Here is a 144,179-nt window from a genome sequence, read left to right as displayed (position 1 = left end):
TAGAAAATTAGGATCTTTCACTCTCTTTCTTCCTCATGCATCCCTAAGAAAAAAATTATTTCACTGGAAATTATGATTTCATCAGCTGAACGGAAAATCAAGAGCTAGACCACTTTAAATATTCACACCACCTTGATTAAAGCAGGTGTCTCCAAGCCCTATTATTGCAAAGTGATTGTCAGAATTTCCATTGTAAATCTCTTCTCTCTTTTTCACTGGTTTTATACTTGTGCCTTGGCTAGAAGAGCACATTCCAGGCTGGAATTTAGGCTGGCTGATTATTAAAAAAAAAAGAGAATTTTCCTTTACAAATTATATTAAAAGAATTTTAGGATTAATAAAATGTTGACTTTTTAGTATGGGGGAAAGGCAGGGTATTGTTTTTCTATATTGGACATATTGAACCAAAACAGTAACCACAATCTGGTAGGGAAAGCAGAGCTGAAAAATTTTCACATTTCCCCAGATGGCAAAGGAATTCTCCGAGCTGGCAGCCTATTATCCTATTTTACTCTGTTTCATTCCTTTCATCTTCTGGAATGGAACAAACAGCATGGGACAGGAAGGGATGTAGTTATTCTAATTACAGAAATCAGAGGCCTCACTATCATATCATGCCTAGTCTTTACTATGTTTACTCTCCTGCTAGCCTGTGAAGTACAGAAGGGCTTTTGTTCATTTCATAGATAAGAAACAAATAAAAGAGATTTTCACCTAATAAACTCAAAGTTAAAAATTAAGACAGCACCCAATTCTTGTGTTCACTGTTTAGGCTATGTTCCCACTAATAAAATCAATTGTCAGAAAAGACATACATAGAGACATATCTAGGCACTGATAATCATCAATGAATTCTGTTAAGTGCTGGCATCACAGCAGCCTGTGACACGTTTTTAGCCTGTCCCAATTAGTACCCTCCCAAGCAACTCTTGGGCATGGCTCAGGAGTTAGTATTGGCCTGAGACAATTCCTAGCAAGAGAGAAAGAAGAGTTTAATAGCATTGGCATTAGCTGTTCCCTGTCAGCTGGCCAGAGAACAGTCCCAGACATGTTTAATTTACTCCAGTAGAAGAAGCCAAAATTTTCAGCACCAGCTAGTACAGTGCATGGATGTCACAGCTTTGTACTGAATTATGCCTATGCTAGCAGCAGCCTTTCTCAGATTCGTGTATAAGAATTCCCTCTCTAGCCATCACATCCTTCAATATTTCACCATGGCTGGGAGTGTGGTCTTCACTCGCCTTTCCGTCTAGGTTAAGGCTCTATACTGATCATCAGTGTAGCAGCAATTTTTAATGCAACTATGATGTGTGAAAATTCATGTGTATTGATACATGGGAGGAGGAATGTAACTGTTCAAACGAATTGGCAATAAGACTCAATCTGCTTTTTCTGTGCACTCTCTGTAACAACCTTTCATAAGTATTTTATTCTCTTTTAGTAAAGATTCAGTGTTACAGGTCCATAAAATGAAAACATGTGTTCTCTTTAATATGCATTCAGAGTGAAAATTGCTTCACTCACATAAAACCTAATAATTGGACGTTATGCAGGGAAAATCTGAAAAAAGAAATGAAGTCTCCTGTGAAGTGGCACTAAAGATGTTTCACAATCCTGACGCAAGCCACAAAAATGTCTAAACCATCATCTCCCACTGGTTTGAGTAAGCATTACGTTTTTCTTACATTCACATGCAAAAATTTTTAGGACACAAACATATACCTCATTGAAATAAGAAAAAAGACAGCAAGAATCTATTATTAATAAAATCCACTGTTCTTTTTTTATTTGAAAATTATTTTCAAATATTGCTTTTAATTATTGAGCCTATATGTGATTAAATGGCATTGGTGACATCAATTTAAATATGGCTAACTGTTAAGCCCTTTTTAAAGTTCTGCATTCACAGAGGAAGGAGATGAACTTCTGTTTCCTAAAATACAAGATACACACTGAAGACTTCCCTTCATCCCACAAATTAAAGGAACCAAGCGTTGGATTACTTAATACTGGGCACAATTGCATGCATCAAAAAGAGATTTTTTGGTTTTAATCTGGATTCTGTATACGCCTTGGTTATATACCCTTCATTTATGCTTTAGCATCCCAACCTACGGACCCACTAATACTGATGGGAGGCTTTTATCATTCTAAAGAGGTTGAGCCTAACACTGGCTCAAAGACAGCTTTCAAAGAAAACAGAATGAAAGTGATGTCAAATTCAAGCTCACAGTCGGCTCCAGAAGACTGTTTTTTTTTTCTTCTGCCCTTTAAGGTGTATAACAAGTAGTATTAAAGTGCCTTAATGTTTAAAACACGAATTTGTTTCAAACTACAGCTTTGAAAGTATGGATCTGCAGATTCTATAATGTCATGAATTCTTTTTACAATACCACTGTGGAAATATTGAGGCAGCAATAACTCTCAGTAGGATTTCATTCTGTCAAGAAGCAAAGCAAAATGCCTAAAGTGATCCCACTGTGTGTTAATCACTTGGTTAATTTGTTAAATTTGCATTTCATTTCTTTCTGTAGCTTGGCAGACATTTTATAGATAAGAGATTTTTTTATTGTTTTGGTTTGGGTTTACGAGTTTTTTTCCAAGAGATTCTGCATTGATCAATCTGTTTTCTGTCCATGACTTTGTCATGATTACTAACTGAGTACACAGCTGAGTAAGAAGAGTTATTGATAGGACATAGTCTTATGTGCAGTCTCCTGTTGTGTAATTGTTGCTTTTCTGGGTTCGTAGGTTATGTGCAATTTGCTTTGGTTTTGATCTTATTTTCTTGTAAATTGCTTTAAGATAAGCCTCGCAGTGATTTTTTTTTTTTTAAGTCCTTCTTCTATGTTTAACTAATTTTCATCCTCTTGATTTTCTTATTGTCCTTTATAGCAAATGACTGGGGTGAGGATTTACAGTATGGGGCCAGGTGGAGAATCCGGCTCTCTTGCTCCCCCCAGCTGTTGAAGAAAAATTGCAGTAGTAGTACAACGGCATCCACTCTGAAATCTGCCTGTCACTTTTCTGACATCTCATAGAATTAGAAACGATCTCTTTTGAAAGACAAAAATATTTGCACCAGGACAAAACCCCTGCATAGCAACAACTTCAGCCCCATGGCTAGCCCAGAAAAATACATCACTCCGTAAGAGAATCTAAAGTTACACCAAACATTTCTTACATAACTTGTAACTCACTGGAGCTACCCGTGAGCAATATCTTTGGCTAGACCACAGTCCATCTAAAACATAGGGTGTTGCAAACCCCTTAGAGTAACAGAAGAACTGATACATGAAATAACTAGTACGCAAACTGATTAGACTTCATAGACAGTATCATTAAATGTCCTTCAAAACAGGAAGGCAGTTAGTCCCTGTTTATATATATGGGATTCCTGCAGAAGTATGCATTACTTATTACCCTTCGCCTGACTTATAGGATCCATACTGCATTACCTTAAAACTACAACTGCTTTTCAAAGACAGCTCCAAAAGACAGCACTATATAATGAATTATCCCTCAGGTATGGATCAAAGCCACACTGGTTTTGATTGGAGTAACATTTATCAGAACAGGAAAGGAAAAATAAGTTGCAACAACAGACCTCAGTGTCTCCAGGTCTTGTAGAGATTTCTAATTTCTCTCTTTTTTTTTAATTCTCTGCAAGAGCAATCACATGCCCATGAACCTTTTTCCAGAAAAACTTAGAGATGATATTTACATCCCTGCTTCATTGAGCCTGCAGGAATCTTCTTTGGATAAATACAAGGTTTCATCTTTCAGTTGTTCCAGACTTCTCTTGCAATTAGTTTCACTACTTCAGTCAGTGACATTCCTTCTGACACTTGCACTTCACTAATGGATCTGCAGTTTAATTTCCATAAGCAGAACTGTATCCCCTAACAAAAATCTTTTACAATAAGAAAACCTTGAGAAGATCTCTACTGTCCGGAAAGGTGAAAATTGTCAAACTCAAGTCAACATTCAGTGCAATGGTATCTCTCCCACAAGGGTATGGAAAATGAGGAAAACAATTTCCTATAGATGAAAGAGCAGAAAAATAGCTCCATCTAGAAAATAGGTCCATCTATGTGCCTATGGCATTTCTTTATTCTCAGATATGACACATGCCTGCAGGGGATGAGAGAAATCCTTTAGGAAGATCCTTCAGTGATTGGAAAGGAGGTTTATGTGCTCGGCAAAGGTCTGACAGAGGCTCTTGGGAGAGGATAATGGGTTCAGCACAAACTGAGGTTCAGGCTAGACTTTAGCATTGATGCTGATCAGTGTCGTCACAAACTTCAAAATCTGATGCCACATTTCCCTGTAATACAGACATAATGATTATAATATCACTGGTGTGTAATCCTCTTTAGACAAATTCAGATTCAAACCAGGAATAAAGTCCTCTCTAATTTGGATTGTGACATAGGTCACTGTCCAAAGTCACAGAAATAAATTCTGAATCCAAGATGTCAAATTCAGAACTAGGTTTTGATCTTGCAGTCTGGCTAGATGGTGAAGCCATAGGAGGGGCAGCTGAAGTCAACTTCCTCATGAGCACAAGAGGAGGGGCAGGTACTTTTCTCTGTGGTGAGGAAATAGCCTGAATTTGTGTCAAGGAAGGTTTAGGTTGGATATCAGAATAAGGTTCTTCTTCCCAAAGGCTAGTTGGGCACTGGAACAGGCTCCCCAGGGAATTGGTCACAGCACCAACACTACCAGAGTTCAAGAAGTATTTGGACAATGTTCTCAGGCACATAGGTTGACTCTTAGGGGTGGTCCTGTGCAGGGCCAGGATTTGGGCATGATGATCCTTGTGGCTCCCTTCCAACTCAGCATATTCTGTGATTCTGTGTGATTTTGTGATGGAATAATGCAGACACACTGCATCTAACCAATGAAATTATTAGAGAACAGTCAACTCAAACTCTGAGAAAAAACACTATCCGTCCAATCCCATAGTACTGTATAAAAGGGTCCAAAAATGTTCTTGATTTGTGAAAGTAAAATTTATATTTAAAAAACCCCTAGAATTTCACTTTTAGTTGTATGGCCCCAAAAGCAAAATGCCTGATATATTTAATATCCTGTTATCATCAGAACTACCCAAAAGAATACAAACAAGAGAAGAAACTTCTTGCCCATGTGTCCATAGAAAATATCATTAAGGAAAGCATTAGAAAGACATTCACATTGTAGTCTACATTGGAAAATATCCTACAATATCAATAGTAATTCCATTATTATGATCACTCTGTAATGAAGGACACGCTAAATCAATATATTAGGAGCAAAACACTAGTGCAGTAATGTCCACTCCTTGTGAACTCATATCTGTTGTACATAGAACAAAATGCCCTGAAGAAAACTCCTAAAACATGGTTAATTAACACATAAACCACAAATGTCTGAGTATCATAAATATTCAAGCAGTGATGGATAGTGGGATAAACCCTGAGTGCACGCCGTAAGTTTTTTATCTCCATAGCTATCTTGAGTTGGATATTTACAGTAAATTACAGCTGCACATGCTTTACTCCAGAGCCATATGTTTTATTATTCAACCAGATGTAAGTCATAAAACTCCTTTATCTATTTTGCGGTTCTGCATAGTACTAATAAAATAAACTACAAATACCTGACTTATAACTTTGCTGGCATTTTTGCACTCCAGTGAAGTGCAATGCCAATGCCTCATGCAGTGAAAGTGATCTGAGAAAGTCATATGTTCTTCCCATTTCTTATACATTCAGAAGGACCTTAAATACTTGAATGAACAGTGTTGAGATATAACTTGTTCTTTTATTGTCTTTCATCATATGGGCTATCACCATCACTGATAATTCACTTTTGTTTCCTGCAGATTGAAAAGGATGTTGTAAGAGGCCTGCACTCTCTCTTGGCATCTACATCACTGATTTTCCTTAAGTATTACAGGGTAGCATCAAATTACTAAAATACTCATATCCTAGGAAGGATGTACTTAGTTATATATATAAAATAGATAATATTGCAATTAACATGATCCTCTTTTTTTTTTTAATCTATCATATTAAACATTTGTACACAAGAATCAAAATTATGAATTTCTCTTGCCACTATTTAGGATTAAGATTCCTTTATGTACCCATGAAACCTTCCCTAAGTGGACACAAAAATGTTCTCCATTTACGTCAAGTGTGTTGGAAGACAAATTCAGCTTTCATATAACCATTTTTGCCAAAAGAAGTGGTCTCAGAGGTTGTAGAAACCTTTTTTTGGTGTGGAATGTGACCATAAGAACACAGTACATTATGGGGTTAGAAAAGATATAAAAAATATTGTGAAAAGATTGCAAAATGCAGAAAATTTTGTGATTTTAGATACACTGCTGGTCTTCGCCTAATATACTATCTTGAGGTTGTCATGGACATCTGCTAATAAGTGTCCCTACATACTCAATACAACATTCATTTGACTCTTAAAGTGCATAACTCTAGCAGACTAATGAGGAACTGAATGCTCAATGTTTATCAAAGGGGACTCTCTTCCATTCCATCCACCTCTTGCATACTTTCAAAGAATTAATCTATTTTAACAAGGGACCCTCTCCCTATTCTATGGCCCCAATTCAATTTCTAAAACAGGGGATTAAATCCAACATTCTGCAAGTGGAAATTAAAGTGGTCTTGGTTGTTGTTTTCAAGTTACTTTGAGTGTTAATTGGGGTAAAATCTGCAGCTTCTGGATTACCATTCACATTTCGATTAACAGAGGAGGAAAATTTTGCCAGAAGTACCATAAGAACTAAGGAAAATGAAGTCTTTTAACCCTTTCTCAGCCTAACAAGCAGGTAGCACTTAGAGAAACATAGGTAATTTAAAATGCTTCAATTGTTCTGTACGTAATAATAAAGCTGAAGAAAAAACAAAGGACCGTGCCATATTTACTCCTCAAAATTCCCCAGATTTCATTATGATTGATTAAAAATAATTGATCAGATGTTACAAGTCGTAATGCTTTTAAACCCTTTGAGCTTAGATTTAAATCTGATATAATGCAGATAAAGGAAGTGTAAAAAATTTCATATCATGGTCCTACAAGTATTTATAAAATGTAAGTACTGTTCTGATACTTTCTTACGCCCAATATTTTATCATTTTTATGTTGCTGCTGAAAGGATAATGTCTCAAGTGTGAGTTCCTGTGATAAACACATTTTCTTTTGGCTCATGAGTCATAGACAATGTAAAAAGATGTTTTCTTCTCAAAAAGCCAATATTGTGAACATCTGGCTCATACCCTTCCTAACAAAATTTGTTCCACTGTTCTATTACATATAAACATCTGTCATTTATATCAAGCAGTTGACAAATGCTCTATCTTGAATTCTAAGAATTGGTGTGATTTATAATTAAGTATCTTTTTTATACGAAACAAAAACTGTTTGTTTGTGTTGAAGACTGAATTCTACTCAATAGAGGTGACTTTTTTATTAAATAAGAAAATGGGTTAAATTCGTATCAACAGTCTTAAATTTTCTTTATCTTGACAACTATATGTAATTACTGTAAATCACTCTTCACATAAAAGACAATGACGTGCTACTGGCTGATACTGTGTGGATACTGTTTAGTGAATGGTTTTATATAACTAAGAGACTGAAAAATTTGAGAAAATCTAGACCCTCAGAGTTTTCCAGATATTCATTATTTGTGAATTAATTTATTTTTTTTTAAAAAAGCAGTTTTGTGCTGTTGTTCAGTGCTATGAGGTTGCTTTGTTACTTTGCTTTGTTTGAAAGGGATGGCCACAGCCATGAGGATGAGTAACACACCTCTGGAAAAAGAATGTTTGCTAGAATGTGGAATCACTTCTGCCTCTCCTTTTTGGAATTTAGAGGCTTGTGAAAAAAAAATCTGGGGCAGCTATCACTAATTTTTGTAGTGCCCCAATGAGAGCACTACAAGCACAATGAGATTACTTGATTTTCCTTATTTTCTGAAAAGAAAAGAACAACCTCTTCTACACCAGGATGGAACAAATTCTCAGGAGGCTTCAGCCAGGATCACCACAGAATCCTGTCTCCTTGTGTATTTAAAATTTGAATTGGGACCCAAATAGGAAGGGCTTTCTGTAATATTGTGATTCATGACTTCAAGAAAAGAATCCAAAATTTAAGTATAACCTCCAAAACTAGCTGGTTTGAGTAGTCCACCATTAAGAGCAAGTCAAGACGTGTAAATGAGGTGTCTCCTTCTCTCCATTGACTGTACAGACTAAACAAAGAGTCACCCAGCAACAATTAATAGAAAAATGGATTGTATTTCCTAAATGAGGTGCATAAAGTGGGCAGTCTGCACCTGGCTGTATGAGCTTTAAATTTGCGATCTTTATTCACGATGTATGAAGTATTTTTCTTAGCTTTTCACGACAGGCATTGCACAAGACATTTGTAACTAGCTGAAAACAAAGAAACCCTGTGATTCACTGAAAAAAAGGATAGTTAGTTAGATACATGACAGACCCAGAGGCAACTTCAGAGCTGCAAATGCAATTACTGCTGGCCAGAGGCATTTACTTTTTACTTTAAAAAAAAAAAAAGTCTGGTCTGATTTGTCTGATTGGTGTCCAGAGAACAACATAAAACATGTTCAGTCTTAGGGGTTTGGGAAGATCCTACCTAAAAAGAGAACAGATTTGGAAAAGGTCCCTTTACCTATAAGTGAAATATGAATAAATAATTCAGTCATCCTCTTGCCCATATTATAATAGGCTGAACATTGCTTTTCATTGCAGGATGGACAAAAAATATGGAACAATTTGATATGCAACCTGTACTAACATTGAGAAAGCCAAATCTGCTGTCCTAATGAAATCTATTACAATATAAAAATGGTGTATTTATTAATAAGGCAGAACATTATTAGATTTTCTTATTGAGCTAGAGCATTTCAAGGCCATTTGTGGCAGGGAGAGAGAGCAATGCCTTTACAGTACATTCTTTGTTTCCTTAACACTGGTCACCTGTCATGTTTGATTCCCACAGTGGACCTTTTATTGCAATTTGCTATTCTGACCTTTGCATACATTTTTTGCAAGCCTTACTCTGGGACCATTTAAGCTGGGATGAGTGGGCATATGCTGAGTAGGGTGGCAAAGAGTAAGGAAGGATTAAATTTCAGTTGTGAACTGGTTGCATCTCTTGAACCATTCATTACCAGATTCCCTAGCATTTGGGTTTTCAAAAGGTGATGATTTTTTGTGTGGAAAAGGGTATTTTGTTGGCTGGACTCCACCGAAGCATACTTTTAAACATTAACTCCCTATTAGCAGTAGTTTCTTCTTATGATTTGTTTTAATGAACACTGGTTTAAACTGGGCTAATAATGATGTCTACTGCAGAAAGGTTAAAACCCAGCATAGTTTATACAAGCCTGACTCAAACAGAGCTCATGTACTGTGGATGATAGCCATGCAAAAGGACTTTTTTGAGTATGGGAGTTAAGTCTATACAGGATATGGTAAGAATACAGGGGGGAAATTAATATTTTTTAATTTCTTTTTTCTAGCTGTTACCTCAGTTCCCCATCTCCCTAACCACTGCACACACCCACCTCCTGTATCTCTGACCCTGTGGATGTCCCCATTTGCTGCAACCTCTTCTACATCCTCCACTGACCTCAGTTCCCTCATGCTCCATTTACATCCTGTCAATATTCTGGTTGGAGTGCTCTTCATTATCCACCAGCTATGTGTCTTTTCATCTTTCTCACAGCTTTCCATGGTTTCCTAAATCCTCCTTCTCAGATCTTAGGTGAAACAGTTGGGACCAGAAAAGGAACAGTTTCTAATTGTAAATATCATATTGTAAATATCTAATTGTAAATATCATATATTTAAAAAATACTCATTGAATCTTTCTGAAATGTCCCTAATTAAATCCCCTCATAATACTGAAAGGTCATCCTTACCAAAGTCCACAGAAAAAAACCCCAAAGCTAAGTTGTTATATTTATTACTGATATCATTAAATGAAAATACATTTTTCATTCAAACTAAACCATAACCAAGTATTATAGCAGTAGTAACTTTAATCTGAGTTTTACCAGATTTAAATTTAGAATTAATTTAAATTTAATTTTACCAGAATTAAATTTAGAATAAACAATTTCTGAAAAAAATTAGTAGTTCTGATGAAGTTTGGGAATCAGAAGGCAGTCAACTTTACAACAGAACATCAGCTAACCCCCCATTGATAGAGTGCCCATATCATTCTGCATTTGGTTTGCATCAGCGCTGCATTTCTAATTAGACCTTGTCAATCCATTTGTCAGTACTGGTCTACAAGTGACAGGGTTGAAATATTATTTTCTATAGAGATATCTGCCAGCATTTCATGCATTTTATTTTAAAATAGGCAAAAGAAAGCATGGATTGTGAAACTCTCTTTGGGAATACTAACCATTACAAATTTTTACAAAGACAAAATTGAATAGGTTAAACATTAAATATGAAGAGAAAGATCCTTAGATAACATAAATTATTATTATTCCATTGATATCATTAAGGTCATATTAATACAACCCTGTTGAGAATATGCTGAAAAGTAGTACCACATCCTGCAGCCAGAAGGAATACTGAAAAAAACATACCTGACCCTTATCAGAATCCACTTTGCTTATAAAAGGAAGTTATTTCTTTGTAACTTTATATTAAATTTTATTCTTGTGAATATTTCTCTGTGAGTTAACTTGAACTCCCTTGGAGCCTTTTCCCTTTTAAATGTAGGGTCCCAGTGTTTCATTATTGCAAGGAACAATTACTTTATGGAATTTACCTGTATAACTAAGCATTTGGATTTCAAACCTTGAGAGTATGGTATTGAAACAGTGGAAGTTCCTTCTTGAATATGAAACCCATTTCAATTATACATGTAGTGAGTCCACTGAGTTAAGGAAATAAAGCAACACTTATTTTATTTGCTAGTGTGCTATTTATTCTTCTTCCACCTTCTTTCTACTGCAAACATCTCTCTGTGTACTGTTCTGTTTAGTAGTATTAACAGATAAGCCTGTGGAGGCTGGAAATCCTGCCTCCAGGATGGGGGGAAAAAAAGGCTACAGAGGACTCCAAATGAGCTGCAAATGTGGAGACCCAAGGTGAGATTTCTAATGCATCAGGTATGTAATTGCATTAATTCAATACAGTGATTAAAGAGCTTTGAAGCAATGCTGCTGCCTCATCTAGACAGATTCTGATCAAACCACAGAGGTGTGAGAAATTGTTATGGATCAAAGATTGATAAGATATAGGTCAGGGAAGAAAACAGGTTCAGAAGATTTAGAAACCATATTTAGAGGATCTGAGAAAAAAGGAAATGTGTTAGATATAAGTTATAGAGTAGATTGTTATGTAGCATTACAAATTTGCCATTGAATGCATACTTTAGGGGGCACAGTGATAATGGATAATTTAAAGATATTATTTAAAATTATTTTAAGGAAGAGAAAATAGACAGTTCAGCTGCAGTTTAAACATCAGCCTCTTACACATACAATTTAAATATCTAAATTTAAACACAGTGAACTAGCTCAGTTTCTGAAAGATCTAAAATCACTGGTGGATTTAAGGAGGTATTCCAGGGCCTGTAACACACATCCCTTCTAGCACCGAAACCCCTGTGTCTGGGCAGTCAAATCACCCCAACTTGATTTTCAGGGCTGAAGAGGATTGATAACAAGATTTCTTCCTGACTACAAACATCTTGCTGAAAATCGTAAAAATCAAGGCAGTACATTAAACTCAAAAACTTAGTAGTATCACGAGCCCTGAAAATCAACAGGCAAGTTCAGGAACATTGTTTCAGATTCCCTTTCTTTGCTACCTGAGTTCAGATTAGTGCCTTGTTTTGAGAAGAAGTAGTCCAGAAATAAAGTGAGAAAAGGTGGGCACCTCAAGGAGTGAAGATATGGCTGGTGATCGTAGTTTTCGGTATGCATGGTGGCCATGAAAAGTCATGGGTCTCTGAAGAAGTCAACACGTGACTGGTATGCTAGCAAATATGCTTTTCATTTCCTAGTTTTTTGTGGATAGTTCACTGGACTGTATATTAATATGGAGAGTTCCTAATACTTCCCAGTAAATTGCGTATCTTGGTATTTTCAAAAAGGTATTTTAAGGATTCAGTGGGAAAGGCCTACTGCATGAGAGAGAGTAGGCTAAATCATGATGAGGGTTTACAAGCAGCCTCTGACATAAAAAAAATTATGTACTAGCAGCTGCTACAGGTGAACATTTGTATTCCATTGCTCGAGAGTTTGCCAATGGAGAATTACTGGGTTATACAGTTTTTCTTGTGATATGTAGCTGCAAAAAATTACCCACCATTCTTTTATTATTTATTTTATAAATTTCCAGTTGTTTCAGATCTTTTCAGGATACACTCCTCTAACAAATGAAGTGAACCTCAGCAGTGAGTTTTTTTGAGAGTTATCCATCAGCTGCTACTGTTGAATCTTCAGACGGTGCTAAATTCTGCACCCTCCCTACAGGCAGGTAAAGAAAGCAAAAAACATCATGACATAAAATTAGACTAACACTACACAGAAGGCCCAAAGATGAGCCATGTTGTTTTTTATGTCCGTTTGAAAACACTGTGTTAAGCCAAATACAGCTGTGATGTCTTTCTCAGCATATTTCAGCAACTTGAACTAGATGCTCTGACTTTGACCAAGCTATTCCAGATGCCAGAAATGGAAAACAGGTAACGAGATTCCTCTGTGTCCATCCTGTGATCATCTAAGGAACAGAAGTCTAGTTTTGACACCTGTATAATGTTACCACTCTCAGGACCTTTCCACATTACATCCACCCACTACAGACTGACCTTCTCCAACAGCAGTATTTTGCAGTGAGACAGTAGTTTTTGCTTTCAGAAACTCCCTCCCATTTGGGAAATTCTCCTAGAAAACACCTCCTTCACTCTCCCTTTTCCATGTCATTTTCTAAAACTTCGTCATGAAGGTAAGTGCAGGGGCAGACACTGATCTCTTATCTATGGTGACCAGTGACAGAACCTGAGGGAATGGCCTGAAGTTGTGTCAGAGGAGGTTTAGGTTGGATATTAGAATAATGTTCTCCACCCAGAGAATGGTTGGGTACTGGAACAGGCTCCCCAGGGAAGTGGTCACAGAACCAAGCCTGCCAGAACTCAAGAAGCATTTGGGTAATATTGTCAGGCACACAGTGTGATTCCTGAGGCTGTCCTGGACAGGGCCAGGAGTTGGATTTCAATGATACTTGTGTGTCCCTTCCAAATCAGGATATTCTATGATTCTATGATTCATTAGTGCTATGCTGCAGCTCAACTAAAACATAACACTAATGAGTTCCCCTATACCAACACCAAGTGAAAGGACAGGCTGTTAAAGAATACATTTAGTGCAGGTAGCTCGGTGTGCAGCTGCAGTGCCAGCTGCAGGTTGAACTCTGGGGGAGCAGGAGCCTCAGCCCGAGGCAAGGGGTTGTGAACTGCCCCTTTGCCTAACAAAGGGCACTGGGACCCGTGGCCCATCCAGGGGACCAGATACTCAGAGACATGGCAGGAGCCGATGACTTCTAGACTGTTGACGACCTCTAGAGTTTCCCATCCGTAGACTATGAGGGTCTAAAAGGCCAAGGGTCCCTTTGTTCGGGGTCCCTCCTTGGAGACACCAGCTCGAGCTATTATTTTGTTATTTAGTTATTGCACCCAGATTAAACTGTTTTAAGGATTTGGATACCTGATTCTCTGCTGTGGGAAACCTGGTAAGGAAACCTAGTCTGACTGTGTGTGTGAGGTGTGTATCTGTGAAGGGGCCTTGGTCCCAGCTCAGGTGGTGTGAGCATGACTGCCATGGTGGCTCCTGGATGATCAGACAGGGAAGTTTCCTTAACACAGGCTATGGATCCCGAACCAGCACTGTCGTCTGCACCATAAGTGATTTCTGGCCTATTTTAACATCTCTTCCAAGTAGTGGTCATGCTCCTTTAGACTTAGGACCCAAACCATGCTTCTTTTCTGGCAACTGAAGGAAGTATAGCACAAAATAAAGTGGCTGCAGAGCTTTAGTCATTGCATAAGTGGGGTTTGGAATTCTTAACATTATGTTTATCCCCTGAAATTGCTTCTATTTGGAGCATTTTTTGTGCTTAGAAGAGCTAATCCCATTGCTTAAAAGGCTGTATAGACGAATACATGCTTTGTATATAATTATTCTCTTTAGCAAGTTGCCTTGTGAAAGTTACGTTGTTGAGTCCTCAAGGCACTGCATAGCAGTTTTATTAATATCCGGATGAGTACCTCCAGAAACAGAATAAAATTCTCTTCCCAGTGTTCTTTTGCTAGTCTCTCTGGTGAATGACAAACTAATTTCAATCACCTGTAACTTTACATTTTCTCACATGTCAAGTATCTTATTACTCTTTTTATCTCTCTTTTTTTTTACTTTCAGTCTGGGCAGAGATGTTGGCATTGAGTAGATCAGCAGTACAGAATTCCTAGTGCAAGGAGGAAGAAAAAGTGAATTATATAGTTAGCTATACTGGTCTGTAGGTTTCCATTAAACAGATGTCTCTGGCTTGCTATCATTCACTGTAATTGCAGTGTCTGGAAAGTTGACTTTCCCTTGAGACTAATCTATTTTAAGTTCAATGGATCAGGAGAAGCTTTTGAATGATTTGTAAAATTCTTTACACTTAACTTCTTAAGTCCAAGGAAAGACAATACTGTGTATCAGACATACTTCTTAGTGCAGAATTTATTAGAATATGGAGACAAATTGTTGTGTGAATTTCCACAGGCAATGGATTACCACACACACATATAATCATAGAGATACTAGTTGTTTTCAGAGATGGTATTTAGAAAAAAATAGCTAATTTAGTTACAGTTGTAATTATATTCTTTCTATTTTGCTATATTTCCCATGTTTTACCATCAGCTCTGGTAGAACTATCAAGGCAATCAAAAGTTGCTGCAGAGAGTTTCAGACATGCTCTGAAAGAATGTTATACTTAAAGGCATTTTTGGCATTTTGTCCAAATATATATGGTACAAATTAGCTAAAGGACTAGTCTTTTCTTCTAGGCTCATTTCTTCACTGAAATAACTTAAAGAGATTATTAGAAGTTCTAAACTAATTTAAAAAAAACTCAGAAGAGGATATCCATTATGCCCTGAAATCTCTAGTAGGCAAAAGTTACATCCTTCTTACCTAGACATTCAAACTATTTCAATCCCATGAAACATGGTAACCAAACAACAGTTGGAAAGGTAATCTAAAATCTCATTTCTGTGGCTGCCGTAATGTCTATGACTAGTGTAATCTCTGTTCAGGTCTCAAAATCAACACAAGATTCATACATCAGTGGCATAATTAACACCTTACTTACGCCTCTGAATATCATATAGATTAAGATAAGAGCCCTACATTATGTTCATGGTCAATGCCAATAGAATGAAAGCAGTGATAAAAAATCAGTGGTTTAAATTCTTTAATCAAAAGTCAAGAGTAACCAACTTTCAATGAAAAAAAAAAAAGCCACAGAATATATACAATTCTTGGCCCATAGTATTAACTACATTAATTCCTGAGAAAGAGAGAAAAAACTCCAAGTAACAGTTATTATACGTGTTTCTTAATCCATGGCTGATAGCTGCATATCTGCCCTGTGAAGAGAACCATGTAAAAAATGAAGAATATTTCCTTTCAGTCTTCATAATGGAGCAGACTCCATCTCACTTTCATTTTTCATGTTGCCTAGGAAGCCAATATAGTAAGGAGCCTAAAGGGTATTAAGAAAGGGTGTTAAACAGATGCATGAATGGGCAGTAAAGTACATCACCTGCATTCCAGGTGACAAGACTTGAAATGCACCCAGTCATCTAAATAGCTGTGTTCAGAAATCGGAGGCACTGGGAGACAATCCATATCTTGGATCTTTAGCACTTCAGGTTAAACACAGCACACGTGTCTCTTTATGAAAGAAGAGGAAAATTATTACACTCGAAAACTGCTATTAAATCTGAAACTCTGAACCCTAATTTAACAAAAACTAATGTTCCACTTCGCCTTCTCTTAGCACCACTATACACACACCTCCTTGAAAGGGCACTGAGAGCTTCCCCATGAGGATGCAAAACACATTAGGACCTTCCACCAGTGATCTCACAAAACACTCTATATCCCACTGAAGGTCTGTTCAGTCATGCCCAAGCATGGCAGTTTTGGTCTGCTCTGTGGTGCTTTTGGCTGCTCCAGAGGCTGAACTTGCAAAAGGTAATGATATCTGAGTCAATTAGTGAGGTCACTTCATAGGCATTGTTCTATGGCCAGTGTCAGTCATATGTGTAGACTTTGCCAGCTTTTCACATAGTTTATGACAGACCATGGTAGGAAAGAGAAGCATACCCACCACATCAGCCTTGGGCAGTGGTAATAGTCACAGCTGAATATCAGACCCACCATGTGATATGTAATCAAGAATTACCACCATCAAAACTGTACTTGGATTTTTGTGTTTGCATGAGAGAGCAAGGTTCCTTCATATTGCTGTTTGTGTAGATGCACATTAAACACATTTGCTCAATCTGTCCCTGTATTCCCACCAGCAGAATCAACATATGTGCCAATAATGCTTCTAAAGGCATTTTTCTATACTGTTAGCATTAAACTTCTTTGGAGATCATTCTTTCTTCCTTTTCACTTAGGATTGGATCTTCTTTTAACTCAAGATGTTTCTCCATATCTGGCTGTGTGAATGAGACTTTGAATGATTGACTGCAACAGCAGTACAGTAATGGAGGGAATCACTAGGGGGATGTTGGAGTAGACAGCTGCTATATTATTTTGAACAGGCAGTTTTCCTTATAAATATTTACTGTATTGAAAAACAGACAGCTATTGTAGCAGTGATCTGGAAAAAAATTTGAAAAATTACTGGGATTTTCCCTCTGAGACCAACATCAAATGCTGTAACGGAATATATTTATGGTCCAGTATTGCACAAAATTTGGGCTCAACCTGTATTTGGGAAAAAACTTCTAGTAAAGCACTGTATTTTTTAAGTGAGGAGGTCAATGTGACTTTGGTTTGAACAGATATTTCAGGACTCCTACATACTAATCACAAATTTAACCCAACCTGAGACATATGCCTAACAAAATTGGCCAAATGTCCTTTTTATATAAAGGGGCCTTCACAGCCCTCACTACAGCTGACTTGACTTACACTAGTGGAAGATTTGATCCAGCAGCAGAGATTAGTAAATTTATTAAGAAATAATTAAAATGTTTTTCTGAAAATTGCTGATACTTTTACTAGCAACTTCTGAACATCTTAAATATAATAAACCATTTCTAATAGCCCTACCAAACAAAGATTACTTGAAAAAAATCACACTAGGAAATTTCAAGAGCTAAATATTTGAGCCGTAATTTAGTTGCTGTTGTTGTTGTTTTAAAATTGGCTCCTTCATTATGTAAAATGCTGTACATATGAGATAATTGACTTTTCCTGTAATTAAACCTGCAATTAAAAAAATGTTATCATCACTTAAATAACTGCTTGGGAAACAATCGGATGAAAAGAGGAGCTGAAAGCCAAGGAATGGTCTTTTCTCAGAGTGTGAATAACAACAAGGTTTCATAGTCTGTCAGTCTCAGCACCAGCAAGCTTGTCTTTGAAAATGCTTCCATTTTTCAAGCTGTTAGAGGGATTGCTATAGATCCTGGGGGCATATGCCTGAAAGAAAGATCATAATTCATCAATAGGAGGTCTGCTTATCTCACTCAACAGTGAGCTGGCAGAGGACGAGACCCACACTTTGTTTACAAGGGGAATAAACAGCATACTTTCTTGGTGCCTGCATAGGCTGTGAACTCCCTTGGTACAAAAGTGAGGGAAGGATGGAAGAGCAAGGCACAGACTGTGAGGAAAAAACTGTGCATAAGTATGTGGGTGTGTAATAAGTGGGACTCTTCACACCTTCAAAAAATAAAAAGAATCTGCCTCATCCATACAGTATCCCTTGATCTCTTTGTTAAACTGTATTTGTAGGTTTCTATTGAAATGTCATTCAGGAAATACCATTCAGCTTCCCTTGACACAGAAAGAGGGAGGACACTATTAAGTGACCTGTGTGATGAAAGGAAAGTTTTGTTTCTAATGATTTTATATTATTTCTAATTAAACTGAGATAATTACAAAAGACATGGGGAAAATGAGAAGAGAGGGGAAAAAAAAGAGAGAGACAGAGAGAAGAAATTGAATCCTATTTATAACACACTCTTCATAGAGCTAAATTCTTCTATGCCTGCTTATTTTGAAGTGATTTGGTCTACTTGCAAAATATTCCTCTAAAGGAACCACAAAGGCGCAAAAGAGGTTAAACTGATTATAGCATGATTTGGGTAGTAAGAAATGGTAATTTCACCCTTTTAGCAGAAATGTATTTAAGATCTAATTAAATGGTTTATTTTAATTCGGATTTACAGGTGACATTCACCAGACAGAAAGATCAGTAATTACACTACTTGACTGCTATAGTGCTAATAAAACCAAACCAAAGAAAAAGAAATGTTCACTGAAAAAGAAAGATACATTTTGCTTTGGCTTGTGATTTTCTCTATACATTTCCAAAGAGTTTCTTGTTTGTATATTACGAGAAAATAGATTGAAAAGAAAAAAAAGTATTGTATTTAAATATTAAAAAAAATAGCATTATATTAACCTTTTAAAAACTGAAGATAAAAATTATTATTTATATTCTGCTATCTGTGGTCCAAAAAATAATTTGACTTGAACATACTTGTAAAGGTTTTTAATAATTTGATAAAGTAAATATTTCTATTTTTCTTCCTTCACATTTTTTTATTCCTTCAAAGCTAAATTAATGTAAAGTAGTTTTAACTGTTTTAAATAATCAGCTTGCCTGTCTCAGTTCTTCATGAAAGATAATGAGGTGTATTTGATCACAAGGTTCATTAAAAATGATTACATAAAAAAAAGGAAAGTCATTCCAAATAGTGTTGCTAATTGGAAAAGATGAATTGTCATATGACTGAAGTTTGGATCCAAGTTGAGAGTCAAAGAAAATGTGTAACAATTTGTTTTCCCATATGCATTGGTTTGTGTGATGTTATGACATTAACAAGTCCCTCAGTTATATCAGCTTTCATTTCACTGTGTGATGTTGAAATAATTTACATTTTTCAAAATTACGTTTGAGTTTCTGAGTATGAATTACCCAAAAAAGTAATTGGCTGTTTAGAAATTGATGTTTCTAATAATGAAACAAGTGTTGAATAATTTCATTTTTTCAGCATCAGTCATATTCTTCATATGATTTCTGAATTGAGCATGTCACGTCACTGATATCCCTTTTAAATTGAATTAGAGGAAAAATGGTACTTGGAGAAAGTGACTGTTTTTCATGTTTCATCTGCATAGCTAATGTCAACAGAGTAACAAATAATATGCTTTCTTTAATTCGTCATGGGCAAATATTGCTTGAATGGCCCTACAGTCCTCACAGAAGCCACACCTCTGTTTAGGTTTGCAGAATTGACTATCACATAACACCATTACTTTTTCAGAGGAAAGCAAGCCTTGACTTTTCAGCCATAATAAAAAGGTATTGCTGTAATAAGAATACTCACAAGCTAACATATAAGATACCTAAAATAATCATGTAAGGTAAATGCTAGGGAGAAAGGAGAACATGTAGTCAAAAGGAGATCTCCTCTGAAACTTATAGCAAGACTTCAGCCTATGGAGATTAGACTACAGCAGGAACACATGCTGAATAAAATTTACTTCCTCAGCAAACTACATACCGCTTTTGAGTACAGGTGGGCAATAGGACTGTGAGTCCCCTTCCAAAACCTATCAATCCTAAACACCTTGTCAGGACAGAATGAATGACATACCTCTCTCCATTGTGCTAGAGAAATTTTAGGCAGCAAACTTACCACATCTGCACAGATGATGGGTGAGATGAATCCTGATTGGTCTGTGCTCTTTTTGGGGGGGGTTGCAGCAAGTCATCAATATTCAGTTAACTGCTAAGGATCTATGGAGAAAAGGAGAATAGATTTCTTTTTGAAGACTGGATTAGGTGGGGTTTTGGGAAAACAAGCAAAGCTTCAACTTGATCAAACAAAGGTGTGAAAGTACTACTTTTCTTGTGCAGAATATGTGTTTGATTACTCTTTTAAAAAAATTGCATCTGTGTTATGCATCAGCTGCCTTCTCTGTTAAATGGATGGACCGTGAGGTTCTGCCAGGCTGTTCAAGCCTAATTTACAAAGTTAGTTTGCAAAGTAATTAACTACTTCAGAGAGAAATGTTATTAATTGATGTATCTTTAAGAGACGGGAGTGTATAATAGTATTGAAGACTCTAATCAAGAAGCGACAAAATAAAATATTGTGAAAAGAAAATTTATTCTGCCTTTCAAGAATTTGTAGTATTGTATGTAGTTACAACTGATACTGTGAAACAAGCAGGAAATTAGGTCACTCATGGTATTTTTCAAGTTAAATTCTACAGGAAATAAACTCAATTCTAATGCTTTTAAGCACCTGAAACTTGATTGTTCATTACCTTGGCCTTGAGTGATGGTATTTTTTTGAATGCAGTTTGTACAAGGTAATGACAGTACAAGATACAAGAGTGTAGAGTTGTCATTGCATCCTAAAGCTTTGAATCTCAAACAGTCTCTCTGTAAGCAATTTTTTCTGCCAGAATATTCAGTGGGCATAAATATTATTAAACAGAAGAATAACTTACAGATAGAAATGGTACTGCTGATTCTAATTTGAGGAAAGAAAAAAATATTGATGGAATGCATCAGTTGGTGTCACTTGCATCACCAAACTGCAGATGATATCTTTACAACTGAAACTGTTAAGAACTTTGTTGGGATCCAGGGAATCATTAAATATCCTGGGACACTGGGAGAACTGCTTCATATTACTCAAAAACAGTTTCTGCAGAGAAATATCTAGACAGTGAGCCATTGTAGGCAGATGCTCTGAAGAGGCATGGTGCACTGAATATTAACACCATTTCACACATTCCCAAGATGTATGCAATTACCTCAGGGAGAGGAGCTGGGAATGTGAGGTCTCAAGGGCTTAGATAATGACATAAAATAAATTGCAACGATTACCCATGTATTTTTCCAAGAGACATATTATTTAAAACCTGTCTAGGCTTTCGAGAATGTAAGACAGAGGAATGTCCACTTTATGAAATTGCTATTAATGTGTGACCTAGAGTTGAAGACAAGGTTAATTATAGGTTTTAAACAGAAGTATCATTCTGGTTTAATATCACTACCCAGGCCTTAAATATTGAAGTAAGTCACATTTTTCAGGGACAATTGACTTTGAATGAAGAATGGCGGGGCTCTGATCTTTGCTGACCCTCCTGACTCCCATTGTGTAATCCATAGCAACAACGTTGCTACAGCAACCAGGGAACACGTAAAATATGATAAGACCATGAAATCTGATGTCAAACTTTCATGAGATGCAAAATTGCAAATAACTTCCTGAATCAGGTTTATTAAATGATTGATATATTGCATATATCAATGGGTCAATCTGAAATGAACAGGGAAAAATGGAATGAATAAAATGAATAATGGAAGGCAAGCTGATCTTACTGAACACTTTATTGTTCTAGTCAAATAATTGGTGCTTAAGACAATTATCCTCAAAACATGTATCTTTGCTAAAGCTTTTGTTCTCTTGAGCTTTTTCTCTCATCTGGATCTAGTAGACAATCAGATACACTTGATCTAATTCCATACAGTTATTCCTAAATTAGATGAAGAAGAAGATACAACTGTAACCAGTGCTGTGTGAATGAGAGGGAATTATTCAGGATATTGTATACAGGCTTTTTGCCTTGTCTACAAGCTAATTTTTCCTTACAATAGTGTACATCCATCCAACCAGCATGTAATTTACGTGAATGTTCACAAATGCAATAGACAGGCTGGAAACATTAAATTATACTTTCTGACAAAGAAAAATTATTTTTGACCACAACATTCTTCAGAACAAAAGCATAATAGCATGTTATAACTTTTAACAATAAATATTAAAAAAAAGCAATAAAATATAACTCCACTGAGGCTGAACTATCAGCAATTTTTAAAAGACTGTTTTATCAAGAGCACAACAAAACAATCTGAGAACAAAAGTTCTATTCATTAGAAAAAAGTTCTTGCTTCTCAATCCTCACAACATTTGTTAATTAATATAACTTTAAGGTAATCTTAAGTACACATCACCGAATAGATGGATTGGACTATACATATCATAATAGGCTCAATAGCTACAAAGCACAACACAAGAATTTTTTTTTTACGGATCAGAAGGACTTACACTAATCAATTCTGTACAGTTTTTTCCTAGGTTTCACAATAGTTAAAGCTGGATATTTCAGAAGAAGCTGTAAACTCCTTTCATTGTATGCAATCATAGATTGCTATACCCTAAACCTAAATTTTTGCCAAAGCACAGATGGTTATCTACTTATTTACCCATGGACAACGTTTGATGGCTCTTGTAATTTGATTCTCTTTTGTTAGTACAGCTAGTCAACAAGAAGTGCCTTTCGGTGGAAGTTCTGTCTGTATATTAATCACTTGTGATGCTCTACTGCACATAATATGCTGTAGACATTCTGCCTCTATAGGAGATTTTAAAAGTATGTTCGTCAAACATACTAACCTTGCTAACATCTACACCTTTAAAGACAATTTTTTGATATGAAAAGTTCAGAGACGATCGTACAAATCACAAATTCAAATAATAGTCATCCTATAATCAGATAAAATGGTATGAAAACTAAAAACCCTGTTGTTCAATTCCTTTTATGGCTCTTTTATCCTTTTCTTAAGGCTCTCATGTGACAAAAAAAAAAAGAAATTATCTAAAATTACTCACTTTTTCACTAAACATATGAAAATTGATCATGCATTTCTAAAAGGAGTTTTCCTTTTTATAAACTAACATTCATATTTATGACTTCTGAAAACAGAACAATATAGTATTTTGGCTTTCAACTAAAGACTAAAAAAACCCAGTACTTTGTTTTACAAAAAGTCAGTACTTCTCAACCAGTTCTATCTTTCCTATAGTTATCTACCACAGAAGTTTTATTGGAAACATAGATTATCTTTGTAAACTAATTGAAACAGGTAAGCAGAATAATTTGATTTTATGGCTGAAATTCTAAAGCTGACATAAGATTTAAACTGCTTGTGAAATCCAGCTGCAAACTCAGAGCTTTTGTCTCCCTACTGAATTATGTTCACTGTTTGGTAATACAGGAAAATTTTCTGGGAGATCTGTTTACAGGAAAGAAAAAAAAAAGGAAGAAAAAAAATGTCCATGTCTATTAGCTGGAATTACAACAATACTTCTTTCAGTGAGGTCAGTTTCAAACTAGAAAATCCCTCAACAATCTCTTTCTTTGACTCTACATTTCTATAGGGTCTGGAGCCATTTTAGTTAGGTTAAAAAATCGCATTAAACTGAAATTTTGTTGGAAAAGCAGGGTTTCTTTAGGTTTAGATAGAGAAAGGTGTGATTAATAGTTCTTCACTGTTGAGCATCCCCTTCTGCTGCAGAAAGGACCGTGAGTGAGTCCTGTATCTCATCTGCAAAGGACATCACCAAAGAAAGTATTGACGTTCCCAGTAGTTAATAAGGGTTGTTCTGGCCTGTGGGGCAGGTGTGATGTGATCACTAATCTCAAGTGGCTACCAACCCCTGACTAGACAACTATCACTCTCCATCGTACACTCTATAAAGAGTGTACCTGACCATCCAAACTGGAGGAACCTATTGGCATATGTGTCAGCACCTTCCCTGCTCATGTTCCTCGTTTTTCCTCACAGAGAGAGACATCTCTAATTAAAATAGAGGTACAAACACTTCCCTAGATCATTTCTGTGGTATGGATTTCCAGTTCTAGAAAGCATTTAGCTTTCTTGTTTCCTAAGCTGAAATGATCTGAGACAGTCATAAACAGTCTTCAATTCCCTATAGAGCATATAAGTCTGGGATTTCAGTCTTACAAGATCAAGCCATATGCCATTTATTTCAATTAACTCCCCATACTCCAGATTTTCCTGCCAGTCTGATGGGAATTACTCATCCATTTTGCTCCCTCACATTCCTGGATGCACACACACATACACGCATACACACACTCATGCAGGAGTTCACACACAGACTCTCTTGTATTGGAGATTCAGAGGCAGCATGAACACCTAAATTAAGAAGTACACCCCATCACTGCTCCTTCCAAAAGGAGTCCAGAATCTGAAGATCTACTACGTCTTGCTACTGATTCATATAGTCTGCAACCTGTAATTCACAAGCTTTATTTTCTTTACCTGAGACAAAATTAGTTGCAAAATGTCCTAAGAGGGTTAAGCTATTTTCAGCCGCTATAGTTTACTTTATAGATGATTTTTTGTCTACACAATTTTCTCTAATTTCACTCCCTGTTAGGAGTAGTATTCTGTGTGAAAGCAAGCAAAAGTAATTGTTATATTTATTCCCCTTATGTTTCCTGCTCCACTGGCTTCAGAAGAAACTTAGCCATTAAGCTCAGAGGATGTTGGATCCAGCCCTAAACAGGCTCATGTGTGGCAATAACATAGTTTCCGCTTGTTTTGAATGGCATTTCTCCTTCTTTCTATTAGTGTCCATCCAACACATCAAAGACCAATTGAGTCAAGGCAGGTTATAGCTATAAAGAACATAACCCCCACCCGTAAAGTTTAAGGCTGAAGCTATGACCTATTTTAGCTAAAAAAAAAAAACAAAATGGGTGTCAGAATTTCACAGGTGTCAGAATTCCACTATAATCAAGCTCTAATCTTTGTTTTGCAAGAGTGAAATAACAACAAAAGCAATTTATCTGTAAAATGATGAGTTGACTCTTGCCAGGTTTGTGTTAAAACAAGAGACTTATGTAGCTATTTTTGAATGTATTTTTAATCATGGATTTTTAATTCTTTACATATGTAAGGCAGGGAGGGAATATTTATATTATTTGCTTGTTTCATCTACTTTCCAGGCTCATTTATTTTATCAGCTGAAAAGCTGGAAAATATTCTTATGACTAAATAATTTCATGTTTATAATTAACATTTTTTTTAGCCAGTTCCCATGATACTGCTCTAATTCTGATAATGTTGATAGAAGAAGTTGGAAATATTTACATTAAGCTATCTAATAATTCTATTCATTCAAAGACATTGTCAAATGTATAAAGCGCTTGTTAATAAACTGGCATAACAAATATTCTTCATAGCTCATAGTTCTCTTGCACAGAGAGATATCAACCTTTTTTTACATGTTCTATATTCTCATAGGTTTATATAGCTTAGTTTTGTATGTAAGCATTGGTTCTGGAAAAAACAAATCATAAATAAATTAGATTCCTATTAAACTGTAAGATCTTTAGAGCTGACATTCCTGTTTTAGTCTGAGGGAGGATTTACAAGAACACTGGTGCTGGTGCACCAATACTAATCAATTATCACCTCTAGTTTCCTTGGATTTTCCCTATTTTGTAACTTGTTGTTATCAAATAGGCTTGCAGAATCAGAGTGAGTCTTTATCTTCTGGACTAAGTAGGCAACTTTGATTTTTTGAAAGCAATTTTTGTGGCAATTAAATTTTGATGATCTGTCAGACATATGCAGCCAGTAATGTAATTGGCTCTAATTTAAAAAATAATAATTTTTGCTGTACCAGTAGCCAAAAAAAACAAAGAGGGGGGACAAAGGGTCAAAATTGGAGCCAACTGCCTTTCCTCAGGAAAAGCCTGTAGTTGAGACAAGGAGAAATCATATATGAGAATCATTTTCTCACTCTATATATAAAGAAAGAGAAACTTTACTGTGAAAATATTAGCCATGAGGTTGTTTCTGACAGATGCCCTTACATTTTGATTTCAGCACAGGCCAATGTAATGTTTTTGAACTCTACCTCATTTCAATATATATTTACTGAGAGACAGGGGAGAATGACAGCAAAATGTAATATTCAGAGTTTTTATTATAATTTTAGAGTACAGAATATGCAGATAGTCATCATCTAAATCATTACCCAATAGTGTTGGGCAAGTAGCAATCACAAGATTTAATATGTGCACAAAAGTTTCACATTAAAATCTGATGAACTGTATAGTACCTCTCACTAAAAGGAAAAGGAGAGGAAAAGAATAATAAAAACTATGTGGAGGGAGCTGTAAATAATTATGCTTTTGTTTGCCCTTGATTGCCCCTTTATATCCATAAAACTCTGCCCATCTTCAAGAGGCTGCTGGTTTATTGACAGTGTGTAGCAGAAGAGGAGAGTCACTGCTCCCACTTGAGGAAACTGGATTTTTGTTCTTCCAGGTTTCTTTGTTGTGTATTTATATAGTCTCACTTTAGGTATAGCCCCCTGAAATAGGAATAAGGAAGCACTTCTCTTCACAGTAAATACATGTATAACACAGTATACACAAGGACCTTTACTCCTTAACTTAGTGCAGTCCTTTTGCATTGGTTTCAGATGGGAAAAAACTCACAATAGGTTTTAATTATTCCTGTTGGAGTTTGCACTGGAAAAGATGTGCTTCAGTTGATATAGATCTTCATGATTTCTGCAGCATTTTTTCATACGCCTCATTTCAAAAAAATCAGGAGTTCTCCATGTCTCCATATCACATGTGGTTCTTGGAGCAAGAACTAGTTTGTGTCTCAGGCAACAGAAGGACCTCACCATTTGTGTGAACCTCTCCAACTCTGGCCTGTGGGGTGCTGCAACAGGAGCTGAGGCTGTTGACCTTTCTCATCTCTATATCTCTGCAACACTTCAGAGTGGAGATTTGGCTATCAGATACTGTGAGAAGAGGGCTTCTGATATTTCCTACTGAAGTCTTACCTTCATCAAAAAGAAACCTCTCCCCCGCACTGGAGAGGGCCCTGGATTTGCCTTTGCATCCTCAGGCTCCACAGGGTCAATGACTGCATTCGCCATCTTTTCACCTCGGCTTGTCATTTAATGGCAGGATACACATAAAACCTCTCAAATATGTATTTTTAAAACAGTCTGGGTAGATCTTCCCTCACAGCTTTTTTTTTTGTTAATTTTGTTTATTTTAAATTAAGGCTAAAATACAACAATATATACAATGTTTAAGGAGAAAAATCCTTAAGGAAAAAAAAGGTAAAAAAATCAGAAGAGTATCTTATTGTTTGTTCAAGAAAGATCTCATGGAGATGACCAACTTCACCTAGCATTGGCAGAGTCAGCTTTTTTTTTTTAAAAAAAGAAGTAAGGAGTAAATCTGGTTTACAGTTAGCTCCATATGCTGTTTTTGAAAATCCTGTCTCACCAGAGTTTAACTCATTGTTTAACAGTTGTGAAATGGAGTTTAAAGAAATGTCATTGATTAATATGGTACAGACTGATACACCAATCTCCACTTACTTTAAGCATTCACTGATCATTGTTTCAGATATTCAAGAGGGGTCTGGAATAGACAAAATGAAGAGGCGCTGAAGATCTAGATTTATTTCTCTAGGGATTTCTTGGACACCCTATTAGGCTTCCTGAGATGCAAAGAAAGGGAAAATAAAAGTTTCGCACAGCTCAAAACACAATAATCAGAAAAGGATATCATAACCAGAAGTTGAAAATGAAGTTACTCTTAAGGTTTGGCCACCCAAGGGATTTGCAAGACGTTCAAGACAGAAATGTTTTTGTCATCCTCACAACCAAGGAAGTCAGAAAAGCCACTGTTCATTGAGGATAATATAATCCAAACATAGCCTTTAGAATACTCATAGTACCATGGTGTTTAACAGTGTTGTGTGACTTTGATTGCCCCGAGTTTGTGTAACCATCCTGAGTTTAAAAGACTTGGCTTTTAGAGGATGAAGCTGAGGCATGTGAAACCACTAATTCAAAAATCTCAATTTTCTAGCATATACAGCAACACCTTAAAAAAATGAAGTTCTGACATCAGTTATCTGAGACTGCTTCCTAATTATCTCACTATTCCTAGGATGTGGCTGCTCAGAAGTGAGTTCCCTGAAGCACAGAGCTATCTGGACTATCTTAACATAGTTAGCTCAGACATCATTACCACTGCAGTGGAAGCAGTCCCAGTTAATTTCTCCTCCCCATCAGAGCAAATTGCTCTAACTCGAGAGAAGATAGTCACAGAATAAGGAATTGCCAGTATCTGTAGGTATGGTGAACAACCTCCTCTTAAAGTTAACTTTTAATGTGGGCACAGCAAATCATCAAGAGCATTTGTGTAATCTACTGGGGATTTTTCGAGTGATGTCAGTTTTTCAGGTATGCAATAAAACTTTTTTTTTTTGCCCATGAAGGGATGAAATGCTGAGGCAAAACTGAACATTTATAAATGTTATCATTCATGGTACTGAAAGATCAAGTAGTAGAACTAAAGAGACAAGCAGATGCACTTAAAAAAAAATCAATGCATATAAAATATTTTTTTGATGACACATTCCTAGTTTTAGACTCCAAAGAGGTGACAGGAGAGGGAGACCAGCTGCAGGGATGGAAAAGATAAGTGAACCAGAGATAAGGCACAAGAGAAACAGGATAAAAGATAATGATTGAGTAATTGTGAAGACAGATATTAAGAGAGGAAGGAAGCATGGCAAAAACACTGAATACAGTAAGAGGGTCTAATATATCAAATACTGGATGTCACAAATGGTGAATCAGAAATTTTAATATAACATTTGAAAATAAATAAGAAAAGAAGTGACAGAAAAGTGTAATGCAGGCTGAAATATTTTCCACTAGAGGAAAAATGAAATCATAGAAGGGAGCACTGAGAGAGGCATTACAAATAAGAAAAAATATGGAAGGAAAAACATTGTGATTTTTTCCCTTTAATTAAGTCATCTTTGTTCTTTATTTTTTTGTCTTGGTCATCAATAATTGCTGCTTATTAATGATTTATTTTTTTTTTACTGTATTGGGGAGGTTATTATTGTTATTACAAATCTGTGTTCCATTAATTGCTGCTTTTGTTTCATAGGCACATTGCTGCTAGGAAGAATTTCATAAAGACTACCTTTGTTAGCAGGTACCCTCAGTGCCAAATTTACCCCTCAGGTATTAACCTCCCACTGGTGTGTAGAACTGCACACACAACCTCATCAAAGGACAAGTCCAACCAGATAAACACTCCACTGTGTGACAAACAATTCCTATCAAGATATCAAGACGTGACACACCTTCATGGTAGAATTGTCTCACTAAAAGTGAAAAGAGAGGTACTCAAGAGGAATAAGTAAAGGAGATGTCATAGAGGAGGGCCTGCTCCACAAAGCCATAATCAGGGAATATGTATTCTAGTAGGAGTCCTTTTCGAATGAAGTATGACGAGAAGACACACTCCATTTGTATCTGAACATCACTAACCCCCAACGCCTCCATGATGACAGCACAATTGCACCAGCTAAAATTTGCATATGATTCAACAGTTAGTTCAAAAAATGAGATGTGAAAGCTGCACCAAGATTTGGGCTTTTTTCTTGATTATTATTATTATCCCTCTAAGTGAACTTCTGAAAATAAAACCCAGTATGATCTTTATGGACGTGATGGGCTTTGCACTGCACAGCAAGGAGGGTGGTCCACAAGAAAAGTTCTATATCCAACTAAAGGTTTAAGGTATCCAGCACAGATCCTGACTTTATCATTATGCAAACAGCTGTAATTAAATGGATCAGAAACGATGACCCTCTATATAGAATGAAATAAAAAATATCATATTGTCCATGAATTAATCTTATTGAATTTTGACTGAGATATAGAACAGAGAATGTCGGCCTGTGCTATGAGAATGTATGGTTTTCCAGCAGAGGAGTTGTTTGCTTGTTGAAAGTAACAAGAAAAAAAAAGTTAGAATTTTCAAACTGTTTTTGTCTTTGTTCCTTCCTCTCTAAAATAAAAAAAAAAACAAACCACCAAATCAAAACCAAACAAAACAGACAAACAAAAAGAAACAAAAGCAAAACCTTTTTTTAAAGAAAAGTCATTTCTCGATCTAATTTAAACTAAATCTAGTATGAGTTATTAATCTGCAAAAATAAGTCAAGCAGTGAAATTAGCTTATTCTTTTTCTTAGCATTATTATAATCACTTTCTTGGTAGCTACTTCTCACAGTTAATTCAACTGTAGATAATACCAAGCATGCAAATGTCAGCTGATTTTTCTGAAATTTCTACATATTTTCATCAGATCGCTCATACTGAAGCTGCCTGATAATTTGGACCTCCACACCATTCTGAAGCTCTGTAACAGCCATTGTTTGTCTTCCATACAAATGAGGCTTAAGCATCACATTACCACGGGCTTCACTCACTGCAAACTATGTCTATAGTCAAGGAGACTGAAAGTTTAAAGGGTTTGAAAGTACAGGCAAAGCTGAAAGTTTTCCAGCTGAAAAGAACTTTATTTTAATAGTTTAAAACTGACAACTGTTCAGAGGACCATACCAGATTGTTAAAATGAATTTAAGCCCCCATAATATTACTATAAATTTAAGCAATAACTTATCATATGAGCCTTGATTTGGCTCTAGACTCAGGAATGAATTTCACCTGTGGTGAGTGTTGTGTGAAGGGAAAAAAATGTATGAGAAAGATTCCATGGAACGAAGAAAGCTGATAAGTTAAACAAGAGAATTGGCAGAGAGCCTGCTATGATTGGTCATATTGGATAAACAATGTGAGAAAAGTAATCTGAGATATTTTAAAAGCCATTCTAAATCCTTACCTAGAAACAAAAGAGAGATATATTACGCTTTCTTTGTGTTAACCAAGAAGGAGTGAGTATATCGTGCTTCCATTCATGCCTTTGTTGAGGCTCTGAATTTTCAAACCATACTGAATTAAAGCCAAAAGAAAATCTGAGCTCTAGAGATACAAAACAAACCGATGATAAAGGAAAAGGCTGTAAAAGAGGATAACTATTAAATACTATTTTCTACCAATTAATATCTTAACAGATGCAGCTCTAATAGGATTAGAAAACTATACTTTGACATGGAATCTCTGTAATATAGAGCACAAAAATCCCAAGGGCTATAGCTGAAGAAAACTAAAAATGTTGAGTTGTATGAGCTAACCTAATAGATTAATAACTAACAAATCAACAAATATTTAATGCAAGCTAAAAATATAGCAGCAGATATCTTAAACTACCTTTAAAATGTTTCATTGACCGAGTATTCAAGATGCCAGGCTGCTATTTCACAGTTTGTCTGTGCTGCCAACTTCTGCAGGGATTTATCTGCTCACGCTACACAAGTACGTTTCACATCTTTATGTGCCTGACCACACAAACTGCACATCCAAGTGCAGGTTGTACGTTCATCTTCAAGCTTTTAAATGTGATTGATGCCTGTAACAAATAAGTGGATTTGAAGTAAAGGTTAAATGAATTGTCATATTTATCTGGACCTCTGAGCTGTTATCAAGCCTTCCACAGGCTACCATTGCACTTAGAAATGAGTATTTCAAAGTAAAAGGTTAAGGGTCTTATACAGAGAGAAAATAATCGAGTAATTGACAAATTCATTTGCTAAGTCAGGTGATAAAGACAATTTATCCTTAAGCGTCAGGATAATTGCAAAATCCTTTATGAAACTCAGGAATATTGAATGTTTTCTTAAAAACTTCATCTTTCAGTGCAAAATGCAATTCAACTTAAGGTAATATATATGCTTTTGAATTACTTTCCTTTTGCTTTACAGTGACATCAAATATTCTGACATAAGACTAGAATCGAGTAGAATAGAAAGCAGACGGTAACTCTGTGTGGAAAATAGCAGATTTTGGAAGTTAGGGTCACATTTGCAAGTACTCAAATATGGATTTCACTTCAGGAAATACAGCGTACAATTACAATATAAGTGTCCAAACATTACTCCTGTATGGCAACCATATTTCATACCCCCATTATGCATGATTTCTGAAACTAGTTTGAAAGCTGTATTCTAGAAATGGCCTAATTCCAAGTTGTTCTGTAGTGGATATCACTGAATATAATAAAGGCCAGTTACGGCTGAATATGAAATGCCTATTATTCATGTATTTGCTGTGCTAGTGACAAGCTTATCCTGAATTCGTGGCTAAACAAAGCAAAATTTGAGGTGTGATGCAAGGAAAAACTGAGCTTATTAGTTATCTAAAGCTTATATGCTATCAGTAGTGATAATAAAATACCTTTATTCACACTTACAAAGGCTCCATCTTATTGCTTCAGTCTAAAGCACTATTTTGAGGGCATAATTGTAGTAGCACTCATTACATAGAAACAAAGTCATCCTTCATCCTGCTCTAGCTGAGCGAAGCTTGTAAAAATGAACTGTAACTAGAAAAAAAATGTCGCAACTTATCCAAGTCTAACAACACAGACCTTCTTGCAGAGTATGAATGCATAATATGAAAAATATATGATAGGCTACCTGGTTTTACTTGTTTTAAATACTCTGAGTGCTTTTTATAAATAAATGCCTATCGACCTGAAAAAGAGCAGCTGTGACATATTGTCCACCTTTTTTTTTTTCCCCAAGTATTAATTTAATAAGTTTTAATTAAATACAAGCATCTGAGGATTAGAGGACTGTGCACATGAAAGTACATACTGTGGCATATACATGTGTATACATAATTTTTAGGGGAGGCTCAGTACACCAGCAAGTGAAAGATAAGGTCTAATTTGAGGGTTCTAATTTCCATCTAATTTGAGGTTAAACCAATAAATAAATGAAGCATAAGTTGGGGTAAAATTAGGTACATGATTTCTGGAGCAAGCTGTCTTTTCCTCTCCAGCAATCCATAATGTTCCACAGGGACAACAGGAGTTAACTATTTCAGCCATGGACAAAAATGGCTGAATCAGTATTTCTGAATGTTAGTGATTAACTTTATTTCGCTCTGTGCCACAGGAGCTTATTGGAGTTAATTATGACTTTTCATCAGAAAAATTAAATATTTGAAGTCTTTCAAGAAAAACTTTCCAGAGTTCTCCTAAGGGAATCCCATTATCATTATTATTGTTTTTTTGACAACCCACTGTGTGAAACAGACTTATCATTTCATTATTCCAAGACATTAAATTGCTCAGTGGAGTGAGCACATTCCCCTCTTGCTTTGTTGAGTCATGCAGTATCTATGCATGGTTTGCAAAATTCCTTTATCTCTGGTAACCTCTGTGACCCAACCTAGTGACTGACTGACACCTTCACTTTGTAGGGTTAGGATACCTCCAGGCTTTCGCTTTGAGGAGCTTTTGTAAACTGTTCTTTTAAAAGTTGACCAAGGCCTTCACAATTATGAAGTATATCAGGAACTTCTGCCTTTTTAAGTTCTTGCACAAGAGCCTAGTGTCAATGAAACCTAAAAGAGTGCCTAAATGAGCTCTATTACAAAAAAAGATAAACATTGCAATTGTGGTGTTTAAGCTGACCTGTGATTACCTGAATTGAATCCAACACAGATATGTGCCACACTAAAAGTTCCAGTATCCTCTGGTAGATTACTTAAACCCTGGCAACTCAACAAACATTTTTGTTTTAATTTTATCAAAATGATAACCCAGTTCAAATCGTCCCATTTTCATCATCTGAGTTGGAAACATCAGCTGATAACGTTGTCAGTAACATCAGCTGTCCTAGCCACAAAGTGGATAGCCCTGAGCAATGGTGCCTTCTCTCAATTAGTACTTTGCTTGTAAAGTTGGCCCATGTGTAAATTGGCACGAACTCTCATTGAGCTAAATCAGATGAGACTGAGCAGCCAAACACATAAGAAGAGATGGTATTTATCCTGATCAATCTGCAAAAATAAACTGAAAAAAAAGGCAATTTTTTATTTTTGTGGGGGTTTTTTTCAGAAATCAGTAGTACAAAAATCTGCTTAATCATTCTGCCTCAGGGAAAAGCTCTATGCATAAAGATGTGGACTTGATTAGTTTGGACTTGATTTTTTGACACAAATGTTCAAATACAAATCTAAAGAGGAAAAAAAATATGTACCATCATCTTATTTTTGGCTATGCATGAAAGATACATGTTTAAAATAAGACATAAATGAAGTTACTTATTTTTCAATCCATTCTTTCACTTATATCCTTCTGAAATTACATAATATTTTATAGTGTGAGCACACCTAAAAAATGAAGAGACAAAGGGAAGCTAGTGGTTCCGTGCCTACCCACAGTAGTTGACTGTTGCCTTAAGAAAAGTAAGAGACATTGCACAAAACAAATTAACAGAAAGCAGCAGCCATCATCCTCCTGTAAGAGGTAATGTAAGCCTACAGCCACAAAGCACTGAAGGGCTTTTGAATCACATGGTTAGTCTCGTGGTAATGTATATGTGTTTCTTTGAAACAAGGTGGCACTAATATATACTACCGAGACATTTTTGTGTAAACAAAAAAAGAAAATATTTATGGAAAATAGAATAACAAAAACATAACAGAATAGCAACAACAAAAAAGTTGATGTGTTCTATACCAGGTGTATATACCATTACAAAATGAGTAAGGAATCAAATACAGCCAATAGAACAGGACTGCTTTCTACCTTTCCAGTACCCTGGATCTTAGTGGTCAAAATCTTTAGGATATTTCTGATCAGCTGAGACCAGTTTTTAATATCTTGGTACCACACTCTGTGAACAGCCATGTTGGTTTCAAGCTGCCTGTACAGGGAGTAAGGAACTAAGGGGACACAAGCTGGATTTCTGCAGAACGTTTCTCCCTGCCTACCCTAATTTCCTCATGCATTACTCTTGCTGAATCTGTACACTGTAGCCCTCATGTGCCAAATCCACCCCATTTTGCACCACAAACTTCTTAGGGAATACCTCCCACCTGCACTACTAGCTCTAATATGATAGCATTCCTGATCTCCTGATGAAACTATTCCTTGCTGCAGCATTGCACTATGATAACTGATGATGAAATAGGTGTCAGGCATGACTGTTTTTCTGGATTCTGTTTCCTTTCCTGAGGCCAGCATGAGTGGAAAAATCAAAGTGGTTGTCATGATTTTCTAATTACTTATAAATACAATTTTTCAGGTCTAAGATTTATTGAAAGTTATATATTAGATGTCACTACAAAAGAGGATTTTTAGGCTTGATGATTTTGTTTTTTGTTATGTTTTCAAATGTCCAGCAAAGGAAACTAAGAACATGGACATCTTCCTTAGCTACTCAGTAGCATTTTAGGTTGGTATTTCCTAGACACATTTACAATTAAAATGGTACGGTATTTTTCTTTATTTTATTAGTCATTATACTCCTCTCATTTTCCTTCTGAACTTTCTTTTCTACAGGCTTCCTCAAAGGCAGCCAAGTCTGCAAGTTCCCTTTTATTTCTTAATTCCAAAAGGGAATATAGGAAGCGCTTGCTCTGCTCTTTATTAATGCATAGTTTACAGCAGAGATAATCCACATGATCCAAGGAACAAAAACACCCACTTAATGCAGGTGTGTGGGCATGGCTGAGTTTCACTGCGCTGCCAGAAATCTAACACAGGCCTTGAGATTTATTCTCACTGGATAAATATGCAACCCTTTAAATGATTTTGCATTCAATGTATCACTAATTTATAAAAGTAAATAAATAAACAGAAAGCTGGCACTTGCCACTTAGTAGAATCTTTGAAAAGCCTTGGTACTATAATGACTTATCTTGCTTAACAAGGGGAAAATAATGCCTAGTATGCAGTTGTTAACACTTCCTATAAACCTCTAAAACAATCTTTTTTTACTCAGTGACAAGAAATCTTCACAGGTTTTTCACACAAAATCTCTAAGCAGCTATCCAAGATTTGCAGGTTTTTTCATCCAAGGTTCTTTCTCCTTCTGTTTGCTATTCTACTTGGCTCTGCTCTTATGTGTTAATAAGAGGTGCTATTCTAAACCAAAAAGTTTAATCAAAAGCGTATAAATTTGCTGATGTGATGATATATCAAACACAACGGCTGCTAGAGCAGGCTTTAAAGGAAACCCACAGCATTCTGTAATGTACTGCACTGGATGATGTCCTTGCTTCATTATTGCATCTCAGAAACAAATTCTCCATAACTTGCCATAATTAAAAATTAAAAAATGGGGAAGGAAAAAAAATCTAAACATGATTAATAAAAGCTTATTTCCTGATCTGACATGGTTCTTTCATGATACTGTCTCTCCATCTACTCCTGGTTACCTGCTGCTCTGCAAGGGGTTGTTAGCTCAGGTGGAGCAGTATGTGAGCACAGGGAGACAACTCGGACCACTGGGTACTGTGGCTTTTTTATAACTTTCATCTGTGCCCTACAGTGAGCCCTCTCATAACCAGAAATATTAGAATGCTAGAATATTAACCTTGGGTAAAGGTTGTTCAAATGCAACTTTATTGTTTCTGGACAATGGTTCCAAGTATTCATACCACGCAATATCTGATCTATTAAGTATATTTCTTCTGTGGAATCATACCTGGCTTTACATCATGGTTGTACTCATGTTTGACCGTACCTACTGAGATCCCAAAACGAGGATTCCTCTTACCTCATTAGACCTGACCATGTGTGTGCACAACACATGGGAAGAAGAGACTGGGGATTGACAATAGCCTGTATTCTTAGTAGAAACCTTATCTCCTGACTGAAAAAGCAGCACAGTATTCTTTTGACACTACTCTCTCTTACCTTCAAATGAAAGTGTTGGAAAGACAGCTTCTACCCACTCATTTTAATACATTTTAATCTTCTACCTTACTTTGCCACACTTATTTAAGCTTACTCCACAAGTCCTCCCATTGATGTTATTAAAATACCAGCATACAGTGATCAGGCTACTTTGAAGAACTTTCATGGAAAAAAAAATGGAGCAATTTTATCTGCATTTTATCATGTCATGCAGATAAAAAAAAAGCCTCTTCAAATAAATGCCCAATAGAACAGGTATCATAAGAAATTATGTGGGCAGATAACTATGTTAATTTGCTGTCATGATTATTATTGCCTTTTACTAGTCCTAAACTGTTGCCTATGGAGACAGACAAGTAATTTCCCCTTCACAAACATGAAATACTCTTCATGTTAATAGATTTCTAAAATAGAGGTAGTCACAATACAATAAATGTTGCAAGCAATGCATGACTGTCTTTTGGTTCACAACAGAAATTAGTATCTGGGTGTCACAAGGAGTGTGGCCTTGGTACGGTGCAGAACACTGTGTGTGACTACACCAGACAGCTGGGAAAGGGTTTTTTGCATGAGATATATGTGTAGTAGTATTAGCTTCATGACGTTTTTTGTAACATTCCTCTATCTTCTATTGTTTACAATTCTCCATTGCTATGTCACATTTCTCATCAGACTGAACTACTTTTGAGACTGGGCTTGTGTTTAGCTGATGCATCTCTAAGGCACCTATGATACCACAGGGGTGTCATAAGTACATATTTTTAATCCTTTCTTCTCCCTAATTATACTCTCATTTCTGTTTGTTAACTGCCACTCTTCAGAAATCCTGGTGTTGAAGATTTGTCACTTCCCTGTTTCTCTGTGGTGTTATATGCTACCTTCAATTCAAGCAACTAAATTAAGTCAGTGGCACCCAGTTTCTCATTCTGGGTTTTCACCTACTGCTTCAAGGCAGAAAAAAGAGCAGTTCTCCCCAGTCTGCAGCTGTCAGCTAATTATCTCTGGTCTGTCAGTAGAAAATTTAAAGAAATACTTTCTCTTTTTCTTTTCTTTTCTTTTCTTTTCTTTTCTTTTCTTTTCTTTTCTTTTCTTTTCTTTTCTTTTCTTTTCTTTTCTTTTCTTTTCTTTTCTTTTCTTTTCTTTTCTTTTTCTTTTCTTTTCTTTTTTCTTATTTTCCTTTTCTTTTTCTTTTTCTTTTTTCTTTTCTGCCGCAGTCCAAGTATTCTCCATTTAATTTTCAATTTAACATTACTGATTTCAGAATCTGTACATAATAGATGAATTTAGTTGGGTAGGGTATGATTCACCTAACTCTTCTCCCCAAGTGTCAGGTGGGGAATTCACACACCACTCGAGTCTCTGGATTCCACTACAGAAGTCAGACACCTAAAATTTAGGTCTGAGCATTACCATGCCCACAACTCTTTTTGCATCTGAGGCACAAAGACCTACCTCAGCTGTACCTAAGGCTGCTTTTCCCTCCCACACCCCTTCAGACTGAGGTTTCCTGCCCTACCTTAGCAAATAAATGGATGAAGGGCATTAAAGACACAGTCAGAGTCTCTCCTTCATTCAGATTATAAGTGTTCAAGATGGTGCCTCTAATTTTAGGGGAAATTCAGCCTCATTTCTGAGGATAGAGAGTTTTTCCAAAAGCAGGAGAAGTTTGATAAGAACTCTAGATGTATTAACAAGATAAGAAGCTTATTATTCCTTTTCACAGCAGCAGGAAGGAATTAAAAAAGCAATTAGTTCAATAGGTGACAGTTTCCTTTAATGACCCACTTAAATATGAAGTAATAAGGTCACCCAAAGTTTACACCTGTACTATTTAAACACACTAAAAGAAGCATATGGAGCAATGCTGAATTCTCTGTTGACCTAGCAGTAATTTTATTCATGTTGCCATGGGGAATACACTATCTATTAATTAGTTAATATTTTTTGCATTAGTATGTAAATAGACATTTCTAGGTTAAATCAATCATTCATCAAAGATCTGATGGGTCGGCCATGTCCTTGTCGATGGTTAACACTGTATTAAACAACTAAAAATTTTTGTCTCTGTTAATGGAAAAGAGATAGAAATCTGCACAAACCTCATAGACAGATAATTCTAAAATAACAAGACAAACCAGGAAGGCTTTTGTACACTTCTCTTCCACCTTGTAGTGGAGAACTGAAAGCAGTTGTAGACACCTAAGAAACTAAAGCCCATGGAAAAAACATATGGTACAGGATCTATCATGTGACTGCCTGGATGCAAAATACTGAAGACATCTGAAAATGTCATCTGTGGATCTTGACTGTTGGTGGGAACATCTCTCACCCAGAGCTAAGCTTTTTGAAGTGCAAGGCCTCAGCTGTTTCCTTGGCACTTTCTGCTGACATCCTTGTCTTTGATGCCAGCACCAGCTCTGCCTCTTTTAGGATAAAGTACTTGTCTTTAACATGAGGACAGATTTTTATGTAAATCTTAAACGATTTTTAACTCTTGTTCTGTTTTTTTTCCACAGTTTGTAATGTCATTTGGCTTAATACATTTGGAACTGTGACTGTTATAAAATAAATTACTCCAAGTACTCCAGTGGGATGGTATTTTCTTCAGCTATTGTACACTTTGCAAAAATTGTCCCCACTGCCTGACCATTTGGTATAAGACAGCTTGTTCTGGCTCTTAGGGGTAGAAACTGCACAGGTAAGTTGATTTCACAGATATGTTTACAGCATTCTTTCTTTCTTCCTTTATTCTTGTTGAGAAAAAGAAGGCTATTGATTTCCCATTATTTCTTTTCCACTGTTCTAATTTTAAGCCCTTTTTGTTATATGAACCTCAGGAGGATCTAAAACCACAGTGCTGAAAGAGTTAAGCAGGTTTTAAGCAGAGAAATATGTGTCCTGACTTGTTGACTCTTTTAAAACGCCATCTAAAAATCAGTGTAGAGGAGTCAGCACTGGCTCTGTCACTGAACATAGACAGCAATACTTTGCAAAGAGCACTTTATTGTTCCAGTACACTAAAAGTGTATTTTTAAACATCTGGAGCCATGAAAGCTGTTCAGCTGAGACTGTTCATTACAGGAGGAGGCAGGGATGGCAAGCAGCCATGGGATCAACAATGTAACACCTGGTTTCTGACCTAAAGTGGCTAAGAAACTGAAGATCTCATCATTGGCAGCCACAACTTCCCTGCAACATGATCTCTTCTCTGATATATTTGTCTAGTGCTCTTTTTAGGCCCCCTGTAGGCTTTTGCTCGAGAAAAAAAACCCCTCTGAATACTTTCTTTCCCTGTAGAAACTAACTGGCAGAGAGATAAAAAACAGAGTATGAAAGACAGTAAATGGATCTCAGCAGGAGAAGCCCCGTTCCCCTTACAATGACCAGCCAGTGTGTCTGTTGCTCCAGCGCAGAAATTCAAGTCTTGTCTTTAAAATCACCAGGCATCTTCTAGACCTCATGGATTCCCTAATTTTTCCTCCAGTTCCATATTATAGCATTCACGCTTCCTGCTACAGGGGTCTAACCGTATCAAATGTTTCTCAGTCTGCCAGAAGGCTTCCTTACAGGTACCGTATATTTGTTTCAGTCTTACACACTTCCATACATTTTTTGGTATAGACATGTACAAAGTCAGTGGGAATTATGTCTGTGTACAGCAGAGCTGAATGCAGCCCCAGATTTACTGTGTCATCCAGTATTTGTAACACAATAGCATTTGTCAAAGTGCCAATGTGAAGTGCAAGTGGATTTCAAACAGCTGTAGTGCTGCCATACGCTGCCCTTTGGTTAAGCCATGACTTAAAGTTCAGCTTCCCATTTAGAGCAAAAATTGACAGATTCATCTCTTTTGGATCTTCAGAAGCAGTCAGGCTCTTTGCTGTGCCTTTTCTCATCTAAATACATCTAATGGGCGTTGCTGACACCTCCCCCTGACATTGGACCCAGCGGGTGCCTTGATTTCCGAAAAAAAGAAACCTCCTCATGGAGTCCACTGTCTACCATTAGTGAAGTGCGTGGGATCTCAGCTCAAGCCAAAAGCTCAGAGGACAGCTTACAAACAGCCACATTGTCAGTAAGACCCGATTTCCCACTTAGAACACATGCTGAACTGGGACAATGGCAGAGACCTCAAACAAGATTTAAGCTCTACAGGTGGCCTTGCAGTCTCTTCTGAGACATGAGACATACCTCCATATTAAAGGGGAATTCCCTAAATGTCAGGGTTTGGGATATCCTTGATCCACCTCTCTTATTTAACAACAACAGGATAATACCTCTGCATGTAACCGGCGAGGCTGGGTGAGTAGTGTTACAGCCTGACTCCCTAGACCACTGGTTCATGAATTTTAGTATACTAGAGGCTCTTCTGAGCAATAGAAGTTCACCTTCCAAAAGTGATAAAACTCCAAGAGAAATGAATGACAGACTCAAGATACCTGGCAGGGCACTAACCTGAAATCATAGATCCATACCTCTGTTCTGAGTCACGCTGGCTGTGTTTGTAAACCTTGGACTCCTAAGCCCCTGGTGAATGACCTAAACTGCATGTTTTCAGAGGTGATGGAGATGGTGACAGTCTGGCTGCCAGCAGGGATCTTTAGTACATGGGAAAGGACGCAGACTTAGCTCAAAGTGTGGTCTGTCTAAAAAAGATGGATTGAGAAATAAAGCAAATTGTTAGTACAGCAGTGATTCATGTGGTTTGTGAGGGAAAATGGGTTAATAGGCTTATTTGAAAACGCAGTTTTATGCAATAGGTTGGAAGATACAACAACAGAATATTTAGAGAAATATTTTCCATTAATACATTATAAAGGAAACATCCTGATTTTGCTATAGAGAAACATAGGTAGAAACCTCTTAAGCTTGGTGGCAGCAGCCAAAAATATAATCATCTCTTTCTGGATAAGATACCTAAGAGGTGCTGAGCAGTTTCAAATCCTACTGCTATTAATGCAAGCTTAAAGTGCTTTATCACCATCCAAGATGTTTTACAGGAGTGGTTTCCCACAATGCTGTGGGCACAATAATTGGTCATGAATGGCATCTAAACTGTTCCTCATGCAGTTCCTCTTCAGCTTTTCTAAGATTATGCTATAGGAAAAAGACAAGCAATTTCAACTACCAAACTATATATTACCTCTTTCTTTCTTTTTAAGGGACAAAGTAGAACTAAAGGAGAGTTCACAGTACAAAAATAATAATTTTGTTTGGGGCATGGAAAATTCACTAAATGGAAATAGACTGAGAAGCATGGGTACCATAAGAAAGAGAATGAGATGAATGATTGTTATCTTTTTTTATAAGGTAGAAATATGCTAAGAGGTGATAGAACTTAGGAGCTGATTTCTCTGTCTCAGAAGGAATAGAGAAAGTTTCAAAGGTGAAAGCTAAAAACTGATCAAAGAAAACACTCTTTTATATGATGTGTGACTGAACCATAAAACTCACCTCTACATAAAGACACTCAGGTCTGGAATTTACAGAGATTAAAAAAGATCAGAATTTCAACACTCATTAAGAGAGCTCAGAGCTCTGATTTTCAGAGCCTTTAAAATAAAAGAACTTGGTACACTCAGTGATACACATTTAAAACAGCTGGCAATGGATAGGATATCTGCAAGAGCCATTATTTCTCCGGAACTTGGAAATGTTACTAAATGGGTCTTATATTTGACAGGGATTTAATTGCCACCTGATTCATGTCTGTCAGTTGGTTGGTAATCAGAGGCCAAATTCTTCAGGGCCCAGAAATAAGTCAGCTGCATCAACAAAAAATTCCACTTCAGGCTTAAGAAGTCCCATTTGGATCAGACACTGTTCTAGAAGCCTGCAGTAACGTTAAGTGGAGCCATCAGATAATAAATAGGAAGTATAAGCCTTCACAGATCTCCTTCTGTGACCCAGAAACAGCCTCTACAGAGAAAGCAATGACTAGCTCCGAGTCTGCAGAAGATGCTGCTGTGACAGTCACAGCTGTTTATCCCTGCCTCCACGATTCTTACCACCTGTGAAACTTCCAAGGGCTCAATTAAGGCGGATCCTACTCATTGTTTGTTCCTTGCAAATCATGTCTGGCAGAGCACTCAGTAGCAGGACAACAGATGAGCTAATGCATGCCAAAAGCCCCGGATCAACCTCCACGTGCCGTGCCATGCAGTGCCGTGCTTTCCTTACATGCTCAGCCCACTTCCAAGAAACTTTTTGAATTCCAAGCAGTTGCCGTCACAGCCGTGTACACAAAGCTGAATGAATGAGCCTCATCGCTTTCAGCTTCAGTCCTGTGTCTGACACACTCAGTGCCACAGCAAGAGCCGTGTGAAACTCCTGCCTCGGGCAACACAGAGCAGCTCTTCTCTTTGAGAAGGGGTAATCGAAGTGCTGGGGATTGAGGCTTTGCCACCTCCTCTCCAACTCCCTGCGGAAGCCTGAACGGCCCACACTTATCCCTCACTGCTGGTGACTGAAAGAGAGAAAATAAAATCAGCCTAACTTTTGTGGCAGTGATGAGGCTTTTCTGGAGCAAGGTGTGCTGGTTTTGCAATCTGTTAGTAGCATGACACAGCTAAAATGCACGGTAAGATATCTCTCAAAAAACTGATGCAAAAATGAGTCTTCCAAGACTCATCTGGATGCTTGTAGGCATCTATTAATGGTGTCTTGAGTGAGAGGACTGTGGAAACACTGCAAGTAGCCAGCTACACAGGGAAACAAAAGTGTTGGAAAACTTGATAAATATAGTTCTGATGCTATCTTTGAAATATTTAGACTGGGTGAAAAATCTGAAGCAAAAACATGTGCTGTTTTAAAATGCAACACTAGAACAGAATGGAGGGAAACTGACAAAAGGGATTTATGTCTCTCCGGCAGGAACAATGTCTTAGTATAAATTCCTTGTACTGTGTGTAATCACATAGGTTACACCTACCAGTGGTCAAAGTATCCAGACTTCTGTTTTATCACTGCTCATCAGAAGAGATCGAAAGGACAAAGCTACATAAAAAAGCCCCAAGCTGGCTGCCACCTGACTGGTGCACTGGCAGTAAAACCAACAGCACTTTCTGCTTCCTAGTATTGAGCTGCCTTAAGGAAATGAAACAAAACCAAATATTGTTTATTGCCAAAAATGATTCTGTCTTCCAAATATGCTTGTTCAATTTTGAGCTGCACATCAAAAAGTGCTGCTTAATTCTGCTCAAATGATGCTTTCCAAAGTGAATTGCTTACACTTTTCTGAAGAGAGATTTTAACAGATTTAATAATTTTTCTTAAATTACAAGAAACGAGACAAAACCATCTGAGATATTTTTAGTTTAATGCATTGATGAATGAAAATGTAAAACCAAGTGGATTGAAATGAGTTATATTTAAATTGTATTTAGGAATTTTACTGCATGCTATTTTCTTTCAGATGCAATTGAATAAATACAAAAGGAAGAGATAAAGCCACATAAAAATTCAAACTAAAGCTGATTGAAAAATAAGGGGCTTATAAGAAAACACACTCTTGATACAAGGATTGTTCCTGTTTTCCATCAGAACTTTATTTTTTTTTTCAGGAAAAAGTTGTCACTGGCTGAAACCCAGAGCCAGCCATATAAAGAGGAAAGCCTAGCGCAACATTTGAAAAGAAACTTTCACGGTGAGCAACAAAAGCTTTGTCTTGAAATGAAACCTTATCTGGAAAGGTACAAAGTGCCAGCAAAGGCTTTGGGATGGGCAGGGCTGGCATACTGAGTAGGTGATCAGGGCATGGCATCAGGGTATGCCATAAACAGGCTGAAGGAAAACAGCCTTCCTTTTCTAAACAGTGGAAATTCGAGAAAAGACCTCCAGACCCAACCATATGGATCTCTACAGCTTGGGCACTGTTTTGAGGCTTAGAAAATTCACATGTGCTTTGTTTGTTATGTACAAAAAGAAAACATAAGACATAATGAAGGAAAGAGTGTGAAGCAAAAGCAGCACGTGCAATTATTTTCAGCTCTTGTACCATCATTTGAATCTCCCCAAATCTTGGGATTTTTCAGAGTGATGTAAAGAACTCTTTTGGCCTTCTGGCCTTACATCCTACCATATTCCTCATGGTGATGAAGGCTATAATGCTATTGATTCTGCATAATTACTAAATTATTCATGTGATCATATGCTTCCAATAGCTGAGTTTAAAGACAATCAAAATTAGATATGCTGATTGAATTAGGAGATTTGGAAGCACTGGGAACATGGCTTGTGGGGGATGAACAGATACTGACAGGGGACAGCTGACCTGCCGGTTATGCATATGGAATAGAATTGAACAAAAAAGTAGGAAAGAATGAGTTTAAATATTAAAGAGAGGACAAAAAGACACATTAAAATGTGAACAATTTTTATTACACATTTTCTAGTAATCCAACCTACTTTTAATGAACAGATACAGCAAATTGCTGACAATGTTCAATAAACTACAAATAACAATTTTTATGGCATTTAATAGCAGTCTTTTATAAAAGCAAGTAATTGTTGGTATGTTTTTGAGTACAGTCTTCATAATATTCTGGACAACACTCTTATAAAGCATTTTCTCATAGCTAAGAGTTATAATAAAATCTGTATAAGTATTGCTTATGCATGTGCAATTCTGAACTGTGATAAGTAGGATCAGATATCAAACTGAACTATGTTAATTCATATCCACTGAAGGTCTGATCTAGAAGAAACTATCCTCCCACCTTCAATGGATTCTCCATATTATTAATTTAATAATTGCATTTCAGCAGTCTAAGTACATGAGACTCTGTCAATGCACTTAAGAAAACACAAGTCCTGTTCCAGGGGTCATGACAGCTGTGCACAAGGTTCTTTGCTATTTGGAATTTGAATAGTCCTACAGTTATTCAATTCTTGCAGATCTTTGATCTCTTTTTCACACGATCCCAGGTTGCAGAAAACACTGAGTTCTGGTCTGGGTTCTCCATCCGATCTAAGCTCTGTCTTCTTTCAGAACAACCTGTCCTGATCTCCTCACCTACCTGAAACAACAACCAATACTTACCAAATACTACACTTATTTGCCTTTCATCTGTCAACGTTTTTCTTCTGCTTGCTGAGACCTGTTTTACACCAAAGTCTTTCCCAGAGCTGTTTCTCTACCTCCCTCCAAAGCTGTCACCTTGCTCTGATTTCTCCCTGGGATTTTGTCATTGCAGATGTTCCCAGCCTCCTCCTCAGAAAGTCAGCACCCTCTCACACACCTTCCCTCTCCTTGCCTCCTCCCTCTGCTCCACAGGCCTTTCTCCAGGAGCAGCCACTTGCAGCTCCCCCACCTCATCCTCACCGTGCATGATCAGGCTCTTGCCCCTCCTTCTCAAGAGGGTTTGCTATGGATTACATTATCCTTTAATTAAGCATCAAAGTATTACCACGAGTCATGTGAAAGATGGATATTATTTTGTGTCATAGACAAGAGCTCAGTCAGCTGAATCCAGCACCATTTGGATTATGAATGGCACAATCATGAATACACTGTAGTATATACTCCAATACTCATCTTTTTCCAAACCAAATATTGCTTGATTTCTGGTGTGATTCTTCATGTCAACTGTATAAGGAGTATGTTTGGTGTTTTTAAACCCCGGGATTTTTGCCCATCGAAATTTGTATTGTGGTCATGAAGATGGAGAGTGTCACTTAGAAAGACCGAGTTTTCATTGTCCTTTGTTTTGCTAACCACTACAAAATTTTAAGCTTTTCTGCAAAAAGAAAATTTACAGTGCCCATAGAATCAAAACGAGTGTGCTGCTGTCTGAGCGAGCATTTGATCAATGCATCACAGCAAAGCTAAAGAGACAGGCCAAAGAAGAGGTATAACATTTTAAACCTAGGCAGTAACACTGTTATGCTTAATTTGTGAGGCACTATTTTATGTAACAGATCTTATTCCACTCTAGATGGATAACAACTGTGAATAGTAATTTTATTTTCCACTTAGTGGAGCCTATTGACTTGGACTAGATCTTGCCAGAGAACTAGTTTTGTCATAAAGGTAGTAAATTCTGTGCTCATTTTGTGTTTGTTTGATAATTAATAGTGCAGTGTCAGCAGCAGGACAAAATGCAAGTATGATTTTTTTTCCCCTCTGGAAGATATAAAAGATATAAGTCAATGACTTTATGCTGAGTATCTAAGGCACATATCTTTTACTAAAATGAGTTCAGCAGATTCAATGGAGGTTCTTTTCTGTTTGGGAAGGTGTGTGTGCAAGGCACTCCCATTAACCAAGCATCCTTGGCCCCAGGCACAAATATACAGATAGTTACACTGGCAACCATTTTTTCCCCCAGTGGAGACATGGTTTATAGCAACACTGATTTTCCCTTATTGCTGTAACAGTGACAAAAATAGGTGTCCACGGGTGTCAGTATACATGCTAGTTATAAATATAATAAAAGAATTATATATTTGTTTGAAAAAAGAGGCACAGTAATAAAAATGCCATGTAAACTTGACACTACCTTTTTATCACAATCTTCCTGTATTTACCAATACTTAAAATAAAAACAATAGCCTTAGCCTTCACTAAGCTAGAGCCACAGCTCTAACAGATGGCTGTGCCAGACAAGCTTTCAGCATAGACCAGACCTGAGCACCTCACAGCAAATTAACAACATGGGAACCCTCATGACAACTCACCGAGATGAGCAAGTGAAATCCTGTGTGTAAGTGTGAAGCAAGGAGTAAAAGCTCAGTCTAGCCAAAGATCTGTGTGCTCAGAGAACACAAGTCTACCTCCTTTCAAGTAACTTACAGACATAAATGGAGGATTAGGCCCCAGTGATTTACTGAGATGCCAGAGGATGTTCATAGGCTCCACTGTGAGCACACATGCCTTCTGCTGGACCAAGTCAGTCTCCCAAGAACATTTGCAGCAGTCAGAAGGTAAGTGCCACAGTGTGACTTTCCCTTTAAGGTCAACGTCCAGCACAGATTCTGTAAACTGGAGCTCTAAAATGAGTTCCATCAGCAAACTGTCATGCTAGTCCAACCATGCCCCAGTCTGAGATTTTCTGTATGTCCTATTTCAGAGTACTTGTGCCATCGCGACATGCTAAGTGCCTTTGCCATACAGTTATGTTTTTCTGATTATTCACAAAAGAACAAATAATTTGACAAATGGGAATTGCATGACCCATACTATGAATAGCCACTTGCCTTTCTTCAATGAAAATTTTATGACAAATTGGCATCTGCTGTTAAAGTGACAAATGCATCTTTGCTCTCTGTAGACCTTCCCACCTGTTACTCCATAGATGATCATGCCATTTACGTGCTGCTAACAAACTGAATGGTGCTTCACTTTCAGGGTGACCAGGCTTTGTCAGAAAATTAAGGTATTATTTATTAAATGAATTTGTTATTCTAGTGAAAATTACAGCAGCGCAACCATAGATCTTGTATTAAGGCTTGTGCTACCTGCAGATGTTGGCCTCCATCTCCCTTAAGGTGCAGTAAAGCAGAGAAAGGACAATGCAGGGCCCCACTGAAAGAACCATGCAGAGATGTTTTAACTTTGCAGCATTTCTAATCCTTCATCATCCTCCTAAGGTTTTACATCTCCTGTCCCTTCCTGCTCAGCCCTGTCACCCCATGCTTGCTGCTTCCCTTCCTCTGGAGAAGCAGTGACAACAGTATCCAGAAGGCTTCAGGTGTATTTTTTTCTCTGATTCTGGTCACAGTGTAAGTCCACCCTATAATGTCTGGGACTTATTTGTGTGGTTATAATCTCACCTCCAAGATCATCCAGGCAACCAGGTTACTGCACCTGATTGGAGTTCACTGACTTCCAAGGGCATAAGATACCCAGGTGTTTTCTAAAATCTGCTGATATATGTAAGAGAGTGTCTGGGAAAGAAGTAGGTTAACACAAGTCAGTGTATTATAAGAAGCTTTCTTTCCTATAAACCACTAGCAATCAGGTTGGAGAGATGGGGGAGAGGAGAAAGGGAGAAATGGGAGGGAGGCAGGCATACAGGCAATCTTGGTGGTTTTCTTATTTATTTTAATCTTTTAAAAAAGAAAAAAACTGCAAAACAAAAGAAGAAAATACTTAGAAGGCAAAGTTTCCATAGGAAAAAAATATTTTATTTTTTAAGAACAAATTCAGTTTGAAACAGACGTGGAATGTGATTTTCATAATTTCCATTTTCTGGGAACTAATTGCAGTGTGGAACTAAAGCAGATTTCAAACTTATGACCGGCTAGTTTTAATACAGAACAAAACAAACAAACAAAACCAAAACCAAACAAAACAAACAAACAAAAAAAAAAAAGGAAAGAAGAATATTTATAACTCAAGCATAATACTGTGTTACTTACAAACTGGACAAAGAAATTCTTAAATAAATATTCATGGTACACAATTTCAGCACAAATATGCGGCAATTTGGCAACCTTTTATATCATTTTTTCCTCAATACAGTGCAAAGGGGAATGACACTGCCTTTAAACAAGCTGTAGCTAAATACATTGCAAAATTCAAATTTTATACAAAACATCTTGCTCAGACTTTATAAAAAACCAACATTGCTCTATATACACAATCTGGTTAAGAAAAGCCTTTTTTGTCTTGTTTTCATGTGTTTTTTTTTAATTATTTAAAAAGGTGAATAAGGCTACTGTAACACCCCAAATCCATATACAGTAAATCTGAACCTATTTACAGCATCTTCACTTAGACATGATGGTGCAAAGTCCAATTCAGGTGACTAGGGATGATCATACAAGCAAGGCATTTACAGTAATTTTTCAAAGCTGGACCAACGTCAAAGAAAGGAACAGTTGGTAGATTGTCATAATTCTGCACCAGACACAAAACAGACGCACAGTACATTTTTTTTCAGTTGGTTGCAGGTTGCTCTTGAGCAATTAATCTGATTATTTTTTTCACAGTTTAGTATGTAACTAGAATGTGGCCAACTGACAAAGCATAGACATGATTTAATAAAAATCAGTATCAGTAAACCCATCTTTTCCCTTCCTCCCCCTCCCCCAAAATAAAATCTTAATGACTTACAAGAGAACCTTGTATAGATGGATTCACAGAAAGGAAAGGTTGTTGAAAAGAATTACATATGTACTGTAGTTAGTCACCATGGTAACCTTCCACAGAACCATGGGTTGAGATTTTTTTTGTTTTTGTTTCTCTCTTTTGGACCAACATCTCAACATAATCCTCAGGTTCAGAAAACAAAGAGAGTGATCATTTCTATAACGGATTTTTTTCTTTAATTTTTTTTTTTCAGGGGCTCACCGGATGTCTGAGAACCCTAAAATGCTGTTGCTACATTTTCTTTCCAAATCAGAAAGCAAAGTGTTACCATAGTAACATGACTATGTTAGAAATGTCTATTTGCATAGCACATATAAAAGTAGAGTTTTTTTACTTTCTCCCCAGGGTGGGAGCTTTAGGGGAACAGCCATGCTAAAGAGAAAACTTTAACCTGAAACCTCCCTCTACGAACCTCAACAAAATCTACAGAACACATCAGCCTGTAAGGCAAGGGAAATCACAACACAGAAAATAAATGCCGGCACACCTTCTCACTGTTAAATATGTGATGCAGTAACACTGACTTCTTAATATTTTGGGCCTTACATTTCCTAGTTTGCTCTTATGAGATGCTTTGGAAATTTATTTTTTTAAATGTGCTCCCATTGTTATTTTTGGATGGTTGATTTTTTTTTTCCCAGAAGTAGTTTATTTTTTTAAAAAATGTGTGCGTATGCATAAATATATATGCATATGTATGCATATATAAATATATATATGTGTGTATATACTTATATACACACACATTTATATATGTAAAATGATAAGAAGTTAAGACTATGTAATTGCCGCAAATGAATTTCACATCTTCTGGTGTAGATTCTGTGCAATCTCAAAATATATATTAGTAAAAAAACCAAACCAAAATAAAAAGTAAGAAAAAATGAACGAAAGAAAAAATCTCACTTTATATCCCTTGTGTTCTATACACCTATTATAAATAAGACATATTTTCCTTCTCCATCTCAGTGTCATAATTTATTTTATTCTTATGGACTGAAAGAGGTTTGCCATATGTGCTTTCACTTTGCAACAGAGCACCAATGAACGGCTGTGTCAGTCACAGTACTTACTGTGCAGGGACAGCACAACAATAAGCCAAAGTACCAAAAGGGTCAGTCAGAAAGAAATTCTGCCTTACTTTTAGAGATGAGAAAGGTTTTGTGGTTTGTTGCTTCCTTTTTTTTTTTTTTTTTCCCCACAACTTCACCAGTGATAGAATTAGCTCATTTGACCCGTTGGCTTATAATCTTCTTGGTCAGACTTGGCTCTCTGCTATTTTCTTAAATGCTTTCCCTGTGTTTAGTATAATCTGATAGTATAGCAGCTGAGTCTGCTTAAAAGTCACCCAAAGCAGACTATGTTTTCCCTACAGCTTCAAAGCTGTGTATCTTATTGCCAGTACCACATCAGCCCTGCCCTAATATAATCCTCAGCGGCCTGCTATTGTCTTGTCTTCTCCAAGCTTGTTCACTTACTAACAATACCCCTCTGTTCTACTGTATCGAAGGTTCTATTTTTTTCTGCACACTGGTATTTGATAACCAAGAATTCCTTCAAATGCAGCCTTAATCCACTGTGCATGTTATTGTGTTTCCTACTTGCCTCTTAAAACTTAGCATACCAAAGTGCTGTGCTACCTAAATGTATTTTTTTTTTTATTTCCCAGCTTCTATTTTTGAGGCAGCAATATTCAACTGCAATCAGCCCTTCCCTCCACCACCCAGTCTTGCTCTTGACTTTGTTGACAGCCTAACTATTTGGCTGGAAGGCTCCTTACTATCAAACACAATTTTTATAAATGCATTACCCATTCGAGTGAGGCTGCTGTAGCAGATGGATGGAGTGCGGATCTCCAAACATTAATGTTCCATTAGTGATTCAGGAGGTGGAGTGAAAGGAAATCTTATGTGAAGGATGGCAGAGCCCTGGATAACAGAAACAAATGGAACAGTGACGGACTAAAAGCGAGAGAACTTTAACAAGTCTTACTTAGACACCAAGGTCTGTGTGACAAATCCAGTATGCACTGAGAAAGACACACAAAAGTCAGAAGATTGCATTTCAAGGTTGATGTATCCTAGAGCACCTTCCCAGGATGCCTAGAGCTATTAACATCCACAGATTGCTCCATCTTCCCTTGGCTTTTGTACATGCCTGAACGCCCGCAGCACATGGCTTTGAGGATGATGAATGTAACAAGAGTACAGCAATCAGAATGGGCATCTTCTACATAAAAGTCTTCCAGCTTTTAGTGAATACTTATTCACTGAGATAGGAATTCTACAGACTAGGTAAGCTGTCCAGCTCGCGTTGGTTCCTGGAGAAAGAGCTGTTGCTTTCTCCCCCCTGTGCTTAAGTCAATGCTAGCGCAGCAGGCATCATCACAAACCCCAACAGAAAGCATTTGACCAGTGAGTTTCCTCTACGACTCAACTGTACCACAGAGATGGTTGTGTGTTTTCAGACCTTGTAATAAATGTTTGCTGGACTCTGAGGAGGCATCTCTTGAACTATGTACACTGGATGTCCATAGTCGCCGCTGACCTTTTCATAGTGGGGGCAAAAGACACTGTCTGCAGTCCTTAGAGGAATGATAATGTCACTGGGCTCAGAACCATTGTTGTTGCCACTGCGTTTTGGGGTGGCTAATGTACTAAGTGATAGAGTTGTCGTGTGCTGCGGGGAATGCTTCCTGTGTCTTCTCCGGTACTTCAACAAAAGAACCACCAAAGTGATGATGATGACGATGAAAATGATGCACCCTGATGCAATCCCTGCAAATAAGGCCACCTCTGAACCCAGTATACTGGAATGCCCAGCCTTACTGCCATCTGTGCTAGATCCTGGAAAGAATGGAAATACAACAGACAAAAGTTATTGCCATCCTGCAACCCGTTTACGTTGCTTAAAAATGTGTAGAGTAAGCAACACTAGAAGAATCAACTGACAGCTAAAGTTTGACAAACCAATTACCCTGTTAGATAGCTAAATGCAAACAGCCAAAGTCAGCAATCAATATTAAACAAGACTTTGTGTCTGTTGGTCTCACTTTTGTGCTGCTCCGAAACCACTGTGTTCCATACATCATCATCCATCAGCGGTGAGGACTGGCACTGACAAGGCAGCCTTTGATGCACACTGCATCTTTTAACAGATGCTGCCCAGCCCCGGGCACAAGAGAGGGGTGGGATAGGACTGGAATTGAATGTAACACAAGGAAATGACAATTTGGTGCCATCCCACCACCATATTATTTGTCACAAAAATTAAACAATTGCTTACTTGACACTTTCTCTCTTGAAAGTTTGAACCAATTTCCCTCTCTTGATGCTCACTCACAATGGAAGACTGATACAGATGCTACATTCACATAATTGTTAAATCTTCCTACCAGAGCCTCTGTAGGAATCAGCGAAGCCTACTTAGTGACCACTCCATCAAAGATTCATTAGCCCAGTAACTAATGACAGAGCTAGCAAGGAAAACTTGCAGCCTTTTTCAGGAAACCCAGAACCATCTGTCAGCAAGTTTTGCTTTTGTAGCATTCCCAATTCACTGAATTTTCTTCTAGACACCTTCAGTCCTAAGAGTTAGTTTTTTTCTTGTTCACCTAACAAATGCAATGCATTCTGAAGGTATTTGTTTGGAATCATAAGTTTATTTTGTTTAGATAATTATTAGAAAAAAACAGATCTTTGCATTTAATAAAAGACCAGCCATGTGTAGACTTTATATGGTCAGCTAAAAGATCAGGATATTAATTATAGATGCCTTGAAATAAACTTCATAAATGGCTGTCGAGAACCACTTGATAATGTATTATACGGGAAGAGAAAGATACTCATTCATCTGCCAGAGTACTAGATGTAAGGCAGCACTGACCTCTGTAAAGCTGCTTAGCAAACGTCCTATCCAAAAACTTTCCTGTAAATGAGTGATACTGTCACTAGATATAATGAACTTCTACAGGAGAGTGGAAGAGGGGACAGAGCAGCTGTTGCCACAACTTGCAGCTCCAAGACATTATCAACTGGAGCATCAGAACTGGCTTATGCTTCATCTCACTATGAAAATGTTTCCTTTTCTGGTACTTTAATGGTAAAGTAAAATGTATTTGGGGACAAGGAGGAGACATCCTGGAGTCCCACCACACCTACCTGAGTGGTCCTTCACAAAGGGGCTGGTGGTGGAACTCTTCCCATTGGTGCCAGCTTCCTGCTCAGGGCGCTTGGTGGGATCCGTGTGCCGGGGCAGCCCTGCCGAGTTGGGATCTGGGGGAGAGAAAGACGACTCATGCAGCTTTGGCACTTGATGGTATGGAGCCTTACATGCCAGCTCTAAGTACCTCGTGAGACACAAATCGTTTAGCAGAAGAATCTTTATGCAAAGGACAGGAAGATATAACAACATAATTTTCCTTTTAAAGTAAAATGGTTATATTATTTCAGATGTTTAAATTGTGAGGCCATCTGCAGAAACTATAAGGACTCCTGTGACTGCTAAGAAAAGCTTTGCAGATGACATTTTAGTTTAACTGAGGAAGTTGACTGACTACTAAACCAACTTCTGCTTAGAAGAATAATTCTTTCTTCCTGCACAATAGGTTATCTATATGTGAAAAGAGACAATGAACAAAAACCTCTCTGTAATCAGAATTCATAACAAGCAAACTATAGAAATATTAGCTTCCCTCTTTTCATGTATTTTAAATAATTTTGAGCAGCAGAGTTGTGGCTTTTGTTTTTAAAATACAAATAAAAATGACTGAAACACACCACTCCCAGGTGACCTTTCCTTCTAGGGATCTCTGCAATGAAGAGATCTTATTACACTAACCATCCTTCTGTAGAAATCTGTCAGTAGCTGAGGAAGAGAAAACAGACTTTGCTTTCAGACTATAAGGGAGGAATGACCACACTAGACTCGACTGGCTCTCTGCTCTACACTGCTAAAAGAAGCCTGAAAGCTAAAAAGGACATTGAGACCGATCAAAGTCATTTCATGAAACAGCAGATGGTCTTTACCTTGTCCAACTTTCATGAGGATCTTCATGGTTTTTGTCTGGCACACCCCTCCCTCCTGGTTATCCAGGCCCTCCAAAGACCCATTTGATGTTGCTGATTAAAAATAAAAGAAAAATAAATAAAAATAAAAATAAATAAAAACCAGAAAATCAACAGGCAAAGTGATGTGAACATGAGTGTCTGAAAGTAGGGATCTTTCAAGCTACCAGGATCTGTTCATGTTGCTTGGGTTGACCTATGGAAAGCTGTGAAATGTTGAAAGCCAAAGGAATGAATACATTGGTAAGCTGTACAATATATACAAATGGAGGAATGTGTTATCACTGTTTCAAATTTACCCAGCAACCTTTTTTTCCTATGCACAATTGATAGACTGACTGACTTGGACAAAAACAGTGCCTTGCTAGTAGGTGATGGAGTCAGCTGAAAAGGAAGCTCTGGCAGGCTCAGAGAAGGAAAGCACTGAAAAATCACTCTTTCCTCCCTCAACCCCAACAATATCTTTATAATCACCATATTACACCTGCTTCCTCTATTACAAATCTCCTGCTGGATGAAGTGAATGCATACAAAAGACCCAGGTGAAAGCTAAGATTCTGAACTGATTGGAAAACCATTTAATATTTTAGAGCACAATCTCATTTTTCTCAGCATTGAGAAGCCTCTGCCAGGATAGGTGCCAGAGGGGAATATGCTCCAGTCTCACGGAAACCTTTTAGCTCATATGAACAATACGGTGCTTTGCCCTGTGTTTATATCGTTCTTGCTTATCTAGGTGCTGGCTGGAACCACGCAACCCTGGCGCAAGCCGACACTGCCATGTGATTTGAGCATGAAGCACCACTCCCTTAGAGAACCCAAAACACTGAATCATGGTCTATGGGTGCACCGCTGCTGCCCAAGCCAGCTGTTGGTTCCAAAACAGCTGCTGGAAAATGATTTGGCAGCTCCTCAGCAGTTGGCAGGGTGGCGACTCTGCACTGTGCTGGGCACTGGCCACTGTCGGTACGTGCAGGGGTGCCCTGGGCACGGTGGCAAAGAGGGCACAATTGCACACGGTGGGCTCTGGCTTTGCTATGCAGGGAATGCACCAGAGGTTTTCCTGCCCTGATTGTTCTGAGGATGGAAATTTCACCATTATTTCTTGGAGCTGTTTATCCAAGGCCCAAAACAGATATATGAGAGGGTGCATGCATGGGCATCAGCACTGGGCCACCAACTGGAGAAAACAAATGAAAAATGGGTTGTAAGGGAGCTCACTGCTTGTCATGGCTGTGGTGAAATGCTTAAGCAGCACATGCCTGCTTCTGCCCCTGTCCTTTCAGCTCATGGGCTTTACACTGTTCAGGTCTTTGTTTTTAATTCTCATTCCTTCTCTTTCACCTTCCTTGGGGATTTTCTTTCAAATGCAGTCTATGTATATTTCCTTTTTCTTCCACAATGTCTTCCTAGCCCCATGGCAGTATTTTTCTTGCTCTAATCTTCTCTCTAGCCATAAAGATATAAACCCCATACCACTGAACCCTGCTTCCTAGCCTTTCATCTACTTCTTGTTTTTGTTCCACTTCTGACTCTTTTGTCACCAACTCGAATTACAGCCACCATACAAACTTCCCAAATTGTGCTTTCTTTTCCTAAAATTCCCTTCTCCTCATATGTGGCCCCTCCCAGTTCCTCCTCTTGTTCCCTCCCCCCTGTAAAAACATGACAACAGACGTATGGCAAAAACACTTTTTAAAATACAAAAGAGCACATTGAGTTATTTAAGATAAAAGCTGATCTGAAATTTGCCACTGCATTGCCAGGCTCAGAAAATAATGGAGACATATAGTTTTGTTTTCTTTTCTTTGTTTGTTTGTTTTTTTCCAGAGGGAAAAAAAATCAATACCAAGAACCCATCCCGGACATAAATCAAATGTGTCTTTGCTGAAAGTGTTTTTTATGATCTATTTTCCAATGTACCAGCACAAGGACAAGGAGAAAAAAAGCAGCAAATAGAAATACCAAAGCTGAGCATCAACTGAACCTATGAGTAATAAACACTGACTTTGTCTTGTGGTTTTTTGTTATTTGATTTTTTTTTTAATCGAGGCAATGGGGATTCACATCTCCTTAAATACCTTCTACTTGATTTTCATTGAATAAAGTGCTGCTTCTTCTGAACATCAATGCCTTTTTATTCTTTAAAGGCCTATCCATTTAACCCACAGAGCAGGAGACCTCAATAAGATGCAGACGATGCAGTCTGACCTCAGTACAGAATAAGAAAGTAAGATGGCAAAAAGAATGCAAAATTACTTCAAATACAGTCTCCAAACGGGAAGACTCAGATGTACAATGAGTCTGGTTGTGTGCCTACGCCAGCGCAATCTGCCTCGCTTGCTTGCTAAAAGAATGCTTTCATAGCTTTGATGTCAGATGAATGAATTTGTAGAAGTATTCACTTTTTCCACAGTTCTTCAAGAGATTTTAGGAAAGCCTACGTTACAGCTCAGAGTACAGACTGCTACATCCTGAGGAATGGGGAATTTTCAAAGAGGAGTATTTCAGTGACAAAGCAAAGTTTCCATCTCAGCTTCTCCCTGTAATTAAACTGACAATTACCCAGGGCCACTGGAGGAAATTATTTTTCAAAATTCATTCAGACTATCGAAATATAACCTTGCATATCCCTAGTGTACCAGGAAGAAAGTAGGTAGCTTTAAACACAGCATTTCAAGCTTTGAAAAGCTGCACAGAGAAAAAAGAAGTAATCTGGGACAGCAGAGAAAACACAGTTTCATACTGCTAATGCCCCTTGACAGTGTAGTGTGCAGAAGTCAAACAAGGGAGCAAATACAAAATATTCCTCAAACACTTGCTGCGGCCTTTCTATATCGATCTCCAAATGAAAACTACACCCACTATCATGTTAGCTCTGCCACTGCATTCACACTTCTGCAGGAAAGTGACCCTTTACCTGTAGCTCTGCTCACACTGTAATGATATTTAAAAAAAAAAAATAATAAAGTGGCCGTGATAGGAGTTTTGGGTATAAACACAGAAACATAACACAAGCTTCTTCTGTCTAAAATGGAAATTATACTCTCCAGTGTGTTTATATAATCAAATTTTAAACTTTCCATTCAGTTTATTTTTATATATGGTCTGGGTTTTTTTATATATATACGTCTAAATATGGACATATTTTAGAGTCAATTTCTTACACATGACCCTCTGATAAAACTAGATACTACTTAAATATTAACATTAATAAAGATAACTAATGATTAATATGAAGTTTCTCATTAATATTAAATGTACTCAGAATTCCACACTTCACTTTATATTAATACAGCAATACAGAGGAACCTAAAAGTAAGTAAAATGTTGCTAAACAGGTAGCAAAATATTTTTAAATCTCTTGATAGTTAAATACCTCTGGTTTTCTGAGACCTGTCCTTTTCCACTGATGTCAATTGCAAAACTAATAATTACAGTGAAAGGCACATTAAATTATTCAGCCAACAGTTAATCCACACCAGCAAATAAGTATATATAATTGCACTAAAAATTTTAAGACTAACAAAATTGTAATAACTTATAGGCATTTTTAGTAGTAGTTTTTCAGACACTGTGTGTCTGCATTCCTTGAATACAACAGCAGCTGCCATTTTATGAGGAATGCAAGTTTAGGTTTTCAACATTCAGAAAACACTCATCTGTTATGAAATTATGGTTGTCTGCTAATACATACTTAACTTTGGAGAAGCTAGTCTACGTTTTCAGTTTTGTAAAACACCGCCTTAACATATCCTCTCCCGTACACAAGGGAGAAATTAAATTATTCAGACCAAAAAACTTCATTCAGATCTGCCTCCCCTTTTTTGAAATATATGCATTATATAAAACCAAACAAAACCCCCAACAAAACAAAGAAACAAACAAACAAAAAAGCCTGGAACTCATGTAAATGTTTTACATTTATTTGCTTTTAAAACTCCACAGTGCTGTTTACTGTATGAAATGCATTAGTCATAAATGCAGAGGCAGGGAATCCGTGAACGAAGCAGAGTCAGCTGACAAGAACAGTTTCTGGCTATGATTCTTATACAGTCCCCACGGAGAGGAAGTAATATTACATTTTAATATGTCTTCATTTGATTGTTATTACTCTGCCCCCCAGGAGGCTGAGCCACTGTATGGATCATGGCTGTTTTCAACCTATCAGGTTGGTAACATTGCTCTAATCAGATGGAGAATTAAGCTGCTGGATTTATGCCTGTATACAGCTTTTCATTCACAAAGAGATTAAAAATGAAGGCACAGTCACAAAAATTCAACTTCCTTCACTCCTAAAAACACATATTACAAAATGAAAAAATGCTATCACAATTACTTAAAAGAAAACACCAGCAGACAAAAATCTCAGCCTCTTAATTCTGCTACAATTAATACCTATAGTTTCATGTTTTAGGATGATGAAAAATACTACCTGTTTGCAAATCAAATGCAATATCCTTTGAATCAACACAACTTTAAAATACATGTATTTCTAGAGCTTGAATATAAAATGTACTACATAGCTGATGAGAGAAATGATGACCGTCGTACTCAATTTTCCTGTGAAAACTAAATGGACCTTAAACCACAGACTATAGGAATGAATGAATGATGTCAACTGATGGGCAAGGACAAAACTGGTTTTGTTCCTCCTTAGTGTGCTGGACAATAAAAGTCATTTGGCAATATATCAAAGATACATTATTGATGAGGTCATCAAAAATTAATTGCTGCTGATGTGGATCTGTTAATAGCAAATTGAGGACTACAGGTTTCTTTGGGGTGGATCAGTACTATCACTAATAGCAGTGATTTTCAACATTTTTTTCACTAAATACTTGCTCAAATTCTGCATCAGAAAATAGGTTTCTCAAAATCAGAACAAAACAAAATCAAATAACACCACCCATCGCCACTTTCCCCTGCTGTGCTTATAGACGAAATGGAAAAGCCTAAACAGCAGCAAAAATCCACACAAGCTTTAGATCCAACATTAGTAAGAAGTTATTCTTAAAGCAAAGCTGCACTTGATCTCACGTCCACTCTCAGGACTACTAAATGCATGTAAAATCTTTCAGGATTTTTTATTTTATGAAGTCATAGAAAACTATTTTGGTCAGGCATCATGTGTTTGTGCTCTGATTGCTTTCATCTGCTTTTGGGTCCTTTTAATGATTCTCTAAGTAAAGCACCAAATAAATAATTCTTCTTTCCCATAAATTTAGATAATTTATGGGACAGGGTTAAGAACACCAGAAATCACACACTGTGAAACCACAAATCACCGATCACAACATGGAGGTTGTTTCTAAACCAGTCATGGACGAAGAACAAGGTAGCTGAGTTAATAGGAAGAGTGTTTCAATTAAATGAAATTAAATTCCACCCCCTCTTAGTAGCAATGCCAGATCTGCATGGAGATCTGGAACAACAACAACAACAAAAAATTGTTCAGGCCACTCACCAAAGAATAGATATCTTGGCACATATTATGTTGGGTGAGCTGCAGAATGTTTAGAAAGAGGAGGAATATAATAACTTCATTATTATACTAGCAAATACTAGCAACTAATGGTTTATCTTTGCTTGTAGAGACAAAAAATAAGACTGACACTGAAAACTCTGCTTTTTAAAAGGGATTACATTGTCTTCCAAAATTTAATTATCAGTGGTCCCAAACCTGGACTAAAAGGTATTTAAGTGCTAAAACTTAAATACATTATGAATAGTTGCAGGGAATACTGTCAATGTGTTGAATGTGTTTTTATAAACAGATAATAAAATCATAGCTTTTCTAATGATCTTATAGAGACAAAGAAATTATCCTTAATTAAAAAAAGATAAAAACCTGCTGAATTTGCTCAATTAGTACAATTTAGGACACCAAGACTGTAATGAAAAATATAAAAACAGCTTACCAATAATTTTGCTTTTTTTCTAATGTCTGTTTTTATTTGCCCTACTTCAAAGTCAAGGTGGTAGCAGAATTTTGAGGAGTTTCCTCAATCTAAAAGTCATTCAGAAACTCTCAATCTCTCAATTTAATCCACACAATGCTTTAAATTAAGAAAGATTTTTTCCTTAAACTAAATCTTATGCAATGTTTACAAAAACACTTGAAGCCAGACTTTTTCTCTCTATCCACACGAGGCAAAAATTCAATGTGAAGGAAAGGACAAGAATTCTTCATTCTTCTTTTTCACTTCTCATGCTTGTTTTTTAAATTAAGTCCTATATTGCATGTCTCAGGATTTATATCTACACAGGCCCACAAATTACATTCTGCACAGCAAGTAAGCAGCAATGCCCTCCCCAGTCAAACTAAAACCAGAACAAAACGAAGTAAGATAAAACCTGGAAGAAGCAAAAGCTCTACAGTGAAACTTAGTGATTCACTTTTCTAACCCCTGCTCTAAAATGTATCTTGTCCAACTGTGAATAACATGACTTATGATACTTACTATATCATGAGCTGGGACTCATGATATAGGGGTATTTATATAATTCCCCACAAAAATCTCCACTTGTATTCATGTTAAGAGAAAGACAGATTCTATTACTGTTACAATGGGTTTTTTTAAGGGTGCAACGTGGGGGACACTATCAAGACAGGCCAATCAGCTCTATACTGTGATATACTTAGGCATATACCAACTGTAAAATTCTAGGCACATCTCTGGAAACCCGTAGCCTCTCCTTCCCACATCTCATGTCACCTGACAGCACAAAATAGAGAATTATAAAGTATTGTACATTCAGAAGGATTTTATTAATTTCAGGGAGGCATGTATAAGAAAAATACAAAAGGGGTAACCCCCCTTCCTCTTTATGTCAACAAAGCTATATGGGAAAAAGCTATAGTCAGCAAGATGGGGTTGGAAAACATCAAAAAAGCTGTGAGTTCCAACTGATTACTGCTGTGTATAATTTTAAAAACACCACCACTTTCTTGCTGGGTTAAGGAATACCACAGCTGAAGTATACTAAACAGTAAACTATTTTCTCAATTATTATCCATAACTGAAGGTCACAGCTTCCACCCACCCACAACAAAATCCTACTTGCTTCACTGCTGTCAAGTGTCCCTTTATAAAATTATCTTGGAATGATTTAGAGATTACATAAAAAAAAACCAGAAAAGCCTCTCAATCCTGTATCACTATGAATGACAATTTGAGACTTTTGTTACAGTTAAGCATTTCTGAAAGTATTTCAGTTACATATTTCACATACTCTGAGAAATGTTGTCAGATAATGATCCACTGCACACATGCTTGCTTCTAGTTTACATAAACAAATTATATATTTGTGAGTGCTGAAGTAACTGTGGCAGATGTAAGCCCACTAATTATGATGTATTTAGTGTATATCAGAAAGTATGCCTCTAAAACAGATTACTAGCTAGTTAACTCCACCAACCACAAACAAGTATTTTACGTAAGTTTATCCTTTCTCCCTGCACGCTACTGACAAAAGCCTCTCACGGACGGGGACGAATATCTCCCCACTACCACAGCAAGCTTTGCTTAACAGTTCAGCTGAACAGAACTAATAGAATTAGTTAGCATTCAAGTTACACTGATTGTTGCTAATGACAAGACGGCTTGATGGAAACAAAAGTAGAAGCTTTAACAGTAAATGAGGACCCACTTTCTGTATCATACAAATTCAATATCACTCTACAAGGATGTTCACCTGCCTTGAAAATCTCTCTGGTTTTTGTCTGTGGCACATGGATAAGAAAGGGTTATAGTGAAAGTTCATATTAAATAAATAACAAACCTCTTGCTCATTCTACTGTCACTAATTGCATGCAATGATATTAATGACCCAGTAATTGCTATACGAGTAGCACTGAAGTGGAAAACATCATTTTGAGGCAGAGTTCATCTCTAGGTGGTAGGACTTCACCAGTGACTGAGTTAATGCCTAGTGACAGTTTAGAACATAACACTATAGATGAGAAAATGTGCCAGTCTCATGGTTATAAGGTTATAACAGTGTAGATGGACTTGATGTTATTTGCTTTGACCACACAGAGTCCAGGAGTAACCCCAATAAAGTGCCACAGTCAGACTTTGCCCTGTAGATGAACCTCATTCCTTTCAGGGGAGATGCTCTGTACCATAACAATCTAGAGCAATTTTCCACATGTTTGCTTCAATAAAAGAATACCTTCATCTCCTGTTTTTACATGGAGGACAACAAAAGTGTGCTTTATTGCAAAACACAAAAAGCTGTTTACATCATCTAACTATCCTTCAGTAACACAGAGTTTGGCACCTTAGTACCGAGATCAATTATGATACTATTGAATGACTGTGCACTTGGCAAAGATGATCAGAAGTTAAACACTGTTTTGATTGCAGTATGCTTATGTTTGTGTTTAGAGCTTTAAAATACTCACAAAGCAAACTTTAATGAGGGAACATTGCAAACAAAGCAATCTGAATTTCCAAGGTACTACAGGACCTGCAGTTAAAACACTTGCCATTAAGAAATTAAGTCTTTAGATGTTTAGCTTCTTTAGAAATTATCACATAAACATGTTCATTGTGGTTCACTTTAGGATACTCTGGTGGGATGGATGTTAATCCTCCAGTCTTTGGAATTTTGAAAAGTTGTAACTAGATAGGCAAACTGATACTTTTAATACTTACATTTATACAGTTTTTAATAATTCACTAGTGTTCTAACACTATAACATTCCTTTTGTTTTTTCTTTCTTTTGCAACACGAATTATTTAATTAATTTCTTGATTCTGCTACCACATCTGCTGTGGCAGCCTCTGGATGGCAGGTGGAATCAAGTTTCAGCACAGTCTGGGGCCAAACATATGGAAAGTACCTCTGCAAAAAATGCCCAGAGGGTCCTGGTGGACACCAAGTTGAGCATGAGCCAGCAATGTCTCCTCGTGGCAAAGGCAGCCAACAGCCTCCTGGGCTCGATCTGTCAGAGTACTGCCACCAGGTTCCAGAAGATGATCCTTTCGCTCTACTCTGCACTGGTGAGGGCACACCTGGAGTGCTGGGTGCAGTCACAGGCTCCCCCGTACAAGACAGACGTGGGCTTACGGGACCAAGTGTCCGGTAAATGCTCATGGAGACAATGAAGGAACTGGAGCATCTGTACAGGAGGAGGGGCTCTATCCTTGGAGATACTCAAAACTGAGCTGGACATGGTTCTAGGCAATTGGCTGCAGTTGGGCTTGCAAAGGTTTGTGCAGGGACTAGATGATCTCCACAGGTGCCATCCAAAGCAAACCATTGTGGGTTACTGTAATCAACGGCGCTGTTGTGGTCTAACACTATTATATGCTAACATATAATACATGAAAAACAAATAATTTTCAGTTTTCCTAGCAGGATTTGGATTCAGAACTCTTTCTCTCACAGCAGCTCAGTAAGCACATAAGGACTAGTCTGCTGCTGCAGTTTAGTGATTTTTTCTGTTTTCATTTACTGAACAGAAAACAGATAAATCATGCTAACAAAGATCCCAACATGCTTTTTAATAACAGCCTTATCAGCTTAATATGGACTCTTCTCCAAGAACACCTAAGACTACCTTTAGCCTAATCCTGCTTTTACTCACAGAAATATTTGCATGATTTCCTTGAGACCAAAAAAAAGAAACTGGAAGACTGCCCATTAAAGCTTAGTTTTATAGTGTGGTTTATCAGAAATAAATACTGAAATAGTCTTCATCCAAGGTTTCCAGGACTGACTAAAGTCAGGAAAGAAAATCCATAATGACGTTTAACCCTGGTTTTCAACCATTCCAACCCTGTGTTTTAGCTAATGCAGTTCTCAGACAAAAGTACATTTCCCTCCATTCCAGCTATGTAAAGACTTTAATAAGGCAAACAATTTGAAATCTTTAAAATCAGTTTCATTACAGCCTTTATAAATCTTATGCAGTTCCTCACTTTTTATGTTAGGACTTAAAATACTGTAACATAACATTTAATACAAGCAACTGCATAAAGACAAGACTTATCACCCCACTTGATAAGCTAAATGCTCATCACCAAAGTTAAGTACAAAATGAAAGTTAAATGTGTTTCAGTATGGTAGTGCTCTTCCAAGTTTCTGTTTAGACAGACACTTTCCTCATACTTTCCTCATATCATGGCATGTCTCCCCAGTACACCCCCCCCGATTTAAATAGTTACTCATAGCCTGAACATAAAGCATAAAATACACACTCAACCCAGTCTTCTTCTGCATTTAGCCTTGTTAAGGATGTTTATACGAGAACATATACAACTTCGAGAAGAACAGGGTTCAAGCTTTTTTTTTGCAAAGCACTATAAATGCTATATATATAAAGACTTCTAAGTGAGAGTATCTTTCTTTGTGACTGTACTGTATTTCCAATATTTATAAATTGTTTCTCAGGAACTATAAAAGCGAGAAATAAAAATAGTGACTAAAAATATTAAACAGCTTCCTATGAAACTTTAAAACCTGTTCAAGTCCTGAGTATTTCCTGAATAATTTTTTCTTCCAGTCTGAATAATTATTCTTCATTTTCATCTGATTCCATATCTATTTGGAATACCTGTGGGGGTGTGGGGGAAGATAACTAATTTTTTTCACAAGATGCCATCAATTAACAAACTGAGCATTCCTATCTTTCATTTCCTTCCCTTAGGAACAGACACATAATAACAGATTTCCTGCTGAACTATCTCTGTCTACTTTAAAGGAGATAAACGATTGGTATTGCTTAGGTAATGGCACCGAATATGAACAAAGTCCATCAATATAAAATAGCCTTATTCTCTTACAAGACCTGTGTGGTCTGGGACAAAACCCCAAAGGACCATGACTCCATTAATCCTGTAGGTCTTAGACTCTTAGAAATCTGAAGCTGCACAGACAAGTGATTTTTCTCTCCAATAATATTATTTGGATAAGCTGTATTTATATTTCATTCAACAAGAGCTAAATGGTATTGCTAACACTTCCCTTAAAAGACTCTTCAATAGAGTCAAAGACTGACCTCTGGATATCATTTTACACTAAGCAGAAATTATTTATCTAATTTTCTGACAAAGGAGGAGGAAAAAGGAAAGAAAAAAATCTGATCTATGTACAAATGGAATCAGAGTGACTATTATCACACCAGCATCACAAAAAAAAAAATAATAACAGTAGATTTCTGGACCCCAGAGTCTTTAACAAACAGCAGGGAAAACGTCTTTGTTGCAAATGAAAATGAATTGAAATACTGATAAGAGTTTTTGTTCCCATTTAGGCTAGTTTGGAATTAACCTCGAACAAAGGAAAACCTGTTTACTGTTTCCTTTAAGGCAGCTCTCGCTCGGTGACCTGTAGGTTGCAGCGGGCTGCAGGTTGAAATCTGTCTCAAAACGTTTTCAGAATGCCCAGTCAGACAGATTAGTCAGCTCTTAAATTGGTCAGCATACTAAAATAATATTTTAATGTGAATCTATTTGGCCACGCAAAGAGATTTATTCTTCCCAGCTGGGCCATACTTCAAGGTACAATCCATACTGTCCTTTACTACGTTCTTCCTCAGACCATTATTGTCCTTTAATTGTAGAAGAATGACAAAGTGAAAACAGAAAAAGACCTGTGATTTTTTCAAACACAGCTAATGCTAAAGTTTCAGAATGACTGTTTTGATTTTAAAAGCCACAGCACTATTAAAGCAGTTATCCAAAATGTAGTGCTACTAGCCAGTATAATCCTCTAAATCAGTCAGGGATCAAATCTATATATATATATGTGTGTGTGTGTGTGTATATATATGTTTTTTAATTTAAGCCAGAAGCCAATTATGTAAGTGGGTCACTTGAAAAAAGTTGATAAAAAAACATTTAAGGAAAGTTGCATATTCCATTTTGCCAATTTCAAAGCTGAAGAGCATCATCGGCTCAGCAACTTTGGCCAATGAGGTCCAGGCAGAGCAAGCCTTATAGAGGAATCTTTCAGAGAACTACTCTGTAGCCCCTTCCCAAGTTCCAAGCCATTCTATTACAAATTTGGAACAGGTGAAGATTTCATTGCAGGTGACTTATTTTTTAATGTTGATGATGTCAGCCTATAAACTTCACTTTACTTATGCTAAAGAAGAGATGAAGGGAGTGAGGGAGTGAGGTATGTACTTGCTTGGCTTACATTAGGAGCTTGACAGTGGCTTGAAAGCAGGTGGCACTGCTCCCTTCCCTCTGGCATAGCTTCCCACAGGCTTCCCCCCCGGGGGCTCCCTCACCACAAACCCAGGGTATTGCAGGGCACTCGATGCCCTGTGCCTTTAAGTGAAGGGTACAGGACAATTCCTGTTCACCAAAAGTAAACATCTTGGGCATATTATATGTGTTTGTACTACGCTAACACATATCCCTTCCAAACAAGAAACGCTGCATCCAAGAAAGGTACTGAAGTAGTGACACCATGACTCAAGTATTTGCTGACCAATCTCTCAGTCCTCAGAAGATACTCATTGCTCGTTCTCAGCAATTCACCACAGCAGAAAATTATACTTCATTCCCTAACCATGCAAAGACACAAAAAGACTTTTTAATGCAAACATCAGAGTTGCAAATTTTCACACTCTTCTGCTTAAGTCTGCCCTTCGCACAGACATTTATGTTGTTGGGCATGATGCATCTCCCTTTATGCATCTGATTAAGGATTTCCTTAGAGACTTATGATATGTTACCTAAATGGTCACATATTTTAGGATAATCAAACGTTAATACTTCTGAGATCTCAAGTACATTTGACCTTCTCCAGTTCTGTTAAAATCAGGTAACTGTAGGAAAATGAATCTATTCATTTCCCAGGAACAAAAAATTGATGATGGTAAGAAGAGAAAGGCAAGGACACACTGTTACATCATTTATTCACTTTCACAATACCATTCAGTATCATCTTTCCAATTACTGCTGTTCACAGAATTAACTCCTTGGATACTGATACTCATATTGAGGAATATCCTGCCAGGAAATGGATTATTTTTTTTCATTATGAAAGTATCACTAAATGTGAAAACAGGTATCAGAAACTCATTTACATTTTTACTTTTTAAAATATTGCGAATTATTGTGAAATTAGAAGATTTGTATCTTTTTTTTATGCTTAGGCTTTGGGAAGCACTGAATAGAAAAGATCTCCTTCTGGTATACTTATTGCGAACATATCTGGATGATATAAAAATTATGGCTTGAAGAATTCCTGTGAAATCACAGGTCCCTGAAGGTACATGGGGCTCAGGAAGCTGCTTCATCCTGTGTTGTAATTCCTCATCCCAAAATGACTAACCCCCTAATCTGAATAGAGATTTTACTGTTTAATACAGCTCCACAAACCACATACTATTACCTTAGAAAAACAAACTGTGTTTTCAAATGGCGAGATGATAAAGGTATGTGACGATGCACAAAACATTTAAAGGGCTGACAACAGCCTGCCAGCATAAATAGCATGAGATTAGGTTGCAGGGGCAGCCACAGCAAGTGCTGCAAAGATGCTGAGCTCAGTAAGCTCGTGTCAGGTTTGTTTGATGCCCCTTAGTTGAGAGAATGCAAGATCCTAAAATACTTCAAAATCAAAGCTGGCACACAAAAGGTATCATTGCTTTAATTTCATAGCACTCCAATCCCCTCCAAAAAACCCAACAAAACAAGCAAGACAAAACTCAAAGCTATCAAACAGGAAGGAAGGAAGGAAGGAAGGACAGAAGAAGAAAGAACTGCAGGTCTGTGAAGAGGGATTTATGCAAACGATTTACAGCCTGATTTGCGTACATGACTAAGATGTATTATATTATAAGAAACCGACTACCAGAACTTGCATTGACAAGGCTGTGCCATGACCTTTTGAACATAAACTGTTAAAACCCTATCTAGCTTCAAGTATCTCCGTAAAATGGTGTCCTAGCTGAACACTTGCCTTGTTTTCTACTCCTCTCAGTGTTTCTGAGACCAACATCACTGAGTTTATTGTTTTCTCCTTGAATGACAGAAAAGTAAGAGTTTTAGCTTCAGGATGGCTGGGTTTTCAGGGCTGAGGTGCTTTTTTGTCCAACCTATTAAAATGTATAGGTACCCTCTCTGCAGCTTGGTCAGTGTATGCTAGCAGTAGAGTGAAAAATTAGCCATTTGTTTATGCCACAATGAACAGGAAAAGTAATACCCTAAGGCACTCCAGTATTACTGTTGGGCCAGTGTGATTTTTGAGGCTGAAGGCTGACTAAGTTCTTTCAACCAAGTTATACTGTAATCTTACAGGAAATGCAATGCCTATTATGTCTTATTGCTATAATGAAATAATTATACAAAACTAATGAAAATGAGATGTACTTAATAATTCTCTGGGTAAATCCATGATATAGATATGACAGAACTGACAGGGTATCAGAAAGCTCCATTTGTGCCCATAATTCTCAGGTAATAATTGTAACAGTGCCATTTGTTCCACTACAGTTGGTCTTCTGTGGATGATTTTAGAAGCAGCACTAAATTCCGAGCATATTTCTGCATTTAAGCCAAATATTTGAGCACAGTCATTTTTATGCTACACATTTTCAATGGATAACTATCTATTAACAGCTAATCTTGTCACTTTTACCCTGGATCTCAATGGATTTCAGTGGGAAGTTTGTCAAAGTTAAATACTGTTTAAGTGGGATCAAGTTTTTATATATGCCCCAACTAAAAAAAAAGCACCTACATTAAGTGATCTTTAAAACCAAAAAATGGTGGTTTGTATCTCCCACTACTGTTATTTAGTAATTTCTACAATTAATATTTAATACAGTGAATTCTTTCTTAGTTTTTGTGACATACAACCTGTTTTATACACAGTGTGTACCATAATGGATATAACTCGGAAGTGAGCATTAATTTATACTGAATGCATTTCCATTTCCATTTTAAAAATACTTGCTCAGAGTACTTTTAAAATTACCCATATTTTTAACTAAAAAATTAAGAAATATTTACACTGGTAGACATCACATGAAATAGTTATTAATCCTTCAGTTTTCAAGGAGATGGTAGACATGTGTTTGGGGACAAACTTTTTAGCAGGACCTGTTGTGACAGGACAAGGGTTAATGGTTTTAAACTAAAAGAGAGTAGATTTAGACTAGATATATTGAAGAAATTTTTTACAGTGAGAGTGGTGAAACACTGTAACAGTTTGCCCAGAGGGATGCTAGATGCGCCATCCCTGGTAACAGAGTTTTGAGCAACCTGACCTAGTTAAAGATATCCCAGCACACTGAACGGGGCTTGGACTAGATGACCTTTAAAGGTCCCTTTCCAACCCAAACTATTCTATGATTCTGTGAAATAAGACACATCAGTATCTAACTTCCTTGTAACTGCAGAAAAGCCAAAACACAGAATTTGTTCCATCTTGTAATACCTGGTGATACTTGCTTGAGACTTCAAAAGTGCCCATGGGGCTAAATGAGATCTGCAGGGCATACACAGTATTTCAATGACAAAACCTAAACTAATGTAAATTGTTGTTGTACTGCTGAGGTCTCAGCTAATGCTAACTCCTGATTTACACCATTAACTTTACACATCATAAGTAATTTGAATCAATAAACACTGTGGCTACCTCCAGACTTGCTCTCAGCCACAAATTCCTCATCAGACTGAAACTCACACAAAGTTTATTTTGTTGGACAGAGGCTTGTGTCCTGCACATTCATTTTGCAAGCCAGGACCACGAAAAAGGATGAAATTCCAAAATCATGCAAGCCTAGGTTTTGCCCAAGAACCCTACTGACTACTGTATGGACACAGTAGGTACGTTGTGAGGAAAAGCATGTTCAACCACAGCCCCTCATCAGTAACCCTTGTGAGGAAACTACACCGTCAAAATTGGCACCAAAACCGCCAAAAGACGTTTCCTGTGGGAGTGCCTGGACCACATAGAGCAATGGCTAGCCATGTCACATAGGATGCCCCATCTCAGAAAAGCCAGGTCACCGTCCTCCTACTTGTGGCATAAGACAACCGAAGGACAAGGCGAACAGCACGGTACATCACCAGGGCTGTGGGTAGGAAACGCACTGCAGTTTAGCTGCACACAGCTTTCAGTGCGAACACATGACACGACATCGTGCACAGAAAAAAGAAGCCCTTTACAGGCATAGAAGTACAATCTAATTTGATTTACACAAATCAAATTAAAAAGAGACAGAGACCCTTCAGAAATCAGGAATAATGTTGAAAATATGCTAGCAAGAAATTATTTTCAGGTAAAAAATACAAACCCATTCATTTTCCTCTTAGTTTGCTTACAATGTACAAGACAGCGTATTAAAGAATGAACAATTATAATCAAAAGAATGAACAAAAACATGGAACTTACATATGACGTAATAATCTTTGTTCTTCTGAAATTCCAGGCCCCAGAGATTAGGACTGAACTCTTGAAACTTGATGGTAAACTTAACATCTTGATCTGGCTTGGCACAATTGAGTAGAGGTGTATTGTCCTTTTTAATAGCACAGCTATCTGCTTGGTCTTTATCAACCATGTAGACCTTATAATATTCATATTGACCAACAGTTTTAGAGTCCACCTTTGGGCATATAATATCCAGTTTGTCTCCTATCTGTGGATATAGTACCAATCCTTGTCCAGGAAGGAATCTAAAATGGGAAAAAAAAAAGGTGGGGGTGGGGGAAGAGAAGAAGAGGGAAAATATGAGACACTTGATAAAATCTCATGCAGAAAAGTAGCAACTGCAGTGAACAGAAAGGAACAAACAGTTTCCAAAACCAAAATGACAGACTGAGCAAACCAAATCTTAATAGTTTGAGCCTAACTCAATGTCAACAAGATGTTTATTTATATCTTGGAAATTAGAGATGGATTGAATCTTATAGTCCTTATCCCAGTTGTGGGAACTCTAGCAGGTTTTACATCTCTCTCTGTCAAGCACTGCTATTTTTTCCACATTTGGCATGTAGAGCAGCTATTGCAGTATCTGGTGGGCTACAATTCTGTTTTTTCTGCTTTGGTAACATTTCTACTATTCCTGCACATATTTTGCTAATGTTGGACATGGGAGAATGACAAGAATAATCTTTCAAACCCCTTGAACAGCCAAGTGGGACAGGAAACAACTTAGATTTTAAGAGTTAACAACATATTAAGATGCTGATTGATATTACTAGTATAACACAAAGGAACATCAGTCACTCAGTAGCACCATGCTTACAGACCCAGAACGGGCAGAGATCTACCTGACCCAAAGACCACACACGCTTCTGATAGAACATTTATAACCAAGTCAGTGTGACCGCTACACTACAAGGATTTCTCTTCATAAACTCCAGCATTACTGTCATTATTTTAGCTCTTTTTTGATTTTTTTTTCCTTTTTGCGCTACAAGTGAAACGCAGGTGTGCTTCTGCCTTAGTATGGGAACACTTATTAAAGAAGCAGACAATGAGCTTTAATGTTTACACTTAGGCATAATATTGCATCTTTCTGCTCATAATAATTAACAGGCAAACATCAGCACTTCATGAAAGAAAAATATAAATAATTACTTATAGTATTGATTAATCCACAAAATTAGGAGCTTTGTTCTCACAAAGACAAAAGCCACAGCAAGTTTGTTTCTTTCTCCATTAAAATATATTTGTTCCAATTAAGGCCAAAAAGTGCATGTTTTAGAATGACAGCCAACAACACAACGTACTCGAATGCACAGACCCAAAAGACTAACTTTCTTTCCTCTTTCTCCTGCCTGCCAGCCTTTTCCAAAGATCTTCCTTAATGGAAAATCGGCCTGAAAAACCGACTGAAACAATTGCTGCCTAATGAACACCCTTCTCCAAGTGCTAGCATTTAAACAACACACGTAGTAAATCCAGCTTATTCACAGCCAGCCTTCCTGGAAAGTTTAAATTAAGAGTATTAAGATCCACACAGAACAAAGCTGTAGGCATCAGTCAGTGACCTCCAGCCTCTGGTTGGCGAAAGAAGCCACGAGTAGTAGTGGTGGGGGAGAACTTACTAAATTAAAGGATGATGCAACGCCCCCCAAATTTTGCTTGCTCCTATACAATTCAAGTTTATGATCTGTGCTAATTGAGCAGGATTATTTTCACTCACAAAGCCTGTGTAAGAATTATATTTGTTATGAAGCAGCACGTAGCAGGACAAAGACATGTAATTACAGATTTAGGGAACTAGAACAATGAAATGTTATGGCAAGAAAAGCGACTGTTGATGTATAAATTACTGCACTCTTTTATGCTGTGCAGTGCAATTTCCAGACTGCAGAAACTGGGCTTGGCCACGGCTGCTCAAAATGAGATTGAAGTGGAGATGGGGCAAAGCTGTGCTTCCTCCCCCTCGTTTTCAGATGTGCCAAAGGAATGCAGTGACTACCACTTCCTGAAAGCTGAAATGGCGAAACAAATGGGAATGTGGAAATGCATCTTCGGAGTTACAGGCCTAAAGAAGGACGACCAGATGTAGGTGTACATGTGGCACTAAGGGACAATGGTTAGTGGTGAACACAGCACTGCCGGGTTAACAGTTGGATTTGATAATCTTACAGGCCTATTCCAACCTATATGATTGGTTCTGTGATTCTATGACTGAGGGAAAGGCCAGTTCTGCAGGGGCACCAAGGAAAGGTGGGCAGGAAGATCTCAGTCTGCAAACATTCCCAAGGGAGCAGCACATATCCTGATTTCGGCTCTCCTTGGGGATCAACTCTGACCAGGTGAAGGCAAAGGGACAGAACTTCTGAGCCAATTTCCATCATCTGTGATTGACTTTACCACCTTGTCTGACTACAGCCCCATTTTAACTTTGCTCCTGTGCAGCAGCGTTGTACATTAGGAACATGTCAATTATGCACGCCAGGACAAAGGATGATCACTGTATGATCCCACTGCTGAAAATATTTCTTCTTGCCAGCAATTCTTCTTCACGTAATGGGAATGTAGAATATGAAACACATGAGATTTCAGAGGACTGCATCTTTGCTTTTGAATGAATCAATTTAGATTTCCATATATAACAAATATGAAATTTGTAAGGTTAGATAAATGCACTTGGTTTTCATTATCAATAATATGACCTAAAAGCTCCTCTGAAAAACAAAAAATGCCGATTCCAATTTTAGACTTTGTGTATATACATGAAACAGCCACAGTACACATATTCCATGCAGACTCTGAGCACAAACAGGATGAGTTGTGAAACAGCATGCCAGGCAATCCTCAGAAATAGCTACAGGAGAGAAAGCACACTTGTGAGCCTTGGCTAAGTAGTCAGGAATTGCCCCATAAAAGGTAGAGGACAGAACTACCCCCAACAGAAAACTAAAACTACATTTTACAAGAGCTTTAAACCAATGCACTCGTTAGACTTTATGGTAGGGGAATATTCTTGCTATGACTCTGAAGTCTGCACAGTTTTAGAACTAAACTCAGTCAGTCTCCTTTCACTTGAGTGTCTGAACTTGCAGGATCTAACGCTGATAGGATTAGGGAAGAAAAAAGGTTGAAAATGCAAGGATTAATCTGAGAACTTGACTGTATTGAATTTTTTTCCACAGTTTGTAGTTTTTATCGTGACCTTTGTAAGAGAGATATTTTACAAATTTACTTTCCTTATTTTCTTACAACAACAAAGCACATGCATGGAGATAACAAAAAAGTTTCACCTTACGTATTTCAGTTTGACAACAAAACTTACAGTGGCTCATTAGTAGTAGTCATGACTATTATCCCCGTATCCCCATACACTTTTGCTACTGTAGTTTTTCTAAAGTCTTTAAGTAAATAATTCACTGGGTACTAAGAATTTTCTGAAGCTATTTATGAAATGTCAGGAGGATTAAGACTACTGTTTTATGATCCTATTTTTGAAGACCTTCTATCTGAAAAATAAAAGAAAGGACAACATACATTCAGCATTAGTAGAGGTTACAAAACTTTCAGGATTAATCCTGAATCTTTATTTTCACAAGTGTTCATGTAGCCTTAACTATTCTGGAGTAGCATCAACACTGATGAAATGTTTCCAGGATGGTGTCCATAAAAATTAGGCTAATGAAATGGCTTAAAATGTCTGATCAGAATGTGCCTTCAACTAACTAAAAAGCTTTTTTCCCATCAAAACAGAAATATAATAATAAAGATGGAGCAAGAGGTTAACAGAATCTTGTCAGTGATCCTGAGGAGGCTCTGTTGCTCCAGTGGTGGCTTGGGACACTGGCATGCTCTCCGAGTAGTCGGGATAGCAACAGTACTGGAACTGCTGCTGTCTAAAAACAGCTAACTTTCTAACTTTCTGAGTTTCAGCTCTAAATATTATTTACTGGGAAACTTACATACCAATATAGGCCCCTGTACCCCACTAGAAACTTAGGAGAGAAGCTTAGCGAGCTTCCCAACTCGTTTCTGTCAGCCCTCAGATATAGCAAGACTTTTAGAGCATTTGAAAAATCCTGCTCACAATAAATAATCCTGGTGCTTGCTGTGAGAAAGCACAGAAAAGTATATTAAGTACCATATAAGCTGTACGATAAAATTCATGCGCTTTCTGTCTGGCACTTTTGGATACAGATGGCATTTTTACTGTCAGCCCAAAACTGGTGTATTGTGGGCGACATTTGACATCTGTGAAAAGCCCATGGATGTGAATCCCTCCCACATGTCCAACTAATCATGTAGCTTATCAAGTTATATCAACCTGCAGAGTTCCAAACATTATTTGAAATAATTGTATTTGACCAAAAAGTCACATGACATACAAACAGAAAACAGGAACAGAGTATCTTGTTCCCCACTCACACCAGTGTTACAATGATTTTATCTACCAGGTTTACTTTAAGGCCCAGCAGCAGTTCCTGGCACTAACATACCCTTACTGGTCAAAGTCCTCAAGAAGTTAAATTTGATTGTAAAATTTTATAAAAACAGAAAACATATATTTTGCACAGTTTCCCACTAATTTCTTAAGAATCTAGTTACTGTTTAGAGAAACTTAGCACATTCAAGCATATTAAATTACAAAGGACTTTTGCTTAATGATAACCACTCAAACCTGTCTAACCTCATAATAGCAAATTCTCAAAAAAAAAAAGAACTTAACCTACCCACTCTTAGTCACTGAAAGTATTCTACCACTTCTTACTACACAGTCATTTCTGAAATTGTAAAATTATCAACAGATAAAATTCTTAGAGAAATAAATTCTTAACAGTTTTTGTTAATTAGTATTGACTGATGTAACCAAGTGTTTTGTCAGGCTTTTTCCAACTTCCAAAACTATACACACACATAGATGTATGTACACATACTATAAATATAGATATGCACACTTAGCTTTAATGGTATTCTAGTAACTGTAAAATAAACACGATTTTAGAAAGCGTGTTACTACCTGTTCCAAGTCTTGTATATTTAACTGGGGAAACAGTGCCAAATTTCTATGCTTTAATAACTTACCTGAACTAATTGGTGTAGGCAGTTAGCTTTAAACTAATGTCACAAAAATAACCCTAAAAATGTGAACAATCAAGACACTTCTTAAAATGCAGCCTGAAACTTACTGTTGGGGAATCCTACCCACCTGACTTTAGGAAGTTTAACTACCAGCCTGAGTATAAAGTTATTAACTGAAAAGTTTTATTAAGAAAATGTCATGAATACTAATAACACACCATGTTAGTCCGTTACTTGTAAAACTGCAAACTGAAACAGAATACAGAATGACATTCCACATACAAGTCCTTACTGTTTAAAAAGAATGGTTATTAAATAGTATATGTATTCATCACCTTACTTTTGAGAAAATAACAACATTCACATTTTGAATATCACTTTGTCCACAGAAGAAACATTTAAGCAAGGAAAAAGTCCTAACCAGCTTGATGCAAACCAAACAAAAGCTTCAAGAAAAGGCTAATGATTTCAGTCGTGGACTAATTATGATGAAAATCAGTTTACTGATTCCCAAAAACATTGAACTGAATCAAATTCAAAAATATAGACCAGAGCTCTCTGTAAGAGTCCTTTGCTCTATACAAAGCTTTCAGATTAGTTTCTGCCATACTGAACATCATATACAAAGATATGCCACGTGGATAGAATGTATACACCCTGCTGTAAACATGAAACGCCTTTTTAGCAGAAGCAGTGATTTTATAGGACTCATCTCACTCCAATTTAAATGGATTAAGTGAACATGAGTTCAATGAGAAGAGGATCATTAACTGCTGTGGACAGACAGAAACACAAGCTTCATCAAAACAAGATTAATATGGAGTCTCACAATGGGTATGTAATTTTGTGAAAAAGAAAGGCACTATGCTTACATGAAGTCTCTGTGAGAAAAAATACCATGGAGTGACACAGCAAGATGACAGATTGGCTTTATACACAGACTAGCAAACAAAACTTTGAAAGCAAAAAGAAGTACAGCATTTCATATTATTAAAATTTTTTTAAGTGAGTTATGGAAGCTACTTTCTTTGCCAGTGCAGTCTTATTAAATCATTTTAATACTATAGTGAAGTTTTACAGAACATGCTCAACAGGGATGTTTTTGAATTTAAATAAAATTTAAGAAGTTTAATCCGCTGACCTTTATTTATATGTAACATTTTTCCACACAGTTAATGAAACCATTCATGTAAGGAATAGTTACTAGCATTAATGGGACTTGCAGGCTAGAAACTAAATGGAATTCAAACAGATAAATACGCAAATATATTCACGCTCATTCCTTAAGATCTTTAATGGCAAGTACCACATTATAAAAACCCAGACTATAAAATAACGTAAGACAAGTTGGTAAAACTGCAGCTCTTGTATTTCTCACTTCTACTGCAAGGGAAGAATGCTCCCCTGCAATAAAACCTGCAGTAAGACCACAAATGCTTTGAAACAGTCCCCTGAAACCATAGCTGATCTCCATTCTGGGGCTTGGGGTACCTCTTTCTTCTCACCCGTCCTCACCTCTGAAGGAGCCCATATTCTTTCAGACTACCTGAGGCAAATACCTACAATGCACTGAAATTTTATTTTGTTTTAATCTCAATTCTGGACAGAAAATGGCAGTGGTGCCACCATTTCATGTGTCCCAAGTAGCCATGCAAATAGGCACTGTTCTTGGTGCATTTTCCTGAACCTATTCTTACTGAAATTGGTTGCAAAATTTCTATCAACTTCAGTAGGGTAAAACAATGCAGTATGTTTGCAACTGAAATCTTAATATCTACATAAGAATGATTCCGTAGTATTATTACACTTTCTCAAATTTTTTGGTGGACAGGGAATTAGAAACGTACAAAAATTTTAGCCCTTTCATCTATTGATTCATCGCACTACCTTTAGCAAAATAGTAGAGGAAGGCATTTAAAATACAACAGGTGATTTCTAACAGCTGTAAAATAAGGATGGCCTGACAGTGCATACACTTCTCCCCAAAGAAAACATTTTTTTGCGTGGACATGCAGGATCTGAGAGTCAAATTGTACCATCATATCACACGCAGTTCTGATGAGTTATGAGATTCCTTCAACAAATAACTCTTAAGACTAGTGCTGTTGCAGAGATACACTATTTTGCCCCACTCAGCTTAGAATGGTCACAAGTCTAAAGGTGTCTTGCATTTGAGAGAGCACAAAACCTGCAGCCAACACATGATATTTGGCAAGAACCGTACCCCTTTCATCGTTCACATATATGGAAGGTCACCTGCAACATGGTACCAATCTTTGGAGATACTCAAAGAGAAAAGCTGGTTCCTTAAAAGCTGTGATGTTCAAGGTTACAGATGTGATATTGTTCTGTAGAAAAAGTAAATAATCCAAAGGAGTTGCCGCAGACTCCTCAGACTCAGCGCTATCTCAATCCTGGGTTCCAGCAGAGGTAGGTGACTTTGCAATCCCTGTCCAGGAAATCATGTCATCTCAGGGGGAGACCACGGCATCTTGGAGTAAGCACAGATACAGGGCCCCCCCTTTCCCTGCCCGCCCCACTGGGCAGAGGCAGCACACTGCATTCAGCCACCCAGTGTGCAGAAAGGTTTTGCTGTTGAAACGGTGTATCTGTTTCAATCAGGCATCATCTCCGCCTGTGAGAGATGGTTTAGTTTTCGAGCAAACTGCCCTTTCCCTCGCTGCTTTGGCTCTCCCTTGCAGAACAAAGCAAAAAACCCACTTACACAGCTAAAACCTTCAGACCAGCTTGTGTTTTACCCGTCCACCCTCAACAGTAAACCAGAGTGCAAAAACAAATGCCTGTTTTTCTTCCCATAAAAGTTAAGCATGTTTTCCCTACTTTAAAAGAAACTTCTGAGAGCAAACATCTATCTGTCTTTTCCTGTACAATGTGGTTTTTACACAAGAACATACAACCTGGCTCAGAATATTTATCACAAGGGTAAGGCTTGAATGTTGAAAATATGTACAATCCAATTTTTTACTAAAGTTAAGGAATTTTTTAAAAAATATAGAGATTTTATATTCGATTTTCATACATGACCTCCACATAAGGCACTATTAATAGCAATTAAGTTTCTGTATTATGTGCAGAAAGCAATTACTGCTCTACTAAAAGTACTTAAAGCACTAGAGAATTCTGATCCATTTACTAAATCAATTCCTGTTGCCACAAAAGAACCACTAATGTGCTTCAGGACAGTCTTCTAACTAAGAACAAAAAAAAAAAAGGACAATAGATATGACCAGTGTTCTATTTTAAAGTGTATTATATTAACATTTCATCAGCATTTACAGAAATATGAACCTCACAGCAGTGCTGGACTTACTCAGCTTCACCAAACAGGGAATCATTGCTCACTTACTCTGATGCAGAAGTATGGAAACACACAGGCACATTCTCCTTTTTATTTCATTTCAGCAGAAATGTGCTTTCTACATGGAGTTTAAAAACTGCAAGTGGCTGCAGTAGAGAGTAGCAGCCAGTCTATATAAATGGCTTATTCTGAGGAATTTCTGAAAGAAAAAGCACTCAGTAGGTGCATTATAATTAGTTGCTCTTTCTAGTTACCTCTTGACAAATGATGCATGCAGGTCTGGATGAGTGCCCAACTCTTGACCCATGCCACCACTACACACTTTAGTACTTCAAGCAGAAACCCCTAGCCTCAGCATTCTTTTCATTTTACTTTTTCCAGAAACGTGGCGCTTCTAGTGCATAACATGAGAATAAGCCATGATTAACAAAGCTGGAATTCTTTCAAAAGTGCTTCATATAGCTATGTACTAAATATATCTGAGGAGAGCTTCCTGCCTTTGATACCTTTGAAATATATAGCATGTTTCAGGACTCCATTAAAGGACAGAAGTACACAGAAATACACAGGGCAAACATTATTCCCACAACACTTAAAGACACGCTTTGGCGACATTTGCAAGCCTTTCAAACAGAAAATATTCATGTGATCATTACTTTAATACAGGAGATTCTAAACCTATTGAGAAAAGCAACTTTTGACACAAAAAATACCCATAAAAATAAACCTTTTTTTTTTGGATAGCACTTTACTGCCCCCTTTTGCACTCTAACATTAGAACAGGTTTCAACACGAACACGTCTGAGAAACACTGTGAAGATATGGGGTAAAACAACAGGGCATCATGTTTAGTTAACAGGCTTTGGAGACATCTTCCACTTGCCTACACTGCAAACAGATGAAACATCTAGTTTTGATTGTCCTTAATCTTCCACGGAAGAGATCAGTAATGGATGGCTTAAATTACTGTCTTCCATTGTAATCTGCATGTATATGGGCAACTGGAAAAGAGGGGGATATTGGTCATTAACACTAGTTGTCTCTGTAGCATAATTTTCTAAAGCAAAGATCATCTGCAACTTGATTTTGGTTTATTCATCTAGATGACAAAGGTCTTTCCAGTCTGAGGTCATTCATGTGTTAGCAATGCCTGAACTGAAAGGATGGGTGTATCCTTCAGAAGAAAACTTCACAAACTGGCAGGCAAGAATATTTTCATGAAAGGTGAAGACAAGAAGCCTAGACATTCAAATACCCTGCAAGCCTACAGGCATAAACCAGTTCTGCAACTCCACGCTGCAATTACAGTCAGTATGGAATCGATGTATGTCTGTGTCCACATAGATCTGCAAAAGGTAATAAATCGATAGTCTAGTGGCCAGCTATTTACAAAATACTAATTCATTGTGACAGAGCCAGAAGGGGACCCATCCTGTCCCAACCCTCAGCTTCCATTGACAAAGTCCATGTGCTGCTGTGTACACTTATATTTAAACTTAATCCATTTTCCTCTGTCATCCTACAATTACAGTACAAGTCACAATAATATTAAATTTCACTGCCTACAGCATTGCACAATTGAACCATTACTGTAATGAAAACTGACTCCCTTTGATATTAACACTGGTGTTTTCTCTCATTTGCTAGCTATGAAATACAGGAAGAGACCAATGTTGTTTTAATTAAAGAATTGTTGTTCAAAATATGCTACTGGGAATATTAAAGTAGTTCTTTGCTCTCACGGCAAAGATAATCAGGTATTTCTATGGTTTGAGTTTTGGGTAAAAACTAAAAAAGAAAGTAAAATAAAAAAAATCTGTGCCATGAATTCAGCGTAACGCAAAACCACTGCTCTACTTGACTTTTGCACACAGAGGCAGGGTGTGCCAAAACCAAGAGAGATAGCACTTTATTAAAGAAATGCAGAGCAGTAGTTAGCATGGAACGCAAAGTCAAACTAAACCATGTGTGTTTCTTCCACAAGTCACTAAAGTCTTAGCTTTTAGAAAGCTAACAGCGAGCAGCTGGCACTTGCCAAAGAACTACTTTTCAAAAGTGCAAACCAGATTGTTCTATTGCTGAGCTATTCTGTGCTCTTCTCCACCATTCCTGTTAGAAAAACAAATGTCTTATGTCAGCCACAATGTAAGAATGCCAATCAAAGTTTTCAGTCTTCCTTCTCTTAACTACAGGTTGTTCACACCTGTACAGTCTTGTTTCAGGACATGCTCCAAGCTAAGTCTATAAAAGAGGGCAGGGACTGTCTTTTAGTTGATGAGACATTAATGATCAGTGATTATATCTCAAATTCAAAGAAAAAATCTCATCTGCTTGGCAGTCTTTAGAAAATATATTATTGCATACCATTTGCCTGCATAAGTAAACATCGGAAGTAGAAGTTGTTAACTCACTACTTTCAGGAAAAGTTATGCCAAATCAATAACAGCCTTGTATAAAAGTTTCTATAACAAATCTATTTTGGCAAACCATTGTTATGCCGAGGAGCAAATGACCTTGAGCAAAAACCCAGTGGGAGATCTGCAATAAGTCTGCACTTGTTTCTCGCATCAAACTCCAGATTCAGCCACTTACAAGCATGAAGATCCTACGTTCTTACATTGTGTACTAACTTCACCCAAGTTTGACTGACTTGCAGAAGCAGCATAAACTGGGTGGCCACAGCCACCTTCAAGGCAGTAGCAATATCTGACCTACCAAGAATCAGCTTTTGGCCCACTGCAGGTCTGAGCCTCTCAAATGAAGTTACACTGACAATGGATTAGTTAAAAAAATTCTGTAAATACCCAGAAGGGCATTACACACATGACTGACATCCCTGCCCAAAAAGAAGAGTCCATCAGAGGGGTTCAGCAGAAAGCTGGGGACAACAAAAGATCCAGACACTCAGTTTTAACCCATTGCCCTGCACCCATGAGACAGTGACATTTCATTCAGGCTCTATCGCCAGGGAGGCTAAGCCTGTGCACCCCTTGCACATTGGGTTCTCTCTCAGGGGAAAACAGGGGATCTTGGGAACAGCGGGGTCATTCTCAGTGATCAGTTGTCAGTGGAAATGTGCTGCTGGCAATACACCAAACGGTGAGCAAAAAAAAGCACAGAAAACTCAGTTCCAGCAGAGCTATCAGTGCAGCCAGACTCCAGAGGCACAGCTTATGTGCCCGCTCAAGCTCCCAGCTGGCACAAGGGATCACCACTGGTACTGACTACTGGCAAGCTACACATCTCTTTCCAAATGCAGACAGGGCTGTAGCTTTTGACATAATTTTCTGATATTTAAAAAAGAGCAATGAAGCTTCAGAGAGATCTGTATTTGTCCAAGCCCAAAAAACTCTTCACTCTGGCCTTGGTTCAAGACAGCTCATGCTCAAATTCATCCCGCTTAGGAAAAATACTCAGCATTCAGAACATGCTTGACATGAATTTTTCTGAATAAGCACAGTTTCCCAAGTCAGGCCCTAGCAGCACAGTGCAGTCCTGCTTGCCTTGGTTTCACACAAAGATCCACAAAATGGAAAAGACTACAATAAGCTAAAAATTTACGAAGAATTGGCTTTTGGTTTTCTTCAAAAAGTGCCTAAAACCTGTCTGATAGAAAGAACAATGATTACCATTAAAAATTATCTTTTAAAATGTTTTTCACGCAGACTAGTAATCTTGTCTGCCAATGTGACTTTCTCTGTTCAGTTAATCTATATAGCTCAGAAATACCCTGGAAAAAGAAACACCCCAAAAACCTGAAGGTCAAGCTTTCTACAGTGATTAAGTTAGACTGCTTCTGAACTAAACTTAAATTAATTAAACATGAAGATAGCAACTGAAGTGTGGACAGCAACTGAAGTGGGACTGCAAATCCTCAAAAGGAGTCAAGATGTTCCCAACTCCAAATTTACACTTTTATCCAGTCAGGTATAGAAACCAACTGCTGCTCAGGCAGCAGGTAAGCAGATGGCAAGCACCAAGCAAAAATGAAACTGCGAAACGATGCACCACCCAAAGAGTCAGAAGAAGCCCAGTTACGTGTGCTTCTACCAGTGCTCACTGGATAGGTTCCTTAAACAAACTGCTTCAAACTTGCAGAACATCAAAAGCCAGATGGGTCTTCCTGAATGAATCCACAGGCAAGGAGCCAGGATTCCCGTTTGCTGCAGAAATAGGCCTGGACTTGATTTGAGTCTTCTTAGCTCTGACAGGCTGAAGTCTGGCAGAACTCCCAATCCAAAATAAAATTGCATTCAAGTGAGACTGGGCTTTAACTAACAATAATAATAATAATAAAATTTCAAATTCCTCTTTGCAGCTTTAAAATGCACCTCCCTTTACACTGCAGTGTTCACCTTTCCCACTGCTGTTCTCTAATCTGGGTACCTAAGTAAATGCATAATTAGGAAAAAAAGCTAACAAACAGTGAGAAGCAATTTGCAGCATCACAGATTTTTCAGCCTAACATTATCATTCCACCATCTAACCTATCCTCCTGTGTAAGACAAGCCAAATAATTTCTCATTTTCCACTGACACATGTAAAACTTGATTATGCTTTAAAGTGTACAAAGCTCTGATCCTACTAAATAAAGTTTTGTAAATCTTATTTTAGCCATCAACCACAAGACATTTAAAAAGAACACTATAGGTAGGAAACCCATCTTATAGTTATGTATATGCCATACACCAGGAATGAATCACCTAGCAACATAATCCTCTACCAGCCTTTATCGTTTTTGGCTTGGAACTTATGTTTAAAATCAGAAGAAAGCATAGACTATTACAACAAAGTTTAAATCAGCTGCACTATAATTATCATGCTGATACCGCAATAAACACTGGGTGTTGGCTGGCCAGGATTGCCAAAAAAGATAGAGGTCCTGCCCTTATTTGCTGTCTCTGACAACGTATATAATTACATCAAAGTTCTGTGTATCACAGTTAACAGGAAAATAAAATCTGGATGTTCTCTTTCCTAGACTAAAATGATAGATTTTGTTCATTATAAGAAAATTTGAATTTTGCCTATAATGAAAAAACAATTATAATGCAAAGCCCTTGCAGGCTTGCAAAACTTGCAGTACTCATTGAAATCACAGGAGGTATTTTCATGGAGTTGAATAGGAGCTAGACAGAAGCTTTGAACATGTTTATCTACTTGAAACTACAAAATACTAAATGAGATTTTCGTATATGAAATTTAAAATTACCTATTGTAGTTCTGTATTTAAGTCTGCTCAAAGACTTCTGAAAACCAGGCTAAGATTAAACATGATTTTACAGGGACAGAAACGGTAACCAAAAAAACCCCAGATAATTCAAAATGACAATGAAGACCCTTCAAGTTTAGGAAATTTCTGTGTGTATGCTTTATCGTTTCAGGTCTTAAGATCTGTCTGGGGGCGGAGGAGCATTACAAAACTGTTTTTTGTTCTGCCATTTTGTTTTCATACTAGGCTTTCAGAAACATATTGAGCTCAATGTACTTGTTTTCTCAAAGCCTCTCCACTGTTCTGTGTTTTTTCTCATCTAAGGAACAGGAGTGCAAATTGCAAAACCTCCGTGTTTTAAAGACATCTTCCGAGTTTATGTCAGTGAAAACTCCTTCAGGAGAGGGGAACTTGGAGGGGAAGGACTCAGTGTTTGCACTGGAAGAGGTGGGGTGCGCTGCCCAAGATGCTCTCCATAGAGGATTCCCCACTTCTCCCTGCCAAACCTGTCGTGCCTTATCTGGGACATTTCTGAAATGTGACATGGCAGGCAGGTTCGAAAGCTAAACGTTGGATAATGGTGGGCAAACAAAGGACATCGGTTTTTGCATTATTTCTTTAATTACTTTAACCCTCGTTCGAACAGAAAGCATAAGGCCAGAGTAATTCAGCTTCTCTCTTTGTCATTTGCCTGCCATAAATATGCACCAGTCTGCATTTGAAAAGCTGAAGGAGGCTGCAAGCTTGCTGGACATTTATCATGCTCTGTTCCCTGTTAACAAGCAAATACTTTAGTTGAATGGCCCATTAGCAATCATTGTCAAATGCAGAATGCAAGGTGCTTGGATGTGACCGGCCTGTAAATTAGATGAGGGTGCCCCTGAGCTTTGGAGAATTTCAGCAAATGAATTGGATCTTTTGATATAGATTTGTGAAGGTTAAGTTGCAAGACAGGAAACCTATCTGAGCACTTCAGGCCCCCTGTATTCTGCCAATCTGTCTGGCTCCCTATATGCACTTGTTTATTTTTCATTTGTTAAATCACATCAGCATCAGCAGCTAGACATCGGGGTCTGGAGTTCCCTTTTCAGTCAGAATTGTGAAGATTTCCAGCACACCTTCGAGTAGGATAAGAATGATAGATTCAAGCATGTAATTAACATCTTTATATTAAAAAAAAGAAAAAATCAAAACAAACAAAAAAACCCAACCCACTTTAAAAGTGCCCGAGCCATTGCCAAACAAACAGCATGAATTCCATTTTGCCAAGCTCATCCCAGGCTCACTCCCACTAAAGAAAGACACAACTGTTATTGTAGGCTTCGGTGTTTTTTCCTCTTGTGTCTAGACTGTGCCTAACAAATGCTGAGTGCTTTCCTTCCCCCCTTAGCAGACGAATGAGCAGGCAATAAAGTAGGTATTTCTCATTTGAATCCTACCGCTGATTTGCAATGTAATACTGACTTTGAGAGTGTTCAGGGTTGTCAGCTGGGTAGAAAAGCAGGTATTAACTATTTAGAAAGCTGTTTAAAAGAAAAGGCAAGAAAAAACAAATCCAAGTAGCCGAACTAGGAGAGGTTTTTTACTACCTTTACAGATGCAGATTGCTTAAAATAAATGACAAAACATAGCTAAATTGTCTGCAGGCTGAACTCAAGAGGCCAACAGCAAACTCATCCCAGTGATTGTAAACTGGGGGGGGGGGGGGAGAGGCAGATGTTTATCTCATTCATTTCTAGATTTCAGCCTGCCTTTCGAAAATAAACACCACCTAGAGACTGAGCCAGATCCATTTGGTTATCTGCAGCCTGACTGGTAAATAAGAATGGATGCTGTTTTGTTTGTGGTGGTTTTGTTTTGTGTTTTTTTTCTTTTATATTTTTGCAGGACGGGAAACACAAGAGATTCTCTCAACTATCACCTGGCCAAGGCACAGACAATGCAGCATGTTTATCTTTGCTGCTCCCAAGGAGGGTGAGATGGAGACCACAGACTGAAACACAGCTGAAATCAAAAGGTCTTTGTTTTCTTTCCAGATAACCCCAATCCCACCTATCCCCTCTGCTGTCTATGCCTTGCCAGCACGCTACTGCCCGAAGCCCTAATAGATTAAGGCAACAAACCCCAAGCGCAGCCAATTCTTCAGAAAGGCTGCTGCTAGGGCAGGAGTTAAAAAGGAAAATCTTCCACACCTCACAATTGCAGCCATCTCAAGTTTTAATCGGCCCCCATCTCGGCAAAAAGGAGTAAACGAAATCTATCTTTACCATATTATACACCACCAATGAGCAAGAACTGAGCAGCTTTTCTTCACCGCTTCAACCACCCCAAGCCACAAGTAGGCCTTTCATACTTCCTAATCCCGGCCCCCAAGTTTTGTGCAGTTCTCACATAATACCTTACAGCCCGGAGCAAGGCCCTTAGTTTATAACACTCCTTTCAGAGACGTGTCATTTCTAACATCAAGCTAATCTATATGTTGCCATGGCACCACCCTTTATCTGCCTTTACATCTTATGAACTGCATGGATTTACCACATTATTTTTATCTGAAAGACAGAAAATGGTGGTTTTATTGCCATACAATCAGATTACTGCTGCTAGTTTCTCTATGCCTTTTTACCATACTTCAATCAAAAGGGATCAGTTTCTTTATACTCTGCCCTTGATTTACATTACATCTGTAAAGACCTAGTCTGGGTTGTAATCCCCTTATTAACTATGACCAGGGTTGATTTGCCTAAAAATAAAAGCAAATTGTGTCAGACCTTTTCACTTTGTTTTTGATTCGGAACTACAAAATGGATTACTAAAGAAATCTTCAGAGTTCACACGGCTGGTATAGTACTGAATTTAAAATGAGAATTAAACAAGTTAAACATGGGAGCTGTGTCAACGGTTTACATTTACCATCATGGGAGAAAGGCTGAACTGCATTTGTCTTTGTGTTCTCTGGCTTTAAAGAGACAATGAAGCCACAGGAGTTTTTTTCCAAGCTCTTCTAACACTGTCTATTTGCCATCCTCCCTTCCTCTGCTTTTTCATGCAACTCCCCCATAAACTCTTCTCCCTCCCTGCTCCCTCCCTACCCTCCCAAAAAAAGCTCCCCTCCCCCAAGACAATAGTGTGCTGGTTAAATTAAAAGTCTATATTCAGTGGCACTGACTATTTTAATCAAAATATTTCAAGCAGTTTAACATTCCTATGTAAGTTTCCACAACGCCTCACAAAGAATGAGCTCATAAGGAAATCCATGTAGATGTATGATAAATGACCAGAAAAACAGGTTTCGTTATGTCAGCAGCCAAGGCAGACAGACATTAGGCAAACATGAATAACATTTTAATCACTATTTTTTCCTCAGAAGAACACTTTCTTCTCATTTGCAACAAGCAATTTCAAGTACTGCAGGTTTGCACTGACACATGAAGACCAAATCCTAAAAAAAAAAGGTCCCCAAAGCAGGCCTGCCTGTGGCTGGTGCTCAGGGTTGAAAGGCCTGTCTTTGCCAGCGTGTCACAGCAGTCACCTCAGCTCCTCTGCTGCTGACTTCCCATGACGGGAACCTTAGCCGAATTTGAGATGATCCAGAGCGTCACACCTCGAGCAATGTGATCTCCTCACAATAAAACAGGGAAGAGGAAAAAAAGGGAAAAAAAAAGGGGGGGGGAGGGCGGCATTCTTGTGTGTGGGAAGAGGGAGAACTTAAGTGATTTTAGCATGACTTTTAGTCACTGCCTCTCCAAAAGCAATTACTTCATTAAACAAAGTGAAATAACGTAGCACAGCTTACAGATAACATGCTTTAAGATAATTACTATAAATAATATAGCAATTATACTGCATATAAAAAAGGCTGGAGAAAATAATGTGCTAAAGAAATCAGCCTTCAGTTTATTCTGAATTAATTTTGCTAATTCACTTGTGCTTCAGAGACCTGGCTACAAATGCCAGAGATATCAAATGAACTAGAAGCCACCTCTCGCTCCTTCTCTTAGCATGCCAAGTGTCAATAGGTATGTTTTGGGTACATTTTAATCTTCCACCCCTGTTTCTTCAGCTTGAAGCTGTAATTGCTGAGGTTAGAAAGTGCGGTCCCACAGCACAAGAGTCCCAAATAAATTCTTGTCTAGCTGTGAGGCTCCCAAACATGTTGTGAGATATCGTTTTAGCAAGCTCTTTGTGCTCTGGCTGGCTAGCCCGGTCCTGTGAAACAAGGGCTGTCCATTACCTACAGTTTATCATCCTGACAAAATGTAAAGAATGTGGATGTGAAAGCACTAACAATTCCACCCCTGGTGCTTTCTCCCTTTTTTCTCTCTGTATTAAAACCGACAAGATTAACCCAAATGCAAACTGCAGAGCATAGTTCAAGGGGCTATTCAATCCGTAGTGAATGTGCATTTGTTTACCTACAAAAATAAGAATTTCAGATACAATGAAAAGCAGACTAGTCTATATGCTACTGAATAGAACATTTAACAGGGTCATCAATTGTAGTTTATTTTATCAGTTTCTGACATGTTAGCATTCATTCAGAGGCGGGCTGTGAAACATCCCATATATAACTGGTTATCAGAGGAAGAGAAAAACAGCTATATAACCTAACTTAATCAGTGTCAAAGGCACCACTTGTGAGGATAACCTTCCACGTCTTAAGAAGAACCGCCCTGCTCGCCGGCCTATAGCACGCAGGGAATAATGACACTTAGACATAAGCGATGCTTTTTTGAATGAGATTCCTGTACTGCTTCACAAAAAAAGCACCCCATAACACTACATGCGGCCCTGCGTATCAAAGGCAGTACTGAGCCCTTGTGAGGTGAAACTGAGGTAAGCCGTGCTATCTGCATACATTGTTTGTCTTGGCAGAAACAACACAGGCAGAAAGTCCCCCCTTTAAAAAGTGGTAACAGGAGTTAAAGCTACAGAGTATTTTTTCCTCAGTGTTTTCAGGATCAGGAGATCCGAAGTTCTTCAGATGGTAAGTCCGTAAAGTCTACCAAGACCATCTGCAACAATGATGTTTAACCTCTCAAGTAATAAAGTCACAGGTATAATTATTATATGGAGGTCACTTTAACCTCGTGATTTGGCCAAGGCAATAAAACAGATCTCTAAAAAGAAGGGGGGGAACAAGGGAGGGAGCTCTGTGTTCAAATAGCTACCGCGTGCTCTCCATCCCAGCCACCTGCTAGAAATTATAACCTCTAGACTTCAGTGCAAAACCAATTCAGTTTATACATTCACCTTAACATAAAATTTATTATTTCATACTATATATTAACCTGACTAACAACTTCTGCCAGCATTTAATTGCCTACCTGTTCAGCAGATTTATGTGTTGAGGCTTTCAATAGAGCTAAATGCACTTCTTCCCTGAATAAATTAAACAGCACCAAAGATAGTTATTATTTCAAACCTAGAAAGGAGTTTTATTATTATACCATGCCAAGATCTATTCAGCAGCTTTACTTCTCAACCTAACATGCAGCTTGAATCCAGAGTAAGGACAATCTCATCTAAGGAGAAATTATTCAGTATCCTTCAGGCAAACAACTGTGAGAAGAATTAGTAAGAAATCCTGCTCTGAGAAGTGGAGCTGCCTTACCGGCAGCAATATCAGGAATGCATTTGTAAGCCTCCTCAAACTCCAGGCCTCCAAGTGGCCTATAAATCACTAGCCCCAGCAATTGAAAAGACTAATTTTAATAGTGTACTTCTTCACTGTGGTGATTAAGCCTCAATGAATCACTCGAGAAAATTCAATTACATCAGCAACACAACCTATTTTTAAGCGTGCATTTAAGTTGAAAAAGTAATTAGATATTATCATTAGATCTACCATTAACAACATTCAAACCTTTTTCGTAATCAAACAGTTTAGAATTAACTAAATGGAAACACAAATCGTGTTTGATAAAGGAAGCATATCCCCAGGCTCTGTAAGATGGGTTGAATTCAGCTGCCCGGATACTTTCGTTTCACTGATAGGTAATAAAAGCGACCAAGGTAAGTTAAAAAAAGCGAAAGCAGGTTGGGGCTGGTGGAGGAGAGCTCAGAGCAGCCGGCTCTTCTGCTTTGGAAGAGTGACCTCTGTAGGCATAAACACAGCGAGGGCTGGGATGCAAAAGCCTTCACTTTCCTCTAAGGCCGAGCCAAGGCTGTTTTCCACCAGCACAGCAGGCCCACTCCTGCAATGTAACCCCGGCTCGCAGCCTTTGCCTTTCGAGAGCCTAAAGAGCCTTATAAAGCCCGCTTTACAACCAGCCAGGCCGCTTTTATTCTCTGATGTGATGCCGTGTCTTTCTTAAGTCAAAGAAAGGCTTTAGCTATGTAGCATCATGCAAGTGCTGAGCCAGTGACTGGAGCTAAAGTTTATTTTAACAGGCTTCCCACCTGGTGCATATATAAAATGAGCATTTGTCAATTAATGTTACAAATAAAGACACCGAATTGAGCAGTCCACAGCGTTCCTGGTGTTTTTTAAGAAATATTAGAAAAACTACTCGGTAAAGAAGTCTTGCAGAAATATAGCAACTATTCACATTATTAAAAAAAAAAATACATGCAGAAATCTGTAGCGATTTTTTTCCTTCAGTGAAAACAACAGGAGATAATGATGCCTGTAAGGCAAGGCTACTTGATAAACTTGAGATGCTACTTCCAATTCAAACTTTGAAATCTTCAACAAACTCCTGGAGATCCTGCCACCTACGCAGAATTAATCCTCGATCCAGGAAATACTCCGTTGTCTCATCACCACCTAACACTTCCTGTACAAAGTCCCCTGGGAAAACAAGATGTGTACTCACTGGACTTAATGGGAACTTCTAAATTCAATTAACCCAGTGCATATGTTTTGATTTTAAATATCTATAATTGAAGACAGAGCATGCGTTTAAAGAAATTATTTTAACCCACTTCTGGGGTTGCATCACTGTTTTAAAACTCCCTACACGCATTACAGACTATTTCTTCTTACTGTGATTTCTGTTTTCTAAACTAGTGGTTATAATCACAAAAGTTCAAAAGATCTCACAACTGTACAGAGCCAACTTCCACTTTGTATGTCAAAAATTCAAGGGGACAAAAAGAGTAGCAAAATTAGCTTTTCATTACTGCCTCAGACTTCTTTTTAGAAGGACGGCCCACTTTCCAGAATTTCCTCTTTCCAATAGCAATAATTTTGTATGTTTAAGTAAAGAGGATTTTTTTTTAAAGGATACGCTTCTATTTTAAGAGTGTGCTTTAACAGTGAAGTCCTGGGAACGCATGTACATTTTTGCCTGGGTTTGTTAATGAAGAATGACACTAAATGGTTGTGTGATGGGTAATGCTTAGTTCATTACTCACTGACATGTGCCTTGATACCATCAACTCCACAACCAAATTTAGCCCTGTTATAAGCAGATGTAACTTCGCTGGAGTCAATGGGATGAGTTTGCATCTGCAGACGGAGAAGTTGAAGAGTATCACCTTTTCCTGGCAGCCCAGGGCAGGCAGCCCGGCTCCTCCGGCCTCCGCCGCTGCTCTAGCCCGGGCGAGCCCGGACCCCGCCTGCAGGTCTCAGCCTGCTACCGCCGCCCCACTCTCCATCCCGCACCCGGTCCGCTGCCCCCTCCCTTCGTGGCCAGCCCCCGTTCCCGGGGCCCTCCTGCCGGGGACACGGGGCGCTCCGCCGCCACACGGAACCCTCCCCCTGGGGAGGGCCGGATCCTGCTGCCAACCCTGGCCGGAATACCCTGCAGCCGCTGCTCATCGCTGCTGCACCCACCCTGTCCCCGCGTCTCCAGGCAGCCGCGGCCGGTCTGCCGCACTGTCCAGTCCCTCCCCCGCACACGGCCGCGGAGGACAGCGCCGGCCTCCGGGGAGACAGCGGACGGGAGCGGGATGGAAACTTACTTGGGGTTGGAGGAATTCCAATATATGGGGTCTAAAACGATGGACCGCGCCAGTGCAGTTCTGCATAAAACCATCACGGCTCCCCAGCAGTACTTCCAGGCGGAGGCATCTCGCCTCCGCACTGCCATGGTCGCAGGCGGCACCGAGTCCCTCCCCAGAACCTCGCCAACTCCGCCGTGCGCCTTCCCCCGCACCTGACCAGCAACAGTAGGGTGGGTGCCCGGTATCCCAACAGCAGGGACGATTAATAACAATAAAATAAAATAAAAAAATCACAAGCTAAGAGTCGACGATGTACTTGGCGAGAGCTGCAAGCAGATCTACTGAGTCATGTATGCCACTCGCATGTAGCAATATCTCCTGAGAGGTAAGATCCAAGTTACCTCCGAAGCAATAACAAAAAAATGCAAACGCCTCAGTTCTTCCTCTTACAGGGGGTCTCCCGGCTGCCTTGGAAGATGCCACTCAAACTGCCAACTCCCATTTGAATCCAGAGCGCCATACGCGTTCACAGTGTCTTAAGGCTCGCGTGAAAAGGAGTAGGGAATTAAAAAAAAAAGCAGGGTAAAACAAACGGTGGTAGGAGAAATAAAGTGGGGAGGGAAAAGGACACAGCTTCGGCGGGAGGCTCCTCCTGCGTGTCTCTCACTGCTCCCCCCAATTTACAATCCGCAGGACGCTAGCCCGGGCTGTTTCGGGGAGCTCGGAAACACCCACGAGTCAATAAATCCACTCCGAGTCAGCTCCCCCGGTCCCAGGGAGGCGCATCCACAGGGCTCCGGCTTCCCCGGGGAGCAGCACTGCTGTCCTTGTCGCCGACAAAGACCACGGAGCGTAGCAAGGAAAGAAAGAGGAACGAATAACAGTAAATAATAATAAAAAAAAAATAAATGGGCGGCGGGGGGTCGCAGCGTCAAATCGTCCTTCTCCCCCGTTGAGCGATCTGCAGTGCGCGCCGCGGCGGCCGACCGACGGAGGACGAGGATCGCCGAGCGCGGGACTTGCGCCGCCACGCAGCCCCACCGCGGAGGAGAAGGGAGGGAGCGAGAGGAGAGGAGCGGCGCCAGCCACGGCCGTTCCCACCGCGGCGCCTCCAACCCGCGATGTCGCCGCTCCGCTCCGCTCCCCTACTGCTGCTGCTGCCACCCCTGCCGCCTCGGCGAGTTCCCGGCGCAGAAGCACGGCCGGCGGCAGCGCGCCGCCGTAGCCATATAAGCGCGGCCCCGCCGCCCCGCCGCCGCCGCTCATAGGGCCGCCGCCGGGCCGCCGCGCTGGTTGGGCGCCGCGCCTGTCACTTACCGCGGCGGCGGCGGGCGGGGCCGCGCCGGGCCCGGCCGAGCGGGGCCGCCAGGTAACACCCCCTGGCCCCGCCACGCCGCGCCGCGGGCGGCCGGCGTGACTGGGGAGCCCACTGGCTCTTAGTCATGCCAGGGTGGTGCGGGACGGACGGCGGGCCCACGCGGGGCGAAACCGGGGGAGAGGGGGAAGAAAGCATTAAAAACCAGTCTTTGCTAAAACTGTTCCTCCAGTACAGTGCAGTTTATAGAACGGGGAGAAGCGGCAAGGCCAGGGAGTACGGGGCTCCCCCGCACCCCGCCCGCCGGTGAGGGCGCAGCGTCCCGGGGGAGCGCGGCTGCCGGCGCTGCGCGAGGAAGTACCGGGCCGTGTCCCCGTTGGCGCGGAGCTCCCCCCGCAACTTTCTGCGCGTTCCCTGCCGGCGAGGAGGGCAGGGGGTGCTCCCGCACTCGGTCCCCACTGGCCCTTCCGCTGGTTTCTGGGAGTTTCCAAAGTTTGTCTGGTTGCGCGACAATTAGCCACAGACCATCACTAAATAAAGAGGAATAGGGCACGCGGAGCCCCTCAAAGGGATGCGGAGCGGCGGGCAGTGCGGGGGTCTGGGGCCGGGTGCGGGTTCCCTCGCCTTTCCCTGGCGATCGCTCAGCACTTCTTTCCTCCCCTCCAGAGTTCCGTGGGGAAGGGTCCGGACCCAGTTCTTCGCGTATCCCAACGGCACGACACCTGGCCCTTTTATTTCATTCTATCATTAATTTCTGGCCAGGGCGAGCTACCTGCGAGCAGTGAGGGAGATGCTTCCCCCGCGGCCCCGCAGGTCCCCCGAGGGGTGCGGAGGGCGCCGGGGGGTCACGGCGGCCCCCGCGGCTGCTCCCTACGCCCGACGCGCGGCGGCTCCCGCGGCTCTTCCACGGGACCACAGCTCCCACTAGCGGCCAGCCGCTGGCCTCTGCGGGGGGAGTGGTGCCCCCGGCTGTGCCCCTCCGCTGCTCCCCCGCGTCCTGCCCGGCCCGCCGCCTACGCCGTTCCTCCGCACAAGCCGCCGTGTAAGGTGAAACGGGGCGGCGGTACGGCGGCACCGGGCTGGGCAGGCAGCACACGCGAGGGGTCCGCAACAAGAGCTGTACCGAGGCTAAACACGGGTTGTGTAATGTAATAGTCGCTCCTGTGAAATTAAGGGAGTTACCGAATTTCTTCCAGCGGTGATTTCTTGCCAAAATAGTATCTGCAGAAAGGATTAAAAATTAAATCCCAGGAAATTACGACGTTGTTTCTGTTATTATCTTACCTTTTAGTCGAGGCACGCAAAGAACATGCTACCAAAGACCCTAAAAAGAGCCAATTTCGCATAATTTTATTCCCGAAAAAATACGGGCATTCACCTAAAAATCGGCTTCGTGGGGGTGCTTGTCCGGCTTTTAGACGAACGCCAAGAAGCTCTTATAAGGAAAACAACTGGCACTGTAATTTCTTTCTCGGATCAATTTTGGAAGCCAGTGTTCTCTTTCCACCTCTTTAACTAAACCAGTGCTTCAGCCTGGCGGAGCCCGCTCTTTTCGCTCGCAACAGAGGGTAAAGAAATTTGAGGTGCGCTCGAAGCCCCATAGATTTTGTGTTGTGTTTGGTAGTTCTCTAATGAAATCTACCACCTAAGGAAACAAGGAAATCAGTTTGCTTTTCACAGAAAACATCGAATACGTTTTAAGTAAACTGCTTAATTAAATTTAATTTGCAGTGAGGAAGGAATTGCAGATCCGGCAACCCAATTTGGTGGAAAAGGATCTGATTCCCGGGACGGAAACTTAGCGCTCAAGTGGGAGACAGAGCTTGGGTATCTATGCACTACAAGGGGCATCAAAGGAGAGCTTCGCCAGTGAGGGGAGGAAAGTACTTAATTATTAAACTTTTAAACAAATGTGTGGTGTGTTGCCGGTCGTGAGACAGTGTAAACACGGAGCCCGATAAATGCTTCCAGCAACAGAGACGTGTAAAATAGGTCTACCTCAGTTTTGTGATACTGCTGGTTCTGTTTGTTTAGATGCAAAATGTTAGGAGCGGTGTTTTGTAAAAGCTGTGAGTAAACTGTGACCTCTAACTCTCCGTATCCTTGCTTTAAGTAAACCAGAGGAAATGAAGAGCCTTGGTATTGTCTGAAAATATCCTCCAGTATCTAAATATATCACACGACGCCTATTGTCCAGCGGCTAATCATTTTACGCAAATACAGCTGTTTTACTACCGTCCGGCATCCTACCGATGCACACTGTAAGTTAATAAAAAATTGCGTTAATAAAATCACTTTTAAGTAAGAACTGAGAGGAAAAACTACACTTCATCTCCGAAATAACCTAAGCATCGAAGATTAAGACATCCAAAGAAATGGGGGCTCGGTAGCTACTCCACCCAGGTCACCCTTTTTGGCCAAGGGACCGGTCCCTGCGGCTGGGGTCGGGCCGGGGGGCCCTTTCAGCGCCGCGGAGGTGCTTACGGCTGAGAGCAGGACCGGGCCGGACCAAGAGCCGGGGGGCGGACCGGAGCGGGCGGCGCTCGGAGGGGCCGCAGCGGCGCGAAGCCCCCGGGCAGTCGCGCTGCGACCGCGCTCCCCGCATGATCCCCGAACCCTGCGCCCGCTGCATCGGCCTCCAACATTCCCGTCTCGCCTCCGAGAAGCAGCAGGGATCGCCTCGGACCCGGGGGAAACGTGAGAGTAGAGCTTGGGGACGGGGGTTTTAAAGCAAAAAAGATGACAGATGTTCGGAAGTTAGAAATCGGCGTCGGCCGCGTCTTCTCTGAGGGCTATTTCGGGAGGAGGTTCCGGCAGACATTTCGGGTTTCGCAGGGAACGGGGTTTCCTGACATACGAACTCGCAGGGGACAGGCTGCTGGGGGAAATCCTGCCGCGGCCGTAGGAACGGCACCGCGGTTCCCCGGCGCCCGGGCGGTCCGGCTCTGCGGGAGAGGATGGACACACAAATGGACAGACGGATGGATGGATGAGTACGGCCAGCGAGCAGGTGAGACCCACCTATCCCTTTCCTTCACTGAAAAACTGGGACTCTGTCGTTTGCATCGCTTAAATTTCCTGTACCTCAGCCAGGCTTAAAACAAAAATTCGGTTTATCACTGAATGACCCTTTTCGCCTTCTTTTAGATAGTGATGTAGCCAATAATCACATAGACATTTGCTCTGGTCCTACAAAATCCATAATAAAAGGCAGCTAATCTGAATGGGATCAGGATTGGGCTCACAATCCCTGACTATCTTTTAAACATCAGTCTAAACATCGGCAATGAGAATATACGGGACATGAATCTTTTTATTAAGTGGAAAAGCTCACCATGATCAATCATTACTTAAAAATGTACCAATTTTAAAAGTCAAAAATATATAACTTAATGGATACAATTACTTTTACATTTAATAAAGAGAAATTATCATAACTGACGCTTACTGACTTAAATGGATTCTTTATAATTTGTCCAAAGGGCAAGTGTGCCAGATACTTGAAACAGCTCTTAATATATCATTCACACCACAACAATGCATTTTCTGCACTTATGGTAGAGTACATACATATCTAGATGTTAATTTGCCTTCTCCAGGTCTATTTTATAACTGCAATTTTGGTTAACCATAGCTTCTTAGAAAATGAGCTTGGCTCCTCCTAAATACAACCAATAGAATTCAAGCAGCCTTATAAAAATCAGAAACGAAGTTTGTACGCCCTAACCATGCATTTTAATTGTTTGACTTATTTTTATACCAATTCTCAGTACCACTCTGCAAAACCAAAAATATTTACATTATTTTGTGGTTTGCGATATGAGTGGTAGGAAAAAGGACCTGAGATCAAGCTTCCACACACCCATCCCTTTATTATAAAAGGGGGTTCATGTCCTGTCGAGCAGAGCTGACGCTGAATCAGCATAACCCTTGATTCTCAAGTGTCAGTCCAGTGAGAATGATCGGAAGCATGAGGTTGTTTAGTACAGAATCATCAAGAGGCTCAGCACTCTTCAGCGGGCAAGCAAAAGGGTGGGATAGGGAGATGGAGATAACCCTGAAATGCATGTTTGGTGGCACCAGCATGAGAATGGAATAGAGATGCATGAAAGTCATGGTTCAACTCCAGCCAGACCAGCCTGTCAGTCTGAAACCATACCAAACCAGGCACTTCAACCATATCCTCCTGCCTTGGAAATGAGCCTTAGGCACACAGGCAGCTCTACAGTTCTCTTCTGAAAACAATCCCCTGTGTAACACAGCCCAGAAGGCGTTTATTAACTTGAATTTCACCTGCACTTGCACCGAGACCCTGCAATGACAGAGTTAAGATCCAAAATGCTCTGAAAATGTTTAAATGAGACACTGCACGCAGTTTAAAGTGAATAACCAACACCTCCACATTTGGTGTACGTCCAAAAAATGGCACACGTTAATGGCATCACAAAGGGGATTACCAGCTTCAGGTCAGCAATGGAAATAGAGAGGTTGAGGTGTATGAGATGGCACAAAGCTAAAGAGAAAAGGAGAGACATCAAAGGTAAATCCTTCTTTTTCAAGACAAGATAGCAATGGATGAACTATTGATACTTTAGTTAGATTATACATTTAGTGAGATTATACATAGGTACGCTGTTGCTTGGCAGTTTAGATATCTCAAAGACCCAACTGTCTCTGCTGTGCTAAGTGTTAAGGACTCCACCCCTCCAATACATTTCACAGCAGTCAGCTTTCCACTTGTACTTGGAAAAACAATGATAAACAAACATGGGAATTAGCAAATTGCCAAAGTAAGAGCACATGTTTAGCATGCTGCTCTAAGGCCTTCCATGCTCCTGCCTTTGCCAGACAGATGCACTGTTCAGTATTATAATAATTATCCAGGACATTTATGTATTATAATAATTATCCAGGACATTTATGAACAGGGGTTAGGGAAACAAAGATCTCTTCTGTTATAAGGGAAATGAATACTGCTCAAGGTAGGTGGCAACAAAAATGCCTACTGGCCTCCCTGGGTGAGTCAACAACACACAAAACCCCAGAACAAACTAAAAACTGTCTAACCAAAATTTGAAGTTGAAACTTCAAACAGTAATGGAATAAAAATAAACACCCAACACATTCACCAATAGCAGTTTCTCTAGGTAGGCCAATATCCTCTTGAAGATGCATTAAAGGAGCTCACAGTTTAAACACCACATGTCAGCCTAAACAGGCATGAAGTTCCATGGGAATATAAGAACATGCCAAGTTCTCCCAATCAAATGTCAATTTATCCCCCTCCCAAACTGTGCACACCTCCACTTTCCTAGAAATCACTATCCCTGAAGTCCTACAATAATTTTAAAAAGAAAGAAAACCGCAGCGCAATGCAAATGTAACATTCGCCCACACTGAACCTACAAAGAACTGTCTCAGAAACACAGAATGCTTTAGGACAGCAGAGACAGAGACTCCATCAACTGAACTCCTACCCCAACAGAGGGAAAAAAACCAAACCAAAACAAAAAAAAGCAAACCCAAAACCCTAGCTGTTTTTTGAGGGCAGGGGAAAGAGAAACAGGTATGAAATGGGGAAAGGCAGAATGGGCAATCTCATTAGGAATGAGCATTTTGTCCAAGGAAGCCCTAGAGGTGTGATTGAAAATAACCTTGTAACTAACATCTAAGCCTACACAATGTTATATGTGGAGAACAAAAGTTGCTATTTAGCAGCAAATTATGTGATGCAGAACAAAATGCTTGATACCACAGCTGCATACATGATTACTTAGCTTCTTGCTTTTAGAAGAGGAAATGAAACTGCATAGGTCTGTTTTGAGTATTGACTTTTAATAGCTTGTTTCTCATAAGGGAACAGGGGATGTTTTCTGTTTTAGAAATACAGGTATCAGTTGATCTTTAAATACAGCCTGCTCCTGCCAACAGGTCACATACATGATTTATTTGGCTTCAGCTTTTGCTTTTATGCATTAAGCAACTTTTAACCTTCTTTTGTAATACAATATATAGGCAAATTTAAGTACAATAATAGTGTAGGTATTTTACCGTCTTCACATTTTCTTGACATGCTGGACAAAGTGATACACATCAGTCTGTCCCCCAAGCCCCAGTTTCATACAAAGCACGTTGAATACTGCTTTCAGTGGCACACTCAACTTGCTCCCACATTTAATTTGCCAAATCTACAGAAACAGACCCTTTGGGAATATCAGGAATTACTTCCGACTTTGTCCAGTGACATTCAAATGCTCAGGCAACTATTGGTAACTTTCACTTTATGGTTACTACAGATGTTGCACGCTGACAGGAAAAGAAAGTTTTAGAACTGGACAAGCTATAGTAATCCAAGTTTTGGTAGAAGAATTATATACAAAAAGGGGATTTATATATAGTTTTCAATCTGTAGTTTCATTTTTCAAAATAAAACCTGTATATATAAATGGATAATATTCAAGATCTGTATATGAATAACAGTTGCTTTCTGGCTAAAACAATATATTTAGACAGAGTCTCACTTTCTGTTTGTCACTTCAAGTATACTAGCCAGTCCAGTCCTTTGGGAGAAAAAACTTCCATTTTTAAATCCTTGAGGATCCATCAGATTCATTATTTGGTAATGACCTTAACTTACACAATATACTATATTATGAGGTGAACCGAAGGGGATTAGATATCGAAGTACCGGTCTGAGTGCAGTAAGCCGAACAGCCGTTTAAACATGATACTACAGCTGAAATAAGTCTCTGTCAGAATAAAAACCAACATTCATAAAAACAGCAGAAGCCATCAAAAACATTCACAACTGCAGGGATTTTTTTACTGTGTGAAATTTTGCATTATAAGTAGGAGAAGCCACAATAGTTTAAAGCAAAATTTAAAAAAATACCACTATAGTCTTGAATTTAATAATGTGAATTGTCACTCTTATAGCTGTTTATAGAAGTGTACTAAAAAAATTTACTTAAACATATGAATTTAAGACTTTCACTTTATTCAGCAAATTGGTTTATTTACACAATGGGGAACGCTGGTTGAATGCTGTCAATGTAATAAAAACAAATCTAACAGAGACAATACTGCTCTCTATGTATTCATAGCAGAAATGACAAACTATTTCCTTACCTGTATCAGGAACATCAAGCGCAACAACGGGACAGTATCATAGGACACTGATTTAACAATAAACCGCAGAGGTCCAGTAATACTATGGCAATTTACTCATGTATTTACTGACTTCAAAAAAAAACATTAAAAGTCAGCAATACCCAATATAAAGTTCCGTCAATTATCAGAGTCAAACTCTGACTAGTAGGTCAGTAAAACCTTATTAGATCATCCACAATTCATGAAGTGACATGACTTGCTTCAGATCACCAATACAGAAACAAAATTCATGAAAACAGATTATGCTCTAAAAGGCAATGATGATCTGATAAGGGTTTAACTTAATGGAAGTTTAAAAAAAAATAAGAATTGCAGAGCACAGCCCCTATTAGAACAAGCTAACTTTCCAACTTTCAAAAAAGACAAAAAAAAAATTGAGAAGAAAAAAAAAAACAAAAACACTTCAACATGAAGCTACCATACAAAGTTTTTTTTGTTTTCCTTTTTTTGTTTTTTTTTTTTTTTCTTTTAGGAGTTCAGAGTTGAAATTTAATCCTGGCTTTTTAGGGAGAAGGACAGTTTTGGCCTAGACTTTCCTTTGCCCAGGATAATTTTTTGCTCTTCCTTTTGCTGACGTTGTCTCTCTTGTTCTAGTTTCATCCTCTCCTCATGAATCTTTCTTTGTTCTTCAACAATTTTCAATTGTTCTTCAGCCTATGTAAGAAAATGATAAAATTTAGGCCAGCATATTTTGTAGTCATAAAAGCAATTTACAAGTCCATATTAACTTCCAAACAGGTCCAATCCTGCATAGGTATGTAAGCAGTTCTGCCTGAGCTAGATGCCATAGTTGGTTTCAGTGAAACTATTTATAAAATGGTTATTTGAATTGAGTTTATAAGAAACATTGAGAACTTTCTACAGCTAATGTATTGAAATCTTGAGTGGTTACATGTCATATTTTTCAGCACTGCTGTGCAAACAACACTGTATATTTAATTAAGGAAGACAACAGATATCTAAAGATATCCCGACGTGTAAAATGTAGGCACAGTGAAGTAACACATCTTCAAGCAGAGGTCTCCCTGCTCCAAAACCCATCCAAAAACCCCTCCTAATCCAAACCCATCTTTACTTGATTTGTAACTAGTCAGTCCTTACACTGACCAATGGTTCTTACAACTCTTCCAGTGGTCTTTCTAAAGGTGCTTATTTTGTTCATTACATCAGTTCATACTTTAAATTTTCTTTATGTCCTGTTTCGACCATATAATGTTGAGAAAAGGGTAAAACAGAAAGAGATCTAAAGCAGGTGTAGTTCAAGCAAAGAGTTTTAAGAAGCCTCCTTTTTACATGAAAGAGGTGTAATTACCTGGGCAATTGAAACTGATAGAGTTCAATCAGGACTTAGAAGACGCTTAGTTTGGCTTATCATCAAATGATTAGAATCAGCTAAATCCTATTAAATATTTTCATGTGGCAGGCACCTGATTAAATGGTCTTGAAGACCAACATATGCTAGACTTTTCTAACTTAGACATCTTAAGCTTATGCTGAAAGTCCCTTTTAGCACTTCTACATCAACGTTATACTTGACTCAAATCCAGTTTGTACTTGTCCTGCTCAACGAAACAGAATTAGTCATTTGAAGCTGAACATGTCTGCAAACTTACTTCGACCTTCCCCGTGAGCTATAGTTAAAATGGATTTTTTAAATTCTGAAGGTAGCAATTTCCCTCTAAATTAACTGCATCCAAACTATAGTGTTACTGCTAAGGATCTGGTCTTTTATGCTCAGGGGAAGGAGAGCAATGCTACTGATACAACCAACAATAGGTAAGTTAAACTCTAGAAAGCGTGGATTTGTTCAACTGTGTTTCAAATCTAGCAGACACCTGTATTTCCCTACAAAATGGTTATCTACATCTTCACATACCAGTTTAGCTTGTGCTTCTGCAATTTTTCGATTATTCTCTTCCAGTATTCGCTCTAGTTCCTCACGCTTTGCACGCTCTTCTTCCTAAAGGGGAGGACAGGGCAAGATGTTAGTAAAGTAAAATATTCATTTCTGCATGTTCACTAATCTTTCTCAGAATTCTTTTGTGAACTGACTTAAAGTGGCAGCTTTACAGCCACCTATTTTGTCTCACAATGGTAAACTGTGCAGCCACTAAAACTGGTTTCTACTACTCAATTTAAATCATCCCGCCCAGTCCAAACAGCAACCAACTAAACCCTCCCTAATCATAGAATCCTGACAATTTATTACTAGAATTTTAATATCACACAAATCAACAAGGACAACTACAAAAACTGGATAGTATTTACCAAATTAAAAAGTAATATAGAAAATATAAATAAAGTGAATAGTTTGTCTCACCAATTAAGTATACCTACGTATTCTTTACCTATACTCCTTTAATCAGCATTAAAAGTTGAATATTTACTGTCTTGTCCAGTGTCCTGCAGAGTGTGCTCCTCGGCTGCCATACGCGCCAGCTTCCTCTTTAAAATGATTTGTACTGTTAGCTTGGCAATACCTGCATCAGCAGCTCAACCATTTATAAAGAAACAACATACAAGGAAGGCTGAGCTGAGGAATGCAGATGTTTATGGTAAGAAGGAACAAAAATATGTAAATCATTCCTAAGGCAAACAATTAATAAGAAAAATACATTTACTGTTAGTGAAAAATACAAATGGTAATCCATACTTCATGGAGCTATGGGCTTCTTTCATGGGGAGAATGGACTTAACATTCAGTATTTTGACAATTTTAAGACAGCTGAAACTGTCGTTTGCAGTATGAACTTGGAATTCAGGAGTCCAGGGAAGGCAAGATCAGGAAATAAAGCCTTGCAATTGTTGTTTTCTTGGTGAATTTTATGGAACTCTGTTATGCAACTCAAATATGAAGACTGCGTGAAAGTTTTTGAGGTGTTTCAGTTCACATAATATATATCCAAATTATTTTAATATTTGGAGGATTTAAAGTTAGCCAGAGGTTTGTGTCTGTGTAAGAAAAAAAAGTTAATACGAACAAAGCAAGCATATGAAAACTTCTTACTATGACTAGTAACGAGCTACTAGCTAGCACACTTCACTCCAGGCATGGAGGTTTATTATATGTTACAAAGAACTGATGAGACTTCTCCACATGATATTGACAATAGCAAAAATACTTTTTAAAAAGAGTCATCCATCTGATCAAATGAAAATCTCTATCTATATATGAAGAATTTTCTGACTATGAACATGTAATTTCAATGTAAACTCTCTCATATTAAAGTCTGAATTTGCAAAAAAAGTATAATTTAATATTTTTAATATTTACTGTAACTCAGCATTCCATTTGTTTTCATTTAATTAAGTGATACTATGTAACTGACAAGTCACATTTAGTATGAAGGGGAAAGCTGCATTGCTACTGTCTCTCCTTCTGTAAGCCAATCAAAATATTAATTTAAAATAAACTGTGTAGGAGGTAGAGAATGAAAAAAGCATTCAACACTTATGACTATTTAGCACAGATTTCCTTTACAGTTTGAAGTTTGTTTTGAAACTTTTGGATCCTGGAATGATTGGTGCAGGCAGGCATCAAAGCCTTTAGTAGCAAATTACTGTCTCACAGAAAGACATTTTCAGCTTCTGCTCCAGCTGCTGATTAAAAAAACAAAACAAAACAAAAAAATCCAAAAACCCAAAAACCCAAGTCACACGTTCAGCTTGACTTCAGACAAGGGCAACCTGCTCTTTTATAACTTCTAGGGAGAAAAAAAGGAGTTGTTAGTAGTTATTAAGAATGGGTATAATGATTTGGACAGAGATCCTTCATGAAGACGTGAATGGGCTTATGCTCGAAGTCCCAGAATTAGTCCAATGTATGCTCAAGGAAAATGTTCATTTTAAAATGAAGAATAAGAAACCTATTTGTTAAAGACAGGTACTGCAGATCGCTGCTGGACCCTGCTTTTTGCCTGACTGAAGGCAAAAGCCTCTTACAGTCTAGGTAAACAAAATGAAACAAATGAAGGATACATAATTACAAGTTTTTCAATACCCTTCCCCAAAAATGAAAGGACTGCTGATAAATCCTGCAGCCATGGCAAAAGTTTCAAACAATTCTGAAATATGTAGGTCAGTTCCATTAAAAATCAAGTATCCTTGTTCAGGTTTTAGGAGAATAACTGTTTAAATATCAGTGAGCTCCTCTGAATAGGCTAGAAATTGAGTTTCGCAGCAATGCAAGTTTATATGAGAAGGGAATTAGATTTGCTGTATTCCATCTCTTTCTGAACCGAACAGGAGGCACAAACCAACACTGAAAGTTTTGCCATGGACTGTCTCTACTTTCCAAACGACCGAGCGTTACCTCTCTGGCTTTTTGTGCTGCAAGTTCAGCTTGTCGCTGTCGCTCGAGTTCTTCGAGCAACTGTTTTTCCATGATGCGCTTAGCCTCCTCCACCCTGCGGAGAACCTCTCGCTCAATTTCATCCTTTCTTTTCTCCAACTCTTCTTCTACACGTTTAGCCACAAGTTCTTCCACTCTTCGAGCAGTTTCTTCCTCTACGAGTTTCTCTTCAATTTCTTGTTGACGACTGCAAAATGCAAACATGAGGATTACCTTTTTAATCAATAAAGAATGTTTGCACTGAAACGAACTCCTTCAACACCCAGCATCAGCCACGCTACTGAATAACTTTTGAAAAGTTTTATATCTTATACACGAACTATATACATAAAGAATATTTTGACCTACATTTAAAGAAAGTGAATATTCAGGCAATCAGTGTTCCTACTACAGGGAATCAATTCAGCCCTACTATAGGGAATCAAATCAAATCATACTTAGCATCTCTATACATACTAACAGACTAAGACTAAGAATACCTAATCTTACCACTTCTTCATCATAATTAGGGGGGAAAAAAGGGAAAAAACCCAAACTAACAAATAACACCCCCCCAAAACACAAAACAACAACCACAATGCCCCCCCCCCAAATCCATACCCCACCCAACTTTGACTATCCTTAGGAATTCAAATGGTCTCAATTTTCAGCCATGTGTAGCAATAACATCCTGTAAAATCTTGCCTTAAAGTTACCACCTCAGAGGTACCAAACTCATCACTAGTAACTTAAAATAGAAGACAGAAGCAATAAAATTTGTGATTTTAATATTTTAACTAGAATTCCAGTGGTATACCTGTAATCTAGTTATCCAATCATTTACCTATCACATTTTGAGTACCTCAGCTCTCCTTAAGTTTTTTTATTGCAGTACTCTGTCCTACTGTAATTATCCAAAATAAATTATACCAATACCAAGCGCTAAATAAATCCTTGTGAACTACAACTTTCCATGTTCCGAGTTTTGAAAACATTTTCAAACATCTTGTCTTTATTTTTGTTTAGCAGCAGAGTGTTATCACTTAGCCTGACTGCTGTTTTAAGTTTTCATTAAGGGTACAAAGAGTTTAGCTAGATTTGCAGTTTAATTACCAAATGCAGGAAAAAAAAATTCCAGGTAGTGATCACTAGTACAAGACAGCAATTACATATCCAAAGATGAACAGTGAATACTGTATAGCTGTATTTTACATAGTGCTATTTATCTGGAATTATTAGGGGCTTTGTGGAGAAGAATGTTGCTTTTAAACTTGACATTTAACTTCCACTTTAAGTATTCTGTGAAGTACAGAACAATCTTATAAAACTTATCTTCTGGATTGTTAGTGACAAAAATGCATGGTTTAGAATAACAACTACAATTGCAATATCTTCATATCCTGTCGTTTTCATAACGCTTGCATTTTCCTATCTCATTTGGAAAACCTTTCCTAATCTATCTTATTTGGAAAGCAACTAATTTTAAAAAAAGAGTTACAGGATTTACCAACTTTTAGATTTCCCAAGGTACAATTTGCAAAGATGTACCTTGGGAAATGACGAAGTATGGACTACTGATCTAGATAGGCATGGGAAATACAGAGCTGAAAGGCTCCCAATTCTCCCTTTTCACGTGTCATCTTTTCAGAAGTGTACTCAAGCAAGTTAACTTCAGTAAAAAATTTTGGAACGCTCAACTCAATCATTCGGCCTGAGAACACAAATTTTAGTCTTACATTCCTCAAGAGACAGCCATCTTACCTGGGGACACATTAGGCCAGTATTCACTATTCCAAAATTGACATAAAATACTTTGAGGTGATTTTTTCAGAAAAAGACCAGACAACAAAAGGCAAACAAAAAACCTAGACCACTATCACCATCCAGAAAAATACGACACCCCCATTCTGATACAGCAGTATCTCTGCCAAGCCACAACCCTTTTTGGACAATTTTTAAAACATCCTTTATATAGTAAATATTCTTTTATTTTAAAAGGTTTTCATTTCCTCTTACAAGGTTTTATTCAGCAATGAGTACTCTCACTGTCCTTTACCAATACTGCTTAGTGTACCTAAGAGGCTGTTCTAGAGAAAGAAATTGTCAGAAAGTTCATATTCTCGTGTTTTATTCAACTATCATAGCTTTATGTTTAACACTGGGAAATCCAGAACAAAAGTTAATTAATTGAATAAAGATAGTGCATAGTTACAAAAATACCCATGACATTCATGTCTGAAATAAATTTTTAAATATGCTCAGTAATGGATGATGTACTCATTCGTTTCATTCTTCTCATCCCAACAAATTCCATTTAAATTTAATTAAACCAATCAAATGTGTTTTTTAACACTTATAGGCAATGATGATATTACAATGCCTTTGACCTCATCAATGAAATTCAATTATAAACACAGATATAAATCTCAATGATTTATTCTGTAGTTTATACTATTTCTTTTTAATCACATGAACTTACAGTATTTCGTACAGAGGTATAACTTTATCATCCTGGCCTACCGATGATTCCAGAGCAAAAGATAAGTCATTAAAGTAAAAAAGTATTTTTGGTATGATCTATTTACTTCTTGAAGACTAATTTTATGAAATCTGCAGAAAAGAAACCACTTTTATGTCAGCAAATTTCTGAGGGGAAAAAAAGTCATACTTGCAAGGCCTTTACAGAAAATGACATTATAGGAAAGCACAGAAGTTAGGCTATGTATTAAGATTTGAACAGACACGAGAAGAAGAAAGTCACTTTCAATATATGAACTGTCCACTAGTTTATTCAGTCAGCAAGAAAGTACTTCTTTCCTTCACTAATATGAGTCCACACTAACATACGTAATGCTATCTACAGATGACTTACTCAAATACCATACTTTTCTACTGTATTAGGTCTTATTGCTTTTTCTTTTTAAAATTAACGGGTATTCCAGAAGTATGAAAATTTCATGCTCAATCTTTTCCAACACTGATTCTTCCTCAAAAGTCTACTATTCTGTAGCAAATATCGCTCAAATGTCACATTCCTCCTACACAGACTTCATGAGCATTTTAAAATTTTAAAACTAACTTAAATAGAAAATGTACTTACATATGAACTAAACCAGCTGTGAAACACTAAAATAAACTATTCACTATATTCTCAAATTGTTAAGCACATTCCAGTTCATCACTGAAGATATGGAATGGATGGAATATTTCTTTAATTTAGGTACTGAATAAAATTATAAACCAAATATATCTCCAAACCCTTCAATTTTAACTTGTGTTTGTGTTACTATGTAAGTTTTTGACAACACTGCTGTCAAAATCTCAAGTTAGCAAAGGAGATTATCAACAAACAAACATGAAAGTGATAACTCGGGCTCACTCAGCCTTCTGAACGTCAAGTAATATTTCATGAGAACAATAGTGCTGAAATAAAACTCAAAGTTCCACCAGAGAATTAACAGGAGTACTTGACTTCACTCATACAAACAAGTGCTATTTCTGGTCTAGGTGGTCCAGTGAGCAAGGGTAGCATTCGAAGAAGAATCAGTTGATCACAACTGTTCAAACCATTCTCCTCTGTGCTGCTTAAAGGTCTGTTTCATAACTTATTATGCTGCTAAACATCAGTGCATACCCAACGTTTATTAAAACAGAATTTATCTCTGCAGACTCAACAAATAGCCACACTCCCCACAATGTAAACTGAAAAGGGACAAAGTTTCAAACAAAACAAGTCACCGGCTGTCACTATCCCATTTGCCAAGAAAATAATCCCTCGGTGTTAATATAATAGCTTCACAGTGCTTCTTGAAACCCTCAGCCGAGCAACTCCAGATGTCTCCGCTCGACGTACAAGAAGCCCCACGCCAGGGCGGGGAGGGGCGGGCGGTGCAGCACAAAGCCTCGGGCGCCGCGGCCTCGCCGCACAGGGAAGTTTGGGAGCAGCGCAGCAGCGAGAGCAGCGCCGGCGGATGGGAAGCGGCAGAGCCGGCGCTGGGGAGGCGGCGTGCGGGGGGCTCGCCCCCGAGTGGGCGGCTCCGAACGCACCTGAGGGAGCCGGGCTCTGGGAAAGGGGCGGATGGCGGGAAAACCGGCTCTCATTAGGCCTCAGCGAAGGCCCGAACGCCTGTACCCCAGCGGCAGGCGGCCCTCTCGCAGGAGAAAGACACGGAGAGAAAGACACCAGGGCGCAGACCACCTCCCTTCGTCCCCCATCCCTCACTCCCTCCTCGTCCCCAGCCCAGGCCCGGAGCTCACATTTTCCGCTGCCGCTCGAACTCCGCTTTTTTCTCCTCCTCCTCCCGCTTCTGCTTTTCGTCCAGGCTGCTGCGCTTGCTCACCGTGCGCCCGAAGATGTCGATGCGGTCTGGGGGGGAGGAGGCGCGGTCGCGGTCCCGCTCCCGGTCGCGGCGGGAGGAGGGGGCCGTGTTGGAGCGCGAGCGGGAGCGGGACTCCCGGCGCCGGTTCCGCTTGCTCTCCCGGGACTTGGAGCGCTTACGAGCCCGCTCCTTTTCCCGGGAGCGAGACCGCGATCGGCTCCGGTTCTTCTTGTTGTGCTTGGAGCTCTTGGTGTGCTTAGAGCGGGACGAGCTCCGACTGCGGGACCGACCCATCCCGGCGGAGAGGAGAGGCCGCGCCGACGACCGCTCGACCACCCCTGCCCCTTTCGCTAGCGGCGCCCGGGAGAGGTGCGAGGAGGCTCTGCACGCATCAGCACCCCCCGATATAGCCCCTCGTCCTGTCCCTTCCCAGCGCTTTGAGCTGCAAGGAGAAGGAACAGGCCCCAAGAGCAGGAGCAAGTCCGGACGCAGCCAAGATGGCGGCCCTAGCTCAGCAGCGACTCTCCTTTCCCGCCCCACAATGCACCGCTCCGCGATGGAGCCGCTCCCCCCCTTCTGCCGCCTCCGGCGACGGGGTGGAGAAGCCCGAGAGCACTCGGCAATGTTCGGCAGCCAATGGGAAGCGCCGCCCGGACGGGGAGCCCCGGCCGGCCGGTCCCTTGGGCCGCTGGGCGCCCGGTGTGCGGGCAACCCGCGGGCAGCGCGGCCGAGCGCCGAGCGGGGCATTGACATCGTTAGCTGATTTTCTTTTTTTTTTTCGGTCTGGTGGGTTTTTTTGCTTTGACATAGGGGACACAAGGAATCTATCAGGAAGTTATGAAAAAACAGCCCCCTCCCCTACCCCCGAATTGTGAAAATTATTTTTTCTGATCCCACTGTTGAATCTCTATGGCGACCCATCCCTTAGTTAAAGAGAAGGGAGCGCCTAAGATTCTTAAATGATTATTTGGTCGAAAGCAACAACAAAACTCAGAGGGCCCACAAACAAACAGGAAGTTTTATTAGTAAATTACACACTTGGAATGGAAGTTGTGTTAATTCCTACACCTACTACATAAGGGGTGAAAGGAAGGAGAGGAATTAAAGAGGAAGACATGAATTAAAGAAAGAAAGAAAGAAAAAGGAAAAGAAAGGGAAAAGAGAGAACCAGTCCTGGTTCCAGGGTTCATCCCCGAGGTGTTGTCAGTCCTGGTTTCAGCATCAATCCAGCTGTGCTGGTCCAGCTGATGAGATGTTCAGGGTCCTGGGGGTCTGTTTCCATGTAGCTAATGTCCAGTGTGGCACACTGAATGTCTGTTTTGGCTGTATTTATTGTGTATTTACATGCAGACGTTATTGTCCATTGTTATTAACAAGTCTGTAGGCAAAGGAAGTGCTTCAGGTCATACAGAGAGTATGAACTAGTGGTTCTGTAGGCATCTCTGTAGGATGTTTTTATCACAGTTCTGCCATGTCATTTTTAGAATTTTCTGCTCTAACAATGTTTAGAACCGGTGTTATTCTTGATTTCAGTAAACTGGTGGAATCTATATATAGTTAACCTCACTTTTTACTTTGAGCAGAAATTTTAGCTCCTTGATATCTTTCACAACTGGTGCCTTTTTTTTTTTTTAATAGGTAAATATTTTTACTAAGTTTATGTACGGTTTGCAAAACATTCCTTAAGTCACTGGACAAAATCTAATCTCACTTAAAGGTCTTCTTCTAATTGATTTTGTTGACTCGCCTTATTTTTCTTGAAGGAAGACTTTCTTATTTTGAAATTCAGACTTAATCTAATGAGTACCAAAAATAAATAAAATGGAAACATCTTTCTGATAGATCACTTTGCAAGTAACAGCAGTGTAATGGATAGGGTCAAACCAGCATGGCAGGAATTCCAGAGTCGCAGACCCTGGTCACACTTGTTTGTCCCTAGCCTTGGGAAGCTCATGCAACAGGTAACTAAGGAAGTTGATAATCAGACCTTTTAGACCCTGACCGGGTAGGTGAGTTTGTAACTGGCATGATTCCTGTAGCAACTTGGCTACAATTGTGTACTGAAACTTATAAATTCATAGGTACAACAGGTTCTGATTAAAAAATGTATCATAATTTTTTTATTACTACATTATATATTGGATGTACCAAACCTGACCTGGAATATAGCAGAGGGAAGGGCAGAACTACTTATTTTGCAGTCATAAGTATAAATGAGTTTTTAAAATATTTAGCATAAACTGAGTTTTCTCCTTGGTAAATCACTATAACAGAACCTGTATTTAGCAGTTTGGTTGCCTGAAGAAATACCAATTTCATCTGCAGAATTTTATTCCTATTCATCTTTATTGACTCATCAGTGCTATAAAATGCAATATGCAATATTTTATGAGAACAATTCATTATGGTGGATTGCATGGAATTAAGGAATTATATAATATGGTATAATGAAATCATTTTCTCCAATTCATTATTGTATTGCTCCATCTCATTTTTTTAAGCTCCCAAAGTAATAAGAGCACAAGATTTTTAATACCTGTACTAGGTTAAGGTCATTAGTCCACTCACTTTGTTATTTATGAGGACTAAATTCTGGTACTTCTGGAAAAAACTCCTTTTCCCCTTAAAAAATACATTCCTGATTGCTGAAAAAAATAGTAGAAAAGCATTTCTGTCTATGATTTCTTTTTTACTTTGAAACTTGGTAGTTATTTGATTAGGGTGTTTTTTTAATTCTATAATCTTAAATTTCCCAACTTATTAGTAGTAAAATATTAATATTTAGGGTTTTTTTTCCCCAGGTGTGATTACAATTGATATGGAATTACAGTACTAAAAGGAAGTTTTTAGTAAATACTAAATTTAAAAGCCTTGATAATTACATAATTTCATTTCTTGTTTTCAGTTAATTAAAAAAGAAGATGGTAATTTCCCTTGTTAGTTTCACTTCAAAGTTTTAAATATTTAAACTCGTGCAATTTTTTTCTGGATTAAATAATACTAGAATTTTTGAGTTTTTAATGCCATGTGTGTGGGTTTTTTCACAGTTTGCTAGCTATACAGGATTTCCATCCACTCTTGTATTTTTGCATTTTTTTTCCATTTTAATATATCTCAGTATATTAAAATGCACAATTTGCTTCTTAAAACTGTTGCCTTAGAGTTGGAAAATACCTTATTTGACAGCCAGATTGTGCCATAATTATAGCACCTCACCCTTCTTTACCTTGGCTACTGTCGTCATATGAAATCTCTCAACCCATAGGCATTTAGGGGTAGCACCATGGAGATACTGTGTTCTCATAATCTCCAGATCGTACCTGCTCTTTCTTACGCCACTGCTTCTGTCATTAGCTGGGTCAAGAGGAATCTTGGGAGATTAAAGGTGGATTATTTTGAGTTGTGCTAGTGTGGCGCAGCTGGATGTAAGATCTTTGTAATGGGTCTAAAATGAAAGAACTCTGGAGGGTAAGCAGGGGAAGAAAGCAAGAGCATAACAGGATAAGGTGTTTGGTATATAATTTGCTGTCGTCTGGTGTAACCTGTCTCACAGTGGTAAGAGGGCAGAAGTAGCACAGAAGAGCTAGGTTGTTGTAAGGGAAAAAAGTGGTTTAAATGTGTATTGGTTCTTTCAAAGCAGATATTTCAGCCAGAGTTTATTAAAAGTCAGAAACTATGAATACAGGTAGGTTTTTTTAATTTTTTTTTAATTTTAAATATGAGTCAGTGCTGCAATTCATGTCACAGAATCTGTAGATCACAGAAGCTGTACAGATGTAGAATTTGTATCAGTCACTGTGGTGACGTATAAAAAATAATGAAGTTATCAATAATGCCAAAGTTGCTTGTTATGCATTTTTGGTCAGGTGCTTTGTTTTTCTTTGAACAATGCCATGGAGTTCTGAGCTGCTAAACTGCAGAGGCAGGGAGATGAACTATCCAGGAGAGTGGCAGAACAGTTGTGAGGAAGACATGACAGGAACCTGGAACACCTGACAGAAAGGGAAATATCTTTTCTAAGACTTGAGAGAATAAGTCATTAAGACTGCTGCTGCAAAGGACTGTTGAAAAAGGGGAAAAAAAGTTTAATTGCAAGAGTGGAGAGGAAACCCTGTAAAATGAGGAATTAAATAAATGAAAAGGCTTTTCACATTGTACCTATACAGAAAGCTGAGCAGATTGTATACATAACTATAGTTAGTAGCTAAAATAACTCTTTTCCTCTTCTCTGTATGTTCAGTTGATAATCATGTACTTGTAAATGAGCAGTTACTGCACAGACTGCTGTTGGAAGTGTTTTGTAATTTGGATATGCAAAAAGACATAGCATGAGTTATCAGGACTAGTGTTTGGATATATGATAATCAAATTAATTTAAAACAATATCTATTTTCTTTCCCACATGGACTTATTTTTAGAAAATAAGTAAAATGGCCAAATCATGATCAATGTGGTAATTTAAATATTACATTAGTTATCAATGTCAGAGGACATTTTATGATTTTTGTTTTATGTAAGCCCACTAACCACTTTTTTTAATGTCTAGACTACTTTCTTCTTTCTACATAGAAGAAAGAATGAACGTTCATTCGCTTGCCTTGTTCACCTTGCCTAATCTATTTAGGTCCTAAATAAAAGCTCTTGAATGCTATTAGAAGTGGTGAATAAAAGTTTTTACCACAGCTTGAGACACTGATCTGCAAACCATAATGATGCATAATGAATCATTGTGCCTTTTTCTCACAGTATTTTTTTTCAAAATCATTGATACTATATGAAATATGCAGATTTAAGATCACACATAAGTATGTATGGACCTATGACTTGTTTCGTCTAAGACTGACACCAACCAACCCTCCTCAGCAGCTGCACAGTCATTGAGCTACTTTAATTCTGTAAGCATATTCTCATTTATCTGAAGGACTTCATAGCAATTGTGGTGTTGGTATGTGTAACTAGGGACTTAAGCCAATCTGAAATGGGTTGATGTGCCATCTAAGCCTCATGAGGGACTGATCCAATGTGGGTATGTGGATAGTTCCTTAAAAAAAAAACAAAGCCAAAAACATGAACATAAGAAAACAGAGTAGCAATGAACACTGTTATTCAAAACCAGGTTGCTCATGATTCAGTGGTTAGCATAGTGGTTAGACTAGTTGGACAAGCAGGAAAATGGGATTCAGGTGTGTCCTCATTCATATCAATGTCTCTTCCTTCCCATGACCATATGTTAATCACCAGGCCAGTGTCTAGGCTGGAGTACAGTGAGAAGGGAGCTAAAGGGCAAAGTCACCCTCTGTGTCCTCACAGATCTGACTAAGAGAAAATAAATGTTCAGAGGCAGGAGGCAACATGGTTGTAACCTAACGTCTGTGGTACTCTGGATGCGGGAGAAAGTTGCTCTGGATTTCAGTCTATTCAAAAGACTAGTTTTGAATTTTGTTACATAATCATGAGAAAAGAGACAGGGCTAATCTTGAAAGCTAGAGCACAAAACTTGGCAGGTGCTATAACTGCTTGGGTGTTGCATAACATACCCCCTCCCACAGCAGCTGCATTTCAAAAGGAGTGAGTAGTGTTCTGTTCTTCAAAGGCTACTTTAGGCACTGCCTCAGGAGAGGACTCCCAATTTTTGGCTCCTGAATAGATGAAGATGCCACCTTTGTGGTGCTGACTCAGACATCTTGGCTTTAACAGGGCGACAGCCACACCTCCCTGTACAGAGTTTCCTCTTGGCTTGGTGACTCCTCGTTAGCATGTGTATTTTATGAATTCCTAAGTCTTGCTTAATTTTGAAAAAAAGAAAAGTATTTGATTTAAATACTGTTCTGGACATTTTATATCCAGAACATTTTGCATATTTTATTTGTAACCAGAATTTTTCCTGGTTTTCCCTCCTATTTCTTTAGACACGCTAACATCTCTAGCAGTACCACTTTTTCAGTATGAAAATGACTGGGAGTGATTACTTTTATTTTAAAGTAGTCAAGAAGCAACTTGTTTATGATAAAAACAAGGTTACAGGTATGGGAAAACCATCCTGCTTACACTTAAAAATTAAATTAATGCTACCTCAATTTATGGGAATTGACCCTGAAGCATTTTTGGATGTTAACAGCTATTTTGTTAAAATTTTATTAAAAAAAAGGTCAGATGAAACCTTTTTCTTTTTTTCTTACCACCATGCAAATTGATGAACTTTAAAATTAAAACTTGTACATATTAATGGGCAGAAAATAGCAGTTATGTTTTGTTAAAAAGTGTAAGACAAATATTGTCTACATAAAGCAAGCTACTTTAGCAGGAAGTCTTCTGAATGCCAAATTCTGCCTCATGTATTCACAAAAGTAACACTTCATTTTGCAAGCTGATTAATTAATTAATTTCCTTGACTTGTTAGGTTAAAGGTTGAAGGAATAAAGCTTTTGGGTGTGATGCAATTTTATTGTACAGTTTCATTTTAGCAGAAGCTTTTAAACTTTTTTAAGTTTTTGAGAAAATCTCACTAAAATGGCAAAAGCTCAGAGCCTGTACTTGTAGAGGTCTTTCTTACTGATCTGAAGAGAAATAAAATACTAGAGAGAAAACAGACATTTTGAAGTCCATCATTCTGGGAGTTTTCATTAGTGTTCATTAGCATCTCTTCACTCTTTTTGGAAGACTAAAAATGTTTGGCATGTATTGTTCACTTCTATTATTGTTCTTTATGTCTTTTATTTCTAAATTATATCAGTAGTCGAGGAGAAAAGACAACGCAGAAAGAATCGTGTCTTGCAGAGTATACCATCTAAGGAGTCTTTCTGCTGTGCCTTTTGCAGTTGGACATGTCTATCTCGTATTGGCCTCATTAGCCACCAGCGTGCTTGCAACAAATGTGGATAGAACCTTCTTAAATCTTCATTTGCGAAGCCTAGCCATGATATCAGTAGTACTTGTCTGCAGATGGTTTGATAATTTTTAAACTGCAATGATAGCAATTCTGCAGGTCAAACTGAACTGTATTTTCATGAGTGATCTGGGTGACTTGTCCCAGCTGATGATCTGCCACAGAGCTGTAACCATAACTGTGACTTCAGCAGTACTAGAAAAGGGCTGTCTTGATGAATCTTGGTAAAGCTGTTTTCAGGTTTCTGTCACAGATGCTAATTGTGGCTTTTTAAATTCTTAGGATTTAATCTCTGTAATGTGGGAAACAAATGGAGGGGAATAAATCAATCTTTCTTCTTTATCTCTTATTTGTAGTATTACTAACTTTTGAATGGATGAAACATATACTTCAATTGTTTAAATCATCACAAATGCATAGTATGGTGGTATATTTGCGCTTGGAGAGTTCTCTGTATTTTGCATTGTGTCCTGTTTTTGGAAGCAGCTAAGGGAAGAAGAAAAAGCTGCCTATACTGTATTAAGACATTTGAAGAAATACGGTGTTAAAGTCAGGTACTGCTGATTGTGAATAAGAGTGGCAGAACATAGTTGTATAGATGAAACTGAATAAATCTACAATAACGTTTTGGCTAGGAATAAACACTTATGTTTTTGCTGCTGAAGCAAATCTCTCAAACATCCATTTGATTGCATTTGGAGTGATCTCAAAATGTGTAACCTGGATTAATTTTGGATAAGACTAAGTCTGAAATAAAAACTGAAATATAGTAGGTTCTGTTTGAACATAAACAGGTTTTTTTTACTGTGAGGGTGACCCAGCACTGGCACAGGTTGTCCAGAGAGGTTTTAGAGTCTTCATACTTGGAGATAGTCTGGGCAACCAGCTCTAGGTGGCCCTGCTTGAGCAGGGCAGACTGGAGAAGATGACCTCTGGAGATCCCTTTCAGCCTGAACCATTCTGTGTTTCTGTGAAATTGGATGATGTGTTCTAGAACTCTGTCTGCTATTAGGGCTTCAGTCTGCAGGACTAGACCAGAGCTAGTGGAAAGTAAGGCTCTTGCCAAACGCAGGTCGCGTGGACATCTGGTTCTCAGCAGCTGCTATCTTAGTTCACAGGCTTTCTATTGCTAAGGGCTACTTGCCAATGCAGTAGCATCACGTAGAGCTGAGTTAGCAAGTCCTTTGGTGTTGGTTTATTTACTCAGGAGCACATAGATACAGCAGAAAACGCAGGCCAGAAATTGATACAATTAGTTTGCATATTGGATCTGTACAGACATAGCCCCTTAAGACATTTGTTTCAGGTTACAAGGCTGTGGTGTTTGGCTGCCAGCATCTGATAGATAGGCACCAGGCCAATCTAAATGTGTATGGCATTGGAATATCCAGCCAATCTGAATTTGTAGACCTTCCTGCTGGTTGCTTGATGACTTAGCACACCTTAGACTCTTTTCATTTAGCTCCATGTTGGACAATTATGTATTCTTTTTGGCTGGCCAAAGGTAAATGGAAGAAATGAATAGGAGAAGATAATACTGAGGTTGAATGGCACAGGAGACATGGGAAGAGATGAAAGTATTGCACTAGATGGTGGGGGAGGATGTATATAGCTTAGACTGGAATGATGAAAGTTCATCTGCACACAGTTCTGGAGCTCCTGCTGTGTATATTAGGTAATGGAATAATGCACTGACATGCTCTGACTGCTCAAAACAGGACTTCCAGGGCAAAATGCCATCCATACTTACTCACCCTGCTGGATAGCATTGTCTGCAATTTTTCTCAGGCTGTTTCTACAGGTATTCAATCTTGGTGGTGCAGAGAGACCTGGAATTCTCTAAGAAGTTGAACTTCAAGAAAAGGTGACTTTGCTGCATCTGTATAAAAGTGCTACTGCAAAGAGCAAGTGTGAAAAAAGTCTGGAGCTTCCCTCAGGCTTGAAGCCAAGAGCAGGCTTGCAGCTGATTGTGAGACATCTGTCGTCAGCAGGAGCTGCCAGTAGTGGAGCTGGGGGCTACAAATGAGAATGACAGAAGTACATGATGACCTAGTGAAAGAAAAGGATTTTCTAGGACAAAGGCTAGTAGTTCATGACAAGAAGGCAAAATAAACTATGTATGTGAAAGAAGACGATCAGGTATCTGTGGGCGGGTGGAGGAGTAACTAAAACATAGAAAGCCACTCCAAGAAACAGGCTGTGAGTGAGCAGTATTGGGTACAGATAGTAAAATACATGCATTGGTGAGAAAGGAAAGAGTGTAGTGGGAAAACAAATAGGAAATTAAGAGGAAAAGAGCCAAGAAATGAAGGATGCAAAATCCAAGAAAACACTCACTGCTTTAAGGGAAGAAAAACCCCTCAAAAATGTATATGTACTGTAGTAGTGTATGTATACACCACTTTTCTATGGGGTCTGTTGCTAATATTGCCAGAATGAATGTCAAACAGTTTAAATGCAATGGTGTTTGAGATGAACTCTCTTCAGCTGTACATCTCCTAGGCAAATGTGTGAGAACTGCTGATCTGTTCATCTTGCTCACATCACATGAATGTGAACACAGCAGAGCTTTGACTTGGTGTCCCTCTCTACAAATATAGAGGGGAAAAAAATGGAAAATGGAAAGAGAAGCCTTTCCTGGGAAGAAAGGGAGAGATCCCATTATTAACGAGAGTCATACAACATCCCTTCTGAAGGCGTGTTGAAATTTCCCATGGGAGGAAGAAGAATAAACAAAGGTCGGTATTACTAATAAAATAAAAATAATTGGCAGCCAAGGAAACAATAATTATTTGATCACAGTGTCCTGAAAAGCTAGCAACAGAAACAATACTATGTTAAAAGTAACAGGCTGAATGCATCTCACTTGGAACCAACCCTATCTGTTGTTACACAGGGATGTGTTTGCCTTACTGCTCTGAGAGTAGTGCTCTGCCATGAAAGTAAATACGCCCTGGCTTTTCACCTTTGCTACTTTACTTCTTATGACCGCAGTGTTCCTAAAGGTTTACTGTGTTTTACTTCTCAACACTATTGTGAAATGAACAAGGAGTAACTATTATCTCTGCTTCACAAATGAGGAACAGAGCCTGCAGGTGAGCTGCATTTACAGCTGCACAGCTTATGGCAGGCAAGGGACTTTCCAAATCACAGGCTGGTAACTTTCTTTGCTCATTTTCTGTGGTGGCAGAATCAGTAATGGAATGTTAGTATTGGGAGGGCAAGTATAATGTTTTTTTCTTGAACAGTCAAGCTTACCTGACAGGAAATAAATGAACAAAGTTTGTTATTGAACAGAAAATTTTAAAAAATCCCCAGACCAGCAATTTCAAGAGGAGATCCATATAGTCTTGAAAAATACATTAATAATTAAATATTTATGTTTGTATTGCAGCAAGACACTATTTAAAATGAGTACAATTTCGTTTCAAATTCAAACTGTCAAAGCCTGTTAAGGCCAAATTGTAACAGGCATTGTTATTTATTAATGGAGAGGTGTGTGGTGAGCTTGACAAAAGAAGGCCATACAATGCTCTGGCCATGTGTCCAGCCTGCCTGACTATGGGACTACAGCCCTAACTCTACCCTCAGTCAGATGTAACCTCTTTGAATGGCACCATCTAGTTTAGCTTTGTCACAGTGCAAACAGTTGTTCTGCATTCTCGGTGATCTTATCTTTCCTATCAGCTTATCCTTCCTATCCTTATCTTTCCTATAGTGAGCTGTGGGAAGGTTTGTTCCTAGGTCACTGGGGGCTACATAGAAAACTCTGTGCTATGGCAAGTGTCACTTTCTCAAGTTTGAGTGCATGCTAAAAGTGACAGAGGCAGTACTCTGAAAAGAGTTCAAGCTAATGCTGTTGGGAAGGGTGAGGTTGTGTAACATACGCTCAGTCCTCTGGGCTATAGAGTGGATGGGTACTGGATGTTCCCAGCACACCAATTACTACCCTTCTGTGGGGACTGTAGCACACTGCTTTTCATCTTCAGGAAGACAAAGCCCTGTGGCTAGATCTTTACTGATTTTTTTGTTTGTTTGTTTCAGTGATGTCCATTTCTTATGTTACTACTCACATTAGGGTATCTTCAAGAGCTTCAGAGTAATCTTTGCTTTCTTTAACTGCATCTTTGAGTTTTTCTTCTATCTCCTTTGTGTCTATGTTGAGCATCTCTGCCCGCTAAATGGGATCAGTCTTTTAGGATTGTTGCTTCTTGTTAGAGTGGTTACCTTGGAGAACAGAAGAGAAAGAAAAACATCACTTTGAATTGTCAAGACTTTTTGTTACAAAGTCATTATAAAACTGAATAGTGGTTACAAACATAGTCATCTTTTAGAACTTAGTTGCTGCACAGGAGCGAAACATACCATGCAAATTGCTGTTTCTAATAGTACCTGATGATGATGATGATGCCTCTAGCTTTTTAGGTATTTTAATGTTAAATATATTTGTGCTATTGAAAGAAAGCCAAACTCGAAGCTAAGCTGATAGCTGAAGACTGATAGTGGTTCAGTGGTCATTGTTCTGGGACCCTTGCATATGGCTGTGTATGAAATTGATTGTATTTCATTTTGTAGTGTTAATTTATGACAAGAATTTATACTATATATGAAGATAACTGCTCTTACTTCTGACATAGTTCTGCTAAGTTAGATATCAGCACTATTTTCCAAAGAGGTTGTAAATTTATCTTTCATTAGACATTTGTGTGCAACTACTTAAAAATGTCAACATCCTGAATTAATACGAAAGCAATCAGTTCAAATATGCCATTTTAAATGGTGATTTGAAAAACAGCATATTCCTGAAATTTTTTTTTCCCTTTTCAGTAACAAGTAATTTTCTTAATTGTAAGAAATAAAATAGCCACAATTTAGTTTCCTCTCTTTGTTTCCCTCTCTGAAAAAGGGTGATAACAATACTTCTCAATCTCCTTGCAATTCTTTGAGGTATTTGAAAGAATAGTGCAAGAAAATAATTCAAATATTTTTTAATAGTACTATATACAGTTTACTTTCCTTTGACTGTAGAGTATGCTTGAAAATCTGTTTTCTTCATACCTGTTTCAAGAGGGGATAAAGAGTTTTTTTCTCCCCAACTAGATACTTTGGTTAACACTTTTGAATTGGAAAAAACATTTTAAGAGCTCTGAGTAGACTGAGGGAGGTTGGCAAAAGGATTTGAACTCGTTCTTGTGGATATTGGACAGTAGCCTTAACTACGTGCATTAAAGATGAATGCCAACATGATCGTATAAATACTACATTAGCATGCGCTTCTAAAACCAGCCTGAAAGACACTCTTGGACTGTGCTACTCTAGAGTGACTGAAATGGGTATAGACTAAACACGCATGTATGTACCTGTGTGCTCGGACACGAGCCCTTTGCACACAATGGGGCTGCTGGAACAGCCGGTGGATGGTCCCAGTGCCAGGAGATGGCACCCGAGAGCACATCCCCCACTCCCACAGGTCAGGCGAGAGGTTGGTGCGACTGATTCCTGCCAGAAGTTCTTTGCATACTGTTCTTAGTGAAAACTACTCCTGTGCAAGGCCTGCTGCTGAAAAGGGGCCTAGGAAACTCGCATTTCAGAATTGTCACCCTGTGGATGTGAACTGTACATTATTTTTTTTCTACTGAAAGTCACCAGTTTCTTTCCAGTCCTCAACGCTTGTTTTACTTTTGCACTTTTTCCAAATCATATATTAAATGAATGCATCCATTAGAATATATAAAAGGCTGCAATGAGAAGAATTGGAATGGTACAATTAGAGGAACTCTGCTTCCCATTTTGAACAAAAGCAGTGTTGACAAAAATCTACAGGAGCAGGTCAAGCTTTGTTGAAAAACATTCCATTTCCTGTTTTATGGGCACTACACTAAATGCAGTCCTTTGCCTTTGATGGAACTAAGCACACGGTTTGTCAGTCCTAATGGAAGTAGAATTCTTGAATGAGCCTAAAGTTCCCTTTTATAAGAAAGCAAGTAGGTAAGAACAATCCTTGCTGACTAGTCTGTTGCCTATTATTACTGGTTTATCAGAGCCTCCACCCATTCTATGTGGATAATGGACTCAATCCTTAACATAATTATTAGTCTAGACTGGAGACAAGTCAGGTTAATAGTTCCACAGAGAAGGGTTTTCCCCTTTAAAACCAGATGGTAGCTTGAGTCATGGTACTAAATCTGGAACATGCTCCTAAAGACTCTGATTTGGTCCTGTTGGCAAAGATTACTATACTGGGAACCACTCCCAGAAAAGGCAAAAACATGAATCACATGCTGTTTGATTCCCTGTTGAAAGGACCTAATGAAAAAGTCTTCAGAGCATCATAGGCTAAAGGTATTTTACATTAACGATGAGTTTCATTTCATATTTGGCCCTAGCCTACTGCTGTACAGAAATTACTGTACCCAAATATCTGACTAATTTCTGGAAGTGTTGGATAGTACTTTTTGCTAGACTGTAATGTAAACCATACTTGATTTGATTAGGTTGCTATTTCCCAGCTTGTATTGGATAGATAATCTGAAATGCCTTCAATTTGCCTCGAAAAGAGGAAATTAACTTTGCAGTTATATTTTGGCCTTGGCAACATCTTCAAAGGATGATCTCATAACAAATAATAATAATAAAAAAGTAAAGAGTGTAATTCCTGCTTCATTAGCACTTCTTATAATACATCTTCACTAACGACTTACAATAATTCCTACTTCAAAACTATTCTGGGAAGTCAGGAAATTTGCGAGATAGGGATTTCTATGCTTATATCTGTACTGATCTAAAAAGCTGGGGAAGGTGGTCATTCATTTTTGGTTACGGAAGCAGAGTTTATCAAAGAAAGCTTCTTTTTTTTACAGACTGTCTGAGAGCATTTATGTGTCTAGCTAGCATGGGTGAAGTAAATAGTTGATCAGCATTTCCATTATGAACCTTCATTTTCATTATTTTGTAATAGTAGGAATCCCTACTTTTATTTTTTTTCCAAGTGGAAACCTGGCATGTATATTCTCAGTCCAATTATTTTTGTATATTTTGAGACAAATCAGTTTGTCCATTTTTAAGTTTTATGGGAGATCATAAATGTTTTTATGGCTTCAGATGCCTTATTGCATTCCTTATTGCAATATTCCTTAGACCTTATTGCATTGCAGTGCAGGAATTAGTTAAAAAAGAGTTCTGCATTAAAAGGAAAGTTTTCAATATATACTGTTAACCCATGATTTTTCATGGGGTTTTTTTATATTTTTCTTTTTTAATTAGAAAGTGCTGCATGGTACTATGTGCTATGTCTTATTTAACATTTAATATTATTTCACAGAAATGTATTTGCATATTATTGACTGCTTGGCACCATCCTGCCAGTGATCTGTAAACAAATACCTATTTTAAGTGTTAAGTGTTAAGAGTCTGAGAAATTTGCAATTAGGTCTATACTAGGAAATGCCTTTGAAGGTAGTCCAAGTTCAGATATGGCATTGCAGTGTTATCTTAGACCTTTTTCCAAGCTAAAATCTAGGACTTTTTTTCCCTCTCCTTGATTCACCTATATGGCATCCATTCTCAGTGTCCATCAAAATTAAACGTGCCCCGTTAAGCTAAATTAAAGACTATTAACCCACACCTTTGTGAGGCAAAAAAAAATGAAGTTAGCTCATGTTTGGACCAACTAAAACCAGTCTAGAATCATTTTCTTAATCTAAATAAACTCTTTCTTGTAATGGACAGTAGTAGAATGAAACAGAAATTAGTTTTAATATCTCTAAATTTCTTAAAAAATTTATTTTGAGGAAATAGAGTATGCTTTTAAGGGTGCTGTCACTGAACAGTGGTGCAAGATTAGATCCTCATAAATAAAAACCCCGTAATTCACCGTAAATAAAATACACCGTAATTCAGTGTACTTGAGTATGCCAGCTTCTACTTGCTAGTAGTTGGATACAAAATATTTTAAGAGATTAACAAGATAAAAAGATCTAAAAACTTAGATTCTATATAAAATTGTCAAATGAAATGGAGTATCATCCTACTTTCTGGCCATGGTTCTTTGTATGATAAAACCCCTTGTAAGCAATACCTCCAGAGTATTAATGTTAGAGCAGAACCACCAGAAATTTAATAAGTTACAGAAATAAGTATTTGTCCGCACATTGGAATCCACAATTCTCTGAAAAGCTTATTAACTTCCTTGATGAAGAAATAACTTCATCACTGGATTAAAGTAGTTTTTAATTTATAGAAACAAAGTGTATTTGTAATGCCAAGTAAGTCTGTAGATAAAACAGCCTATTTAAAGTCTGTAGACTTTTTCCTGATCAGAGTGTTTTCTTTGCCCATCCAATTTCTGTACTTCATTTTAATAATGAGTCATAATGGTAACAGCAATGACAATGAAAACAATAATGGAACTTTATAAAAATACAATGTGTCACTTCACAAAAACATTGGAAAGCAAGGGTATTCAGTGAACAAACACAACCTGATACTCTGTTTTATATCACATATGTTTTAAATACACTGGAACTCTTGTGAAGTTGGGGAACTTCAACAAAGGATGGGTCTCAAAAAGACAGGTGAAACGGTTGGCTGTGTGCCTGTCTTTATAGTTGATGTTAATAGGCTCTACAGTTACAAAGACCTATGACAACAGCATTTTGAATGTCCCTACTGAGCAGATTCTTGCAGAAACCAAAGTGTGCCAGCAATCCATGGTGATCCTGCCGTGGTCTAATTTCAGGAAAACACTTGCAGTAAGTTTAATGATGACTCAAGCATTATTATTGAAGACGTTGGATTTACCTGTTCCAAACACATTATTGCTATTATCATCCTCATCATTATGAATGGTACAAAATCAGACCTCAGACTGAGTAATCCTGTACGGTTCCAGGGAAGATGTTGCAGCTGAATGTCTGTCTTATTATTCTGTGACTGTGAGCATCTCATGCCCCTTCATCTCTTTTTTTTCTTGTATATGTGATTAGGTTAGGCTACCATGGTAGAAAATGAAACCACCTATTTTGGGTTTAGAAAAGGCAGAGGCTGTTTTCACTAATTCAGACCCAAAGAATATATTTTGTGTAGCAGCAGAAGAGTAAACTACTCATCCAAGAACCCTAGAACTCGATCTTTTATAAGGTGTAGTAAAATTTTCCTTTAAGTGAAATGTTTGGGTTTGTAGTACATTGTCTCAGTAGCATCATTATAACAGAATTTAAGACCTAAATGAATGTAATTTAAGCAGGACCTCTTATGGCTCAGTGATAACTGCATTCCTGAACCCTCCCTTGGCCATTGCCTTTCTGCAAGCGAGAGTGAGAGAATCTTCACTGTGATTGACATCAAGAAGGGATCATCTCCCTGGGATGGTGACTGTGGGTGACTCACTGTCATCCTTCCCTGCTGGACTGAAAATATGTATAATAATAGAGCTCTGCGAGGAGAAACATTCTGGCAGTGTGCTACTTGTGTCAAGCCACAGGGATTTCGGATTTCCTTGGGTAACCTTACAGTAGTATTCTGAACTGGCAAACCTGGTAGAAAAAGAATTATTCCAGTGAAGCAATACCCTCTTTTATGTAACGATTTCCTTTATTAACAAACAAAACATAAAGCATGTAACTTTAAAAAAATAGTCTGTATTAGAGTCATGCTGATGTGGAATCGTGTAAACACGGGAACATATGAAACATGAGAGAGTGGGCAATTTCATTACACAGAACTTGGTTCTTGGCAGTCATATCAAATTAGAAAATTTGTTTTTTCTGAGGCTACCGTTTCAGAGACATTTATTGGTATATGATAACCTGCACAAGAAATGAAACCTTCCTGTGGCTTGGCTGTTGTAGCTACTATTGCACCACTGGTGGCGAAAAGATGATGAAACATTTTTCCTGAAATCATTTTGGTTTTGTAATATTACAAAACCAAATTTCATAGCCTTGCTTTAGAATCAAAGACTAATTAGTTGGTTTTGTTTTATTGGGATATATTGTAATGCTTGTATCCTACATGAGTAATATATTAGAGCAAGAGGGCTGTGGTAGTTTGGTCTAGGCCTTCCTTGGTGACCAGTTTGTAACCAAGGAAGGGCCCAGATTTACCCAGTATTCCCTAGATTTTTACGTAAGCCAGACTATAAGAAGAAAGGAGGAGAGGCCTTCGCTCTCTTTCCTTCCGGCGGCTTGGAGGTGCAGGTTCCCTGCTGTTGAGTCTGCCGTGTTGGGGAGTGAGGCCTGGTAAGGCCTTGTTGACCTTGGGAGGCGGAGGTTGCCGGTGATCGTTCCAGAGCGACTCTCGGTTGTCCCAAGGAGAGTAGTGAGATATTTCTTTGCTAACTCTTTAAGTGCTAGATATTGGGCTACTAATAGGGATATATATATATATATTGTTTTGGTTTTGTTCCTTTTCCCTTCCTCCTTCCCTTCCCCTTGTGAAATTGTATATATTTCAATTGTATATAATTGTAACATAAGTGTAAATATATTTATATATATCACTTTAGCTGTCTCTCTCTCGTTTTGGGTTTTCTTAGTTGTTTTTTCTCCCTCTTCTCCTTGAGGTTTTGGTGGGGGGACTTCTTGTGGTAAGGTTTGGAGACTTGGCAGGGAGCCAGCTTCAAACCATATCAGGGCACAGTCTTAGACTATGCCAGGAGAGGTTTAACTTCGACACTAGGAAGAAATTCTTTACAGAGAGAGTGACCAGACATTGGAATGGGCTGCCCAGGGAGGTGGTGGATTCACCATCCCTGGAGGTATTTAAGAAGAGACTTAGTGCCATGGTCTAGTTGACAAGGTGGTGTTAGGTCAAAGGTTGGACTTGATGATCTCAGACATCTTTTCCAACCAAGTTGATTTTCTGATTATAATAGAACTAAAATTATCCTTTAGAATTCAAATATTTCTGAACATTTTTGTTTGTTTCTTTGGGTTTTTTATTTGTTTGGTTGGTTGATTTTTTAATATTAGTTAATTGATGCATGGCTTAGGATGTTTAACTGTTACTTTATTCTTAGTGTAGAACTTGGAGTGAAGGAATTCTCACCTAACTTCAGGGGTCAATTAAGTCCCCTAAATAGCTGATAAGAAGAGATGGAGACCTGCTGAAGTCCTATCTTAGGAAATGTGTGGCTGTGTAAGTGGAAACCATTATTCCTGGCAGTTGCCTGTCTTTCTTTTGCCCATGAGGGCTACATGGGAAGTTTGTGTCTACCCAACTGCCTTGAGCAACATTTTTAAACTGAGGTTTGAATCACTTTATAAATGTATAGAAATCAGGGACCAGTTTAAAAAGTGCAAATTTAAAAAAATAAGAAATATTGCCTCTGTGGTTTTTTGGTATTTGGGGTTGTTTTTTGTTTGGTTTTGTTGGTTTGTTTTGTTTTCTCCTGAATGCATGGAGTTTATTTTTTAGATGTTTCTTAGAAGTTTCATGGGATAGAAACTTCAAAATTAAACCTGAGGGGTTCAGTATCATCACAAACACTGGAGGCTAAGTTTTTAAGGAAAAGATATTAAATATCCCATGAATCATGATGAAATTATGAAGAGTGTGCATACTGATGGGCAGAGATTTTGATTAACTATGTAACTGTGACCTGTTATTTTTTTGCTCATTGCTATCATTCTTACTGATAGTAGTGGTGTTCTCGATGTTAGTAGCAACCCATCAATGCAGACCTTATTAAGTGCAAGGGCAGTTGGACTTATTTTTTGGTATTGATTCCGCAAGAAAAGATCTTTTGTTGTGAAAACAAAAATGCCCTTTATGTGATAAGATTTTTGTTTGTTTCTTAGTTGATTGTGGATTTTTTTTTCTTGGTCAAGCCTTGTGTTAGGACTGGAAAACATCTATTTTGTAACATTGAAAGGCTTAGTAGAGCTGTAATGTAATAAATTAACTTTATTTAAAACTTTTATCAGGTTTGCTGTATAAAAAAATGTTGCCTGTTGTCCATACATAACAGAATCTAAAGGGAATTTGGCAATAAATAAGTACATTAAATACATTTGCATTATAGTATGCAAAACAGTTAAACCAACTGATATTGGGCTTGAAGGCCTGGCTGAAAATATTATCAAAACACAACTGAAGGTGTTTCTGAACTTCAAAATTATTGTGAGGAGATATTCAGTACTTATATCACTGTTGTTGAATTATATTTTACAAAATTAATTTATAATTTATGACATTTTTAAGTGCATGTCTCGGAAAAACTAATTCTTTAAAATTAAAACAAAAGCACTAAAATTCACATTCAGCTTTGTCACTGGAGTAGAAGGTCTAGTCTAGGTCACCTTCTACTCATAGGAAATAATCTGAAGGAAATAGAGCTTTCTCTTGACCTCCTTACCGTTATGGCTTTTTATCGTTTCCTCTATTCTTGTGGAAAGCTATGAAATGAGCTATCTGGCTGTGTCAGTTTTGATGCTCATTTATGATTGGAACTGGTAGAAGCAATGTCTAGTGTCCTTGTTCTGGATCTATGCAACTTCAAATGGCACTGAATTTGTCATTGATTTCTTCCTGTAGTAGATGGTGCATGCTGGAATAACAACTGTCCAGAACAGGCATGTGTGCTGCACGATTGCACTTGGGTTGTACCTTGAGGAAGTCACCCAAGTTAGAACAGATATAGAGTACTGCTCTGAGAGATTTTCATCAAAATTATGTATCTCCAGAGGCAAAGGTTTGTAAGAAATTTTTTACACAGGACCCAATAAACTTTGTCCTGTAGATTTTATGAGGGGAAAGGACAATCCAAGACCTAATGTTGTATATCTCTACCACTTCCCCTTCCCCCCCCAAGTAACCTTAGTTATTGATGACTTGAATAATGAGAAGAGGGTTGGCAAGTGAAATAAAGTCAAATAACGACATGTATCTGTAGAAATATAAAAATGGGCCAAGTGGCTATTTTTTGTATAGTTTTCTTGTCCTTACTCAGAAGGGAAAGTGGCTTTCACCAAGAAATATTTAGTATTTGGGAGGGGATAGAAGACTGGAAGGGTCCTTTATTATCCTCTTTTACAGCTCTTTATGTAAAGTGCAAAGAGCTCATTTGCTAGTGGTCGTGCTATACTAATTTTTGTTTATTTCTGGAGACAGAGGCAAGATTGCTGATTTTTTTAATACTGCTGTGGTTGTCTTTCTTGCTCTGCTAACCTTTAAATCTTTATTCCCTTATGGCACTGTATGTAGAAGATGAAATTCATGACTTAATGTGCTTTCATATTCTCTTTTTGCCATTGAGCTCAGAAACAAATAAAATTAATGATTTTTACTGTTGAATTAGTCATTTTCTTGTAGAAATTACATTGGCAGAATTTTGCAGAGGTTTTCTCTCCTTCTAGAGTTGAAATTTGCTGTTCCCCTGAATGAAAATAAATTTGTTTTTCTTGATCTGTTTGCAGAAAACAAATAAGGAAGGGGATGTTAAATATGAACACACACATACAACTTCCACTCTTGATAATTAACTTTAAGACAGGAGTGTGTGGACTGCTTTACATGGTAATGGATTAAATTAAGAATTTGGGTGTGAAATGTTAATAATTTCTTCCCATTAGGTGTTTGCACAGAATCTCTACAGCACTGTAAACAAGTGAAAAGAAAGCGAAAAAAAAAAAGAAGCTTTTAAAATAAGGATAACCTGCTTTTGTAGAGTGTAATTCCACTCAAAGAATTTTAAAAATAAGATTTACAATTGCAAGGAGTGCACATCACAACTAAGAAGCTACATTAATATAGTTTCAACCCACTCCTCCACTCTTACTGAATTGAAATAAAGAAATTTTTTCTGGGAAAGCCAGTTCTTTAGGAGAAAGCTGCAGAATAAGGAGCTGTATGACCACAATCTCAACGCTGTTTTGGTGCAGCAGACTGGCAGTATCAGAAGCATTTCATACCACCACAGATCTTGTGCAGTGAGGACCTGCCTGGGAACCAGTAGGTCATATTTAGAACAGCATTGTAATTTGCCTTTTGTAGGAAGCTGTTTGGTCTTGATCATTTAAAGTACTGGCATTGCTTCATTGGTGACAGCTGTTCAGCTGGTTCACAGTGTGTACAGTGATGCAAGATTGAAGTGAAGAATGCCTTTTCCAGCTGAAGCTGCGAAATGTCAGTCCTCTGGCCAAGCTGCTGTGGAAGCTGCTCTGCTGTTGAACTCTGAGCATAGTAGTACAGTGGAGGCCAACATTATTTTTCATTTTTTTTGGTGAGGATGGTTTGGTAGAGTCACCAATGTTTAGGAAATAAGTCTGAAAACATGGTCCGGTTGTTGGGAGAACAAAGCTTGTGTGAACAATTTCTCCTGCATTTCTGTAGGCCTTGCCTCGGCATGGCTGGGTGCAGACAGTAAAAACTGCTGCGTAGTTAACATGGCTTCAACCTCTGAAGCTAGAACAAAGGAGGATCACTGCTAAGGTCAAGGAGGAGTCCTGAAAGGTAAACAAGTTTTCTCATCTCATATGGACACCTTCGATACTCCAGTTAGCACTGGACAACAAAGTATGTTTCTCTTAGGTATCCAATGCTGTGGAAGAAGAATCACACGTCTGTGTGTGATTTATATACTGTAGTAGCAGTATATAAAGAGTATCCTTCTTGTAATAAACGGACATTTTGTCGATCAGATTGGTCTGTGAACAATCTGCCTCAAGCTCCTCCGCCGATATCCAGTCTTACCACAGGATTGCCTTGTGGGCTGTGCTGTGTTGTTCTGAATTGGAAAGAAGAGTGCTGCTAATGCCTTACCTTCCCTGCAGCACAGAAATGAAATAAAATATATGTATTTATTTGCTTTTCTGCTCTGCTTGTTTATGTCCAATATGCGCTGTTGTCCAAGTTGTAGCATAGCCTGGTGCTACCTGTGGTATGTTGTTTAGGAAAAGCCTACTTTGGCTTACTATCTGTATATTTCTCTTAGGTAGAAGCCCTCTTAGGTTTCCACCCACCCCCCATCTCCCTCCACTAGTATGTTTTCAAACAGTGATGAACAATAGGTCTGATTACTCCACACAGGCTGTGTCCCTTCAGAATGTATTATCTCAACAGGGACTCAAGTGAAAAGCAAGGTATTTCCTTGTTTTCTAGCAATAAGTCAATGGACTCTTAAGAGGACAAGCTTTGCCACAGATGCAATTCTTAGGCTATGAGCAAGCAAAAGATAAAAGAGATCAAAAGCTTGAAATTCTGGTGAGGGGAAAAAAGCTGCTGTTAGCAAGGGGCCAAAAGCTATAGCAACACAACCATTCTCTAGGAAGTGAAAACTTAAAAGGAACTTTAAATATGTGTATCAAACGAATTCTAGTGTATGTTCTCTGTGGACAAAGAGTGTATGCAGGCTCACCACATTCTATCTCTCAGTGAAATGTAAACAAAAATCTCGTTTGATTGGTCTCTTTTGTATTCTCCTGGTTACATAGAAGACAGTGGGGGAAGGAGCAGCTTAGGACCTGGAAGGACTGTGCTGAACAAAACTCTTTTTATTTTTCAGAGAGCTGAGTTTTAACTGCTGGATTGAATTAGTAAATAAAATATAACTTTACAACAACTTATGTTTTATTAGAGAATTATATTTCATTTGATCACAGTTCTCTTTTTAAGGGTTCACAACTTCCGCTGACCTAAACAACAAGTGAATTTGAGGGAGACCACTAAATTATCTCTGGCACTAAAGCACTTTTCAGGCTGTCATTTGAAGTATCTCATATTTCTTTCTTGCTGTACATAAAAGCGTTTGCTGCAGAGGACTTTGAGGTTTGTTACATTAGCAAATACATTAAGTTCTGGAGATGAAATCTATCTTGCTAAAAACTTTAAAGTAATTATGTAATTAATTTACATTTAGATATGCAATCATATATAATTTGTGAGTCCTTATAGTCTTCTGTGTATTTTGTACAGAAGCAGGTTGCTGTTACATATGACCAGGAGATGCAGTTATCATCACTGGAATATATGCTGGATTTCAGAGATACCACTTCTCACACTTTTCTTGCAGGCCTCATTAGGAATAAAATCTTTTAGTGCAATTGATAACACAGGAGAATTATGTGGTATGATATTTCGTTCTCCCAAATTTTAGTTGTAGTCTTGTATTTTTGGGGAGCAGTGTTACCTAGCCATTTTCTGTTCTGTAAAAGTAAATAGGGAACCTACTGTACCTCTGAGGTCCTAAATTTGGAGGGAAAATTCTTCTCAATTTGCTGTCTTTTCCCATTGAGGGAAAATGCTTGCCAATTAATTGCAGAGTTTATGCAATGGTTGGTGGAAAGAGATTCATTCTCCATGATCAATATGTGAGAATATTATCAGAGGTGTCACAGGAACTTTTGCTTGTTGTGCAGAGTGGGAGAGACAGTGAACTGTAAAATATTATGAATCTAAACCCTTTATGCTTTTTTTCTTTTATTCATCTGAACTGGGTTTGGTGATGCTGCAACTTTTGTCTCATTTTCCTAACATGAAGTACTTTATTACGATGCATCTTCTGAAACACTTGTCAAGCCTATGCATGTTCAAAGATGCAAGAGTCTGAGTAAAACTTGATAACTAGATGTAAAAATTTTTTTTCGCCCTCATGTATACATATGTCTACCTAAAACAGCTCACATTTTTATATGAGACTGAGTATTGCTTTATCAGATCACAAAATATTTTGTTGGTCAAAAGTTCAGTGTTAATAGAGTGATAAAATGAGAATGACAAATCCCTAAATGTTTATCTGGTTTGATTTTTGTTTGTTTATTTCATTCCACTCAAATGGCACCAGACAAAATAGGATGCTGCTTGAGGTCCTTTTTTGTTATTTCAGATGTGACATTCTTCATGTTGTACTACTATCATCCTGAATGATTCCCTAAGCCTTCAGAAACATAGCCAGACCTTTTATAAATCCTTAACAAAGACTCTTACATCACTATCAGGGAAAGTGATCTTCTTTTCCCTTTCTGATACCTGTATGCCTTCTATAGCAGTAATCCTTTAATTTAATAAAGATAAAAATGCAATAGCTTGGTTAAATAATACAGGACACATAGCAGCATTCCTGGTTTATCTATCTGTTTAGCCTTATTGATCTAATTACAGATTAATTATCCACATGAGTGCGCTGGTCTTCTATACAGTATGTAGATTCATTTAAATCTGCATTCCTCTAAAACCTTTGCAGAAAAAAAATGCTCATGAGTCAAATGTCTCACTGGCATTCATGGTCCAGAAATTCTTAAGTTCATTAATTACCTTGGCTCAGCATCCCATGTGGAGCAATTTCATTATGGTGATCAGCAAACAGTGCTCTGTATTAATCCTGTGTTAGCCAAATGAACTATCTTGGGAATTGGAGTCTTAGACTTTCTGACCTATATCTTAGACTTCAGAGAGTGTAATACGCAAGGCTGAGATGTTGAACTTGCAATGTCCTTTAAATTTCTCATTACTTTAATATAATCTGGATATAAATATACAGCATGGAGCCTTCCTTAGCTAGCAGTGGAGGAGAAGGTCTGCTTTATTTTAGTTGGCCTAATATTTGTTTCAATATCTCTTGTATGGATTTTAGGGCGTGGTACTGAACATGATTAGTTGGAGCAGCCCAAAACTGAGCAGGGACTGAAATAACAGTTAAGCAACAGAGATGGTCAAGTTTCATGCCTGTGCTCCCTCCCTAGCTTGCCTTTATTTAGCACTATACCTCCATCCCTTGAAATGTTTACAATATGTTGGATGTCATTCTTAAAGGTTTCTTATGGTTGAAGTTAGGAATTTGCTGAAAAGATAGCTGTCAAGAAACTTTAATAATTTATGCATAAAGTCAGTCTAAATAAATAGTGTGACTCGTCTTACCTTTGATGTGTGTGAGCGTATGTGTAACGACTGTCAGCAAAGCGTTTCTCAAGAATAAAGATACTTTATATTTCACTCTGAAAGATTAAGAATCCCTATCTGGTCCTCTTTCTTTCATATAGCTATAGAATTTGTGTTTTGCCTGTGGGGTTGTAAAATTGCATATGATCATCCTTGGCTTCTCTACACTTTTCCTGTTGGGCTGTACTACATCCTAGATGCATTCAATTTTAACTTAACTGTTGTGGGGATATAGACTGCAGCTAAAGAAACAGGAATATTTGTCCTCTGTTTCCTCCAGGAGTTAAATATTGCAGATGTTCTTCCTTTTCAATGCTTTTTGTTCAAGTCTTCAATTCACTACTGTTTTCATCAGCTGTGTAGTTTGCTAGCCTATTCTATGTCTTATCTTTAATGTCCAAAGGCATTGTTTAACTTTTAGTACAGTTCCTGGGTTGTTACAATACTATCGTTTGTATTTGTCAGGCTGGGGAGTTTCATATCTGTGACTTAAATCGTGTAATGACTTATACATGCCTTTTATACAGTGGAAATTCTTGCAGTTTCAGTGGGAACAGTCACAGGGTACTAATTTTATGGAGCGACAAAATGTTGGTAAATGTTTGCCAATAAGCAGCATTTTTCATAGTGAGACAATATATTTCTCAAGAGCTGTAGCTTCAAATGCTAGAGGCACTTCTACCCTACTGTGTTTTTTTCCTTTATCTGCAGTTGTATGTTTTTAGTCAAATATATGAGTACTCCTCTGATTGGCTATTGTTTTTGAAACACTGCAGTGGGTTTCTGATGAACTAGACTGGGAGTAAGCTTAACTACGTGGAGAAGACTGTAGTTGTACCACTGACTTGAGAAAGGCCAGGGCCAAGCCCCTGAAATTTGGTGGCTCATTGAAATGCTGCTCATCTTCCTGCCCTTTGCCATTTATCAACTGCACATTCTCTAAAATTCTTACCATCTTGTACTGTGAGACGAGTGAGTAGCCAGGGTGTGGATAAATGGCCAATGTAATTGTTACCAAGAAAACTGGAAGTCCCAATCTTTTCTCTGTATTCTTTTGTACTCTTACTCCAATTTCTAGCCATATGTTTCCACCCATTCCTCTGTGTCAGCTTTTGCAGTAAGACAAATTCGTCTTACTAGTCTGGCAGGAAGCTAGTCAGGTTTTCTTCTGCTGTATTTTTCTGCCAGATTAATAAAATGCATTGGCTTGCCAAAGGATCTGATGACAGCTTACTTTCCATACTGACAACTGTCTGAGAAAAGAGCTCTGACAAACCGCATGCCATCTCTGAAGCAAGCTTCCCCACAGCCCAACTTCTCCCAAGAGCCCCTGAGCTCAATTTTGGGGAACACATGCTGGATGTAAGTAGAGGCCAAACACAAGTCTGCAGCTTTGAGAGTGCCATTTTCCCACTGGAATTTCCCTTGTGGGCAGTTGTATAATCAGAAAAAGAGGTCTCATTCATCTTGATTTGAAGGTCAGCCCCAAGGGACACATGTTGTGTCTTTAGTGCTGTTCTGTGCTGCTTACAGCCAAGGACTGTAAGTGCTGCAACATCTTTAATTTAGGGAACATCTTTGGAAGGTCTTTAAATAGACCAACATTTTTGTAACATTGGCTGCTTCTTCTGGAGTCTGTTACAGTGCAACACAACACAGACCTGACTCTGAGTGGGCTTGATTTTAGAGTAGAGGTTGCTTGGAGGAAGAGACTGTCCTGTCTACTGCTACATGTTTTCAAGATGACTAAGGACATTGAGGATATAGTTTGAGGGCTGGCAGTGAATGCCTTTTCTTCAGCGGTGACAAAAATAAGGAGGGCAATGTATTTGCTACAGAAAAAAAATAATAAACACAATAGGATTTTTTAATTGTTATTATTATTACGTTGAAGGAAGTAACATTTAGTTTTCTATTTGTCTTCTAATAGAAACTCCAAGAGAACTGGAATTATCCATCATTAACTCAATTTTCTGACCCAAACATGCATGCATATGGTCCTATCCCTTATTCCCTCCAGACTAAAGAGCTATGTTTCTGCATGCTGCTGTGATCTATTCATCCTGATCTAGAAGAGAGTCTTGACTAGGTGTGGGGCACCTGTGTTCTCAGACCCATAAATGAGAAAGGCACACCATCTTCTTCAAGCTGTCTTTAGACAAGATGAATTTGCAAGTGGGAGAAGACTGAACCTGTAGGGTGTCTTCTTGCTGCCCACTCCCATGTTGGCACCTGAACACGTACTTTTGAGCAAGGAACCCAGACTGTGGTCGAAGTTTCCTGCTTTTGTTGAGTAGTGCTGGCAGTTGCTGATGTGAGTCACACAGGGAATTTTGTGTAGGCCATGGGCATGCCAGGTTGCTGGCACACAGATGCAGAAGAGGGAATGGGACCAGCCTGAGAAAATCTTGCCGGCTCAAAGGTAGAGGATAAGAACTGTCCCTCAGGGTGTGCTGACCTAGGTGCGCTTTTTCCACAGTGACTCCAAGAGCCAGAAGTGAAATAGTCTACTCCATTGTAGTGCCATAACAGAGACCTTATTCAGAAATAAATCTACCATGGAAATGACCAAAGAGAATGAAAAGTACGTTTCTAAAAGAGACATTTTCTGGCTTTGAAGGAAATTATTTCTTAGAAACTTTCATATGAGACGTTTTGTAATACTCCACAGACAATGTGGATTGAGTGAAGGTTGCCCAGCTGAGAAGTTTCAGGCAATCAAATTCCAGAGTTTCAGTATATTTTCCCTGGCAGGTCACCAAACTGATAGCCCAAGTTTGATTCCTGGGAAATGAGTTTTTAACAGAAAAACTTTTTTTGTCTTTAGTGAGAGGAAGAAACTTTCCTAAATGCTGAAAGCAGTATTCTGGTTTCCTAGTCTGAGTGGAATCAAATCTGTTTAGAATAAAACTAATAGGGTTTTCATTTGAATATCATGTCATAAGTATCTTGAAACTTCAGATATACATCTTGCCTCACATCTTATCTGTAACCCAAAAAGGTCACCAATTCTAATCAGAGCAAGGTTGCCGTTTTTCTAATATTCGGTGACATCAGGTTTTGGAACAGAACTAACATATCCAGAAAAAAAAAATATTGTTTTACAGTAATACAGCCTTTTGATTTTCTTTTGTTAATTTATCAGCAAAGCTCCCATTGTTGTTTTACTGATGATAAATTACACTTTTTTATGGAGTGCCGAGTCATAGTAATTTCCTTGTTCCAATTTCATTGACTTCCTGGTAGTATTGTCTGGAGCAACCAGATGCTGATGTGTAATCCAACTGTTTCCCTAGTATGTGGGAAGCAGTAAACTTTTTGTTTATCTCATAAACAGTTCTGGCTATATATCTTTGGCTGGTTCTTTCCCATGGCTGGATTAAGACTGGCCTGTGCGGTATTCTTATTGGCACCACATAGTGCCTAGAAACAGGGACAAAAACATCCCAGACCTATGTCATTAGTCTGGTTCACAGAAGTTGAGTGACTTTGTTTTGTTTTTAAATCTGTCTGGGTTATGTTATTTTTACATATAATGTATACATGAACAGTCTCTGGAAAGCTGGAACTTTACAGTTAATCATAAATTAAATATAATTTTATATAACCTTCCCTAAAATCTTTTGCAAAATCTTTTTTGTTAATCTTAACATCTTAAACCAATGAAAAAATAATAAGCAGTATAGAAGAGAGACATTTTCTCAGTCCTCACAAAACATCGGAATTGCAAAGCCCAAAATAACAAGACTTTTAAGTGAGTGTTGTAAGAAATAGTCAATTTGGATCTATTACAAATATTTACTGCTTTAAAAGTGATTTTGCTAGGTATTAAGCTGAATTTGAGTACATATCTAGATTTTGTATAAAAATCTGTAAAATACTCTTGAAGATTAATGCTTTTGGTTTTGAACATCTCTTTCAAAAACTTTCATAAACGTTTTTGGGCTAGTCTTGAAAGGATTTGAAGTCTTGAGTTACCATTTTTGTTGGTATAGCCAGTAATATCAGGACCATAATTAATCACCTATGAATTATATTTGTAAATTCCTTGGATATTTTGGGATGAAATATCTTTATTTTCCTTAAGAGTAGTTCAAAATACAGCAGAATCGGGCACTCTGTCCAAATTATTCTGTCAAAGTTGGATATTTTTAGAAACAGCAAATATGAGTATCTATATGCAACTATTGCAATAAGATATACTTTCATTTCTTAAGTGTTGAAAAGGTCACTTGAAAAGAGAGCAGCAGGGGGAAAAGATCAGTGCTTGCTGTTTTGGAATGTCTTTGCTTTATGTACTTTGAGATAGGCTTTATGAAAGACCATGTTCATAAAAGTTTGACAGTGTTACTTTCATCTAGATGTACTTGAGCATTCTTGACCTGATAAATTTTATTTTTTTTTAAATTTTTACACTTGTTAATAATGATTTTTGGAACCTAGATCAGAATAATTTGAATTTAAACACCTGAATTATATTTGCAGGGTTGGCATTATGTTATTCTGTAACTGTGGAGTGCCCCTTTGCTTTATTTTAACTGACTCAGAAATAGGCACTCCTGTACAGGACCAGATTGAGATTGGCGTTCAGGCTGATTTTTACAGAGTGTGGCACATTTATAGCATTTCTTTTAGATGCAGTAAGATTGTGAAGTTGGCTGCAACTATATATAACTATGTATGTATATAATATAACCACTTGAGGATCTAGGTCCACTACTGAGGTTTAGGCACTGAAGCACTCCTATTTTTGGGTGCCCAGATTTGTGGTAGGCCAGAATTGGACATCTAATACTCCTATACAATATGCAGGGAGATTCAAGTGCCCTGGGAAGATAACTGTGCTTATGCAGCAAGGTTTCCATCACTGGCGATAAGGAAAAGGACCAGGAGGGAAGAGGAAGAATCTTCATCTGCGTCAAAGACCACTTTGGAGAATGTAAGTGGACTTTAGTGCTTGGGAATTCTTCTCAGTTTAGTTGTTTAAACATAAACATTGAGAATCTGCATGGCTTTGCAAGGGGCTTCCAGAGCTATGAATTGGAAAACAGTAAGTACAGTGATATATTTAAAAACCTTTATTCTCTATTGCCTGTTTCTGGGTTGTTGGTAAGTGCCCCCAATATGAAAGTGATATTTTGTACCCAGGCCTTTGCATTTTGCTTTAGATGCCTGCATTCTCCCTTGGCTCTCACTCTTAGTTTTGTCTATGAAGTACAGTAAATTGTATTATAGAAATAGTGGAACTGGTTTCTCCAAAAGTTAAGTTACTCTGACTGGAGTATGTCCATAACACAATTGTACTTTGTCTGCTAATTTAAATAGTTTATTTAGAGTTAACTGTCTTTAGGTGGAACTGAGCCATAAAGTCTATTCTGCTCTATCAAGAAATTTGGAGATTGAAAGCAACTGCAGTTCTATCAAGGCAACTAGAGCAATACCAAAATGGCTATTATTATGCAAGTTCAAAATTTATGCTTGCATAATTTATTGCTTTGGTTCATAAACTGTCTGCCAGAATGGGCATAGCCAATGGAAGGTTTTACTATGGTTTCTTTTTGTTTCAAGAATGAATAATAACCAAAGACACTGGATTTAAGCTTTTAATATGCCTTGGCTTAAATTTTTAATTTAAAACATCTATTTATAAGTAAAAAAGGCATTTGTGTCTCATAAAAGTGGTAGTCATGAAAACCAGTTATATGAAGTGATGTTTCTATTCAGTTGCAGCTATTTTTATCTGTATTATTTATACACTTATTTTCAGTCCGTTTGGTAAAAAAATGTAAGGTACTGTTTCAAAAGAAACAACTGGACATGGCACTTAGTGCTATGGTTTAGTTGTCAAAGTGGTGTTAGGCCAAAGGCTGGACTTGATCTTGGAGATCTTTTCCAACTTTAATGATTCTATGACAAGTAACTGCAATAGGTATGAAAATATTTTAATTGTGATAGTAAACATTTTCCTAGAAGAAAAATGCAAATTATTTGTATTAAAAATTATTACAAGTTAGATGCAGATCTTTCAATTTTACTGCTAAGAGGTAAAATTAGAAGACTCACATACTGCAGTTTCTAGCCTCTTGATATTTTTCCACAAATTTGATTAACATGGACTGAGTGAGACCTTTTTCTTCTAATCAGATCCACATTGCAGGTATTTTTAAAATTTCTAATGGTGGGAGAGCTAATTTTTCCATCTAATTTTTATAATTTTAAAATATTAAATTATATTATGAAAATAATAACTGAAAATATAAAACAATTTTTTATTAAAATCTTCCTACAGCTACTGCTTAACAGTTCAGTCCTGTAGGAATTTATTTAAAAATGCATAGTCTTCATTTAAAGATGCTCCACAAAATGGATCTGATAGAACTGCAAATCTGTGTGTTTTCAAAATGTTTGTATGCAAAAAACCTCCTGCCTATAGAAAATTGTCATACTGACTGTAAAAAAATTATGGTTTTGACAAAGAACAAGTTCCATGTATGGAGTAAATACGACATCTCCTTGTTATATTTTTCACCAAATACCAAAGTAGGACATAATTCGGGCATGTTAGTTTGGAAAGGTTTATACTATCTCTCTCTTTTTTTCAATATTATTATATTCTTGAACACATGGAGCTGTATGCCTCTGTCTCATCTGATGTGGTGGTGGAGCATCTCTTCCAATGCTTTTGATGAGCACAGAGGGAAATAAGGTGGTCGGACCCTTGTCCTTGTAAGGGGACAAAGTGTGGGGGAGCTGAAAGGGAAGGTAGAGACAATACTGGATTCAATGCATAAATCCGAAATTTTTGAATGCACACAATACAAAGACATTTTTTCCCTTCTGTTTGCTGGTCATACCAGAATAGAACAAAAAAGAAATTAGTTACCTTGCATTTCCCAGTTGGTTGTCTTTTTTTTAGTTTATTTTTTTTAAAGTTTACATAGAAAGCTGTTTTACAAGCAAAAGGGGATCAGATTAGAAGGTCATAATGCAACTGAGGAAAGGAGCTCAGAAAATGCCACTTGCTGAAAAGCAGTACTGTTAATTGCCTCTCCCACTATAAAATTCTGGTGTCTGAGTAAAGCTGGAATAGCTACAAGTAGTGGTGTTTTAATCTGTCTTCAAGCAGTTGATGCCAGCAAGGGTAGAAGACAGCCAGCAGTATGTTTTTTGTTTTTAGACTTTCTTTTCTGACACCAGCTGGCACTGAAGCACTTGATGTGTTTAACAGGCAGGAAGGATAGCTATGGAATGGTTTAAAATAAGTTTGAGGAGTACTGAAATCTGTGTAAAAACTAAACATATGAAAGATGTTTCTATATTTGATAGGAACTGTAGATGAAAAGCTGAGCATTTGTGACTGTTTAGAGGTTGAACATCCTGAATTTTGAGAGCCTGAATCCCTGGCCAGATTTAACTGCAATCTGGAACAAAAATCTCTAGAAAATGTGCAGTTGAGATGTCCAGAATTAAACCTCAGCAAAGCAAGTGCAGTTATATTTTTCATTGGTTTAGAGAAATGGTTATGACTAGGAGTTTTATTTTGCTTGTTTTTTGTTAATCCTTGTTCACTGCCCTTATACAAATAAGTTTATTAATTACATTTGTGGATAAAATTTGTCCTTGCTTTGTTATGATGTCTTCAAATGGTGTGGAGGGTCTATGCAAAATTACACACAGAGAAGGACTGTTTTGTTTAACAGTTTTTTGGTGCTCTGCAGTACCTAGCCTTTTCATTTTGGAACATGAGTATGATACGGTAGTTCTATAAATCTAAATAAAATTGTCTGAAGTGGATAGTCGGTCATAGGTGTATTCTAATCTGGCTTTTACATTTTGTCTGGCATTGAGTTTATTTGTGTCTCTAATATAGCTAGCTGCTAGATATCTCAGCTGCTGATATGAGGGAAAATTAAATTTTTCCTTTGTGTGGTTTTCATATGTACATTTGACTGCAAGTGTGCAGGAGACTTACAAGATTGAGTTTGAAGATATTTTGTTTGGCAGTAGCATATAACATGCATATATATAAACTGAGATTTACAATTGTGTCAAAATAAGACATGCCTACAGTTAGTATCAGAGGTAGTTCCAGATTTCCGTCAAAACCAACAGATTCACATAATATTTTTCTGAAAATCCCATCATCAGACGTAGAGCTGTCTCTCCACTTTTGGGGCAAAAGAGCATTTTGTTTTCTTCTTTAAATGTGAGCATAATACATTTTTATGAAGTCTCTCCCCATAAACTTGTCAGACAGACATGAAATATATAGAAATTTGATGGCAGGACTGAGAGAGCACTCCAACAGATTTTGAGCAACATTGGCACCTTAACTGAAAAGATTAATGTGCAACTGATATTTTGTTTTGCAGTAGATGGAAGCAGTATATGCAACATCCTAATTTGTAAAGGCAGCATTCATGAAAGAACATCAGCAGGTGCAGAGGTAAGTAACTTTGTATTGTATATGGAGGAAAAGTTATTGGGTAGTGATTGCTAATCCTGTCCTGTCAACTCATCAGCAGAAGATTTGAAATGTTATCCCATCTCTTATATTTCTCACAAAATTCAAAATAAACAGTCACAAACTAATGAATAGCTGAATAAGTTTATGATTACGTACAATAAACTATTTAAAAAGTTAATAAGGGTAATTAAAGTATTCAGTCATCAGCATTACTTTTCTAAAGGAAAAATAAAGTAACAAATGCATTTCTAAAGTGCTTCTGTTACTTGATTGTAATTTTTGGATTATTCTTCTAAGCATGACCTGATTTAAACTGCGTTAAAGGCATTCAAACAAAAACCATATTTAAGCAGTAAGTTATGCCCCCCCCATTATTTTCATCTATTATGTAATAGTAATATTTGGAACAAATAAGAAACTACCATATTCACAGAGCTGTAGATATCACTGATTTTATGGGCTTGTAAGCATATGTGGTAAAAACCTGGCTAACAATTTTCCTCCCTTCTTGGACTATTTACTGGTGAAAATGAGTGATCTGAAAATTAACTGATAAATAATGGAGGGGTTTTTTTTTAGGCATTCTTACTTGAAGGCTTCTTTTTTTTTTCATATTAAGCATTGAGTGTTTTTCTGATATTACTGCAGGAACACTTGTGATGTGTGAGAGAAAGGAAGACCCAACCTTTCTAACATACATTGCATGTTTATTTGCAGTGCTTTATGAGACTGCAGTGATCTTAGCCCCTTTGGCAATGTCACTATGGTGTCCTGTAAAAACCTATAACTGGTTGAGAAAGAAGAATGTTGAAGACTGAATGTTTCTAGCAAGTTGAAACAATGTGTTCATCAATGGAGAGAAAGCAAAAGAATATACTGGGCCTAAAAACCTGAAAATAGGAAACTTGGCAAATGATGTAAGACCTGTGTATGAAGTTTTAAGTAATGGC

At 38.2% G+C, this 144,179-nt stretch overlaps 2 protein-coding genes across 3 annotated transcripts; both read right to left on the bottom strand.

Moving 5' to 3' along the window:
• Window positions 1–48,915: 48,915 nt before the first annotated feature.
• On the bottom strand, window positions 48,916–94,048 carry EFNB2 (ephrin B2). The gene is made up of 5 exons (XM_027644057.1): window positions 92,887–94,048; window positions 71,339–71,622; window positions 54,932–55,024; window positions 54,065–54,178; window positions 48,916–52,750 (listed from the first exon to the last, which is right to left on the bottom strand). The coding sequence occupies exons 1-5, from the start codon at window positions 93,012–93,014 to the stop codon at window positions 52,368–52,370; spliced, it is 1,002 nt and encodes a 333-aa protein (XP_027499858.1). The 5' UTR covers window positions 93,015–94,048; the 3' UTR covers window positions 48,916–52,367.
• Window positions 94,049–99,997: 5,949 nt separating this feature from the next.
• Window positions 99,998–110,548, bottom strand: ARGLU1 (arginine and glutamate rich 1). Of its 2 annotated transcripts, none has more exons than XM_027644016.1 (4): window positions 109,941–110,545; window positions 105,666–105,891; window positions 103,230–103,313; window positions 99,998–102,007 (listed from the first exon to the last, which is right to left on the bottom strand). In XM_027644016.1, exons 1-4 carry the CDS (start codon window positions 110,294–110,296, stop codon window positions 101,843–101,845), a joined length of 831 nt encoding a protein of 276 aa, XP_027499817.1. In that variant the 5' UTR covers window positions 110,297–110,545; the 3' UTR covers window positions 99,998–101,842. The 2 variants fall into 2 exon arrangements, 1 of the variants encoding a protein (XP_027499817.1); XR_003527726.1 differs by having other exon boundaries at window positions 100,000–102,007; window positions 103,741–105,891; window positions 109,941–110,548.
• Window positions 110,549–144,179: the final 33,631 nt, after the last annotated feature.

The sequence above is a fragment of the Corapipo altera genome, unplaced genomic scaffold, assembly GCF_003945725.1.
Source record: "Corapipo altera isolate COAL_440 unplaced genomic scaffold, ASM394572v1 0, whole genome shotgun sequence".
Lineage (NCBI taxonomy): Eukaryota > Metazoa > Chordata > Aves > Passeriformes > Pipridae > Corapipo > Corapipo altera.
This window is presented reverse-complemented; position numbering and strand designations above follow the sequence as displayed.

What these genes read in the sequence shown, in the direction of transcription:
- EFNB2 (XM_027644057.1), bottom strand. Translation starts at nt 93,014, where the DNA reads ATGGCAGTGCGGAGGCGAGATGCCTCCGCCTGGAAGTACTGCTGGGGA. An exon ending in CAAAGATTATTACGTCATAT is followed by an intron (nt 55,025 to 71,338) that starts GTAAGTTCCATG and finishes ATTTTTAATCAG; the next exon opens with CAACATCAAATGGGTCTTTG. An exon ending in CCTCATGAAAGTTGGACAAG is followed by an intron (nt 54,179 to 54,931) that starts GTAAAGACCATC and finishes TCTCTCCCCCAG; the next exon opens with ATCCCAACTCGGCAGGGCTG.
- ARGLU1 (XM_027644016.1), bottom strand. Translation starts at nt 110,296, where the DNA reads ATGGGTCGGTCCCGCAGTCGGAGCTCGTCCCGCTCTAAGCACACCAAG. An exon ending in TTCGAGCGGCAGCGGAAAAT is followed by an intron (nt 105,892 to 109,940) that starts GTGAGCTCCGGG and finishes TGCATTTTGCAG; the next exon opens with TCGTCAACAAGAAATTGAAG. An exon ending in CAGCACAAAAAGCCAGAGAG is followed by an intron (nt 103,314 to 105,665) that starts GTAACGCTCGGT and finishes CCTCCCCTTTAG; the next exon opens with GAAGAAGAGCGTGCAAAGCG.